Source organism: Ambystoma mexicanum, chromosome 11 (assembly GCF_040938575.1).
Source record: "Ambystoma mexicanum isolate Mex_15411 chromosome 11, UKY_AmexF1_1, whole genome shotgun sequence".
Classification (NCBI taxonomy): domain Eukaryota; kingdom Metazoa; phylum Chordata; class Amphibia; order Caudata; family Ambystomatidae; genus Ambystoma; species Ambystoma mexicanum.
In genome coordinates this window covers 900,058,298-900,202,476 of record NC_090934.1, presented here as the reverse complement: position 1 = coordinate 900,202,476, position 144,179 = coordinate 900,058,298, and the positions used below count along the sequence as shown (strand labels likewise).

The 144,179-nt window shown below is 44.9% G+C and overlaps 1 long non-coding RNA gene across 1 annotated transcript; it reads right to left on the bottom strand.

The window, feature by feature from the left end:
* Positions 1 to 49,981: 49,981 nt before the first annotated feature.
* Positions 49,982 to 120,930, bottom strand: LOC138504793 (uncharacterized). Its single transcript, XR_011279974.1, has 3 exons — positions 120,816 to 120,930; positions 120,515 to 120,624; positions 49,982 to 50,472 (listed from the first exon to the last, which is right to left on the bottom strand). It is a non-coding gene; the product is annotated as an uncharacterized lncRNA (long non-coding RNA).
* Between the last annotated feature and the right edge of the window lie 23,249 nt (positions 120,931 to 144,179).

The window sequence follows — 144,179 nt, the reverse complement described above, 5'->3', positions numbered from 1 at the left end:
CTGGATTTCTAGGAGTCTCTGGGACTTGAAAGAACTGAAGACAAGCGGAAGGAAGATGACTGCTGAAACTCCTGGTCCACCGGTGAAGCCCTGCTGCAGGTTCGAATTGCCTGAAACTCCATCGACAGAGAAGCCCTTCAAGGTTAACTTCTTCCTTTGAGTTTGGTGGGGAACAACCAACTCATAAGCTACCTGAACACCATCCCCAACCTGGTCAAATTTTCCTCAGAGTGCTGTTGAAAACCGGATAGCCAGGGGGAAGGAAACCAGCTGGTGGACTTTAAGGCACTCACACCTTAAACCGACGTTTTGTCAAGCTTCTGCCCTCTTCCCTGGACAGCACAGGAACCTCCTTATGCCCTCCTTCTTGTCCCCACGACTGAAGCTCAGGGACAGTGAGATCTGTAGGAACTGCCAGGGACAACTGCCTCAGCTACAGCTTTTCTTCACTTACAAGGTACTGTGCAAGTGCGATGCAGAACTCTGTTCGGCCGCAGTGAAAGTTTGTGAAACTTTCCAGACTCCGAAGGCTTGTCTTTCCCTAAACCAACATCTAACTTTTCATCTGACCAAACTCTAAGTACCATGGCAAAGACTTAACCGTTCACTACCAGAACTGTGCTTTCCTATACAAGACTCAGAACCATTGACTTTGGCCCAGGCCTATTGAATTGGAGGTTGTAGTGAACTGAAACCCTTTGCCCTGCCTATGAAAGTATTTGTGCTGTTGATTCTTATAACCTTGCCTTTTTACCCCTTTTTACCATTTTGCTCCCACTTCAGGGAAGCTGAACTTGTTCAGAAACTGATTGGTTGTGTATTGTAGTATATTAGATTGTGATATTGAGCTGCTCTTACTAGTGGAATGTTTTCCAAATGACTGTGTAAATAAATGTATATTCTTTTACCAAGAAACCTTGAGTGTTTGTTTGAATCACTGTATTTGTTGGTCCTTTGTGCAACCTGTTCTACTGCTCACTTTACTCTTGAGATAAATCTGGCTGCTCAGCCACTGCTACCACATTACTGTGTAGTTCAGGCTTGTACCAAAGGTGAAATTGTACTTTTAGTCTTAATTGTGTGTAGTATTCCCAAAGGGTACTCCATATGATTCTGCCTAACAGCCACACTGAAGCCCTTTCCATTCACGGGGTTCAAGCCTTGCTAAAGTGCATCATGGAACATCCAAATTCTATACATTCCTATGTATATACATTGCCGCATCGCCGCAATCTATTCACTACGCAGCAGACAGTCTCAGGATCACTTTGTCTACTTGCGTTACAGCATCTGTAAAAGTGTAAAATGGCTTTGGATGACGTCACTAGTCTTCTTTCTCGTTCATTTTCACACTTCTTAAAGGACTCTGTCCAGAAGACTTTGTGAATGCCTATAGGGTTTTCTCAATTGATACCTTGTTTCAAGAATTCTTTGCGGTACAGGCATCCTCACTGGTGCTGCACGTGTCGCAATTTCCGGTTCCCAACATATAGGCAACATGGGGGCAGAGCTTCTGGTACGATATTTGACTCCTCCTCTACACCCTGTACTGCAAATGCTTGATAAGAAATGAACCATGATTGAGGCGGGTCACTGTAAAATTTGATACGCAAGTACTGACCAGCCACCTGTGCTTAATAACTTGGCATATACCAACGCAACATGTTTTGGGTTACTTATAGACACTTCACACCCTTCAGTAATACTATGATCTCCCCCAAGCCACAAATGGAGGCTTGATGCCTCAGGTACAAATAACTTCCCGGGACAAATGTGGTTCTGTATCTTAATAGTCACATAAGTATCCAATTTTGGTACTAAATTCAAGTTGGGTCCCCCAGCTTGAAAAGCCATAATTTCAGGAGTCACAATTTCGATGTTTTTGTCTCCCTGCTGGACACCCATGTTATGCACCAATTTAGTCTGATAAATCAACTCTGCAGTGACATATGGAATACATAACAGAAATCCTATCTCCATCTATACATAAGGGACTCGCACCCTGCCATTTCAAATGTAATTTTATCCTGGATTATTCCACTTCTCTCTGTGTGATCCATGCCATCATTTGACGGATGATATCAGATAACACAAAGTACAAAAGAATGTGCCCCTGCATCAGTTGAGACACCCCATGTTGAACTTCTCATAGTAACTGTGTCAATACACTTCCCAGAGGATTCACCACATTCAAAATATCCTCTATCAGTTTGTCACGTTTTACAAAAATAAGTAAAAAAGAAAAGGTCAGTTGCGCATTCTAGTTCCCAGTCTTTTTAATCCTTAAACTAGTAATAACAGGGTTTGATCCCAGCAATATTCAAAGATAACAGGGTTAAATCCCAACTGCCACAACATGTTCAGAAAATATACCAGGATTAAATCCCAACTGCCAGTTCAAATGCACAGTAGTTCTGCTCCTCCAAGTACTTTCGAGTCTCCAACTTTCTTCAGGGAGGCTGTGTTTATATTCAGCTGCTGCCAATTGCTTTTTTTTTAAATTACAGTCTCAAGGAATTCTGGTCTTTGTAGGGATGGCACCATGTTTTGTTCAGGAGACCAGGAACTAACTCCCCTCCAAACACACGCATCTTACCCAAATTGGGGGAGGAGGAAAAAACATGAATATGGCTCTTCAAAGTGAGGGCATGATAACCCCCGGTGCTGCTGCCTCCAGGACCCGGGCTTCCTGCATCATTAAGTAAAAAAGAAAAGGTCAGGCGCGCACTCTAGTTCGTAGTCTTTTTAATCCTTAAACTAGTAATAACAGGGTTTGATCCCAGCAATGTTCAAAAATAGCAGGGTTAACTTATTTTAATGAATTTTACAACATACAAACACAAAGTCTACCACCACATTTCACTTTGCCCCCACCTGGAAAGAAAAGTATGTGTTAACAGCATACAAATCTAAGGCACTTACAATCACAGCTCCATTCGCAACCAGACCTTGAACTACCTCACAGATTCCCTACCCTCTTCCAGGTACCCGGTAAGCCTTCATTGTACCATACCATTGTATCTTCAGAATTCCTGAGTTCTTTGCCATTTTGAGGTCCACGTACTTCTTGCTTACTTGCCCATATTCATACTTCCATCTATTGCCAGCCTACACTGCTCCAACATTCTATACCCAGATTTACTAGTCTCCAGGACCCCATGAAAGGGATATTAACTGCCACAACACAACATTACATGCACTCATAACGCTCTGCAGACCCAGTGCACCAGCCCAGATCTAGTGCGACCCTCGTGCCGCCCGGGATAACTACCTTTAATAACATTGCTGTTTGTTATTTTCTCCCCGCCGTTGTTAATGGACAAACTAGCCATTCAGAGATTCATCGCTATCCCTACAGTGGTAAGCTTGTCTACACTCTTTTGCCTGATCTTATCTCTTCTCCTAGTATAAAGGGGGTCATTCTAGTTATTGTTTTTCCCTTAGGACCATAATCCTCCAAGCCCTGCCAATGTTAATCAAGGTACTACCAAGCGAGGATCAGGAGATTGAAAGTGCCTTTCCACTGCCAGCCTTGTTTAGGCTGTTTGTTTTTCATGACAGCTTGGGTTCTGGCGGTGCGCGTGTTCCCACTCTTATTTGATTTACCTCTCTGTCTGTGTATGTCATCCAGCAGAGGGGTGTATCATAGAAAAGAGCTGCTTCAAGTTGAGGAGGCCTAGGTTCAAGTAGAACCTCGGCTCATGGTTCGTATCCCGAGAGATCGCTGCCCTTCTCCGTTCCTTCCGGCAAATCTTGAAGTACAACTCCCAATGCCCCGGCCAGTGAGTTGGTGAGTAACAGACATACAATATCCATGCCAATTATAGAAAATGGAACCTCAATGATTGCAAGTGGTTGTAATGGTATTAGAGGTGGCATATGGGCACTGATCTTTGGCAGATTGCTCAAGACTGTACAATGGTCTTAATATTTGCATGAATTCTAGCCAACAGAATTTGTGCCTGGGTTTTAGTTTGCCCTAAATGACCAACTGCGCGATGGGAGTGGGCTATTTCCAGGACATCCTGCATATGGTTTTTAGGTATAACTAACCGTGTTCTAGCCACACCCTCTGGAGTGGTGTCCCCCGTGTACACCAACCCATGATTCAAAAAGAAAAAGGGTCCAACTTTCTCACAGCCTTCTTGTTCTGGTGTATTTTCTAGGAAAGCTTCAACTAACAGTGGGTCATTCCTTTGGGAAAAGGCTACATCCAGAAGAGTTTCTGGTTCTTCTTCCATTACCTTGTGGAGAGTCAGATGTTTCGTCAGCTTCCCTAAAGTCTTGGATACCTTGTTCTGTTACTCTTTCCTGGCCTCTTCCTTTACCCTAGGAAACATTGCCCTCTCATGGACCCTCTGTACAATTTTTTCCCCTTGACGGATCTGAAAGAGATCTGTCGCATGGTTTTGGAGTAACACCTTCAATTCTCTTCAGTTTAAAAGGTTCACAGTTTCTTTTGATCATGACACTTCATCAACTCCTTTCAATCCAATTGGCATTCAATCAGACTTGCTTTCTTTCGGTTTGGTAATCAACAAAAGTTTAATTTCAATCAGTCACAATGAATAAAGCAACATCAAATTCCCAGTTAACTCTCCTGCTTGAAATTAGCACCCTGCTCATGGGCATATTCACAATTTTCAAAGTTCAATATTTCCCTGGCCCTTCCTTGGCCTTGTTAGTTTAATTTTCATTTACAGTTTGGTATCCATTCAATTCTTTCAGGCTTCAGGTTATCATAGTCATCAATCATGTTTATTTCAAGCTTGACCGGCATTGTGATTGCCTGAACGTTCACTGGCTCATTCATGAACGATCCGACCTGCAGAAACCATACGGTTCACATCACAGCGTCCCAGAGTCATTCAGACCTCTTTGACTCACTGGGTACGCTGTCTCCGGGTGCTGTTCTTTGCATCGGCAGGCTCTCTGAGGGTACCACTACTCCCGGCTTGGCGCACCTCTCCTCTAGGATCTCCGCTGCCTTGGTTTAATGAAGAGGGAGTCTCTCTGACTGTAGGGGGTAGGCAGACCAGCCCTGCCACCGGAGATGTTCTGAATGCTCCCACCGCAATCCACTTGCACTGCAATGACTCTGCAGCTCCTAGCCGCTTCATGCTCGTGTCTCCCTGACTTCACATCTGGCTTCTCCTGCAAGCGTTCCACAGGCAATCTCATCAGCCTCACCTGAGCGAGCCATTTTTACCACCCCTTTGGCCTCAGATACAGGTAATGTTCCTCTAATGCATAACTGTCTTGGGGTAATACCCAAAAAGACAGAATATAAAAGATCGAATGGGACAACTGGTCGAATTTCAGCTTTACTAAAAATGTGTATGGCCGAAAAGTTTGACCAAAATCCCCCATTCAGTGTCATTATAGCGAACAAGGCTAGCGGGCCGTAGTGGTGTTCCCCACACCCTTGTTCACTATAATGTCAGCAGGAATTGCGGGGGTATCCCCTGCATCCGTTTGCATAAATCATTTTTTAAACAAAAAGAACAGGTATCGGAGGGACAGAACGAGTCGGCAGCACACAAGGAGTGTGCTGCCGCAAGGTAAGTAAGGGGGAGTGGGTGGGAGCAGCTTAACTATTGGTTTTGGGTTGCTTTACTGTAATGGTAAAAACATTTTTGGCCAAAACGGCTATGGTCTTTTCTACCCCATTTTATTCCATTACGGTAAAACAACCGAAAATCGGTCTTGGTACTCAGCATGCCTCTTCCTCGTCCCAGTACCAGAGTGGTGTTTGCATATGTCTGAGTTAATGAAGAGAGGATGTATGGCTCTAGATTGTCTCAGCATCTGATTGGTGTTTATTAGCAGATGGGTTTCTGGAAAAATAATGAAGGGATTGCTAATACCCTAAAACTGCCTGGGGGAATAGTTGAGTCCTAAAAGGGAAATGGGGCATACCATGTACCTCATCCCCACTCCCCAAGTCTCCTCCACCCAGGTGATCCTCCCTCAAATATCCACTACGCGGGTCATGACCACCTGGGAGGAGGATATATTTGGGAAAGAATTGGAGATGCCTTCAGATTCCTCACACAGCCGATGAGCACACTGATGACAAACATTTAAAATCACGCGTGACATCACATATGAAATCATCAATGTCATCACTGCAAACTAGGTCACACACTGGGTTGTGCGTTTCCCCAGACCACCTATCAGGAGACATGCAGCACTCAAACTCTGAGAGTTAATGCAATTCTGGATAACCAGGTCAGATGCATCTGTGACAATATTCAGGATGTTGATGTAGTTTACGGTGTCTAGGACCCTACACAGTCCAAACCCGTTCCATGCACATAATTATTTTTTTGTTTTTTTTTGTTTTAATTGTATCACAATTTTTACAAAAAAGGAAGATAGAAAGTCCTTATGACCTTGAATTCATATCCTAATTTGGTTCCGTTACTTGACTTGACCTCAGTCCTGATTCTCAGATGAAGAAGAAGGGACTTCGACGTGATGTGATTATTATATGTCTTTGGGGGTTGGACTTCCCTTCGCTTGGTCGATCTGTTTCAAGTTCAGAGCTTTAAAGAACAAAGTCACTCAGATGACAAAGCGCCTGTTACCACCGGACAGCATTGCCCATAGATCTTCCATGTCTAAGGTAGAGTAGTTCTTTAGTGGGTCTGCAAGGAATCGATGTCGTTCTTTCACCAGACCTACGCATTCAAGAATCAAGTGTTTCGTGGTTTCTATTTTGTTCTCAGTTTTGCAGAAGCGACAGATATTCGTTTCAGCTTGCTTGCGTATGGCCAGGATTTCATTTGTTTTCAGTTGATTTAATTTAAACCTCAGGAACAGTCGGCTTAACCTCTTATCAGGGAATTTCTGAAGATAGCCTCGTACCGCGTCTAGCTTCATTGGAACACTTGGAATATTTGCTGTCAGAGAATAAGTATTGGCTACGTCTTGAGTGTTAATCCAGTCCGCTTCAAGCATTTTTTTCGATACTTTGTTGGGGTTTTGGATCAGTGTCTCCACGTTGAGGTCCAGTTCCTTTAGGATGGTCAGATTTCGTTCTTCCCAGATGGAGAGCATACAATTGTCGCCGTTCTGGATTTCCTTTCTGATGAGGTCCAGAACTTTTGCTTCAGGCGTGTTGATTACTTTCCGGTACAACATAAGGCTTGCTCTCATTTTTGTTACTAAGAGAGATGGTAAACACAGTTCTCTTCTTATTAAGGCGATAGGGGTGGAATTCGCCAGACCTAGGACTGACCGCCAGAAGTAGCTTTCATATTTTTCCCAGATAAAGTCCGGGGCCAATGGCATTGCGTCCATGCCATAAATCAGGGCCGGCACCACCTTGGCCTTGAAGAATCTCAACATTGGAACGATCGAGAAGCGACCGTACTTTCTATCCGCAGCCTTGGCTTGCACGGTTAGGCTCTTCAGTTTTGACCATAGTGGTTCTTGCATAGTTTTTTCCTCTTTGTCATTACTTATCATAATTCCCAGATATTTAAATGCTTTTACTGTTTCCAGGTTTTGCCCCTCACAGTGCCATGTGAATTTTTGTTTTTTCTTTGCAGACTGTCCAAGAATGAGGATTTTCGTTTTGTCTTCGTTTAGCCTTAAATTGTTCTTTGCCATGAATGCCACCAGGTTGTCTATTTGGCGCTGTAAGCCAATAGGCGTCAGATCCAGCAGAATAATGTCATCGGCGTAGAGTAATCGCTCTATCTTAGAGCCTCCTAATGATGGAGGAAAGTGTCGGATCGTTGCACTTGATTCACCAAAGTCTGCGATATAAGAATTGTACAGCTTAGGCGCCAGAGGACAGCCCTGCTTTACGCCTCTTGAAGTCTCAATTTCTCCTGATAGGCGCCCCTCGGCGCTGAGACGTACTCGGATGGAGGTTCCTTGATGTAGTGCTTTTATTGGTTCAAGAATTGAATCCGGGCAATCTTTGGCTTCAAGTTTTGTCCAGAGACGTTGTCTATTGACCTGGTCAAAAGCTTGGACCAGGTCGATAAAGACAACGTAGATGGGAAAGCCACCTTGTAAGACTTTGGCTTTCAAAGTGCTCAGTAGCAAGATGTTAGTAGTGGTTCCTGAGTTCCTTATGAAGCCATTCTGAAAAGGATCCGCAAGATTGTTAACGCGAATCCAGGTTTGGAGTAAGTCTAATACAAGGGATGCGTAGACCTTCCCCATCACGTCTAGGAGGGCAATTGGTCTATACTTATTAGGGTCATCAGTAGCACCTCTCTTGAATATTGGAACGATGTTAGCTTTCTTCCAGGACAATGGAACTTCATTGGAAAGGTTGCAATTTGAGAAAATTTTACTCATTATGCTGGCCCACAACTCCGGATGTTTTTTTAGTTCTAGATTGCTTATGCCATCGGGCCCAGGTGCTCTGGAATTGTTAAATTTCCTTAATTTAATGAGGATTGATTCCTTGTCGTCTGGAATTTCCCAGGGAGTTTTGGCTTTGGGTCTCGGCCTGTTTTCCACTTGATTTATATTCGATGTTGGAATCGGTGCAAACAATACCGAGAAGTGGTTTATCCAACGGCCCTCTCCTACATTATTTTGTATGTTGTCGTTGGTCTTGTTTACGGAGCCTTTGATTAAGTTGCAAAAGTCCTTCGGCTTATTTCCACAGATGGCGAGCAACATCTGTTCGGAGTCGTTCTGGTATAGTTTATGCCGATGGTGTATGAGCCATCTCTTATAGTTATTGACAGCATTTGTCCAGTTTGCCAAAGTTTCGTTGGAAGGAGACTTTTGATACATTTTTTTCAGTCTCCTATGGAGTCGTCTTTTTTCTACCAGAACTTTGTTATATGAATGTGGATGACCAATCTGTGGTTTGGTTAATTTGGCTGATGACATCTGGAACTTGGTTAGTAGAGGAGTGTAGTCTAGACCCTCCCTGTTCCTTTTAGCAGATAGCAGGTTCTTGTGATCGATTCGAGTATAGCGTGCTTCAATCTCACGGAGGCCTTTTTCAGAGATTTTTACTCGTTTTCCCTTCTCAGACGTCTCTATTGGTAAGGAGCAGTTTGAAGATTGATCAATGGACACTAGACCTTCTGTGACTAAAAGGTTGTGGTCACTGAAAGCTGTTTGCACAATCTTGAAAGAGTGAATTTCAGGAAGGAGATCTCTTGAGACGAATGTATTGTCGATCGTCCCTTGTTGCTCCCCTCTTTGCCATGACGGGATCTCGAGATTAGTCTCTTTACGATACCAGTGAAGGTTATACATGTATCTGGCTTTCATTAGCTCATCAAGGAGTTTTCCTCTTTTTCTCACCAGGGAGTTATGGCCTATAGGCTTTTGATAATTTCCAATCCATTCACACTTCGCGTTAAAATCGCCATTTATGATTGTGCTGTGATCCGGGTTTTTTCCGTATGCCTCTCCCATCAGGTTCTGGAGGACTGAGGTGAATTCATCACTTGTTGTCGACTCAGGGTTCCAGTAAACGTTTATCAAGAGGATTGTACCCACTTTTGAAGCAGCGAAAAGTGTCTTACATTTTAAGATTGATGCTTGGATCCAATATGGTGACGGGAGAGTTTCCACAACATCAACTCCGGAGCCCGCTCCGACCATGGTTAAGAGTCCTGCGTACGGGGGTCCTGCTGCCCCTTTCTTTGCAGCCGTATAGATGATTTCATATCCATCCAGCTGCGGTTTGGAGGTCAGCCATGTTTCTTGGAGTCACATAATGTCGAAATGCCCTAGGTTCACATCGGTTGCTTTAGTTAAATGCCAAAAGCCCCTCGTGTTCCAACAGCCAAGTTTTAGAAGCTTCTTTGGTGGTGTTTTCCTATCAGTTGGTTCTTCATGGATTGACGGATGATAGGTCGCGTTAACCACTGATTGTGGCTACTGGTTACCTCGCGGGGTCCTCTTAGAGTTGGACCAGGACCAGGGCATTGATTGATTTGCCCCTGTTACACCATGCTTGTTTGGTGCTTGTGCATTCCTTGGGGAACAGGGATGTCTTTCGTTTCGTGTTTGATGCTGTTCCATCTGTCCTTCGCCTTCAGGGGCGTTGTTAGATTTTTTTCTTGCCCCCTGGTTGGATTTCTGAGTTCTGTGCGTGTCTGTTTCTTGCTCCTTATAAACCGGACGGGTATATTCCATCCTGCTGATATAATGAACATGCGTGTCTCTTTTCGGTGGTTTAGAAGTGTTGGGGTTGGGTGTTGCCCTACCAACTTCTAGTGAGGAATCCGTTTGTTTATTCAAACATTTTATTTCCGCTAGTTCATAACCCAACCACAGGAGGGTTTCAGTTTCCTTCAATAATTGAGATTCGATATTCTTGGAATTGAGATGTATATAGGAATGACGTGCTTGGCTCCACCATCCAGAGGTCCTGATTTTGAATAGGTCTTAAGCTTGGAATTTGCATTAGGATTTTTAGGATGTTAGTTCTGTTCATGGTCACTCTGCCCAGATTTGGGTTTGTGCTTTTCAATCTTAGAATACAGTCGCTTACTATTTTCTTAGATTCCATTTTTGGGGGTCTTTCAGGTTCCGATCTTCTAGTGCTTTTAGAATTTGATTCCACCCGGAGGGAGTGTTGCACATGTGCGATTACGTTTCTGCGACCCATTTCCACCTTCGAGTTTGAAGTTTTTGTGTCAGTCATCAACTCGTTTCGCCGGCGATGTGCTGGCTCGGGTGAGGGTCGGGCGTTTCTCCAAATGTTCGGACTTGTTCTATGCACTGGTTCCATTCTTTTTGTGCACGTTGAGTTCGACCATGGTTTCGATACATCTCCAAATCACAATTTTTGGCTTTTTTGAATTTTCTCTGAGTACTTCGGCGATGATGCCGGGTGGTCATGTATTTGGACTTTGATCGGAGGTTCCTTCTTAGGGGTATCTGTTTCCACTTCCCCCACTTTTCTCTTCGGGGTTTTCCTGGTATTGTTTTCGTACCCAATCTCATCGATGGTTATCGTACTCCAGTCTGACTGGTCATCCACCGTGAGAACTGGGCGTGTTTTCTTTGCCTGACTTATCTACTTCAGTGGCCCGGATCTAGCATGCAGGGGTACCCTCCTTTGGTTGAAGCATAGGGGTTACTCTTCTTGCAGCCGTCTTTGTTTGCCGCTGCGGGGCTTGTAGGCCAGAAACCACAGCTGGCATGTTCTTGTCTTTCTTGGAAGTAAGATGGACAATCGACTTTTGCTGAGAAAATATACCGTAGGAAAAAACCTTAGGGTTTTCCCGGAAGCCTTTGGCAGGCCTGCTCACCCCTTCACCTGACTTTGTATAGAAGGGATTTGGTGCGTGTTTAGTGAGTCCAGTTACCTCGTTTGAGCGATCAGCCTGAGAGACTTCATCCTCTTCCTCTATTATTGCAATTATCTCGTCTAGAGGATCCTTCAGTTGTACCATTGCTGATGCACCTTTTCTTGTTTTTTGTTGAGCAGCTGTTAAGTCTGTCTCAGAATTGGCAGTCGACATTAGTGTCGGATTTCTTTCATTACAGTCTGGCCCTCCTTTGGCGTTTTCTCCGTCCGGTGTAAGCAGCTCCAGAGGGGGCTGCATTATTTTGGGATCATTCCTGATGGGCGGTCCATCTGCCCTGGGTATCGGGATGCCTCCTGTCCCGACAATGTACCCTTCCAGATAGTTTAATTTCGACTGCATAGAGGCCAGCATTGACATCTGATCGCGGAGAGTATCATTTAGGCTTTCATATAGCTTACTGAAAGGTGCCATCACAATTGTTACAGTAGACATAATGGTCATTATGTCAGCCTTTTGTTGGAAAGGGTCTTGTAACGATGGTTGTTGGGTTTCGCTCAGTCTACGCATGCATAGAGGAGTGTACGACAGCGTTGGAATTTTTGCTGACTTTGTAGCACTGGCCCGCACACGCTCATCATGCTTAGGCTCAGCTGATGGCATTATGTTTCTTGACCTCGATGATGAGCATAGTGTCGTTTGGGAGTCCGACCACTGTGGGCTTGTGATCGTCTCCTTTCCTCGCTCAGATGGTGTCAGATGCTGGATTGGTGAAGTGTTCGCAGAACTCTGCAGTCGCTGGAGAATTGTTTGTCTTTCGACTGAACTTGTACTTTTGGCTCCAAGTTTCGCAGGGGATGGGCAGTCACTAGCCTCCCTATTGAAACATTGTTCTTTTCTCACTGTTAGTTTTGTTGGTGTAGTGCCATCTCAGTGCCGGCAAACTCTTTGTCAGCGTCTTTGTAGAAGCAGAGTCAGAAAGTTTTGAAGGTGTAATAGCTTCTTCTGCGCAACTTTTTAATGATTTTTAATGATGTCATTTCTGTTTCTGTTTGCGAGCAACTTTCCAAGATTTCACTGTCCGACAACTCCGGCTGCACATTCAGTCGAGTCTCTAATTTCTTTTTAAAGAAATCATTCATTGCTGCAACAGTAAAAGGCATGCCAGGTCTGTTCTTTGGGCCCATTTTTTTACTTAAAGGTACTTTTGGTTTTAGGGTCGCTCTTCTTCTCATCCTGTTAAGATTATGTCGATATATTTTGATTAGTGCGGGGGTAAGTTGTTTAGACACACCCTCCGTTTGAGGTCCTGGTTTATCTTTTTTTTTCTTTACTTGAATTGCCGCCCCATCATGCTTTTTTTGCATCGTTTGGTCGGCCACTGCATGTGAACCAGATACACTAGAAGTACCTGGCTCACAGCAGTGGTCAACTCCGTCCTGTGGATTGCAAAAGACAGGAGCATGCAAAAGATTGACAGTCTTGAGGTTTTTCGACACTGGAATGATTCCAGTGGGTCTGTTGGTGATGTCTATTAATTGGGCGACCTCTGCAGTGGTCTGGGCTTCAGTTGGACTCTCCAGGACCTCACTCACTTGCACGTTGTGGACTATAGCAGTGCATAAAGTTTCAGTTGAAATATGCGTTGCATTTGTCAGTCTGACTTTTTCACCTTTTTTGGGAATTGTTCATAGCAGTATAAGTTTCAGTTACTTGGTTACTGGAGAAGTTATTTTCCATACTAGATGTTTCGTTTGTGGTTCGTCTCTCCGGAGCTAATGAATTACTCGAAAGGCCCGCCTCCTCCTCCACAAGGAAGGTAAACAGGGCTTGCGAGTTTTGCTCAGCCTGATCTGAAGAAGCTGGTTTCGAGGGCGCAAGCTCCGGCTGATTTTGATAAGTCACTCGAGGTGGCTGTGAGCCGGGTGGCGCCTCAGACAGGCAGGCCGGAAGAGACTCATCACATCTCGACAGATTCATCCTCTGTGTCTTCGCGGTCTTCACCGAAAAGTCTGGCGAGGAGTCAGGCGGGTCTGACGAGATTGTCCACTTCTGTACCCGCTTCGGCACCGAAGACTTCTCGCCCCTCCTCTTCGAGTTCGGTTTCAGAGCACTGGCTTCCTTCGGTGCTTCCTTCGGTGGCTGCAAAACGTGACGGGTGACCTCCATTTCAGGGGCGGGTGGACAGGTAAGACTAGGAACTACAGGGGCTGGCAGGGAGGCTAGCACGGGAAACGGGGGACCAGACAGGGGAGAGGCAGGGAAGGATTCCACATCCAGGGGAGGGACGGGTGCGGGGGGGGCGTCATGCCTGCCCGATTCCCGATACAGTATTATACTGTATTTAGCGTAGTTTGCTAAGTCCTGGGTCCCTCGTCCCTAGTCTTTGCAATAGAGGTTTGCTCAGAAATGACCACCGTCCCGTCACGGCGGCCAGAGTGGTCGAGCAGGGTCGCAAGTCACACAAAAAAAAAAAAAGGGCTCACCGCACAAGCTGACAGGCAGGCTCCTCCACTCCCTGCCACGGTCTGCCAAAGTCGGCAGTCACTCAGCAGCTCGCTCCGCGGCTGAATGCTGTTTTTGAATTCTTGGGTGAGCTGGGAAAACGAAGGCCACTGTAGAGAGACTCTGGGTCTGCCAAAGTCTGCAGTCACTCAGCAGCTCACTCCGCCATGCACATAATTGTTCTCCCCAGGCTCTGGACAGAGTTTTTAAAAGAGTATGAACACACATGGTAATTTCTACCACCAAATATGAGGCCAAACAAAGCCAGTGCTTTTCAAAGACCGGGTTTAAGCAACATTAGACCAAAAGGCAAATATAAGATAATTCATAAATCAACAAAATAGTCCACCAGATAGATATTAAAACAAGGTTACCACTGACACCAGACTCTCAGAAACACACTGGGTGGGTGGAAAATCCCAAAAGAAATGGGGGCCAAGTACCCTATTTCTAGCAGCCATTGAGAATTTAGTACTGCTATACAAGTAGGCGAAATGGAGGACAGGGTCCAGCAACACTGGCAGCCTTACAGACTGGCCAGTGCTTGTCCCAAGAAATGAGTAACAGAGGCAAGTGGGGTGGAAAAGTATTTAACTTGCCAGAAGGAATCAGGAAAAAACTAAATTTGACAGAAAATATCCTGTGGGTCTCAAAGAATCAGGCTGAAACAAGCAAGTAGGAAAGTCTCCCCTAGCAGGTTGCCCAATTGCCTTCTGAAGCACAGTGTAGCATGTAGTCCGCTTATCTACAAGGGTACATGGTTTAACAGGTTCAATGATCCAAACCAGTCTTGCTCTCAGACTTTTCTAGAACCTACACAATAACTAAGTAATTTTTGTTCTGTGTCCTAGAACATAGTGCTGTATCTGATGTGTAAGTTCGGCAGTTATATTGCAACTCTTCGCTTTCCAAGCTTATGGAACCTTCATCAAGGGTTCTTGCAAACCTATACTTGGCCAGACTGGTAAAGTGCAGGTTAATGGCATTACTGGCACGTTTACTGTATACTGGCAAACTCGTAATGAGCTCCGATGACTACCCATTACAGTGGACGAAAAAAGAAGGGGCACAAAAGCATCTAATTGGAATGACAAAATAGCCCAAATTACTTGCAAGTACACATTCAATGAAAAATGAACACTTAACACAATATCCACTCTAACATAGTGCAGAGAACATTATTAGATGTGTTCGGAAGGAAGGATGCTTGTGAGATGAATCGTGCAGGAAACCTAATGCGTGCATTATTAAAACCATTAGTTGACCTTAAGAATGACTGCACATTAATGAAGACATCAACTAATGACATTCTCTTTACCAAACAGATAAACTGACCTTATGAGCCAATCTCCATAGAGGGATGGGGGAAGGGGAGTGAATAAGAGCAGGAACAATTGTTGATAAAGAAAGGTTTGTTTTGTTTTTAATCGGATAATTATAGCACGGTAGCAGATAACAAAAAATGGTTTGAAGTGAAAGCTATTAACTTTCAAGAAAAACGTGTGGCTCAAAAATCTAAAGAAGCAAATGACGGGGGCAGCTTGGCAAGGAGTTATTCTTGTTTCACAAAGAGGGCTAATGCTCTTCTGAGGCAGAACACAACAAACCATCCTTTGGATTGGCAGTGCAACGGTTATCTGATGGACGCAAAATAACCTCCATATTTCACTATTAGTGATTTGAATGATCAGACTGAGCACTATAGTAGTCAACACTGGGTTAGAACTGGTGAACCGAAAGCATAGCCCCCAACGAGGAAAAATGAACAGCACTTTGAGCAGAAACATTTCGTTTGTGTTTATTTGATGCCACCAGTGGCCCAAAGTGACCAAAGTCCTTTACAAATTTTACACCATCTACCTCCTCAAAGCATTTGTTTTTACTTGGCACACCTATACACCATGATATGCCTAAATAAACTGATAATTAGATCATGAATTGGCTGATGCAACCAGCGAGTACAGCCGCAATAGTGGTAATTAGTGGCACACTCAGAAATAATATTTTCAAAAGCAAATCTAAATGAACATTTTGCCGCAGAGGTAGGTTTATAAATAAAAGCACGTTTTAAATAGAAAAGCAACAAATAAAATCGCAAGCATTCTTCAGGACAGGTAGAGAAAAATCCCTAATAGTGGTTTCAGTTAAAATAGAGCAACACTATCATCTAGTGGTCATATATGAAATTGACATTCAAGTCAGGCACTTAATGCCTAGTTCGGCGCGCATATTCACAAGGGCAAGTGTAACAAACGGGTAGATTGATCAGTCCAACACAGGCACCTGTCCCCCAGCTAGATAGTTCTGTAAAATCGTATATATTTTGCTCACTTGAGCCTATACTTATTCACGATTCTTAGTCTGCACGGTGTCAGGGAAATAGCCCCATAATAACTTTGCGCCCAAGCCCTGCATGGTGCAGTCTGCAGGGTAATTGATTGCAGAACAGTTGCTCCGACCGGCGTCTCTTGCAAATGTCACCTGAATCTCGACATAAATGGTCTTGAAGGTGGTAGAAGCGTGGGTCCGCCCACGCCTCCGATAATTGAAAGAAGGTGGCAGGAGACACCCATGTCACTGTTCAAGGGCACCCCCCCCCGAGCATTAGCACTTTAAAAACGTGTATTAGCAACATAGATTAATGTGGTGTAGTCACGTTATCAGCATTGAAGTGCTTTTTCTACATTGCTTTTTGAATATCTAAAAGCATATGTTGGAAGCCATCACAGTGCTCTGCTGAGCACCACTCGAGCTGATCAAAAGAAAGCTGTATTTCAGGACGAGTACTTACCGCATCCGTGTTGTTGAACACCAGCGCCTGCCCAGGCTGCCCCAGTTTAACTTAAGCTGCCTGCAGCAGCAAAACTAGGCCGCACACACCAAAGTTGGAACTACATGTGCAGGGCAGCAGGCTTTCACGAGTCACTGACGCCACGCCTCAACAAGTCAAGTGTGCTCGTGACCTGCCTGCTGCCTCTGCAATAACACGTGACTCACTCCCCCTCCCCCCACACACGTCATCATGGAGTCGAACAGCCAATGAAAACTATATATTCTGTGTTACTATACAGAATGCATTAAAAGTGCATAGTAACAACAGATGTTGGTTTTCATTGGCTGTTGTTTTGCTGAAGGCCCAGCCAGCCAGCCATGGCCTGCAAGTTGCAACTGCAAGGAGAGCAGCAGAATGACTCAATGATTAGGAAGATCATGGAAGTTCAACAAAGGAATTGCACGTGCGCCCGATGTTCCGGTCCCCAAAAAAGACTGCCGGTGTTGGCCACCGGCAAACACCCCAACAAATTAAGCACTGGTCAGTGGGCTGACCACCCAGTGAATGCATAGATATGTGTTGTTGCTTTGGATCATGGGGCCGACTCCTGCGAGGTTCCTCAGCTGCCTCTCAGATTTAAAAAAAACAAGGGGAGAGCGAGGATGGCTGAAAACTTAAGGAGAAATGATCACATAATTAAATTTAAAAGGAAAGTTTGTCAAAATATAGAAAACATGATGTATGCAAATGTTTAAACAAATTCAAACACACATGAAAAAAAACTGTTTCTTTTACCGAATCGGAATTGCTCAATAGAGCAGACAGACATATGTACTTGTGTATTAACAAAACAAGAATTTTAGAGAAAAGTTAAAAAGACATTCTTGAACCCAAAAAACTAAACTAATATAACTAAAAAAAAGTTACACACGTGAGGCGGCCAAGTTGCAGCATCTGTGGAGAAATGTTGTCAAGCCTGAACGGTAATCATTTATTTGATCACAAAATACTATTTCTATAAATGATCCTATAGACAAACCATTCTATTTTGTGCGGTACTTAAAAAGTTAAATAAAATGCAGAACATTTTATGAGTGAAGGTTGTTTTGATGCACACTGTACTGCATTGATACACTGCCTAATCAGTTAAATAAAGTTACTGAAAAAGATGAGAAATGCAAGAAATGGTCTACCTTATTTCATTACTACTAGCCTTGCTCTTCCTCGTCTTAGTGCTTTCCCATGAGGCTCCACCTCCCATATGGGAACTTTTTATTTTTTTTCTTTCTTATGGAGGTATATACCTCCTACCTACCCACAATCCTCAGTTCATTGTAAGTCTAGACAGATCATGACACCGTCCACAACACAGGAGGGCGTGGAGGGTCAGCAGTATTGTTATGAGGAAGAGTAGGACTAGGAGTAATGAAGATTACCAGTAAGTGATTGGAGCATTACCTCCACATCCCTCTTCCTCCTCTAAGTACTTACCTATGAGGCATATCCAAGCCAGCAAGAAATGGAAGGGACCAATGAACTACAACAACCAAGAGATCAGAGAAGTAACACCACAAATGTGTTGTGCAACGGAACCAACAGTCACAGCTGGGCCACTGACAGCACCGACCACTCCAAAGGAACTATCCATGGGGTTACCAACACTGATTCAGTTGTGAGTGATAAAGGCATTCGGTTCCACCCAAGTAGCAGCCCTGCAAATCTTGTGCAGAGGGACACCCTGATAATCAGCCCAGAAGGCCGCCATACCCGGATGGAGCACCCATGGGCCCGCAGGGGAATCAAAGCCCAGATGCCAGGTAGGCCATGGAGATAACCATCTTTATCCAGTGACTGATAGAAACCACAGATGCCTTTTTACCTGCCTGGTGACCCCAAAAATCAGCAGAAAGCTGTGAGACCGCCAGAAGGCCTCTGTTCTGCAAAGATACGCCAAGCCACCTCCTCTGGGGAAAGGGGGTCTGGAAAGAGAGCAGGGAGGACCATAACCTGAGATAAATGAAACTCTGAGGCCACTTTAGGCAAAAACTGGGAATCACACCACAAGACTAGAGAATCCAGGAGAACCCTGAGAAAAGCGGGATGACAGAGAAGAGCCCCGATCTACCCCAACCATCGTGCCGACGTAATCGTGACCAGGAAAGCAGTTTTAAGCATTCAGTGTTTGATATCAATGAGATCAAGGGGCTCAAAGGGAGCCGATTGAAGAAACCACAAGAACAGGGGCCGGTCCCAGAGAGGGACTGTAGATTTTTTTTTTTATATCTCCAGGTCAGCTCCACCAAAAGCATGCATCTAACACATGGGAAACTAGCTTGCTGTTCTGTCCTTTTTATTTGGGTCCTCTTGGCTACAATCCCAGACGTAGTGCAGTGCTGAACACAAAACCCTTTATATTATGAAAGAATACTCACATAATGTTAGGCCACACACAGTTTTTACAATAGCGCTCTTTGGCTTTTATCTGGATTTGTTCAAAATAGGACTGAGTCCAAATGTGGTTTATCAACACAGTTGGAAAAACCTGGACCAACATAAAACACTCATGTACAAGGAAACCAGACATTAATAAAATACAAACGTGAATGTCTCTTTTGTACCAAGAAGAACGTGGAAGATTTAATTTATTGATACATTCGTAGACAGCTCAGCAAATGCGAATACACTCTGAAGTCACTTTTTTCTAACACCAAACTCCCCACAAAAGAACTTGACAGATGATGTAGAGTTATCTGTGCTGTATATAATGGATACTTTCGCAAGCCTGCAAGTGACTAACCGCACACAGAGAACACATCTTTATATCCCATTGCATGAAGTCATTATTTTTAAATATTTTGCTTATTTTATCACTTGTTAGGCAGGAACCTGTGCAGTTCCCTCTGGGACCACTACAAAAGATTTAAGACTACAGGTGTTTGGCAGTAAACCCACTTGGTAGCAGTCTGTACCACACAGATTCACTTGGTAGCTGTGGCTGAGCAGTCAGACTTCCCTCAAGAAGAGTTCGGCAGTATGCAGAGTATTCACAATAGGTCAAAAGAACACAGTAGAACAAGCAAACACTGACCAGAGCTTGGTGTAAAATAGATAATTATTTAAAACCACATCTAATAAAACACACAGGCACTAATATTAAGCAGTTCAAAATCACGGTCACTAAAAGATATACACTCCCTTAAAAGAATATTAGACAAGTCTTAAGTAAAGCCCCACTTATTTTCAGACAGCGGTGAGCGCTTAACGCAGATGGCACTCTAATAATTCGGTTTAAAAGGGAGAGAAAGGCAGAGTATAAATTGAAACAGATCCCAACACTTTCACAAGAACACAGCAAGAGAGGAAGGCAGAATCAAACCGTGAAGTTAGAGTTCAGAAAGCCGGATCCACTTTAAGAGGATCAGAACGAAATGTGTCCAAGGTCACACGGTTGAAAAGTGCACAAAAGTCTCGAAAAGGTTCAGAAAGAGTTGGACCAAAAGAAAGGGACCAGTTAGATGGTCAAGGCGGCCAGCCCTGTCCAGAAGGTTAAGGGATTATTATTACCTTCTAGCAACTAGCAATCTTTAGAAAGGGAGGCCTGGCGGACACGGTACCTTAAAGTGGTGAGAATACTCCAGCGGGGGCAGTTGTTCCTGGCAGCGGATGCAAGTCGGTGTTTCATCCAGGGAAGAGAGGATCTCGTCGGGGAGGAAGACAGGAGTCCGTTGCACTGCCAGGGAAGAAACCATCCGCGGAGTTCTCAGTTAAAAGGAGCGGTCCTTTATTCGCGGTCCAGTGGTAAGTGGCTATCCGGTTGCCGGGGTGCTTGGCACGGGCAATTCGACCACAAAACATCCTGAGATGCGAGGAAAAGAAGATAAACTGGTTGTGCCCACCAGTCAGGGGAAGAAGACACTCCAGCCGGGAGATCTTCTCTGTCATCGGGAAGTGGTGAGTCGGTTCCGCAGGGCTCCACCAGTGGTGTCGTCGTAGCAGGTCGGCTCAGCTTCTCCCTCGTCGGATTCTCAGGTCCTGTGGCGACTTCTGAAGTTCCAGTCCCAAAAGCCCTGCTTTTATACAGCATACCCCCATTCACTCAGCCTAGCTGTCAATCAAACATGCTAAGTGGTGAGCCGGCCGGCTCACCACTTGGGCCAATCACACAAGAGTGCGACTTGAGTGACCAAGGTAACTCAGTCCAGGGTGCCTAAACCCCCTCCCTCACCCCCTGTGGTACCCAGACAGAGTGGCACCACTTTTGGAGGCTTCTGTGGAGAAGCACGCCAAAAAGTGGAACAAAGGGCTCGACTTGGGTTGGAGTCACAGAAGAGAACACAAACGCCATTTTAGAATAGAGTTCTGGCAAAAAATACCAACCGGCAAATTAATATTAAATAAATAAACCGGCGGTATGTTCGAGGCTATGAGAATGAAATAATTAAAGTTGGTAGCCTCGAACAATGGGAAAATCCCATAGAGATATATTCACGGTCGAATATAAAAAGTAATATCCACTGCCACCAGCCAAAACTTGATCAGGGGGGACGGAGACGTGCCCCCTCGACTAACAGACCCCGGGGCAATCGAATTGCCCCGACCAGTGCGTCCACAATATGATGGTTTGTACTGGTTTCTGTTCATAATTTGGGACTAGTAAAGCAAATGGTGACTTTACATGCCCTGGGAGACAGTAGTCAGTCCCAGGGTATGGAGTCTATGGTGGGGTGTCACTATGACACCCCTGTGTCACTGCACGGAGGGTGCTATGTAACACACATAGTAAAAACACATGAGACCCTATGGAGTAAAGGACCCCATAGCCCATAAAACACATTAACAGTCAAAGGAACACCACAAATCATGTCCAAGAGTGGGAGAAAAAAAAGAGTCTCTCTTGGCAGGAGAAAAAAAACAAACTCCAGAAATCCAGCAAAGCTGCTGGGGGACTCAGTAGGTTAGGAAATTCATCTTAAAACAGAGAATTCTCCCTAACACTTATGCTTACCAAGAGTTTTAGGAGTTCTGTCTATCACCCTCAGCTACTGCAGTCCAGTGCAGCCCACCCACCTCCCTCCTTCCTGCTGCAGATTCTCAGCACATATACGGCCAGTCACCAGCCATCCCGAAACTTTCCAATTTGCCTTCTTCTTTCTTAAACCTCTTCCTTCTCTCCATCTGTTGGCAGAAAGCCCCTTCTTCTCACTCCCTACTCCCTTTACAGCCTTTTCCCTGCTGTCCTACTTTGCTTATCCCTTCATAAAGAAAGTATAATATTTCACCACCCCTTGCAGTGAGGTCACCCATCAACGAAACACCTCACCTAGCATGGGCAGCAGATTCCCAAACTCCTTCTGCTTCTTCACCATGACCTCTGTACAGCACTCTTTCTCCAGGTCTGGATGAACATGCAACAGTTTCATCCTCCGTTTCCTTCAGCTTCCTTTTCAAACACAGTTTTTACAAAATGCATTCTACTGTCTGCCACGTACACTGCAGTTCAGTTTGAGCTGTCACATTTTCTGCATTTATTTCTAATTCTGAATCACTGTGTGTCTAATTACTAATAGATTTGTTTGTTAACATTAATGGTTAGTGGAAAGTACTTAGTTAAGTTAATTGTTAGGCCCTACACTAACACTACACTGTCATGCTATGGTATGCTATGCTTTGCTCATTCTTTGATTTGTATGATTCTCATCAATGTCTTTCTTCAGTGCTAAGCCACACACCAGCTGAAACACCATCACCATTTGTACACTGGCATACAGCTTGTATAGGAGTCTGAGGTTCTGCTAAAATTCTTGCATGGTTGACATGCACCCTACTTATTCCTACATGTATCCCCCCTTTGTTTCTGTAAGGTCCTAAATAAAGGCCTCTCCAGAAACAAAAGCATAAGAAGACACGCGTAAAGCAGATTTGAACTAACATTGGCCTTAAAATACATGTCCGTCATGTAACTGAATTCTCCTTTTTCAACAGCCAACACTATGAACATCATCATGTGTAACTTGACCTTAAGCACTATTAGCCATACCAAGAATGATACTATGGACACAGCTATAATCACCAAACCCTTTTCTGTCCATCTTCCCCATGTGTAATCCTCTATCTCTGTCAAAACCACATCACCCATAGTGATATTATTCTTTTGCACATTCATTTTAATCGTGTGAACCTTTTTATGTCTCAACAAATATTCAATATCGGGATCAATGGGAAATGTATCTTTCTGGAATAGTTCATTATTTTATATCTTACCTTCCCACATGCCCCCATCTATGTGAAACAATGTTAAACCACCTACTATCACCACCGTATTTTTAGGGCCAGTCATAAAATACCTTTGAACCCATAGACCTGGGTCCTTTAAGACAAGGCAGCAATACTTAGAGATGGGTGGTGATGCAGAAATTACTCATACATCAATAATCCAACTGACTTAGGAAGTTGGCAAAACTCAGTGCTGTTTTATTTGCAATTGTCTAAAACAGGGAGTTACAACGGACATCAACAGACGTCGCAAAGCACAATCTCGATGAATTTCATAAAAAAACATAACTTGTATAGTCAAAATTCATCATCATTGACGTCACACTTCATGGCAAACTACAAAAACCTACTTGGGGATGTGATAGGCTTACAGGGAACATCTAGGTATATGTTCCATACTAATGGGGGTTGTGATTGGGTCTCTAAAATCAGGTGGACAACAAAGTCCTCCTCTAGTGCAAGTCATCTTCATTGTCTTAAAATACACAACGATTCGTTGGTTATACAAACTATAGAGCTCTCTGTTACGTGGCCCTCTACAATTGGTTGGCACGCTTGTACCCTTCCAGAATATTCCACACACTAGCAGCATGCAGGATGGTTACCCCAGGTGCTGGGAGGGTCAGCCTGGTCATGCCTCCCCACCCAATTAGCCCAACATCTATCATCACTATTCAATTAAGGCTTTGAACTTGACCTTGCAGAAGCTCCCTGTGCCTGAGAATAAAAGGGAGTGTGGCATGGTTTTATCTTCCGGTTTCGGTGTAGTTCGACCCAAAGTCTATTTTCATCTGACCATGCGATTGGAGACTACGTTTTCGAGCTCTTTGCTGCAATAATACTATTACATGATGAACTCTGGACTCTTCCAGTCTTTTCTCATCCCACCTCAAATAGAGGTCTGTTTCTTTCTCACTTTCATGTAGCTACTTGACAGACAACCAGGCTCAGAGTGGCCTCGACTCTTGGTGCTGGGCCAGCCAAGCCTTTCTTGAATTCTCCGTCGCAATTAGCCATTTTCCAACTGCGCCACTATTAGGGAGAATTCTCAAGAATGTGCTAATTTCCCTTTCCTTTTGAGACCACCAGCAACTTTGCTGGATTTCTAGGAGTCTCTGGGACTTGAAAGAACTGAAGACAAGCGGAAGGAAGATGACTGCTGAAACTCCTGGTCCACCGGTGAAGCCCTGCTGCAGGTCCGAATTGCCTGAAACTCCATCGACAGAGAAGCCCTTCAAGGTTAACTTCTTCCTTTGAGTTTGGTGGGGAACAACCAACTCATAAGCTACCTGAACACCATCCCCAACCTGGTCAAATTTTCCTCAGAGTGCTGTTGAAAACCGGATAGCCAGGAGGAAGGAAACCAGCTGGTGCACTTTAAGGCACTCACACCTTAAACCGACTTTTGTCAAGCTTCTGCCCTCTTCCCTGGACAGCACAGGAACCTCCTGATGCCCTCCTTCTTGTCCCCACGACTGAAGCTCAGGGACAGTGAGATCTGTAGGAACTGCCAGGGACAACTGCCTCAGCTACAGCTTTTCTTCACTTACAAGGTACTGTGCAAGTGCGATGCAGAACTCTGTTCGGCCGCAGTGAAAGTTTGTGAAACTTTACAGACTCCGAAGGCTTGTCCTTCCCTAAACCAACATCTAACTTTTCATCTGACCAAACTCTAAGTACCATGGCACAGCATTTCGCGTTCACTACCAGAACTGTGCTTTCCTATACAAGACTCAGAACCATTGACTTTGGCCCAGGCCTATTGAATTGAAGGTTGTAGTGAACTGAAACCCTTTGCCCTGCCTATGAAAGTATTTGTGCTGTTGATTCTTATAACCTTGCCTGTTTACCCCTTTTTACCATTTTACTCCCACTTCAGGGAAGCTGAACTTGTTCAGAAACTGATTGGTTGTGTATTGTAGTATATTAGATTGTGATATTGAACTGCTCTTACTAGTGGAATGTTTTCCAAATGACTGTGTAAATAAATGTATATTCTTTTACCAAGAAACCTTGAGTGTTTGTTTGAATCACTGTATTTGTTGGTCCTTTGTGCAACCTGTTCTACTGCTCACTTTACTCTTGAGATAAATCTGGCTGCTCAGCCACTGCTACCACATTACTGTGTAGTTCAGGCTTGTACCATAGGTGAAATTGTACTTTTAGTCTTAATTGTGTGTAGTATTCCCAAAGGGTACTCCATATGATTCTGCCTAACAGCCACACTGAAGCCCTTTCCATTCACGGGTTTCAAGCCTTGCTAAAGTGCATCGTGGAACATCCAAATTCTATACATTCCTATGTATATACATTGCCGCATCGCCGCAATCTATTCACTACGCAGACAGTCTCAGGATCACTTTGTCTACTTGCGTTACAGCATCTGTAAAAGTGTAAAATGGCTTTGGATGACGTCACTAGTCTTCTTTCTCGTTCATTTTCACACTTCTTAAAGGACTCTGTCCAGAAGACTTTGTGAATGCCTATAGGGTTTTCTCAATTGATACCTTGTTTCAAGAATTCTTTGCGGTACAGGCATCCTCACTGGTGCTGCACGTGTCGCAATTTCCGGTTCCCAACATATAGGCAACATGGGGGCAGAGCTTCTGGTACGATATTTGACTCCTCCTCTACACCCTGTACTGCAAATGCTTGATAAGAAATGAACCATGATTGAGGCGGGTCACTGTAAAATTTGATACGCAAGTACTGACCAGCCACCTGTGCTTAATAACTTGGCATATACCAACGCAACATGTTTTGGGTTACTTATAGACACTTCACACCCTTCAGTAATACTATGATCTCCCCCAAGCCACAAATGGAGGCTTGATGCCTCAGGTACAAATAACTTCCCGGGACATATGTGGTTCTGTGTCTTAATAGTCACATAAGTATCCAATTTTGGTACTAAATTCAAGTTGGGTCCCCCAGCTTGAAAAGCCATAATTTCAGGAGTCACAATTTCGATGTTTTTGTCTCCCTGCTGGAAACCCATGTTATGCACCAATTTAGTCTGATAAATCAACTCTGCAGTGACATATGGAATACATAACAGAAATCCTATCTCCATCTATACATAAGGGACTCGCACCCTGCCATTTCAAATGTAATTTTATCCTGGATTATTCCACTTCTCTCTGTGTGATCCATGCCATCATTTGACGGATGATATCAGATAACACAAAGTACAAAAGAATGTGCCCCTGCATCAGTTGAGACACCCCATGTTGAACTTCTCATAGTAACTGTGTCAATACACTTCCCAGAGGATTCACCACATTCAAAATATCCTCTATCAGTTTGTCACGTTTTACAAAAATAAGTAAAAAAGAAAAGGTCAGTTGCGCATTCTAGTTCCCAGTCTTTTTAATCCTTAAACTAGTAATAACAGGGTTTGATCCCAGCAATATTCAAAGATAACAGGGTTAAATCCCAACTGCCACAACATGTTCAGAAAATATACCAGGATTAAATCCCAACTGCCAGTTCAAATGCACAGTAGTTCTGCTCCTCCAAGTACTTTCGAGTCTCCAACTTTCTTCAGGGAGGCTGTGTTTATATTCAGCTGCTGCCAATTGCTTTTTTTTTAAATTACAGTCTCAAGGAATTCTGGTCTTTGTAGGGATGGCACCATGTTTTGTTCAGGAGACCAGGAACTAACTCCCCTCCAAACACACGCATCTTACCCAAATTGGGGGAGGAGGAAAAAACATGAATATGGCTCTTCAAAGTGAGGGCATGATAACCCCCGGTGCTGCTGCCTCCAGGACCCGGGCTTCCTGCATCATTAAGTAAAAAAGAAAAGGTCAGGCGCGCACTCTAGTTCGTAGTCTTTTTAATCCTTAAACTAGTAATAACAGGGTTTGATCCCAGCAATGTTCAAAAATAGCAGGGTTAACTTATTTTAATGAATTTTACAACATACAAACACAAAGTCTACCACCACATTTCACTTTGCCCCCACCTGGAAAGAAAAGTATGTGTTAACAGCATACAAATCTAAGGCACTTACAATCACAGCTCCATTCGCAACCAGACCTTGAACTACCTCACAGATTCCCTACCCTCTTCCAGGTACCCGGTAAGCCTTCATTGTACCATACCATTGTATCTTCAGAATTCCTGAGTTCTTTGCCATTTTGAGGTCCACGTACTTCTTGCTTACTTGCCCATATTCATACTTCCATCTATTGCCAGCCTACACTGCTCCAACATTCTATACCCAGATTTACTAGTCTCCAGGACCCCATGAAAGGGATATTAACTGCCACAACACAACATTACATGCACTCATAACGCTCTGCAGACCCAGTGCACCAGCCCAGATCTAGTGCGACCCTCGTGCCGCCCGGGATAACTACCTTTAATAACATTGCTGTTTGTTATTTTCTCCCCGCCGTTGTTAATGGACAAACTAGCCATTCAGAGATTCATCGCTATCCCTACAGTGGTAAGCTTGTCTACACTCTTTTGCCTGATCTTATCTCTTCTCCTAGTATAAAGGGGGTCATTCTAGTTATTGTTTTTCCCTTAGGACCATAATCCTCCAAGCCCTGCCAATGTTAATCAAGGTACTACCAAGCGAGGATCAGGAGATTGAAAGTGCCTTTCCACTGCCAGCCTTGTTTAGGCTGTTTGTTTTTCATGACAGCTTGGGTTCTGGCGGTGCGCGTGTTCCCACTCTTATTTGATTTACCTCTCTGTCTGTGTATGTCATCCAGCAGAGGGGTGTATCATAGAAAAGAGCTGCTTCAAGTTGAGGAGGCCTAGGTTCAAGTAGAACCTCGGCTCATGGTTCGTATCCCGAGAGATCGCTGCCCTTCTCCGTTCCTTCCGGCAAATCTTGAAGTACAACTCCCAATGCCCCGGCCAGTGAGTTGGTGAGTAACAGACATACAATATCCATGCCAATTATAGAAAATGGAACCTCAATGATTGCAAGTGGTTGTAATGGTATTAGAGGTGGCATATGGGCACTGATCTTTGGCAGATTGCTCAAGACTGTACAATGGTCTTAATATTTGCATGAATTCTAGCCAACAGAATTTGTGCCTGGGTTTTAGTTTGCCCTAAATGACCAACTGCGCGATGGGAGTGGGCTATTTCCAGGACATCCTGCATATGGTTTTTAGGTATAACTAACCGTGTTCTAGCCACACCCTCTGGAGTGGTGTCCCCCGTGTACACCAACCCATGATTCAAAAAGAAAAAGGGTCCAACTTTCTCACAGCCTTCTTGTTCTGGTGTATTTTCTAGGAAAGCTTCAACTAACAGTGGGTCATTCCTTTGGGAAAAGGCTACATCCAGAAGAGTTTCTGGTTCTTCTTCCATTACCTTGTGGAGAGTCAGATGTTTCGTCAGCTTCCCTAAAGTCTTGGATACCTTGTTCTGTTACTCTTTCCTGGCCTCTTCCTTTACCCTAGGAAACATTGCCCTCTCATGGACCCTCTGTACAATTTTTTCCCCTTGACGGATCTGAAAGAGATCTGTCGCATGGTTTTGGAGTAACACCTTCAATTCTCTTCAGTTTAAAAGGTTCACAGTTTCTTTTGATCATGACACTTCATCAACTCCTTTCAATCCAATTGGCATTCAATCAGACTTGCTTTCTTTCGGTTTGGTAATCAACAAAAGTTTAATTTCAATCAGTCACAATGAATAAAGCAACATCAAATTCCCAGTTAACTCTCCTGCTTGAAATTAGCACCCTGCTCATGGGCATATTCACAATTTTCAAAGTTCAATATTTCCCTGGCCCTTCCTTGGCCTTGTTAGTTTAATTTTCATTTACAGTTTGGTATCCATTCAATTCTTTCAGGCTTCAGGTTATCATAGTCATCAATCATGTTTATTTCAAGCTTGACCGGCATTGTGATTGCCTGAACGTTCACTGGCTCATTCATGAACGATCCGACCTGCAGAAACCATACGGTTCACATCACAGCGTCCCAGAGTCATTCAGACCTCTTTGACTCACTGGGTACGCTGTCTCCGGGTGCTGTTCTTTGCATCGGCAGGCTCTCTGAGGGTACCACTACTCCCGGCTTGGCGCACCTCTCCTCTAGGATCTCCGCTGCCTTGGTTTAATGAAGAGGGAGTCTCTCTGACTGTAGGGGGTAGGCAGACCAGCCCTGCCACCGGAGATGTTCTGAATGCTCCCACCGCAATCCACTTGCACTGCAATGACTCTGCAGCTCCTAGCCGCTTCATGCTCGTGTCTCCCTGACTTCACATCTGGCTTCTCCTGCAAGCGTTCCACAGGCAATCTCATCAGCCTCACCTGAGCGAGCCATTTTTACCACCCCTTTGGCCTCAGATACAGGTAATGTTCCTCTAATGCATAACTGTCTTGGGGTAATACCCAAAAAGACAGAATATAAAAGATCGAATGGGACAACTGGTCGAATTTCAGCTTTACTAAAAATGTGTATGGCCGAAAAGTTTGACCAAAATCCCCCATTCAGTGTCATTATAGCGAACAAGGCTAGCGGGCCGTAGTGGTGTTCCCCACACCCTTGTTCACTATAATGTCAGCAGGAATTGCGGGGGTATCCCCTGCATCCGTTTGCATAAATCATTTTTTAAACAAAAAGAACAGGTATCGGAGGGACAGAACGAGTCGGCAGCACACAAGGAGTGTGCTGCCGCAAGGTAAGTAAGGGGGAGTGGGTGGGAGCAGCTTAACTATTGGTTTTGGGTTGCTTTACTGTAATGGTAAAAACATTTTTGGCCAAAACGGCTATGGTCTTTTCTACCCCATTTTATTCCATTACGGTAAAACAACCGAAAATCGGTCTTGGTACTCAGCATGCCTCTTCCTCGTCCCAGTACCAGAGTGGTGTTTGCATATGTCTGAGTTAATGAAGAGAGGATGTATGGCTCTAGATTGTCTCAGCATCTGATTGGTGTTTATTAGCAGATGGGTTTCTGGAAAAATAATGAAGGGATTGCTAATACCCTAAAACTGCCTGGGGGAATAGTTGAGTCCTAAAAGGGAAATGGGGCATACCATGTACCTCATCCCCACTCCCCAAGTCTCCTCCACCCAGGTGATCCTCCCTCAAATATCCACTACGCGGGTCATGACCACCTGGGAGGAGGATATATTTGGGAAAGAATTGGAGATGCCTTCAGATTCCTCACACAGCCGATGAGCACACTGATGACAAACATTTAAAATCACGCGTGACATCACATATGAAATCATCAATGTCATCACTGCAAACTAGGTCACACACTGGGTTGTGCGTTTCCCCAGACCACCTATCAGGAGACATGCAGCACTCAAACTCTGAGAGTTAATGCAATTCTGGATAACCAGGTCAGATGCATCTGTGACAATATTCAGGATGTTGATGTAGTTTACGGTGTCTAGGACCCTACACAGTCCAAACCCGTTCCATGCACATAATTATTTTTTTGTTTTTTTTTGTTTTAATTGTATCACAATTTTTACAAAAAAGGAAGATAGAAAGTCCTTATGACCTTGAATTCATATCCTAATTTGGTTCCGTTACTTGACTTGACCTCAGTCCTGATTCTCAGATGAAGAAGAAGGGACTTCGACGTGATGTGATTATTATATGTCTTTGGGGGTTGGACTTCCCTTCGCTTGGTCGATCTGTTTCAAGTTCAGAGCTTTAAAGAACAAAGTCACTCAGATGACAAAGCGCCTGTTACCACCGGACAGCATTGCCCATAGATCTTCCATGTCTAAGGTAGAGTAGTTCTTTAGTGGGTCTGCAAGGAATCGATGTCGTTCTTTCACCAGACCTACGCATTCAAGAATCAAGTGTTTCGTGGTTTCTATTTTGTTCTCAGTTTTGCAGAAGCGACAGATATTCGTTTCAGCTTGCTTGCGTATGGCCAGGATTTCATTTGTTTTCAGTTGATTTAATTTAAACCTCAGGAACAGTCGGCTTAACCTCTTATCAGGGAATTTCTGAAGATAGCCTCGTACCGCGTCTAGCTTCATTGGAACACTTGGAATATTTGCTGTCAGAGAATAAGTATTGGCTACGTCTTGAGTGTTAATCCAGTCCGCTTCAAGCATTTTTTTCGATACTTTGTTGGGGTTTTGGATCAGTGTCTCCACGTTGAGGTCCAGTTCCTTTAGGATGGTCAGATTTCGTTCTTCCCAGATGGAGAGCATACAATTGTCGCCGTTCTGGATTTCCTTTCTGATGAGGTCCAGAACTTTTGCTTCAGGCGTGTTGATTACTTTCCGGTACAACATAAGGCTTGCTCTCATTTTTGTTACTAAGAGAGATGGTAAACACAGTTCTCTTCTTATTAAGGCGATAGGGGTGGAATTCGCCAGACCTAGGACTGACCGCCAGAAGTAGCTTTCATATTTTTCCCAGATAAAGTCCGGGGCCAATGGCATTGCGTCCATGCCATAAATCAGGGCCGGCACCACCTTGGCCTTGAAGAATCTCAACATTGGAACGATCGAGAAGCGACCGTACTTTCTATCCGCAGCCTTGGCTTGCACGGTTAGGCTCTTCAGTTTTGACCATAGTGGTTCTTGCATAGTTTTTTCCTCTTTGTCATTACTTATCATAATTCCCAGATATTTAAATGCTTTTACTGTTTCCAGGTTTTGCCCCTCACAGTGCCATGTGAATTTTTGTTTTTTCTTTGCAGACTGTCCAAGAATGAGGATTTTCGTTTTGTCTTCGTTTAGCCTTAAATTGTTCTTTGCCATGAATGCCACCAGGTTGTCTATTTGGCGCTGTAAGCCAATAGGCGTCAGATCCAGCAGAATAATGTCATCGGCGTAGAGTAATCGCTCTATCTTAGAGCCTCCTAATGATGGAGGAAAGTGTCGGATCGTTGCACTTGATTCACCAAAGTCTGCGATATAAGAATTGTACAGCTTAGGCGCCAGAGGACAGCCCTGCTTTACGCCTCTTGAAGTCTCAATTTCTCCTGATAGGCGCCCCTCGGCGCTGAGACGTACTCGGATGGAGGTTCCTTGATGTAGTGCTTTTATTGGTTCAAGAATTGAATCCGGGCAATCTTTGGCTTCAAGTTTTGTCCAGAGACGTTGTCTATTGACCTGGTCAAAAGCTTGGACCAGGTCGATAAAGACAACGTAGATGGGAAAGCCACCTTGTAAGACTTTGGCTTTCAAAGTGCTCAGTAGCAAGATGTTAGTAGTGGTTCCTGAGTTCCTTATGAAGCCATTCTGAAAAGGATCCGCAAGATTGTTAACGCGAATCCAGGTTTGGAGTAAGTCTAATACAAGGGATGCGTAGACCTTCCCCATCACGTCTAGGAGGGCAATTGGTCTATACTTATTAGGGTCATCAGTAGCACCTCTCTTGAATATTGGAACGATGTTAGCTTTCTTCCAGGACAATGGAACTTCATTGGAAAGGTTGCAATTTGAGAAAATTTTACTCATTATGCTGGCCCACAACTCCGGATGTTTTTTTAGTTCTAGATTGCTTATGCCATCGGGCCCAGGTGCTCTGGAATTGTTAAATTTCCTTAATTTAATGAGGATTGATTCCTTGTCGTCTGGAATTTCCCAGGGAGTTTTGGCTTTGGGTCTCGGCCTGTTTTCCACTTGATTTATATTCGATGTTGGAATCGGTGCAAACAATACCGAGAAGTGGTTTATCCAACGGCCCTCTCCTACATTATTTTGTATGTTGTCGTTGGTCTTGTTTACGGAGCCTTTGATTAAGTTGCAAAAGTCCTTCGGCTTATTTCCACAGATGGCGAGCAACATCTGTTCGGAGTCGTTCTGGTATAGTTTATGCCGATGGTGTATGAGCCATCTCTTATAGTTATTGACAGCATTTGTCCAGTTTGCCAAAGTTTCGTTGGAAGGAGACTTTTGATACATTTTTTTCAGTCTCCTATGGAGTCGTCTTTTTTCTACCAGAACTTTGTTATATGAATGTGGATGACCAATCTGTGGTTTGGTTAATTTGGCTGATGACATCTGGAACTTGGTTAGTAGAGGAGTGTAGTCTAGACCCTCCCTGTTCCTTTTAGCAGATAGCAGGTTCTTGTGATCGATTCGAGTATAGCGTGCTTCAATCTCACGGAGGCCTTTTTCAGAGATTTTTACTCGTTTTCCCTTCTCAGACGTCTCTATTGGTAAGGAGCAGTTTGAAGATTGATCAATGGACACTAGACCTTCTGTGACTAAAAGGTTGTGGTCACTGAAAGCTGTTTGCACAATCTTGAAAGAGTGAATTTCAGGAAGGAGATCTCTTGAGACGAATGTATTGTCGATCGTCCCTTGTTGCTCCCCTCTTTGCCATGACGGGATCTCGAGATTAGTCTCTTTACGATACCAGTGAAGGTTATACATGTATCTGGCTTTCATTAGCTCATCAAGGAGTTTTCCTCTTTTTCTCGCCAGGGAGTTATGGCCTATAGGCTTTTGATAATTTCCAATCCATTCACACTTCGCGTTAAAATCGCCATTTATGATTGTGCTGTGATCCGGGTTTTTTCCGTATGCCTCTCCCATCAGGTTCTGGAGGACTGAGGTGAATTCATCACTTGTTGTCGACTCAGGGTTCCAGTAAACGTTTATCAAGAGGATTGTACCCACTTTTGAAGCAGCGAAAAGTGTCTTACATTTTAAGATTGATGCTTGGATCCAATATGGTGACGGGAGAGTTTCCACAACATCAACTCCGGAGCCCGCTCCGACCATGGTTAAGAGTCCTGCGTACGGGGGTCCTGCTGCCCCTTTCTTTGCAGCCGTATAGATGATTTCATATCCATCCAGCTGCGGTTTGGAGGTCAGCCATGTTTCTTGGAGTCACATAATGTCGAAATGCCCTAGGTTCACATCGGTTGCTTTAGTTAAATGCCAAAAGCCCCTCGTGTTCCAACAGCCAAGTTTTAGAAGCTTCTTTGGTGGTGTTTTCCTATCAGTTGGTTCTTCATGGATTGACGGATGATAGGTCGCGTTAACCACTGATTGTGGCTACTGGTTACCTCGCGGGGTCCTCTTAGAGTTGGACCAGGACCAGGGCATTGATTGATTTGCCCCTGTTACACCATGCTTGTTTGGTGCTTGTGCATACCTTGGGGAACAGGGATGTCTTTCGTTTCGTGTTTGATGCTGTTCCATCTGTCCTTCGCCTTCAGGGGCGTTGTTAGATTTTTTTCTTGCCCCCTGGTTGGATTTCTGAGTTCTGTGCGTGTCTGTTTCTTGCTCCTTATAAACCGGACGGGTATGTTCCATCCTGCTGATATAATGAACATGCGTGTCTCTTTTCGGTGGTTTAGAAGTGTTGGGGTTGGGTGTTGCCCTACCAACTTCTAGTGAGGAATCCGTTTGTTTATTCAAACATTTTATTTCCGCTAGTTCATAACCCAACCACAGGAGGGTTTCAGTTTCCTTCAATAATTGAGATTCGATATTCTTGGAATTGAGATGTATATAGGAATGACGTGCTTGGCTCCACCATCCAGAGGTCCTGATTTTGAATAGGTCTTAAGCTTGGAATTTGCATTAGGATTTTTAGGATGTTAGTTCTGTTCATGGTCACTCTGCCCAGATTTGGGTTTGTGCTTTTCAATCTTAGAATACAGTCGCTTACTATTTTCTTAGATTCCATTTTTGGGGGTCTTTCAGGTTCCGATCTTCCAGTGCTTTTAGAATTCGATTCCACCCGGAGGGAGTGTTGCACATGTGCGATTACGTTTCTGCGACCCATTTCCACCTTCGAGTTTGAAGTTTTTGTGTCAGTCATCAACTCGTTTCGCCGGCGATGTGCTGGCTCGGGTGAGGGTCGGGCGTTTCTCCAAATGTTCGGACTTGTTCTATGCACTGGTTCCATTCTTTTTGTGCACGTTGAGTTCGACCATGGTTTCGATACATCTCCAAATCACAATTTTTGGCTTTTTTGAATTTTCTCTGAGTACTTCGGCGATGATGCCGGGTGGTCATGTATTTGGACTTTGATCGGAGGTTCCTTCTTAGGGGTATCTGTTTCCACTTCCCCCACTTTTCTCTTCGGGGTTTTCCTGGTATTGTTTTCGTACCCAATCTCATCGATGGTTATCGTACTCCAGTCTGACTGGTCATCCACCGTGAGAACTGGGCGTGTTTTCTTTGCCTGACTTATCTACTTCAGTGGCCCGGATCTAGCATGCAGGGGTACCCTCCTTTGGTTGAAGCATAGGGGTTACTCTTCTTGCAGCCGTCTTTGTTTGCCGCTGCGGGGCTTGTAGGCCAGAAACCACAGCTGGCATGTTCTTGTCTTTCTTGGAAGTAAGATGGACAATCGACTTTTGCTGAGAAAATATACCGTAGGAAAAAACCTTAGGGTTTTCCCGGAAGCCTTTGGCAGGCCTGCTCACCCCTTCACCTGACTTTGTATAGAAGGGATTTGGTGCGTGTTTAGTGAGTCCAGTTACCTCGTTTGAGCGATCAGCCTGAGAGACTTCATCCTCTTCCTCTATTATTGCAATTATCTCGTCTAGAGGATCCTTCAGTTGTACCATTGCTGATGCACCTTTTCTTGTTTTTTGTTGAGCAGCTGTTAAGTCTGTCTCAGAATTGGCAGTCGACATTAGTGTCGGATTTCTTTCATTACAGTCTGGCCCTCCTTTGGCGTTTTCTCCGTCCGGTGTAAGCAGCTCCAGAGGGGGCTGCATTATTTTGGGATCATTCCTGATGGGCGGTCCATCTGCCCTGGGTATCGGGATGCCTCCTGTCCCGACAATGTACCCTTCCAGATAGTTTAATTTCGACTGCATAGAGGCCAGCATTGACATCTGATCGCGGAGAGTATCATTTAGGCTTTCATATAGCTTACTGAAAGGTGCCATCACAATTGTTACAGTAGACATAATGGTCATTATGTCAGCCTTTTGTTGGAAAGGGTCTTGTAACGATGGTTGTTGGGTTTCGCTCAGTCTACGCATGCATAGAGGAGTGTACGACAGTGTTGGAATTTTTGCTGACTTTGTAGCACTGGCCCGCACACGCTCATCATGCTTAGGCTCAGCTGATGGCATTATGTTTCTTGACCTCGATGATGAGCATAGTGTCGTTTGGGAGTCCGACCACTGTGGGCTTGTGATCGTCTCCTTTCCTCGCTCAGATGGTGTCAGATGCTGGATTGGTGAAGTGTTCGCAGAACTCTGCAGTCGCTGGAGAATTGTTTGTCTTTCGACTGAACTTGTACTTTTGGCTCCAAGTTTCGCAGGGGATGGGCAGTCACTAGCCTCCCTATTGAAACATTGTTCTTTTCTCACTGTTAGTTTTGTTGGTGTAGTGCCATCTCAGTGCCGGCAAACTCTTTGTCAGCGTCTTTGTAGAAGCAGAGTCAGAAAGTTTTGAAGGTGTAATAGCTTCTTCTGCGCAACTTTTTAATGATTTTTAATGATGTCATTTCTGTTTCTGTTTGCGAGCAACTTTCCAAGTTTTCACTGTCCGACAACTCCGGCTGCACATTCAGTCGAGTCTCTAATTTCTTTTTAAAGAAATCATTCATTGCTGCAACAGTAAAAGGCATGCCAGGTCTGTTCTTTGGGCCCATTTTTTTACTTAAAGGTACTTTTGGTTTTAGGGTCGCTCTTCTTCTCATCCTGTTAAGATTATGTCGATATATTTTGATTAGTGCGGGGGTAAGTTGTTTAGACACACCCTCCGTTTGAGGTCCTGGTTTATCTTTTTTTTTCTTTACTTGAATTGCCGCCCCATCATGCTTTTTTTGCATCGTTTGGTCGGCCACTGCATGTGAACCAGATACACTAGAAGTACCTGGCTCACAGCAGTGGTCAACTCCGTCCTGTGGATTGCAAAAGACAGGAGCATGCAAAAGATTGACAGTCTTGAGGTTTTTCGACACTGGAATGATTCCAGTGGGTCTGTTGGTGATGTCTATTAATTGGGCGACCTCTGCAGTGGTCTGGGCTTCAGTTGGACTCTCCAGGACCTCACTCACTTGCACGTTGTGGACTATAGCAGTGCATAAAGTTTCAGTTGAAATATGCGTTGCATTTGTCAGTCTGACTTTTTCACCTTTTTTGGGAATTGTTCATAGCAGTATAAGTTTCAGTTACTTGGTTACTGGAGAAGTTATTTTCCATACTAGATGTTTCGTTTGTGGTTCGTCTCTCCGGAGCTAATGAATTACTCGAAAGGCCCGCCTCCTCCTCCACAAGGAAGGTAAACAGGGCTTGCGAGTTTTGCTCAGCCTGATCTGAAGAAGCTGGTTTCGAGGGCGCAAGCTCCGGCTGATTTTGATAAGTCACTCGAGGTGGCTGTGAGCCGGGTGGCGCCTCAGACAGGCAGGCCGGAAGAGACTCATCACATCTCGACAGATTCATCCTCTGTGTCTTCGCGGTCTTCACCGAAAAGTCTGGCGAGGAGTCAGGCGGGTCTGACGAGATTGTCCACTTCTGTACCCGCTTCGGCACCGAAGACTTCTCGCCCCTCCTCTTCGAGTTCGGTTTCAGAGCACTGGCTTCCTTCGGTGCTTCCTTCGGTGGCTGCAAAACGTGACGGGTGACCTCCATTTCAGGGGCGGGTGGACAGGTAAGACTAGGAACTACAGGGGCTGGCAGGGAGGCTAGCACGGGAAACGGGGGACCAGACAGGGGAGAGGCAGGGAAGGATTCCACATCCAGGGGAGGGACGGGTGCGGGGGGGGCGTCATGCCTGCCCGATTCCCGATACAGTATTATACTGTATTTAGCGTAGTTTGCTAAGTCCTGGGTCCCTCGTCCCTAGTCTTTGCAATAGAGGTTTGCTCAGAAATGACCACCGTCCCGTCACGGCGGCCAGAGTGGTCGAGCAGGGTCGCAAGTCACACAAAAAAAAAAAAAGGGCTCACCGCACAAGCTGACAGGCAGGCTCCTCCACTCCCTGCCACGGTCTGCCAAAGTCGGCAGTCACTCAGCAGCTCGCTCCGCGGCTGAATGCTGTTTTTGAATTCTTGGGTGAGCTGGGAAAACGAAGGCCACTGTAGAGAGACTCTGGGTCTGCCAAAGTCTGCAGTCACTCAGCAGCTCACTCCGCCATGCACATAATTGTTCTCCCCAGGCTCTGGACAGAGTTTTTAAAAGAGTATGAACACACATGGTAATTTCTACCACCAAATATGAGGCCAAACAAAGCCAGTGCTTTTCAAAGACCGGGTTTAAGCAACATTAGACCAAAAGGCAAATATAAGATAATTCATAAATCAACAAAATAGTCCACCAGATAGATATTAAAACAAGGTTACCACTGACACCAGACTCTCAGAAACACACTGGGTGGGTGGAAAATCCCAAAAGAAATGGGGGCCAAGTACCCTATTTCTAGCAGCCATTGAGAATTTAGTACTGCTATACAAGTAGGCGAAATGGAGGACAGGGTCCAGCAACACTGGCAGCCTTACAGACTGGCCAGTGCTTGTCCCAAGAAATGAGTAACAGAGGCAAGTGGGGTGGAAAAGTATTTAACTTGCCAGAAGGAATCAGGAAAAAACTAAATTTGACAGAAAATATCCTGTGGGTCTCAAAGAATCAGGCTGAAACAAGCAAGTAGGAAAGTCTCCCCTAGCAGGTTGCCCAATTGCCTTCTGAAGCACAGTGTAGCATGTAGTCCGCTTATCTACAAGGGTACATGGTTTAACAGGTTCAATGATCCAAACCAGTCTTGCTCTCAGACTTTTCTAGAACCTACACAATAACTAAGTAATTTTTGTTCTGTGTCCTAGAACATAGTGCTGTATCTGATGTGTAAGTTCGGCAGTTATATTGCAACTCTTCGCTTTCCAAGCTTATGGAACCTTCATCAAGGGTTCTTGCAAACCTATACTTGGCCAGACTGGTAAAGTGCAGGTTAATGGCATTACTGGCACGTTTACTGTATACTGGCAAACTCGTAATGAGCTCCGATGACTACCCATTACAGTGGACGAAAAAAGAAGGGGCACAAAAGCATCTAATTGGAATGACAAAATAGCCCAAATTACTTGCAAGTACACATTCAATGAAAAATGAACACTTAACACAATATCCACTCTAACATAGTGCAGAGAACATTATTAGATGTGTTCGGAAGGAAGGATGCTTGTGAGATGAATCGTGCAGGAAACCTAATGCGTGCATTATTAAAACCATTAGTTGACCTTAAGAATGACTGCACATTAATGAAGACATCAACTAATGACATTCTCTTTACCAAACAGATAAACTGACCTTATGAGCCAATCTCCATAGAGGGATGGGGGAAGGGGAGTGAATAAGAGCAGGAACAATTGTTGATAAAGAAAGGTTTGTTTTGTTTTTAATCGGATAATTATAGCACGGTAGCAGATAACAAAAAATGGTTTGAAGTGAAAGCTATTAACTTTCAAGAAAAACGTGTGGCTCAAAAATCTAAAGAAGCAAATGACGGGGGCAGCTTGGCAAGGAGTTATTCTTGTTTCACAAAGAGGGCTAATGCTCTTCTGAGGCAGAACACAACAAACCATCCTTTGGATTGGCAGTGCAACGGTTATCTGATGGACGCAAAATAACCTCCATATTTCACTATTAGTGATTTGAATGATCAGACTGAGCACTATAGTAGTCAACACTGGGTTAGAACTGGTGAACCGAAAGCATAGCCCCCAACGAGGAAAAATGAACAGCACTTTGAGCAGAAACATTTCGTTTGTGTTTATTTGATGCCACCAGTGGCCCAAAGTGACCAAAGTCCTTTACAAATTTTACACCATCTACCTCCTCAAAGCATTTGTTTTTACTTGGCACACCTATACACCATGATATGCCTAAATAAACTGATAATTAGATCATGAATTGGCTGATGCAACCAGCGAGTACAGCCGCAATAGTGGTAATTAGTGGCACACTCAGAAATAATATTTTCAAAAGCAAATCTAAATGAACATTTTGCCGCAGAGGTAGGTTTATAAATAAAAGCACGTTTTAAATAGAAAAGCAACAAATAAAATCGCAAGCATTCTTCAGGACAGGTAGAGAAAAATCCCTAATAGTGGTTTCAGTTAAAATAGAGCAACACTATCATCTAGTGGTCATATATGAAATTGACATTCAAGTCAGGCACTTAATGCCTAGTTCGGCGCGCATATTCACAAGGGCAAGTGTAACAAACGGGTAGATTGATCAGTCCAACACAGGCACCTGTCCCCCAGCTAGATAGTTCTGTAAAATCGTATATATTTTGCTCACTTGAGCCTATACTTATTCACGATTCTTAGTCTGCACGGTGTCAGGGAAATAGCCCCATAATAACTTTGCGCCCAAGCCCTGCATGGTGCAGTCTGCAGGGTAATTGATTGCAGAACAGTTGCTCCGACCGGCGTCTCTTGCAAATGTCACCTGAATCTCGACATAAATGGTCTTGAAGGTGGTAGAAGCGTGGGTCCGCCCACGCCTCCGATAATTGAAAGAAGGTGGCAGGAGACACCCATGTCACTGTTCAAGGGCACCCCCCCCCCCGAGCATTAGCACTTTAAAAACGTGTATTAGCAACATAGATTAATGTGGTGTAGTCACGTTATCAGCATTGAAGTGCTTTTTCTACATTGCTTTTTGAATATCTAAAAGCATATGTTGGAAGCCATCACAGTGCTCTGCTGAGCACCACTCGAGCTGATCAAAAGAAAGCTGTATTTCAGGACGAGTACTTACCGCATCCGTGTTGTTGAACACCAGCGCCTGCCCAGGCTGCCCCAGTTTAACTTAAGCTGCCTGCAGCAGCAAAACTAGGCCGCACACACCAAAGTTGGAACTACATGTGCAGGGCAGCAGGCTTTCACGAGTCACTGACGCCACGCCTCAACAAGTCAAGTGTGCTCGTGACCTGCCTGCTGCCTCTGCAATAACACGTGACTCACTCCCCCTCCCCCCACACACGTCATCATGGAGTCGAACAGCCAATCAAAACTATATATTCTGTGTTACTATACAGAATGCATTAAAAGTGCATAGTAACAACAGATGTTGGTTTTCATTGGCTGTTGTTTTGCTGAAGGCCCAGCCAGCCAGCCATGGCCTGCAAGTTGCAACTGCAAGGAGAGCAGCAGAATGACTCAATGATTAGGAAGATCATGGAAGTTCAACAAAGGAATTGCACGTGCGCCCGATGTTCCGGTCCCCAAAAAAGACTGCCGGTGTTGGCCACCGGCAAACACCCCAACAAATTAAGCACTGGTCAGTGGGCTGACCACCCAGTGAATGCATAGATATGTGTTGTTGCTTTGGATCATGGGGCCGACTCCTGCGAGGTTCCTCAGCTGCCTCTCAGATTTAAAAAAAACAAGGGGAGAGCGAGGATGGCTGAAAACTTAAGGAGAAATGATCACATAATTAAATTTAAAAGGAAAGTTTGTCAAAATATAGAAAACATGATGTATGCAAATGTTTAAACAAATTCAAACACACATGAAAAAAAACTGTTTCTTTTACCGAATCGGAATTGCTCAATAGAGCAGACAGACATATGTACTTGTGTATTAACAAAACAAGAATTTTAGAGAAAAGTTAAAAAGACATTCTTGAACCCAAAAAACTAAACTAATATAACTAAAAAAAAGTTACACACGTGAGGCGGCCAAGTTGCAGCATCTGTGGAGAAATGTTGTCAAGCCTGAACGGTAATCATTTATTTGATCACAAAATACTATTTCTATAAATGATCCTATAGACAAACCATTCTATTTTGTGCGGTACTTAAAAAGTTAAATAAAATGCAGAACATTTTATGAGTGAAGGTTGTTTTGATGCACACTGTACTGCATTGATACACTGCCTAATCAGTTAAATAAAGTTACTGAAAAAGATGAGAAATGCAAGAAATGGTCTACCTTATTTCATTACTACTAGCCTTGCTCTTCCTCGTCTTAGTGCTTTCCCATGAGGCTCCACCTCCCATATGGGAACTTTTTATTTTTTTTCTTTCTTATGGAGGTATATACCTCCTACCTACCCACAATCCTCAGTTCATTGTAAGTCTAGACAGATCATGACACCGTCCACAACACAGGAGGGCGTGGAGGGTCAGCAGTATTGTTATGAGGAAGAGTAGGACTAGGAGTAATGAAGATTACCAGTAAGTGATTGGAGCATTACCTCCACATCCCTCTTCCTCCTCTAAGTACTTACCTATGAGGCATATCCAAGCCAGCAAGAAATGGAAGGGACCAATGAACTACAACAACCAAGAGATCAGAGAAGTAACACCACAAATGTGTTGTGCAACGGAACCAACAGTCACAGCTGGGCCACTGACAGCACCGACCACTCCAAAGGAACTATCCATGGGGTTACCAACACTGATTCAGTTGTGAGTGATAAAGGCATTCGGTTCCACCCAAGTAGCAGCCCTGCAAATCTTGTGCAGAGGGACACCCTGATAATCAGCCCAGAAGGCCGCCATACCCGGATGGAGCACCCATGGGCCCGCAGGGGAATCAAAGCCCAGATGCCAGGTAGGCCATGGAGATAACCATCTTTATCCAGTGACTGATAGAAACCACAGATGCCTTTTTACCTGCCTGGTGACCCCAAAAATCAGCAGAAAGCTGTGAGACCGCCAGAAGGCCTCTGTTCTGCAAAGATACGCCAAGCCACCTCCTCTGGGGAAAGGGGGTCTGGAAAGAGAGCAGGGAGGACCATAACCTGAGATAAATGAAACTCTGAGGCCACTTTAGGCAAAAACTGGGAATCACACCACAAGACTAGAGAATCCAGGAGAACCCTGAGAAAAGCGGGATGACAGAGAAGAGCCCCGATCTACCCCAACCATCGTGCCGACGTAATCGTGACCAGGAAAGCAGTTTTAAGCATTCAGTGTTTGATATCAATGAGATCAAGGGGCTCAAAGGGAGCCGATTGAAGAAACCACAAGAACAGGGGCCGGTCCCAGAGAGGGACTGTAGATTTTTTTTTTTATATCTCCAGGTCAGCTCCACCAAAAGCATGCATCTAACACATGGGAAACTAGCTTGCTGTTCTGTCCTTTTTATTTGGGTCCTCTTGGCTACAATCCCAGACGTAGTGCAGTGCTGAACACAAAACCCTTTATATTATGAAAGAATACTCACATAATGTTAGGCCACACACAGTTTTTACAATAGCGCTCTTTGGCTTTTATCTGGATTTGTTCAAAATAGGACTGAGTCCAAATGTGGTTTATCAACACAGTTGGAAAAACCTGGACCAACATAAAACACTCATGTACAAGGAAACCAGACATTAATAAAATACAAACGTGAATGTCTCTTTTGTACCAAGAAGAACGTGGAAGATTTAATTTATTGATACATTCGTAGACAGCTCAGCAAATGCGAATACACTCTGAAGTCACTTTTTTCTAACACCAAACTCCCCACAAAAGAACTTGACAGATGATGTAGAGTTATCTGTGCTGTATATAATGGATACTTTCGCAAGCCTGCAAGTGACTAACCGCACACAGAGAACACATCTTTATATCCCATTGCATGAAGTCATTATTTTTAAATATTTTGCTTATTTTATCACTTGTTAGGCAGGAACCTGTGCAGTTCCCTCTGGGACCACTACAAAAGATTTAAGACTACAGGTGTTTGGCAGTAAACCCACTTGGTAGCAGTCTGTACCACACAGATTCACTTGGTAGCTGTGGCTGAGCAGTCAGACTTCCCTCAAGAAGAGTTCGGCAGTATGCAGAGTATTCACAATAGGTCAAAAGAACACAGTAGAACAAGCAAACACTGACCAGAGCTTGGTGTAAAATAGATAATTATTTAAAACCACATCTAATAAAACACACAGGCACTAATATTAAGCAGTTCAAAATCACGGTCACTAAAAGATATACACTCCCTTAAAAGAATATTAGACAAGTCTTAAGTAAAGCCCCACTTATTTTCAGACAGCGGTGAGCGCTTAACGCAGATGGCACTCTAATAATTCGGTTTAAAAGGGAGAGAAAGGCAGAGTATAAATTGAAACAGATCCCAACACTTTCACAAGAACACAGCAAGAGAGGAAGGCAGAATCAAACCGTGAAGTTAGAGTTCAGAAAGCCGGATCCACTTTAAGAGGATCAGAACGAAATGTGTCCAAGGTCACACGGTTGAAAAGTGCACAAAAGTCTCGAAAAGGTTCAGAAAGAGTTGGACCAAAAGAAAGGGACCAGTTAGATGGTCAAGGCGGCCAGCCCTGTCCAGAAGGTTAAGGGATTATTATTACCTTCTAGCAACTAGCAATCTTTAGAAAGGGAGGCCTGGCGGACACGGTACCTTAAAGTGGTGAGAATACTCCAGCGGGGGCAGTTGTTCCTGGCAGCGGATGCAAGTCGGTGTTTCGTCCAGGGAAGAGAGGATCTCGTCGGGGAGGAAGACAGGAGTCCGTTGCACTGCCAGGGAAGAAACCATCCGCGGAGTTCTCAGTTAAAAGGAGCGGTCCTTTATTCGCGGTCCAGTGGTAAGTGGCTATCCGGTTGCCGGGGTGCTTGGCACGGGCAATTCGACCACAAAACATCCTGAGATGCGAGGAAAAGAAGATAAACTGGTTGTGCCCACCAGTCAGGGGAAGAAGACACTCCAGCCGGGAGATCTTCTCTGTCATCGGGAAGTGGTGAGTCGGTTCCGCAGGGCTCCACCAGTGGTGTCGTCGTAGCAGGTCGGCTCAGCTTCTCCCTCGTCGGATTCTCAGGTCCTGTGGCGACTTCTGAAGTTCCAGTCCCAAAAGCCCTGCTTTTATACAGCATACCCCCATTCACTCAGCCTAGCTGTCAATCAAACATGCTAAGTGGTGAGCCGGCCGGCTCACCACTTGGGCCAATCACACAAGAGTGCGACTTGAGTGACCAAGGTAACTCAGTCCAGGGTGCCTAAACCCCCTCCCTCACCCCCTGTGGTACCCAGACAGAGTGGCACCACTTTTGGAGGCTTCTGTGGAGAAGCACGCCAAAAAGTGGAACAAAGGGCTCGACTTGGGTTGGAGTCACAGAAGAGAACACAAACGCCATTTTAGAATAGAGTTCTGGCAAAAAATACCAACCGGCAAATTAATATTAAATAAATAAACCGGCGGTATGTTCGAGGCTATGAGAATGAAATAATTAAAGTTGGTAGCCTCGAACAATGGGAAAATCCCATAGAGATATATTCACGGTCGAATATAAAAAGTAATATCCACTGCCACCAGCCAAAACTTGATCAGGGGGGACGGAGACGTGCCCCCTCGACTAACAGACCCCGGGGCAATCGAATTGCCCCGACCAGTGCGTCCACAATATGATGGTTTGTACTGGTTTCTGTTCATAATTTGGGACCAGTAAAGCAAATGGTGACTTTACATGCCCTGGGAGACAGTAGTCAGTCCCAGGGTATGGAGTCTATGGTGGGGTGTCACTATGACACCCCTGTGTCACTGCACGGAGGGTGCTATGTAACACACATAGTAAAAACACATGAGACCCTATGGAGTAAAGGACCCCGTAGCCCATAAAACACATTAACAGTCAAAGGAACACCACAAATCATGTCCAAGAGTGGGAGAAAAAAAAGAGTCTCTCTTGGCAGGAGAAAAAAAACAAACTCCAGAAATCCAGCAAAGCTGCTGGGGGACTCAGTAGGTTAGGAAATTCATCTTAAAACAGAGAATTCTCCCTAACACTTATGCTTACCAAGAGTTTTAGGAGTTCTGTCTATCACCCTCAGCTACTGCAGTCCAGTGCAGCCCACCCACCTCCCTCCTTCCTGCTGCAGATTCTCAGCACATATACGGCCAGTCACCAGCCATCCCGAAACTTTCCAATTTGCCTTCTTCTTTCTTAAACCTCTTCCTTCTCTCCATCTGTTGGCAGAAAGCCCCTTCTTCTCACTCCCTACTCCCTTTACAGCCTTTTCCCTGCTGTCCTACTTTGCTTATCCCTTCATAAAGAAAGTATAATATTTCACCACCCCTTGCAGTGAGGTCACCCATCAACGAAACACCTCACCTAGCATGGGCAGCAGATTCCCAAACTCCTTCTGCTTCTTCACCATGACCTCTGTACAGCACTCTTTCTCCAGGTCTGGATGAACATGCAACAGTTTCATCCTCCGTTTCCTTCAGCTTCCTTTTCAAACACAGTTTTTACAAAATGCATTCTACTGTCTGCCACGTACACTGCAGTTCAGTTTGAGCTGTCACATTTTCTGCATTTATTTCTAATTCTGAATCACTGTGTGTCTAATTACTAATAGATTTGTTTGTTAACATTAATGGTTAGTGGAAAGTACTTAGTTAAGTTAATTGTTAGGCCCTACACTAACACTACACTGTCATGCTATGGTATGCTATGCTTTGCTCATTCTTTGATTTGTATGATTCTCATCAATGTCTTTCTTCAGTGCTAAGCCACACACCAGCTGAAACACCATCACCATTTGTACACTGGCATACAGCTTGTATAGGAGTCTGAGGTTCTGCTAAAATTCTTGCATGGTTGACATGCACCCTACTTATTCCTACATGTATCCCCCCTTTGTTTCTGTAAGGTCCTAAATAAAGGCCTCTCCAGAAACAAAAGCATAAGAAGACACGCGTAAAGCAGATTTGAACTAACATTGGCCTTAAAATACATGTCCGTCATGTAACTGAATTCTCCTTTTTCAACAGCCAACACTATGAACATCATCATGTGTAACTTGACCTTAAGCACTATTAGCCATACCAAGAATGATACTATGGACACAGCTATAATCACCAAACCCTTTTCTGTCCATCTTCCCCATGTGTAATCCTCTATCTCTGTCAAAACCACATCACCCATAGTGATATTATTCTTTTGCACATTCATTTTAATCGTGTGAACCTTTTTATGTCTCAACAAATATTCAATATCGGGATCAATGGGAAATGTATCTTTCTGGAATAGTTCATTATTTTATATCTTACCTTCCCACATGCCCCCATCTATGTGAAACAATGTTAAACCACCTACTATCACCACCGTATTTTTAGGGCCAGTCATAAAATACCTTTGAACCCATAGACCTGGGTCCTTTAAGACAAGGCAGCAATACTTAGAGATGGGTGGTGATGCAGAAATTACTCATACATCAATAATCCAACTGACTTAGGAAGTTGGCAAAACTCAGTGCTGTTTTATTTGCAATTGTCTAAAACAGGGAGTTACAACGGACATCAACAGACGTCGCAAAGCACAATCTCGATGAATTTCATAAAAAAACATAACTTGTATAGTCAAAATTCATCATCATTGACGTCACACTTCATGGCAAACTACAAAAACCTACTTGGGGATGTGATAGGCTTACAGGGAACATCTAGGTATATGTTCCATACTAATGGGGGTTGTGATTGGGTCTCTAAAATCAGGTGGACAACAAAGTCCTCCTCTAGTGCAAGTCATCTTCATTGTCTTAAAATACACAACGATTCGTTGGTTATACAAACTATAGAGCTCTCTGTTACGTGGCCCTCTACAATTGGTTGGCACGCTTGTACCCTTCCAGAATATTCCACACACTAGCAGCATGCAGGATGGTTACCCCAGGTGCTGGGAGGGTCAGCCTGGTCATGCCTCCCCACCCAATTAGCCCAACATCTATCATCACTATTCAATTAAGGCTTTGAACTTGACCTTGCAGAAGCTCCCTGTGCCTGAGAATAAAAGGGAGTGTGGCATGGTTTTATCTTCCGGTTTCGGTGTAGTTCGACCCAAAGTCTATTTTCATCTGACCATGCGATTGGAGACTACGTTTTCGAGCTCTTTGCTGCAATAATACTATTACATGATGAACTCTGGACTCTTCCAGTCTTTTCTCATCCCACCTCAAATAGAGGTCTGTTTCTTTCTCACTTTCATGTAGCTACTTGACAGACAACCAGGCTCAGAGTGGCCTCGACTCTTGGTGCTGGGCCAGCCAAGCCTTTCTTGAATTCTCCGTCGCAATTAGCCATTTTCCAACTGCGCCACTATTAGGGAGAATTCTCAAGAATGTGCTAATTTCCCTTTCCTTTTGAGACCACCAGCAACTTTGCTGGATTTCTAGGAGTCTCTGGGACTTGAAAGAACTGAAGACAAGCGGAAGGAAGATGACTGCTGAAACTCCTGGTCCACCGGTGAAGCCCTGCTGCAGGTCCGAATTGCCTGAAACTCCATCGACAGAGAAGCCCTTCAAGGTTAACTTCTTCCTTTGAGTTTGGTGGGGAACAACCAACTCATAAGCTACCTGAACACCATCCCCAACCTGGTCAAATTTTCCTCAGAGTGCTGTTGAAAACCGGATAGCCAGGAGGAAGGAAACCAGCTGGTGCACTTTAAGGCACTCACACCTTAAACCGACTTTTGTCAAGCTTCTGCCCTCTTCCCTGGACAGCACAGGAACCTCCTGATGCCCTCCTTCTTGTCCCCACGACTGAAGCTCAGGGACAGTGAGATCTGTAGGAACTGCCAGGGACAACTGCCTCAGCTACAGCTTTTCTTCACTTACAAGGTACTGTGCAAGTGCGATGCAGAACTCTGTTCGGCCGCAGTGAAAGTTTGTGAAACTTTACAGACTCCGAAGGCTTGTCCTTCCCTAAACCAACATCTAACTTTTCATCTGACCAAACTCTAAGTACCATGGCACAGCATTTCGCGTTCACTACCAGAACTGTGCTTTCCTATACAAGACTCAGAACCATTGACTTTGGCCCAGGCCTATTGAATTGAAGGTTGTAGTGAACTGAAACCCTTTGCCCTGCCTATGAAAGTATTTGTGCTGTTGATTCTTATAACCTTGCCTGTTTACCCCTTTTTACCATTTTACTCCCACTTCAGGGAAGCTGAACTTGTTCAGAAACTGATTGGTTGTGTATTGTAGTATATTAGATTGTGATATTGAACTGCTCTTACTAGTGGAATGTTTTCCAAATGACTGTGTAAATAAATGTATATTCTTTTACCAAGAAACCTTGAGTGTTTGTTTGAATCACTGTATTTGTTGGTCCTTTGTGCAACCTGTTCTACTGCTCACTTTACTCTTGAGATAAATCTGGCTGCTCAGCCACTGCTACCACATTACTGTGTAGTTCAGGCTTGTACCATAGGTGAAATTGTACTTTTAGTCTTAATTGTGTGTAGTATTCCCAAAGGGTACTCCATATGATTCTGCCTAACAGCCACACTGAAGCCCTTTCCATTCACGGGTTTCAAGCCTTGCTAAAGTGCATCGTGGAACATCCAAATTCTATACATTCCTATGTATATACATTGCCGCATCGCCGCAATCTATTCACTACGCAGACAGTCTCAGGATCACTTTGTCTACTTGCGTTACAGCATCTGTAAAAGTGTAAAATGGCTTTGGATGACGTCACTAGTCTTCTTTCTCGTTCATTTTCACACTTCTTAAAGGACTCTGTCCAGAAGACTTTGTGAATGCCTATAGGGTTTTCTCAATTGATACCTTGTTTCAAGAATTCTTTGCGGTACAGGCATCCTCACTGGTGCTGCACGTGTCGCAATTTCCGGTTCCCAACATATAGGCAACATGGGGGCAGAGCTTCTGGTACGATATTTGACTCCTCCTCTACACCCTGTACTGCAAATGCTTGATAAGAAATGAACCATGATTGAGGCGGGTCACTGTAAAATTTGATACGCAAGTACTGACCAGCCACCTGTGCTTAATAACTTGGCATATACCAACGCAACATGTTTTGGGTTACTTATAGACACTTCACACCCTTCAGTAATACTATGATCTCCCCCAAGCCACAAATGGAGGCTTGATGCCTCAGGTACAAATAACTTCCCGGGACAAATGTGGTTCTGTGTCTTAATAGTCACATAAGTATCCAATTTTGGTACTAAATTCAAGTTGGGTCCCCCAGCTTGAAAAGCCATAATTTCAGGAGTCACAATTTCGATGTTTTTGTCTCCCTGCTGGAAACCCATGTTATGCACCAATTTAGTCTGATAAATCAACTCTGCAGTGACATATGGAATACATAACAGAAATCCTATCTCCATCTATACATAAGGGACTCGCACCCTGCCATTTCAAATGTAATTTTATCCTGGATTATTCCACTTCTCTCTGTGTGATCCATGCCATCATTTGACGGATGATATCAGATAACACAAAGTACAAAAGAATGTGCCCCTGCATCAGTTGAGACACCCCATGTTGAACTTCTCATAGTAACTGTGTCAATACACTTCCCAGAGGATTCACCACATTCAAAATATCCTCTATCAGTTTGTCACGTTTTACAAAAATAAGTAAAAAAGAAAAGGTCAGTTGCGCATTCTAGTTCCCAGTCTTTTTAATCCTTAAACTAGTAATAACAGGGTTTGATCCCAGCAATATTCAAAGATAACAGGGTTAAATCCCAACTGCCACAACATGTTCAGAAAATATACCAGGATTAAATTCCAACTGCCAGTTCAAATGCACAGTAGTTCTGCTCCTCCAAGTACTTTCGAGTCTCCAACTTTCTTCAGGGAGGCTGTGTTTATATTCAGCTGTTGCCAATTGCTTTTTTTTTAAAATTACAGTCTCAAGGAATTCTGGTCTTTGTAGGGATGGCACCATGTTTTGTTCAGGAGACCAGGAACTAACTCCCCTCCAAACACACGCATCTTACCCAAATTGGCGGAGGAGGAAAAAACATGAATATGGCTCTTCAAAGTGAGGGCATGATAACCCCCGGTGCTGCTGCCTCCAGGACCCGGGCTTCCTGCATCATTAAGTAAAAAAGAAAAGGTCAGGCGCGCACTCTAGTTCGTAGTCTTTTTAATCCTTAAACTAGTAATAACAGGGTTTGATCCCAGCAATGTTCAAAAATAGCAGGGTTAACTTATTTTAATGAATTTTACAACATACAAACACAAAGTCTACCACCCCATTTCACTTTGCCCCCACCTGGAAAGAAAAGTATGTGTTAACAGCATACAAATCTAAGGCACTTACAATCACAGCTCCATTCGCAACCAGACCTTGAACTACCTCACAGATTCCCTACCCTCTTCCAGGTACCCAGTAAGCCTTCATTGTACCATACCATTGTATCTTCAGAATTCCTGAGTTCTTTGCCATTTTGAGGTCCACGTACTCCTTGCTTACTTGCCCATATTCATACTTCCATCTATTGCCAGCCTACACTGCTCCAACATTCTATACCCAGATTTACTAGTCTCCAGGACCCCATGAAAGGGATATTAACTGCCACAACACAACATTACATGCACTCATAACGCTCTGCAGACCCAGTGCACCAGCCCAGATCTAGTGCGACCCTCGTGCCGCCCGGGATAACTACCTTTAATAACATTGCTGTTTGTTATTTTCTCCCCGCCGTTGGTAATGGACAAACTAGCCATTCAGAGATTCATCGCTATCCCTACAGTGGTAAGCTTGTCTACACTCTTTTGCCTTATCTTATCTCTTCTCCTAGTATAAAGGGGGTCATTCTAGTTATTGTTTTTCCCTTAGGACCATAATCCTCCAAGCCCTGCCAATGTTAATCAAGGTACTACCAAGCGAGGATCAGGAGATTGAAAGTGCCTTTCCACTGCCAGCCTTGTTTAGGCTGTTTGTTTTTCATGACAGCTTGGGTTCTGGCGGTGCGCGTGTTCCCACTCTTATTTGATTTACCTCTCTGTCTGTGTATGTCATCCAGCAGAGGGGTGTATCATAGAAAAGAGCTGCTTCAAGTTGAGGAGGCCTAGGTTCAAGTAGAACCTCGGCTCATGGTTCATATCCCGAGAGATCGCTGCCCTTCTCCGTTCCTTCCGGCAAATCTTGAAGTACAACTCCCAATGCCCCGGCCAGTGAGTTGGTGAGTAACAGACATACAATATCCATGCCAATTATAGAAAATGGAACCTCAATGATTGCAAGTGGTTGTAATGGTATTAGAGGTGGCATATGGGCACTGATCTTTGGCAGATTGCTCAAGACTGTACAATGGTCTTAATATTTGCATGAATTCTAGCCAACAGAATTTGTGCCTGGGTTTTAGTTTGCCCTAAATGACCAACTGCGCGATGGGAGTGGGCTATTTCCAGGACATCCTGTATATAGTTTTTAGGTATAACTAACCGTGTTCTAGCCACACCCTCTGGAGTGGTGTCCCCCGTGTACACCAACCCATGATTCAAAAAGAAAAAGGGTCCAACTTTCTCACAGCCTTCTTGTTCTGGTGTATTTTCTAGGAAAGCTTCAACTAACAGTGGGTCATTCCTTTGGGAAAAGGCTACACCCAGAAGAGTTTCTGGTTCTTCTTCCATTACCCTGTGGAGAGTCAGATGTTTCGTCAGCTTCCCTAAAGTCTTGGATACCTTGTTCTGTTACTCTTTCCTGGCCTTTTCCTTTACCCTAGGAAACATTGCCCTCTCATGGACCCTCTGTACAATTTTTTCCCCTTGACGGATCTGAAAGAGATCTGTCCCATGGTTTTGGAGTAACACCTTCAATTCTCTTCAGTTTAAAAGGTTCACCGTTTCTTTTGATCATGACACTTCATCAACTCCTTTCAATCCAATTGGCATTCAATCAGACTTGCTTTCTTTCGGTTTGGTAATCAACAAAAGTTTAATTTCAATCAGTCACAATGAATAAAGCAACATCAAATTCCCAGTTAACTCTCCTGCTTGAAATTAGCACCCTGCTCATGGGCATATTCACAATTTTCAAAGTTCAATATTTCTCTGGCCCTTCCTTGGCCTTGTTAGTTTAATTTTCATTTACAGTTTGGTATCCATTCAATTCTTTCAGGCTTCAGGTTATCATAGTCATCAATCATGTTTATTTCAAGCTTGACCGGCATTGTGATTGCCTGAACGTTCACTGGCTCATTCATGAATGATCCGACCTGCAGAAACCATACGGTTCACATCACAGTGTCCCAGAGTCATTCAGACCTCTTTGACTCACTGGGTACGCTGTCTCCGGGTGCTGTTCTTTGCATCGGCAGGCTCTCTGAGGGTGCCACTACTCCCGGCTTGGCGCACCTCTCCTCCAGGATCTCCGCTGCCTTGGTTTAATGAAGAGGGAGTCTCTCTGACTGTAGGGGGTAGGCAGACCAGCCCTGCCACCGGAGATGTTCTGAATGCTCCCACCGCAATCCACTTGCACTGCAATGACTCTGCAGCTCCTAGACGGAGTGTGCTGCCGCAAGGTAAGTAAGGGGGAGTGGGTGGGAGCAGCTTAACTATTGGTTTTGGGTTGCTTTACTGTAATGGTAAAAACATTTTTGGCCAAAACGGCTATGGTCTTTTCTAGCCCATTTTATTCCATTACGGTAAAACAACCGAAAATCGGTCTTGGTACTCAGCATGCCTCTTCCTCGTCCCAGTACCAGAGTGGTGTTTGCATATGTCTGAGTTAATGAAGAGAGGATGTATGGCTCTAGATTGTCTCAGCATCTGATTGGTGTTTATTAGCAGATGGGTTTCTGGAAAAATAATGAAGGGATTGCTAATACCCTAAAACTGCCTGGGGGAATAGTTGAGTCCTAAAAGGGAAATGGGGCATACCATGTACCTCATCCCCACTCCCCAAGTCTCCTCCACCCAGGTGATCCTCCCTCAAATATCCACTACGCGGGTCATGACCACCTGGGAGGAGGATATATTTGGGAAAGAATTGGAGATGCCTTCAGATTCCTCACACAGCCGATGAGCACACTGATGACAAACATTTAAAATCACGCGTGACATCACATATGAAATCATCAATGTCATCACTGCAAACTAGGTCACACACTGGGTTGTGCGTTTCCCCAGACCACCTATCAGGAGACATGCAGCACTCAAACTCTGAGAGGTAATGCAATTCTGGATAACCAGGTCAGATGCATCTGTGACAATATTCAGGATGTTGATGTAGTTTACGGTGTCTAGGACCCTACACAGTCCAAACCCGTTCCATGCACATAATTATTTTTTTGTTTTTTTTTGTTTTAATTGTATCACAATTTTTACAAAAAAGGAAGATAGAAAGTCCTTATGACCTTGAATTCATATCCTAATTTGGTTCCGTTGCTTGACTTGACCTCAGTCCTGATTCTCAGATGAAGAAGAAGGGACTTCGACGTGATGTGATTATTATATGTCTTTGGCGGTTGGACTTCCCTTCGCTTGGTCGATCTGTTTCAAGTTCAGAGCTTTAAAGAACAAAGTCACTCAGATGACAAAGCGCCTGTTACCACCGGACAGCATTGCCCATAGATCTTCCATGTCTAAGGTAGAGTAGTTCTTTAGTGGGTCTGCAAGGAATCAATGTCGTTCTTTCACCAGACCTACGCATTCGAGAATCAAGTGTTTCGTGGTTTCTATTTTGTTCTCAGTTTTGCAGAAGCGACAGATATTCGTTTCAGCTTGCTTGCGTATAGCCAGGATTTCATTTGTTTTCAGTTGATTTAATTTAAACCTCAGGAACAGTCGGCTTAACCTCTTATCAGGGAATTTCTGAAGATAGCCTCGTACCGCGTCTAGCTTCATTGGAACACTTGGAATATTTGCTGTCAGAGAATAAGTATTGGCTACGTCTTGAGTGTTAATCCAGTCCGCTTCAAGCATTTTTTTCGATACTTTGTTGGGGTTTTGGATCAGTGTCTCCACGTTGAGGTCCAGTTCCTTTAGGATGGTCAGATTTCGTTCTTCCCAGATGGAGAGCATACAATTGTCGCCGTTCTGGATTTCCTTTCTGATGAGGTCCAGAACTTTTGCTTCAGGCGCGTTGATTACTTTCCGGTACAACATAAGGCTTGCTCTCATTTTTGTTACTAAGAGAGATGGTAAACACAGTTCTCTTCTTATTAAGGCGATAGGGGTGGAATTCGCCAGACCTAGGACTGACCGCCAGAAGTAGCTTTCATATTTTTCCCAGATAAAGTCCGGGGCCAATGGCATTGCGTCCATGCCATAAATCAGGGCCGGCACCACCTTGGCCTTGAAGAATCTCAACATTGGAACGATCGAGAAGCGACCGTACTTTCTATCCGCAGCCTTGGCTTGCACGGTTAGGCTCTTCAGTTTTGACCATAGTGGTTCTTGCATAGTTTTTTCCTCTTTGTCATTACTTATCATAATTCCCAGATATTTAAATGCTTTTACTGTTTCCAGGTTTTGCCCCTCACAGTGCCATGTGAATTTTTGTTTTTTCTTTGCAGACTGTCCAAGAATGAGGATTTTCGTTTTGTCTTCGTTTAGCCTTAAGTTGTTCTTTGCCATGAATGCCACCAGGTTGTCTATTTGGCGCTGTAAGCCAATAGGCGTCAGATCCAGCAGAATAATGTCATCGGCGTAGAGTAATCGCTCTATCTTAGAGCCTCCTAATGATGGAGGAAAGTGTCGGATCGTTGCACTTGATTCACCAAAGTCTGCGATATAAGAATTGTACAGCGTAGGCGCCAGAGGACAGCCCTGCTTTACGCCTCTTGAAGTCTTAATTTCTTCTGATAGGCGCCCCTTGATGTAGTGCTTTTATTGGTTCAAGAATTGAATCCGGGCAATCTTTGGCTTCATTCAAGTTTTGTCCAGAGACGTTGTCTATTGACCTGGTCAAAAGCTTGGACCAGGTCGATAAAGACAACGTAGATGGGAAAGCCACCTTGTAAGACTTTGGCTTTCAAAGTGCTCAGTAGCAAGATGTTAGTAGTGGTTCCTGAGTTCCTTATGAAGCCATTCTGAAAAGGATCCGCAAGATTGTTAACGCGAATCCAGGTTTGGAGTAAGTCTAATACAAGGGATGCGTAGACCTTCCCCATCACGTCTAGGAGGGCAATTGGTCTATACTTATTAGGGTCATCAGTAGCACCTCTCTTGAATATTGGAACGATGTTAGCTTTCTTCCAGGACAATGGAACTTCATTGGAAAGGTTGCAATTTGAGAAAATTTTACTCATTATGCTGGCCCACAACTCCGGATGTTTTTTTAGTTCTAGATTGCTTATGCCATCGGGCCCAGGTGCTCTGGAATTGTTCAATTTCCCTAATTTAATGAGGATTGATTCCTTGTCGTCTGGAATTTCCCAGGGAGTTTTGGCTTTGGGTCTCGGCCTGTTTTCCACTTGATTTATATTCGATGTTGGAATCGGTGCAAACAATACCGAGAAGTGGTTTATCCAACAGCCCTCTCCTACATTATTTTGTATGTTGTCGTTGGTCTTGTTTACGGAGCCTTTGATTAAGTTGCAAAAGTCCTTCGGCTTATTACCACAGATGGCGAGCAACATCTGTTCGGAGTCGTTCTGGTATAGTATATGCCGATGGTGTATGAGCCAGCTCTTATAGTTATTGACAGCATTTGTCCAGTTCGCCAAAGTTTCGTTGGAAGGAGACTTTTGATACATTTTTTTCAGTCTCCTATGGAGTCGTCTTTTTTCTACCAGAACTTTGTTATATGAATATGGATGACCAATCTGTGGTTTGGTTAATTTGGCTGATGACATCTGGAACTTGGTTAGTAGAGGAGTGTAGTCTAGACCCTCCCTGTTCCTTTTAGCAGATAGCAGGTTCTTGTGATCGATTCGAGTATAGCGTGCTTCAATCTCACGGAGGCCTTTTTCAGAGATTTTTACTCGTTTTCCCTTCTCAGACGTCTCTATTGGTAAGGAGCAGTTTGAAGATTGATCAATGGACACTAGACCTTCTGTGACTAAAAGGTTGTGGTCACTGAAAGCTGTTTGCACAATCTTGAAAGAGTGAATTTCAGGAAGGAGATCTCTTGAGACGAATGTATGGTCGATCGTCCCTTGTTGCTCCCCTCTTTGCCATGACGGGATCTCGAGATTAGTCTCTTTACGATACCAGTGAAGGTTATACATGTCTCTGGCTTTCATTAGCTCATCAAGGAGTTTTCCTCTTTTTCTCGCCAGGGAGTTATGGTCTATAGGCTTTTGATAATTTCCAATCCATTCACACTTCGCGTTAAAATCGCCATTTATGATTGTGCTGTGATCCGGGTTTTTTCCGTATGCCTCTCCCATCAGGTTCTGGAGGACTGAGGTGAATTCATCACTTGTTGTCGACTCAGGGTTCCAGTAAACGTTTATCAAGAGGATTGTACCCACTTTTGAAGCAGCGAAAAGTGTCTTACATTTTAAGATTGATGCTTGGATCCAATATGGTGACGGGAGAGTTTCCACAACATCAACTCCGGAGCCCGCTCCGACCATGGTTAAGAGTCCTGCGTACGGGGGTCCTGCTGCCCCTTTCTTTGCAGCCGTCTAGGTGATTTCATATCCATCCAGCTGCGGTTTGGAGATCAGCCATGTTTCTTGGAGTCACATAATGTCGATATGCCCTAGGTTCACATCGGTTGCTTTAGTTAAATGCCAAAAGCCCCTCGTGTTCCAACAGCCAAGTTTTAGAAGCTTCTTTAGTGGTGTTTTCCCATCAGTTGGTTCTTCATGGATTGACGGATGATAGGTCGCGTCAACCACTGATCGTGGCTACTGGTTACCTCGCGGGGTCCTCTTAGAGTTGGACCAGGACCAGGGCATTGATTGATTTGCCCCTGTTACACCATGCTTGGTGCTTGTGCATTCCTTGGGGAACAGGGATGTCTTTTGTTTCTTGTTTGATGCTGTTCCATCTGTCCTTCGCCTTCAGGGGCGTTGTTAGATTTTTTTCTTGCCCCCTGGTTGGATTTCTGAGTTCTGTGCGTGTCTGTTTCTTGCTCCTTATAAACCGGACGGGTATGTTCCATCCTGCTGATATAATGAACATGCGTGTCTCTTTTCGGTGGTTTAGAAGTGTTGGGGTTGGGTGTTGCCCTACCAACTTCTAGTGAGGAATCCGTTTGTTTATTCAAACATTTTATTTCCGCTAGTTCATAACCCAACCGCAGGAGGGTTTCAGTTTCCTTCAATAATTGAGATTCGATATTCTTGGAATTGAGATGTATATAGGAATGACGTGCTTGGCTCCACCATCCAGAGGTCCTGATTTTGAATAGGTCTTAAGCTTGGAATTTGCATTAGGATTTTTAGGATGTTAGTTCTGTTCATGGTCACTCTGCCCAGATTTGGGTTTGTGCTTTTCAATCTTAGAATACAGTCGCTTACTATTTTCTTAGATTCCATTTTTGGGGGTCTTTCAGGTTCCGATCTTCTAGTGCTTTTAGAATTCGATTCCACCCGGAGGGAGTGTTGCACATGTGCGATTACATTTCTGCGACCCATTTCCACCTTCGAGTTTGAAGTTTTTGTGTCAGTCATCAACTCGTTTCGCCGGCGATGTGCTGGCTCGGGTGAGAGTCGGGCGTTTCTCCAAATGTTCGGACTTGTTCAATGCACTGGTTCCATTCTTTTTGTGCACGTTGAGTTCGACCATGGTTTCGATACATCTCCAAATCACAATTTTTGGCTTTTTTGAATTTTCTCTGAGTACTTCGGCGATGATGCCGGGTGGTCATGTATTTGGACTTTGATCGGAGGTTCCTTCTTAGGGGTATCTGTTTCCACTTCCCCCACTTTTCTCTTCGGGGTTTTCCTGGTATTGTTTTCGTACCCAATCTCATCGATGGTTATCGTACTCCAGTCTGACTGGTCATCCACCGTGAGAACTGGGCGTGTTTTCTTTGCCTGACTTATCTACTTCAGTGGCCCGGATCTAGCATGCAGGGGTACCCTCCTTTGGTTGAAGCATAGGGGTTACTCTTCTTGCAGCCGTCTTTGTTCGCCGCTGCGGGGCTTGTAGGCCAGAAACCACAGCTGGCATGTTCTTGTCTTTCTTGGAAGTAAGATGGACAATCGACTTTTGCTGAGAAAATATACCGTAGGAAAAAACCTTAGGGTTTTCCCGGAAGCCTTTGGCAGGCCTGCTCACCCCTTCACCTGACTTTGTATAGAAGGGATTTGGTGCGTGTTTAGTGAGTCCAGTTACCTCGTTTGAGCTATCAGCCTGAGAGACTTCATCCTCTTCCTCTATTATTGCAATTATCTCGTCTAGAGGATCCTTCAGTTGTACCATTGCTGATGCACCTTTTCTTGTTTTTTGTTGAGCAGCTGTTAAGTCTGTCTCAGAATTGGCAGTCGACATTAGTGTCGGATTTCTTTCATTACAGTCTGGCCCTCCTTTGGCGTTTTCTCCGTCCGGTGTAAGCAGCTCCAGAGGGGGCTGCATTATTTTGGGATCATTCCTGATGGGCGGTCCATCTGCCCTGGGTATCGGGATGCCTCCTGTCCCGACAATGTACCCTTCCAGATAGTTTAATTTCGACTGCATAGAGGCCAGCATTGACATCTGATCGCGGAGAGTATCATTTAGGCTTTCATATAGCTTACTGAAAGGTGCCATCGCAATTGTTACAGTAGACATAATGGTCATTATGTCAGCCTTTTGTTGGAAAGGGTCTTATAACGACGGGTGTTGGGTTTCGCTCAGTCTACGCATGCATAGAGGAGTGTACGACAGCGTTGGAGTTTTTGCTGACTTTGTAGCACTGGCCCGCCCACGCTCATCATGCTTAGGCTCAGCTGATGGCATTATGTTTCTTGACCTCGATGATGAGCATAGTGTCGTTTGGGAGTCCGACCTCTGTGGGCTTGTGATCGTCTCCTTTCCTCGCTCAGATGGTGTCAGATGCTGGATTGGTGAAGTGTTCGCAGAACTCTGCAGTCGCTGGAGAATTGTTTGTCTTTCGACTGAACTTGTACTTTTGGCTCCAAGTTTCGCAGGGGATGGGCAGTCACTAGCCTCCCTATTGAAACATTGTTCTTTTCTCACTGTTAGTTTTGTTGGTGTAGTGCCATCTCAGTGCCGGCAAACTCTTTGTCAGCGTCTTTGTAGAAGCAGAGTCAGAAAGTTTTGAAGGTGTAATAGCTTCTTCTGCGCAACTTTTTAATGATGTCATTTCTGTTTCTGTTTGCGAGCAACTTTCCAAGATTTCACTGTCCGACAACTCCGGCTGCACATTCAGTCGAGTCTCTAATTTCTTTTTAAAGAAATCATTCATTGCTGCAACAGTAAAAGGCATGCCAGGTCTGTTCTTTGGGCCCATTTTTTTACTTAAAGGTACTTTTGGTTTTAGGGTCGCTCTTCTTCTCATCCTGTTAGGATTATGTCGATATATTTTGATTAGTGCGGGGGTAAGTTGTTTAGACACACCCTCCGTTTGAGGTCCTGGTTTATCTTTTTTTTTCTTTACTTGAATTGCCGCCCCATCATGCTTTTTTTGCATCGTTTGGTCGGCCACTGCATGTGAATCAGATACACTAGAAGTACCTGGCTCACAGGAGTGGTCAACTCCGTCCTGTGGATTGCAAAAGACAGGAGCATGCAAAAGATTGACAGTCTTGAGGTTTTTCGACACTGGAATGATTCCAGTGGGTCTGTTGGTGATGTCTATTAATTGGGCGACCTCTGCAGTGGTCTGGGCTTCAGTTGGACTCTCCAGGACCTCACTCACTTGCACGTTGTGGACTATAGCAGTGCATAAAGTTTCAGTTGAAATATGCGTTGCATTTGTCAGTCTGACTTTTTCACCTTTTTTGGGAATTGTTGGAGTCGTAGTTTGCTGCGTGCGGCACTCCAGGTTGCTGATCCCGCTCAGACTCATAGCAGTATAAGTTTCAGTTACTTGGTTACTGGAGAAGTTATTTTCCAGACTAGATGTTTCGTTTGTGGTTCGTCTCTCCGGAGCTAATGAGTTACTCGAAAGGCCCGCCTCCTCCTCCACAAGGAAGGTAAACAGGGCTTGCGAGTTTTGCTCAGCCTGATCTGAAGATGCTGGTTTCGAGGGCGCAAGCTCCGGCTGATTTTGATAAGTCACTCGAGGTGGCTGTGAGCCGGGTGGCGCCTCAGACGGGCAGGCCGGAAGAGACTCATCACATCTCGACAGATTCATCCTCTGTGTCTTCGCGGTCTTCACCGAAAAGTCTGGCGAGGAGTCAGGCGGGTCTGACGAGATTGTCCACTTCGGTACCCGCTTCGGCACCGAAGACTTCTCGCCCCTCCTCTTCGAGTTCGGTTTCAGAGCACTGGCTTCCTTCGGTGCTTCTTTCGGTGGCTGCAAAACGTGACGGGTGACCTCCATTTCAGGGGCGGGTGGACAGGTAAGACTAGGAACTACAGGGGCTGGCAGGGAGGCTAGCACGGGAAACGGGGGACCAGACAGGGGAGAGGCAGGGAAGGATTCCACATCCAGGGGAGGGACGGGTGCGGGGGGCGGGCGTCATGCCTGCCCGATTCCCGATACAGTATTATACTGTATTTAGCGTAGTTTGCTAAGTCCTGGGTCCCTCGTCCCTAGTCTTTGCAATAGAGGTTTGCTCAGAAATGACCACCGTCCCGTCACGGCGGCCAGAGTGGTCGAGCAGGGTCGCAAGTCACACAAAAAAAAAAAAGGGCTCACCGCACAAGCTGACAGGCAGGCTCCTCCACTCCCTGCCACGGTCTGCCAAAGTCGGCAGTCACTCAGCAGCTCGCTCCGCGGCTGAATGCTGTTTTTGAATTCTTGGGTGAGCTGGGAAAACGAAGGCCACTGTAGAGAGACTCTGGGTCTGCCAAAGTCTGCAGTCACTCACCAGCTCACTCCGCCATGCACATAATTGTTCTCCCCAGGCTCTGGACAGAGTTTTTAAAAGAGTATGAACACACATGGTAATTTCTACCACCAAATATGAGGCCAAACAAAGCCAGTGCTTTTCAAAGACCGGGTTTAAGCAACATTAGACCAAAAGGCAAATATAAGGTAATTCATAAAGCAACAAAATAGTCCACCAGATAGATATTAAAACAAGGTTACCACTGACACCAGACTCTCAGAAACACACTGGGTGGGTGGAAAATCCCAAAAGAAATGGGAGCCAAGTACCCTATTTCTAGCAGCCATTGAGAATTTAGTACTGCTATACAAGTAGGCGAAATGGAGGACAGGGTCCAGCAACACTGGCAGCCTTACAGACTGGCCAGTGCTTGTCCCAAGAAATGAGTAACAGAGGCAAGTGGGGTGGAAAAGTATTTAACTTGCCAGAAGGAATCAGGAAAAAACTAAATTTGACAGAAAATATCCTGTGGGTCTCAAAGAATCAGGCTGAAACAAGCAAGTAGGAAAGTCTCCCCTAGCAGGTTGCCCAATTGCCTTCTGAAGCACAGTGTAGCATGTAGTCCGCTTATCTACAAGGGTACATGGTTTAACAGGTTCAATGATCCAAACCAGTCTTGCTCTCAGATTTTTCTAGAACCTACACAATAACTAAGTAATTTTTGTTCTGTGTCCTAGAACATAGTGCTGTATCTGATGTGCAAGTTCGGCAGTTATATTGCAACTCTTCGCTTTCCAAGCTTATGGAACCTTCATCAAGGGTTCTTGCAAACCTATACTTGGCCAGACTGGTAAAGTGCAGGTTAATGGCATTACTGGCACGTTTACTGTATACTGGCAAACTCGTAATGAGCTCCGATGACTACCCATTACAGTGGACGAAAAAAGAAGGGGCACAAAAGCATCTAATTGGAATGACAAAATAGCCCAAATTACTTGCAAGTACACATTCAATGAAAAATGAACACTTAACACAATATCCACTCTAACATAGTGCAGAGAACATTATTAGATGTGTTCGGAAGGAAGGATGCTTGTGGGATGAATCGTGCAGGAAACCTAATGCGTGCATTATTAAAACCATTAGTTGACCTTAAGAATGACTGCACATTAATGAAGACATCAACTAATGACATTCTCTTTACCAAACAGATAAACTGACCTTATGAGCCAATCTGCATAGAGGGATGGGGGAAGGGGAGTGAATAAGAGCATGGAACAATTGTTGATAAAGAAAGGTTTGTTTTGTTTTTAATCGGATAATTATAGCACGGTAGCAGATAACAAAAAAATGGTTTGAAGTGAAAGCTATTAACTTTCAAGAAAAACGTGTGGCTCAAAAATCTAAAGAAGCAAATGACGGGGGCAGCTTGGCAAGGAGTTATTCTTGTTTCACAAAGAGGGCTAATGCTCTTCTGAGGCAGAACACAACAAACCATCCTTTGGATTGGCAGTGCAACGGTTATCTGATGGACGCAAAATAACCTCCATATTTCACTATTAGTGATTTGAATGATCAGACTGAGCACTATAGTAGTCAACACTGGGTTAGAACTGGTGAACCGAAAGCATAGCCCCCAACGAGGAAAAATGAACAGCACTTTGAGCAGAAACATTTCGTTTGTGTTTATTTGATGCCACCAGTGGCCCAAAGTGACCAAAGTCCTTTACAAATTTTACACCATCTACCTCAAAGCATTTGTTTTTACTTGGCACACCTATACACCATGCTATGCCTAAATAAACTGATAATTAGATCATGAATTGGCTGATGCAACCAGCGAGTACAGCCGCAATAGTGGTAATTAGTGGCACACTCAGAAATAATATTTTCAAAAGCAAATCTAAATGAACATTTTGCCGCAGAGGTAGGTTTATAAATAAAAGCACGTTTTAAATAGAAAAGCAACAAATAAAATCGCAAGCATTCTTCAAGACAGGTAGAGAAAAATCCCTAATAGTGGTTTCAGTTAAAATAGAGCAACACTATCATCTAGTGGTCCTATATGAAATTGACATTCAAGTCAGGCACTTAATGCCTAGTTCGGCGCGCATATTCACAAGGGCAAGTGTTACAAACGGGTAGATTGATCAGTCCAACACAGGCACCTGTCCCCCAGCTAGATAGTTCTGTAAAATCGTATATATTTTGCTCACTTGAGCCTATACTTATTCACGATTCTTAGTCTGCACGGTGTCAGGGAAATAGCCCCATAATAACTTTGCGCCCAAGCCCTGCATGGTGCAGTCTGCAGGGTAATTGATTGCAGAACAGTTGCTCCGACCGGCGTCTCTTGCAAATGTCACCTGAATCTCGACATAAATGGTCTTGAAGGTGGTAGAAGCGTGGGTCCGCCCACGCCTCCGATAATTGAAAGAAGGTGGCAGGAGACACCCATGTCACTGTTCAAGGGCACTCCGACGAGCATTAGCACTTTAAAAACGTGTATTAGCAACATAGATTAATGTGATGTAGTCACGTTATCAGCATTGAAGTGCTTTTTCTACATTGCTTTTTGAATATCTAAAAGCATATGTTGGAAGCCATCTCAGTGCTCTGCTGAGCACCACTCGAGCTGATCAAAAGAAAGCTGTATTTCAAAGCCGGATTATGCAACACCCCAAGAGCAGACATATCAGCATTGAAGTGCACACTAATTAACGCACGCGCCTTAACTGCCCACACCCTAGACATCCACAACCTCTTTGCGTCCCATAACTTAGATGCCATGGCCATCTCAGAAACATGGCTTCATGAAGCATCCGGCCCAACCCTGTCCCTAGCAATCACCCCTGAATGTACCATATACCGGAATAACAGACTTAACTGAAGAGTAGAGGGGGTTGCTCCACTAGCAAAAGGCTCCCGATCATAAGGCCATTCAGTACCTCCCTAGAGGAGAATGGGAATATCCTTTCACACAAGTTGACCACCTCACCCATCAGCAAAACCACAATCCACATTATCTACCGGCCACCAGGCCCAATACTAACCTTTGAAGAAAACCTCCTTCACATCATAGGAAACAAAATGAAGGCCTCATCTCAAATCATCATCCTGAGCGACCTTAATCTAGGCCTCAATGATCGATCTGACCCCCAGGCCACCTCAGTCTCCAACTCACTAAAGGCCCTTAACTTTAGGCAACTCATCAACGAACCTATCCATTTTAATGGCTGTACACTGGACTGGGTTGCGGTCCTAAACTGCCGGATCAACATTGACTCCAATGTCCCATGTTGATGGTTTGACCACCACCTCATTGGCTTTACCATCCAACACCCCAAGACAACTAAGACTACCACTCTTACATCGCCCCCTTCTCTAACCCACAGCTCACACAAACTCATGAAAGACTGCATCCTGCCCTTATTGGACACGTCCGTTCTAGGGCCTCATTACTTAGGCGACCCCATCCTTCTGGCTGACATCTATATCTCAACCTAACTTATGCAGTCGACACTGCTGCTCCCCTAGCTCAACTAAAAGCTAAACTCGTCAGACATCTGAACTCTTGGTTCACCCCTGATCCACATGATCTTCGAAAACAAAAAACTAGCAGAAACATGTTGGAAAAACTCCCACTTTAATCTCTGCTAAAATGGAGTTCGCCAAAGCATCTAAAATCTACAGACTTGCCATGACATCTGCCAAATCCACCGCCTTCAATTCCAGAACAGCCAACGTGAAATCAGACACTAGAGAAATCATCATCATTCAAAGAGAGCTTGAATCTCCCACCACCCCACATCCCTCAATCACCAAAGATCATCTGGTGCACCAAAATCCATCTGCCATGCTCAACAAAAACGACAAACTTCATAAAAAAAAGTACAGACCAAACTAGCCATCCTACAACCGTAGGCACAGACTACTGCTGCTACATCCTCTCCAACCTTCCCACAGTTTTGATTGAAAATGGTCTGAGCCAGAAGTCCTATCCATCCTAAAGAGCCTAAAATCATGCAGGTGTAAACGTGATGTATGCCCTGCATCTATCAAGGACTGCTCGAAGCCCCAACACCACACATGATCACCTGCATTATTTTTTAATTTTTTTTATTGCACAAGTGGTTTATTTCAAACCTTATACATTTTACTCAAAGATTATCATTTGATCAAGTAGTTATATAAAAATAGAAATAGCAGTAAAAATGTACATTCATAAAATCTTCATTAAAGTTTTTGATAATGGTTACATCCTACTGTTAATGTCCTCCCTTTTCATTCATTCGCAGGTTTCACAGTCATTAATTCAAACAACGTTAATTGTTTTAAAAAAATGAACTTACTCTGATCATGAGGGAGGAGGTGCGACCTTGTAAAATATATTTCCAAACATATTCTAAATTGATTGATTCTAAGGAAGGGAGAAAAACGCAAAAAAAACTCCTCTCTTAGCTTCTGGAGGACAGTACAATTAATAAATGCTTCAGAGTTTCGACCACTATTCTGCAGTGTCGACACAAACCGATATTATGCATTTCACGTTTTAATTCGATCTCTCCTGTGCGAAGAATGTTCAGTTGGAACCTTAGAAATATGTCTCTGTAGCGACTGTCCGGAGATTGTTCAAAGTATTTCTGAAGAGTTCCTTTCTTTTTGCATTCAGTGTTTGTTTCACTGGAGAGGCTGTATTGGGCTCTTTTGTCACAAGTCGTGATCCAATCTCTTTCTGTCATCTTCTTTTTGAGCTGACCTGAATTTTCACATTGTTGTTTAAATTCTGACAGAGAGCCCTTCACATTACCATCTTCCATTTCCTTCAGAAATGTGTTACAAATCAAATTATCTCTGCTCAGCAATATCTTGTTGAATACTAGCACAATTCCCACTTGCATTAAGGCCAAAAGGCAGGTCAGCCCCAACTCAAACATATTATTGTTATGGGGACACAATTGGCTAGTTTTAGTACTTTCCTCCATTTCTACGATTCCAGTTTTTCTAATTCTAAATTATCAGACCTGGGATAAATGTCCAGGCCATACAGCAAGACTGGAATGGTTTTTTAGTGGTAAAATTGTATGAGGGGTCTGATTGAAAAGTGACAATTTTATTTGAGATGTACAACATTTGAGCCGCCATTTGGCGTCCCTTTGACCATAGCATTTCTCTGTAGATCTTGATTTCTTTTGGTATTGATAGTAAGAAACCTAAATGTGTGACGTTTCTCGTCACCAGGAGTTGTTTTCATTATCCATCTAAAAGAGTTCAATTTGTATTGTTTGCCTTTATAGGACCTTATGCATGATTTATTTGGATTGATTGCTAAGTTTTTTAATTTGGCATATTCTTTGAAACTTCTCAAAAGTCTTTGTAGGCCCACCTCGATCTAAGAGTAAAATGTCATCAGCGTATGTAACGCAAAAACATCTTTCCTCTTTTAATTTCAGTGCGATAAAATCACCTCAAGAATTCCCACAAATCAGCTAGATACAAAATTGAAAAGACATGCTGCCAACACACAGCCCTGTCTCAGCCCACAGTAGGTGTTTTTGAAGGCTGATATATCACCTCGATTATTTAGTCTTACTTTAATTTTTGTTTCTTTATGGAGTTTGATAAGGATTTGTAAGATTTGTTTTGGGATGTTCTAGTCTGCAAGCTTTCTCCATAGTCTGGTTCTATTAATGGAGTTGAATGATAGACTCAAATCTATGCTAGCTACATAGATTGGGTCCTCCCCAGTCTTACTAGCCTAATTAATGTAAGTTTGAATAAGTAGGCCACTTGTATCGGTCCTTATTTTACATCTAAAGCCCGTTTGGAATTTTTACAGAATGCCTTTGTCTCTTGACCATTCCTCTTTCTCTTTGAGTAAGCAGTGAGCAAAAATCTTGCTCTCAATTTCAATGAGGGCTATAGGACGATAACTTAGTGGATCTTTGTCTCCTTTTTACGGATTGGGACTATTATTGACATTGACCAACTTGTTGGAATAATCTTGTTGTGTAATATGTTCATAAACAATATGTAGAGTATCATTGCCCATGCTGTCACTTCTTGTTTCAAAATGAGGTTACATAAGCCATTCAGACCAGAAGCTCTAGAGTTCGACCCAGATCTTATAATTACATCTAAAGATTCTATTGAGATATCCAAGTCTCTTTCTTGGCTACCTTGTTCACTCTGCTTAGGAGCAATTCCACTGTCATTTTTCAAAATGTCTCACCCAAGTTTCTTCAGGGATTGGATTTTGTATTGCTTGTTCCCCTTCTGATTACTAATGTTCCAAAAAGGTTTGCTAATATTGGTCAGGACTGCTGTATTGCTAATTTAGCTGTACTACGAGCTTTGTCACTGAGTATTATTTCCTTGGATTCTTTCTACCCATTTATTTTTTTTTGGGGAGTCATCTTTCCACTGTAGCCCCGATTGCATTCCAGTTTGTCCTGCCCATCTATTTTTGTTTTTCCTGAGACAATTGCCTTTGTTCATCACATTCTCTCTGTCTTACAATCCTTGTTCCAGGTCTTGCATTGTATCGTTCTAACCAGCCGGCCTCACTGTCTTTATTCTGCATACATACATTTTGTGAGGTAGTACTGTTTCTTTCCCTACTCCCGGTCCGCCTTCCCAGTTCCATACTTTTATAACTTTCTAACTGCAGAAGTTTTGCAGGGATTTTGAGGGTGGGGGAGACCACCCTCTTGGGCTGTTCAAACTACACAAGTTCAGTCCTGTTTGGGTCAACAGAGACTCTTGTACGCATTTGTGGATTAATAATGGACTCATGATCTCGGGTCTCCTTTATAGTTTTGGCATCTGGTTGCTTTATTCTTTTCCGCGGTGTCACTGTATTCCGTGAAGCACCCGCCTTCTGTTGGATAGATTCCTTTTGGTCTATATTTGACATCATATTATGTTGTAGAGGCAGTGCTTCCATAATCGCTGTTTGTTTTCCTTCTGATTCTTTCTGGTCATCTTCCTTTCTATCGGATCTGTCGTGTTTTACGGATACCTTAAATGCCACTAAAGAAAGTTTCCGAAAGAAAGTTCATGTTAATGCATTCTTGGTTTTACTACGTTTTAGGTTGTTTGGTTTCCTTATGCTTCCCCCTCCGTTTGAATATCCTTTATTCTTTTTAGGGGGTTCCTTGGGTGGTTACTGCTCACAGATTGAGGAACTTCATTGTTGGCCAAACAGTTATCTTGGTTAGGGTTTTTCATGATATGTTTAGAGGAACTTTTACTCGCTTGCTCACCTGTGTCTTGCGTTGTCCCCTATAGAGGGTATTTCAGCATATTTAGAGGGTCACAAAAGGAACTCAGAACCATATTTAAAGCTGACAGAGTTGGTGACGTTAGTCGTATAGGTTCATCCACTTCTCTGAGATTATGGTGCAATTTTGACGATTCTTCCATTTCTGGTTTCTGTTCTTGCTTATTCTTGGGCAGTTTCCCTGTTTTCTATGAAATCTATAAGATCAGATGGCGAACCTTACATAGATGGGTGACAAGTTTGATTTACAATTGTTATTCCGATATGTTTGGGTATCTCACATGGTAAGGATCCTAAAGATTCCATATGTTCTATGAGTCTCAGATCATGGACTTCGTCCATGTGTGTTCTGTCTATGCAGGCCTTTGTGTTAACCCTCACCACTTTTTTCTTATGTTAGGTATGGTATTGAAGAACAATCTAATTCTTTTGCCTGCAATAGGTCCCGGTTCTAAATGGGGGGTGGGGAGGAAGAGCTATGTGCACGAAACCTTTCTGTAGGCATGAGTCTCTTTCTTAATTTAGGGCGTGTTCCAACCTTTTCACTTTCAGTTTGTGATGAATGCACTGTTGTCATTGTGCTTGATGAGGGGGTTTCTCGGTATACCTTTGCATGTTCCTTTGGTATCAGCTTTAATGTGTCTACAGATCGACCCAGTCCTGACATAATTCCATTAAGTTTGTTATTCGACTCTCAGCTTGTTTTGGGAATGACTGGAAAACCTATTTCCTCTACAATTCCTTGTCTGGATGGTGTGGATTCTCCCAGTCCTCCAGTTTGACTACGTAACCCCATGCGCGCAGCCATATCACTTGTACAGGAGGTCACCCCCCTCATCAAACTGAATGTATAGGAGGTAGGCCCCAACCCCCTCAAACCGAATACTGATAAGTTGTTGGGTTGATCAATTACTTTAAATGCTGCAAAAATTAGAAATGTAGTGCCTTTCAGAAAAGCCCTTTAAAGACAATCTATTTTGTGGGGTCAGAATGTCATGCATAGTAGAGAATATGTTAAGTAGTACATGGTTATCATAAATTATCAAACAATCCAGATTCGAAATTGAGCAGGGACCAAGTTTTGGGTAAAAATAAGTTGGTCAGGCATCTTGTAATTTGGTCAGCCATTTTTGATAAGACAAGTCAGGCAACTCTAAGATGCATGCGTGAGCATACAAAATGATCAATTTCTACTAGTTATGAGGGCACTGGTGTAGAATGAGTTAGATGAAACCTGTTCAGACTGGGTCTGAGTGACAGCTAAGGCAACCAACCAGTTATTGGAAAAGGGGTTGTTTTCAAATACCAAAGCCATTCAGGATGTCTTTTTTAAAAGAGTATATAAGAAGCTGGAAACTAAAGGAATTTGGGAGCTCCAGATTGTTCTTCCATATGCTGCATCGTGTCCTGCTCTGCTGAAAAGAATAAACAGATGACTTTGAAACTCCAGTCTGAGTGTCTTGATGTGCTTCAGCCTCCCTTTCCTGATCCCTGGGTGCCAAAACCAGTAGAGGGTGTCTGGACCCTCTATTCACATGGCAAGCCAGTCCAGAGCTGGAGAGAGAGACAGAGACAGAGAGACACACGTGTTCTGCATCAGATTGTTTGGATGCGCCCGATATCTTAGATCCGCCGACAGCGCAGCGGCGTCGAGTGGCAACATGCTATTTCAAAACCTATTTTGCTGCGTCATAGTGCTTGGGGAGGTTCACACAGTAAGAGATGGGTGAAAAACTATTTGTTCAGGCGGCACATGTTAATGATGTATTCTCTATGCACTCCTTGTTCGGAATGTTTGTGCGTACAGAAAATGAGGGTTTTAATTGGGGTAGTATTTCAGTCCGTGCTGCGCACAGGCACCTTGAAACTGTTCTAAGGACACGCGTGGTGTTAGCGAACATTGAAATTGAGTACATGGCGTTATTACATTATTTTTTCCTATGGTTGTGCTATTGATTAGTACACCGTCATGGGTGTGACATGCTGAGGTGCTTGTGGCCAGGGCCTAGAGTCTTGGATGCATGGCCCTAGGCCGAAGGCCATTCTTCCAAGACTGTAGGCCCTGACCACAAGCACCGCAGCATGTCACACCTATGGATACAACTGTAGTATTGATTATCGATTAGATGGTTATGGGGAGTGTGTACAGTCTTGGTTGCATGGCAGAGGCCATGCACGCGAGAACAAACTTGTCAACTCTAAAGTAATAAGCCAACATGGATTTTACATAGTGCAGTGGTTGTGGCCAGGACGTACGGTTTTGGGTGCATGGCTGCAGGTTGTAGGGCATACACTGAAGAGTGTAGAGCCTGCCCACAAGCAGTGCAGGATATTACATTTATACATCACACCAATACATTTGATTATGTATCTGGTAGGTGTGGCCAGGGCCTAGACTCCTGGGTACAAATTGAGTGCATGCTAAAGTTATAATGTTTCATTGTATGGGTGTGTCACTCATGTATAAGCGACCATGGGTGTAATATTCTGCGGTGGTTGGGCCTAGAGTCTTGGGTGCATGGCCGTAGGCCATAGGCCATACGCCATACTTCCAAGACTCTAGGCCCTGGCCACAACCACTGCAGCATATTACAGAAATTGATACACGTGTAGTACTGCTTATGGGTCAAATGGTTGTGGAGAGTGTGTGGAAACTTGGCTGCATGGCCAAAGGCCATGCACCCAACAATTAAGCTATAAGCACTGCTGCTATAAGCCACTTTACAACCATACATTGAAATATGTATGGACATACATCAAAGAGTGTAGGCCCTGGCCACAACCACTGCAACATATCACAGCTATAGATACACCTGTACTATTGCACATCACTCAGCTGGTTGTGGGGAGGCCCTGCAGTCATGGGTGGTGAAATTAGAAGCCACAATGGTTGTGCTATGCTTTGCTGGTTCTGGGCAGGACCCAAAGTCTTGCGTGCATGGCCAAAGGCCATGCACCCAAGGCTGATGTCATAAGCAGTGAGGTTATAAGTGAACATGGCCGTGGTGTGGTGTGGTGGTTGTGTGCACGTTCTACTGTCTTGCCTGCATAGCTGCAGACCATGCACCCAAAATTAAACTTAGAAGTAGTCAAATTAGAAGCACCATGGTTTTCATATGCAGCGATGGTTGTGGGTAGGACATATAGTCTGGGTTGCTTGGCCGTAGGGTGTAGGTGGTAGGTAATACATCAAAGATGCTAGGCCCAGCCTACAGCCACTGCACCATATTACTGCCATAGATTAGCTGTGTAGATTCACATATGTATGAAATTACTGTAATTATACTCACGTTTTAATTTGTTCAGAATCCATATATGTTTTACATGACTGTAGTACTCGGTGGAACTAGCCTTTTTCAATTTCTGTGATAAAAGAAAAAAGCATGTTAGTGTTTGCATTTTATGAAGACTTATTACATTGTATAATAGACAGTTTAGCTTTTTTGTTTACCCTCATATTTAGTTTACAAACCAGTGTACTGTGCATTTTGCTCAGTTTCTGTGTTTGTTTTTCAAATCATTGGGTCTGGGGGAGAAAAATCCTTGTCGGATTAAAAAAAAAAAAAAAACTTTATTTGCTATGCTACTAAGTTCTTCTTTGCTTCCTTTGAGTGTTTCCTTGTTCCTTCTGCTTACTGTTTTGTTGCCTTCTTGCCGATTTTTAACAGCAGTTAGATACCTGTTGGCGTATTCTAACTGTGCATTTGTTGTTATGGTTCCATGGTATTTATTTACCTGTGTCGTTCTTATACACTCTTGGGCAGTTCGCTACCTGTTGGCGTATTCTAAATGTTTGTAGGCTTTCACTTCATTTTTTGGTAATGTTGAAGTACACATTAGTCATAAAATTTTGGCTTTAAGAAGATTAAAAATGCATTTGTAAGATTAACTGGCAATCTCTGCTTTAAAGTAATGGTGCTATCATTACATTCCACCCATCCACATTTCTTTTTGATGTATGCAGTGTAGTGACCTACATTAGTTGAAGCTCCTGCATGGTAGATTATACCTAGTGTTGTAAAGGTTTTCTTTCCAAGTGACACTTGACCGTGTGTGAATCCAGTCAGCTTGAAGTTGTTTTTCGTACCATCTGCATTATAAGGTAGCAGCATAAGTATTATGTACTTACTATGCGGTTGTATCAGTAAGGTGGAGCGATTGTCTGAATTGCACATAGTACATAATCTGCCATGGTTTGCATTCTGTAAAAGTTGCTGAAATGGAATGGATTCACAATTAGGTATGGATCCATACAGAAATCGCTCATTTGGGATTTGTTCCAGTATCACATTGCTACAGAGAGTGCATGTATGTTTCCACATGTATGAAATCTGGAAGATTTAAATTTATAGGTATGATTTTGTTTTCTAGTACTTGTAGTAAGTACATTAGAAATTCTTGTGGATCTTCTTGTGAGTTTATAGTGAATCTCACTATTCCACCACAGTAGTCCAATTCTTGTCTTAATCCGTGAACACTGTATGTGTTGTCAGGATTGTTTGTTGCGTTTCTATGAAGGACTAACATTTGCAAACACAATTGGTCTGTACTCTGTAAGTAAATATTGTTAACAATTGGTGGCAATTGAAATAGAATATTCATTGCTACATTTGCATAGCAGCTTACACCAGTTTCATTTGAAAATTTGAAGGACCAGCTAGTTCCATATCTGAGTTTTTTTTGGAGTGTCTCTCCCTTCTTTGAAGAAGTACCTGGTTTACTTTCCCTAATAGGTTCTTCTTTGCTTGTGGTAATTGATGAACCTTTACCTTCTTTTGTTTTCTTTGAAGGATTTGCTGTCAAATTCTGTTGCATTTCTGTTTGAATTAGTTTTCTTTTACAACGTTTTACTTTTTCTGGAACAGGATATGGTTTCAGATGGGGGGTGAACAATGAACGCAGTCTATTGTATTCTAAAATGCAAGGAATATCAGCGTTCACTTTACTTGCATCAAAGTTGATTAGAAATATATTGTCAAGTGTACGTAAGCGTGATAGTGCTACGTAGCTCATGCCTTCATTAAAGGCTGCGTTTCCTATATGTATCAATGCTTTGTCAAGGATAAGACCTTGGGATTTATGAATGGTGACTGCATATGCAAGAGTTAGAGAAAATTGTTCTCTATGTACATACATGTCTTTGAACAGAAGGATTCGAGCAGTTTAGCGCCCTATCCTTTTCACTTCTGAAAGTTTGTCAAAGCGAATATTGACAACTAAATGTTGTCACGTGGGTATGATTGAAAGCCAACAACTGTACCCAGTGCCCCATTAACTAGCCCTTGCTCCACGTCAAGGTTACGTTTAAGCATTACTCTACAATTTAAGGATAATTGTAATATTTTTTCCAACCCAGCTGTGTTGGAGATTGAATTTTCTAAGCTAGTAAGTCGTGTTGTGGCTTGCTCACACATGGGTAGTGTCATACCATGAATGTCCAGTTTGTCTGTGGCGCAAATTTCAATTATTGGTTGCATTTCTTTATTTAACATTGTTTCATTAAATTTAACACAGCTTGCAAGAGTAGCATTAATGCCATACAATTGAAACTTTTGTGCGCCAATTGTTCCATAACATTAGTAGCACATGCATTTTTGCCATAAAGTGCATGAATGTGCCGGTTTTTCAATATTACTTGTGCTTCTTGAGATAGTACACTAACTCTAATACTTTTTAGGATGTTGGCATAAGTGAGATCCGCAGATTGCTGCATGTTTTCTGTTAATTCTCTGTATTGGAAATGTTGCCAAAGGTTGACATTTCCTATGCTGCCAACAGTTTTACGGCAGAGTTTGTGTCCTACGGTTTTAAAAATAGGTTCACCTTTCATGGTGTCAATTGTAGATCTCCGAAAACGATAATGTGTTTCCATGCAAAGAGTTCTTCATAGTTTGTTTTAAGTACTTCTTGCAATCTTAGGTGAATCAAAGCCAACATTAGGTTGGAGACCATGCTCACTTCATCTATTAGTAGCATTTTCATTTGTTTTAATACTCTGCGTAGTTCCATTGCAGTTTCTGCAGAAAGTTTGCAATAGTCTAATTTGTTTTGGTGTTCTACTGGAAGAAGTAGTAAAACGTGACACCGCCTTTGTTGTAGGCAGCTAAACCTGTGTGGGCAGTTACAACAGCTGACGAGTTTGTTGTTTGTCAATTGCTGAAGGAACTTGCAGATGATTTTGGTTAAGAATGTTTTTCCTGACCCAGTTTCACCACTGACGGTATTGGTTTGTAATTTTGGCAGGTACATTCTTTATTTTCGTGTTGTACACCATGTGCTATTATGGTGCACTGATCTTTGTTAAGTTTTCCCTGTTGTAAAGTTAAGTCTTCTATATTTTCTTGATAGTGACACATGCAGGGTAATTCATAGATTTCAGGGCAGAGGCAGCGCACGCGAGCAGCGCAGAGAGCTAACGTGCACCAGCCGTTTGCGCTAAACAGCATTCTGGCGCACCGCATATTCATGGAATATCCAAGCCATTTTGAGCGCTGGCGCAGAGAACATCCCGCAGCGCCAGTTACGCCCCCAAGAACGCCCCTTGCGCAAGGGTAAGGCATTGAAATCCCCAATGCAGCGCAAAGGGCCGCACCAACCCTGCACCAGTTCACAGGGCTGGGACAGTGCATTTGGGGGGTGCGCGGAAAGTTTCACACGAGATAGGTCTTGTGTGAGCGGGGTACGTGTATTTTGGGGGTGTGCGTAAATTATCACATGTGATAGGCCTTGGCTGAGCGGAGTACGTGTAGTGTGAGGGATGCACGGGGAGTATCACACGCGATAGGCCTTGTGCGAGCGGGGTACGTGTATTACGGGGGTGGGCTGGGAGAATCATACGCGATCGGCCTTGGGGAGCGGGGTACGTGTATTCCAGGGGTGCGCATGGAGAATCACACGATCGGCCTTGTGCAAACGGGGTACGTGTATTTCGGGGGTGCGCATGAAGTATCACACGCGATAGGCCTTGTGCGAGCGGGGTACATGTATTTAGTGGGGTGCACAGGGAGTTTAACACGCATTTTCGCTGTCACAGGGTGGGGTACGTGTATTCCTGGTGTGCCCCAACGTGAATTGGCAGTGTGTGTCCTCCCATGTGTGCCCTCTCCCCCCTCCCCAGGCCCTGCAGGCAGCCCATAACACAGGGGACTACCCTGCACCCCTAACCATGCCCCGCAGGCAGCCCATCCACCCTGGTCATGCCCCCAGCCAGCCCACATGTCACCATGCACAAGTGAGCACCGACACATGTCCCCCTGCACCCCCACCCAATAGCAGTGACGGGCACCAGCCAGCAGGCCCCGACTCATGTTCCCGCACCCACCCACCCAGCAGTGACAGGCACCTGCCAGCAGGCCTGACTCATGTCCCCCAACACCTCATGACGATCCACAATCATGGCCCTTATGGCCACCAAAATCACACCCCACGCCACCCCAGTCCAAACACACAACCAGGTATTACGTCCACCCCACAATGAAATCCCCATCACATGATACATCCCAAATGGCAAGTATGCACATCAACATATTTCCGTCACACCCACAAAATGGGTGAATGTGATTGAGAAAACACACATTGTGACATGCATGAAACCAAAGAGAATAGCACACATTGAAGTAGGAAACAAAAATGTATTAAACACAAAATAAAAAGGGAATGAAACAAAACACATAAGAATGCAAATAATGAATAAAAAGCTGCATGTCCAAAATAAAAATGTAGGAAAGCAGAATCCAAATCAACCCAAAAAGCATGTATCCAAAGTCTCAGTCCGGCAAACAAATGCAAAAGTAAAAAAAGAAGATAAAACCATTACTCCATGGAAAAATCAAAAATAAGAAGGCAAATCCAGTGAAGAACTATTTACAAAGTACAAATCCAGGGTCCATGAGCCCAACCATTCAAATGAAACCTACAAAAAAAACAGTACCTAATGAAGAACTATATACATAAAGATAGGGCATTGTCCAAGCGCCCCAACAGAAATAAAAACAGAAAGGAAACCTACACTAACTAACTATATACAATGGCGGCGGGCAAGTCCTACGGCTCACTCTGATGTCCCGAGCCAGGGCATCATCGAACTCCATGTCGACGTCCCGGAGGCAGGCCTCTGCCCTGGCCCAGAGGTCTCGCAGGGATGCAGTCATGGCCTGTTCCAACTCCCTGCGAGTTGCCTCGAGGCACTGAGCCTGCCTCAACGCCCTGCACATGGAGAACTCCACCCGACCCTGGTGAGCCATGCCTCTTCCGCCCGCCGCCGCACCGCATCTATCCACTGGCCCAACCACTGCCACATGGAAGACACTCCCATTCCAGGGTCGTCCTACCCTCCGGCCAATGCCTGCCCCTCTGATGTAGATGGCCCCGAGCCATCATCGCTCCCACCTTGAGCCTGCTGCTGCTGTCCATGTGCCCTGCCCGATGATGCCGGCACATCCTCCATCTGCTGGTCTCCAGTTGGTGGGGTGTCAACCCCTGCTGGACCCCCGACTCCCGACTGTGGCAGGGATGTGATCTCCACCAAGCTGGCTGTGTTGGTCAGGCCAGGTCCACAGGGGGCCCTGGTGGAATCTGGGCCAGAAGACGGCAGGGAGAACGACTGGCGCAAAGTCTCCACAGAGGAGGAGAGGGCTGCCAGAGTGCTTGGCACATGTAGGAACCCTCCGACAATGGCCCCTCCCAACTGTGCCACTTTGCCATGCAGCTCTTTCGTGATGTTGTGTGTGGTCCCCCCCAAGAAGCACGCACGTCATCACGAATGACACGCGTGTGCAACGAGACATCAATTAGGACGGACCCCATACGGTCATGGGTCTCCTCGTCCGCAGGTAATGGAGTGCCAGATGACGTGGGCCTCCCCCCTACCTGCAGACAGGCCTGGAACGGGGCATCCCTGCTGGTGCACGGTGGTGCAGTCACAGGGTCAGGGACAGTGACACACACAGGCCCCTCCGCGGTGACCTGTGCTGCCTCCTGCACCTGGCTCTGGACTGCACCACTTGCACCAGTGGTACTACCCCCCCCCGCCAGGCCCCATGTGCGGCTCTGGCGAGACCACCAACCTGGATGGCTCTGCACCGTCTTCCGCCATTGAAAGCCCCTTTGGGGGCTCACCCGGCCCTCCCGCTGCAGCCACAGTGGCAGACGCTGCACCAGTCCCCTCGCTCCCGGATGATGGCATTTCCTGGGAGGGTGGCTGGGCCTTGCGTCGCCGCCCGGTGGAGGCATCCCCGGCGCTTTGCTCCACAGCACCATATCCGCCCTCTTCTTCACTCGACACTGCGTAGACATACTTCATAAGCCCACTTGGAGCAATGGTAGTTCAAGTTCCACCCTATATCTTTTTAGTAAATTGGGTCTTTAAAATATGTACTTTTCCAGAAATTCTCCCTAAGATGCTGAGTGATCATTGTATGTTACTCGCAAAGATTGATCTAGGGCTCGCGTATCGAGCCCTGAACGGCCCGTGTGATTTTTCAGTTAACTCCTCAGGAAAACAATTATGTGGAATCCTTGCAATATAAAGATGCTAACTGATTTTCGGGCACTGTGCCTAAAGGACACCCCCTAACATTAAGTTGAACCTTTTTTTGGAGGCGTTTTTAAACTCCACCATAGGTTATTTGTCTTTACGTAGTAAGATCAATCATAAACATATTCATATTTTTGATAAGGAGGCTGACAACAGGAAAAGGAAACTTAGAAAACATCTCACCCTGCCTGTACCTGTAAGTGAAATGAAGAAGATCAAGTCCAATTGTAAAAATTGGTTGAGGGGACACAGAGTATTGTGGCTAGACAGAGGTTCTGTGAACATGCTCAAAGCCCTGAAAAATAAGAACTCACTTGAGTTCTGGAAACTTATTAATGAAGATTTAGTTAGGAAGGTCAATGCACAAATCAATCCTATCTCTGAATTAGACTGGCTATCGTTTTTACAAAAGGGCTTTTCATGATGTGGAGCTAGGGGATCCTATATGTTCTTCTGGGTCACCTAAGGGGGGAATGCTTGTGGGGCTTGACACTTGATCAGGAGTCCACTGAAGCCATTTCATGTAAAATGAGTTCCTCTCATGCTCCGGACCCAAACAAACATTCAAATGCTTTGTTCAAAAGTGCCTAAGAGATTGGTCATTCACCCGGACTATCCTATACGAGCAGATATTGGGGCTCATTACAACGCTGGCGGTCCGGAAACAACGGTGCCGGTGAGCAGACTGACAAGGGTCATTTGCAAACGTGCCCGACAGGTTTTCAAATGCATATGAATGCATCACTAAATGGACTATTACTGAAGTGTGTCCAATCACTTGCTTGGACTAAGGTATACTTCTAGTTTTATAGCCACCATTGACCTGTTTGCCACTTTTGATGCAGTTAATAGAAACCAGTTGTGGGGCAAAGTGCAGAGATGGGAGTTGCCTGAAGGGTTTAAAATGATAGATCGGGTTTAATTTATGAACGAGACACGTAGTCGCTGTGAGGAGCATGTCTTGGGTGACACGTTGCACTGCTGAGTAATGAGATAATGGTTCTCTGGACCTTGGCACTGGGTGTTTTTTCCATACACTTATGTGATGGCTACAAGACAAATCACTTTGGGGCTGCCAGTAGGAGGACGTTAAGTCAATTCCAGATGTACCTTTCACAGTGATTGGTGGTATTGTTGATATTTCCGAGCTTGACACTTTAACATCGAGGTAGGGGGCCTCTTTCCAGCCTTGTTACTACTATGGAGTAGGCATGAACGCCATTAAATCGAGCTTTTACTACCTTTTTAGAGTACCATTGGACTGAAAATTTCTGGTGTGCAGCATCTCAGGACTTCACCCTGAAGACTGGGTGAGTCCCTCTCTGCCCTGCAATATACACTTAGACGCACGCCTGCACTTCTTGGTCCTTACTATAACTGTTAATCTCCACAGGTCTACAATTGGTCCTTGCTACAGAACTATAGAGGTTAGTACCTTTTACGACTACATAAAGGATTTTTGTCTAGAATCCTATTAGTCCCATCACTAAATGTTCATTCTCATTACCCTATAGGGCCTCTTCAAAGAAGTCGTACTGACTAGGAACAGAGCTCACACCCTGAAGATGGATCATAGATCCGAAAACGCGTTGGTTGTAGGAACACTGACAATGAGCTAATGAGCTGTTTGGACATGATAAAGAGCATAATAGTTAATGATGATTTTTGTGTGAATTTCTGTAAACACTAAAGTCTGAGCAACAGGTTTAGTGTGTTTAAACCTGACCAAGCCAGTTGGGACATTACTGTATGCACTTGAACTTGAATGCAGTCAGCCTGTGACATGCATGACCACTGTTACAGTCTATGACTTCAATTTGATGTAATACAAGTTGGATTTTGACATTGGAGACCTTGTTTTAGTAAACAATACCAGTGTTATCACTCTTTATGAAATGCTAATAGAATTATTTTTCAATGATAAATGCTTTAGGTTTAACCTGTTAAGGTAAAAACTGTGTCAAAATTTGAGTTATTAGTTATCCCTTCCTCTAGGAGGCAATAGATTCTATGTTTTAGTGAACACAAATTGGGACCTTTGTCCCTATCGGAGTGCATTGGGACCTACTGTGTAACGATACACGGTTCTGGTTTTTGCTTCGTCTTTTGTCCCAAGTGGGCTTGTGACTATCCTGTTTGCACCTGAAGTGATACTTCATAGAATATAAAATACATATCCAGAAAGAAATAGCGAGTTCTCCGTGTGAGACCAGACAGGCCTGTGCACCCCAATCCTCTTTCTTTTGTTGCCCAATGCAGATTTGGTCACTGCACAAAACGATGACCCTAGCATTGGTATTGGAAGCAGATTATGCCAGAAAAGAGGATCTCTGGGCATTGATGACATTTTCAGAGAAATTGTATTACCTCAGAACCTGCTCTATACAACGCCGATTAATGTGTCCACCACTCATGACAAAAGTTTCCTTCATCTTGGCGCAGCAGTTTTGAGATTGGGGCTAAAATATTGTCTGTTGCCTATAAGATCGGCATCCCAAAAGGAGCACAAATGGAAGAAAAGTGGTCCATATCAATCAGTTAAAAAGCTGTTATCCCAGACTAGCTTAAGAATTATTGAGGAGCCCATCGATTTTAGAGCCAAGGAACCATCTGAGGAATGAAAGATATCGTCAAAACACCAAAATGTAAACTAAAATATATAACCAGTGAGAGATTAAAAGTTTAAAATAAAAGGTAATGTTATCTAGGCAAAAATGCGTAACAACTCTTTTTACTTCTCTTTGTAGAAAAACAAATGCAAATTCGTTTCAGCCTGGGGGCAGGGAAGAGGAGTGCTGGGAGGACCCCGGAAACCAGGAAAAGAAAGGAAAAGAGGATGGCAATCCAGGAAGCAGGCCCCTTCCATACCCTGCATACTCAAAGAGGAGATGGAAACCCGACCACCAACTCATGAATGTTAAAGAGAGAATGGGCCATTCTCGATTGAAAGGAATGAAGAAGAGGTTGTGGCTGGAGTGAAGACAAATACAAACCCCACTTTTCCCTATCCTTTCACAGTAGTTCCAGCGTGAGGTGAAGAATGGTGGGGTGGAATATGTGGGAATATTCTGCCCCAGGATACAAATGCACTGCATCTGGCTAAGTTAGGCCCAAAGGTGCGGGAATAAGGAAAGACAACTGTTGGATATCTGACAAAAGGCCAGCATTTAACTCTCAACTACCAAACATTCAAATATTGCTTTCAGAAAAAGGAAAATAAAAACGAATTGCCCCCTGTGTTCAGGTGACAAGGCTGAAAGCCTAGGGCCTACTTCCCACTGCATGTGACAGATGCACTAAAGTGCAGATTTGCCAACACACAGAGCTGCCATGGAGAAATCTGAATTTTGCAGCTTGGATGGAACAATGAACATTCTAAAGATGAAACACCATTGCCAGAGTAATTTAAATATACATTATAATGTAAGATTGGACATTAATGGCATGGTGCAGAAGAAACATGGATATTATGTGATGTAAGATATTAATGCAGGCCTCAGGTGCAGAAAAAGAAATGCAGAATTTTAAAGCACTATGTTTTGTTCATAAGAAAGAACTTCAGATTGTGCTGAAACACAAGAAAACCTTCCCCTATCTGTAAGAAGATTCAATTCAACACTACAGCTAAGTCAATGCCTAGTCTGGGATACTGAATGGAAACCCTTAAAGATATATCAATATGTCCAGTTCATGAGTTCTGGATGACTACCCCTATATAACACCCCTCTCTTAGAATCCCCCTGACCCCACTGAGCCAAGAAGAAGTAGTTCTGTTTTGCAAGTTTAAAAGGTTTATTTGAGAAATTAGACAAAATATAGATACCACGCTTTTATAATAAATTAATAATCGATATCGCCCTTATAAATATAATGATAATCAACAATGGGTAATCTGACACTAGCACACTTCTTTATAATCAATGAGTAGTTAGTATAGGATGGATAACGTAGCAAAATACTTTTATGATTTCAAGGGAAAAGCAATGAGGAATAAAATGCAGTACAGAAATACTTGATATGATTTTAGCAAAAGACAAGATAACCACTTTTTCTCTGGCAATTCACCCCCCCTCCCCTATGCAATGTAAGAAATGGAAGGAGATGGAAAGAGGAGCACACAGCTCAGGAATGCAATCAAATACAATACGAAATTCAGTTCCCCCCAGCAAGCTTAGAGAAAACCGGTATGAGTTTTAAAACACAGGCCCAAGTGCTTTGAATTTGGTGGCAATGAAGTGAGAAATATGCTGAAAATACTTTTAATTCCCTTTAGGAGGTTCAGGGTGAGTGAGAGATACGTGGGATGAGTTCAGGCTCACTTTAGCAATGATTCAGAGATGGTGATTAAGAGGCAAACAAATTTTTAGCAAGGAAAGAAATGACTGCTGATGGTTACACGTGGCTGGATTTTTAACCAAATCGCAAATCGCTGTAAAATTCGCGAGTGCGTGAATCGTGATTACGGCAAAAGTATAAGGAGTAGCAAGTCGGTTCTAGGTCCGTTGGAAAGCTGAGAGTCTAAGCTAAATTTCGTTCCTATCCCAAACGGTTCCAGAGATACGGACAATTAAATAAAGGTAGTTCTTCGGATTTAAAGTAAACTCAAAATGACAGGTGACAGCTTGCAGCTTCAGAATTGACAGGTGACAGTTGTGCAGCTTTACAAATGACAGATGACACGATTTCTAGGAGGCTGTTCTACTTAGTTAAAATAATCTAATCCAAACTATTTTAACCTAAGAGATTGGTTCTGCACAGTTCTGCTAGGTACTCACAATATAAATTTGAAATAGGCCTCGCCACGGATCTGGTCAGGTTTTGGACTGGACTCCAGTTCTGGTCTCGGCACTTCACAGTGATCTGGGTCAGCTCTCTGGTTCTGCTCACAGCGGTCTGGGTCACTCTGGATCTCTGGTCTGGTCTGTCCAGAAACAGCGGTCTCTGCACGGCTCCTGGATCTCTGCACTGGTCCTGGCAAAAGTTCTTGGCAAGGGATTCAAGCAGCTTGCTCGGCTGCAAGTAGCTTGCAATGATTTGAGGCCTGCTGCAGAGAACTCAGCTTGTGGTTTTAGGCCTCTGATTTAGGTTCTAAAGTATAAGTTCTGGAGTATGTAGCTGGAGTCAGTCTGAAACTGGTATCTTCTGGATGTTGTGTGGTCCGGCAAAACGCTCCGCAGCAACTGGATTTGAATGTCTCTACCTGTCCCAGCAGTCTCTTTTTATGTGTTTTGAAAATGTGTGTGTGCCTGGGCCTAGCTAAGCCTGCCCCTCTCTACTTGTCATTGGCTCAATTCTCCCCTCTCCCATGATTGGGGGAAGGAAATGTGAGTCAGAGTGATGCTGTAGGTTTTATGGGTCAGAGGATCCTCCCCTGGTCAGTTTGCCCACAAATCTATATTTGATTCAAATACATCCTTCCCAGATATACAATTTGTTGAAATTACATGTGCACATTATATATTCCTTATAGTCCATGCTTGTCCGCCTCTGATCTTCCTGGGGGCTTGCATGACAACATTTTGCGCTTTTTAACTGGTTTTGCAATATCGGACATTTACCCAAATTTACACACATGTGCGCAAGGAGTATGGACATTAATTGATGAAGTGTCAGATTTTTAACATGCAGACATTTGGAGTGAGACCCTATTTTCCGCTAGCAACCCCCCAGAATACACCACAGGGTCCTAACGCATCTAAAAATGTTTACAGAAAAAACACAAAAATAATGATATTACTTATATAATTCTGACAAGTCCGCACTTTGATTTATCTATCTTTTTAAAATTATGCCCTGGTCAAAAAGGGGTGTGGCTTCCCACATCACAGGGTGAAATAACCAGTTTATCCACTTCCCCCAAGCTCAGCTGCTAGCAGAGGCAGTGCCCCTCCCAGTTTCCCCTAAGAGGAAGCCACTTTACGCCCCCCCAATATAACATTTGCCTGAGTCCAGGACAGGCCTTTGTTCAACTCCCTGTAGTCCCCAGCTGCTCCACCCCTAATCTAATCAACAGGGCCATGTGACCTCAGGATGCAGCCAGGCCTGGGAACACAGCTGTTGATCCAGTATCAACTCCTGTCGGGGGTAGTTGTCAGGCAGAATTCAGTTTCATTAAGCCAGGTTTCAGCTAAATGTCACTTTTTGTTCCCAGTTTTCTACATTCAAATCAAACTGACAATTTTTACATATACATTAAATAATTACTTCCTTCAAGTCATTTCAGAATATAGTTTTACATTGTATCCACCTCTTAGCAAGTCTTTCCTTGGTCTGGTTTTGTTTCATTTGTTCAGTTTTACACAAAAGTCTGGTGGTTTTAAAGCGCCGGCTTTCTGATAGTGGTGAGTACTGGTAATGCAACCATTTTTGGGATTAAGAAAATGAATTCCCCACAAGAAGGTTGTATCTTTGGAGTGGTCTCGTGCCAACTGTGCAGTTCTCCTATACTGGCGTGAATGTGGGCGGCGATAGCTCATCCCCACATCCACCCAGTCTACTGATTTAGTTTGTTCTGGGATAGAATAATGGGCGGCGACAGCTCATCCCCACATCTACCCAGTCTATTGATTCAACATGGGTCAAAACCCATGACATATCAGATCAGAACGGTCACAAACTCCTTCACCTCTCTATTTTGAAACCCCCTTGAAGCTCAGCAGAGCCAGGAAGGGGATAGAGGTTGGGTCTGTGACAGAGGTTTATTGGGGTGGAATGATGAACACTGAGTAAACAAAGATTCAGCCCATGGATTCTGAACTTTCGGAAATGCTCAAAAATTCATTTTGATTTGTGATGGCGTCCTGGGTTACCTGACAGTTGGACATGCACCGGAGGATGACACGTGATTTCAGGGACAGGCTTATACCCTCCTTCACAGGGAGATAAGGAAACACATGCTCAGGTCATTAGTTCTGGAAGAATGTTAAGAACTTGTATTGCAGATTAATTCAACAGAAGGCAGATGCCCAAGCTTAAACAGGGCTGGGAACAGAAATGTGCTCCTTTATTGAAATAATATGCATATAGTTAAGGAAATATTCATAGGATTTAATGGAATATCAAATTTTGCCTACAATCTTGGGAACTGTGACAGATACAGAGAAGGTTCATACTATTCCGGGTAAAACCTAAAAAAGCACCATCTTTTGCCAGGAATCCCTTCTAAATTCTACATTCGGAACCAATGTTATTAGACAAAATATGATTGTCGCTACCCAGAATAAATTTCAGAACGGAGTGCTGGGTCTCTTGTAGCTAATGGAATCAGATACCCGTCTGTAAAATATTAAGATTTTAACTGTACTCCATTCTGGGGAAATCACAAAAATCTGCCTTTAGTGCAGGCAGTCAGTCACCTGCCGGCACCAGACACAGTTTCATTGCAACAAGCAGGATCAGACCAGTTTAGAAATGTAGGGGTTGTGACCCTTATTTGTAAATTAGAGAAAAGTGACATGTTGAAGATTGTTTAATTCATATTTTTAAACCATATTGGCATAATACTGTCTGGTTATGAACATGGCCTAAGCACATTTGCATTGTACAGAAAAGCAGGTCTAAAATGCCCTTAATAGAATTGACTTCACCGCCATCTTAGAATCGTCCGTCATTTTGATTCTAACTCCTGCTTTCTGTTCGAAAATGGTGAACTGTGTTTTTGGCTGCAGCTGAGCAGAGTGAACTTTGAGCCATGTCAACATTAAGGCTGCTGAGCAGAATATTTGTTCTGCGCAAAGAAACCTTGTGACTAGAATGACCTGCAATCTAAATGTTGTCTGCGCCCACAGCCTCATCCTTATTCAAACAACGGAACAGAATGTAAAACAACTAAAACCGTGTGCTTTGGCAAAGAGTCATTATGTTCATTCTTGAAACTGGACTTACTTTAAGCTAGAGAACCAACATCGCCATTGACAAGTAAATATGTAAAATGTGTTAAACAATATTGTAATATTTGTCTTGTGACCGGGCACAAACCCTTGTATGTAACTTATTAGTTTGGAGAAGGGCTGGACAATGACCGGGATGGTGTATAAATAGAGCATGCTTTGGGATGTCCAGTACTCTCTCCCCTCACAGTATCTGCTGGTACACACTGCGAGGTGTTGGGAGCCAGATGGCTATCTGATTTTGCCTTTGAATCTGTACAGAAATAAAGATACTTGTATCTTTTGAAATGTGATTGGCAATTTCATTTTGTGGTACTAACCCTTGATATTTCTTTGGTCTTTCAATATCTAAGTTGTTCAGAAATGCAATTTCAGATGGGTGGAGCAAGAATTCCCAGACATTGGGCATGGAGACCTGAGAACTAGTCAGAGGGAAGGGTCTAGGCTTTGATTAGTGGGAAGAACAAGAGATGCACAATCAGGAGGATTATCCAATGAGCCTGTACAATTTAATTTAGACATTTTTGGGTATGGTTAGGAGATGTTAAAACTAGATGCCCAGTGGAAAAGGGAATCTTGACAGCAGATCTGATGGTCATAAAATGAGAGAACCAGACACGGATGAGACAAGAAGAAAAGGTGGAACTAAAATCTGGGGGCCATCCATACCTAGAGACCAGCAGAGGCTGACAGAAGCACTTTTGGAGTACCATCCATAACTAGGTACCATTGTCTCTAATGAGATTATGCACAATGCTTGATGAATATTCCACTGCACACACCCAGATAGATTCAAAGTAAGTACATAATTCCAACAGAACAAACCATTGGTGGGGTTATATTTAAATGAATTGCTTCCTCTTTTTAGACATTCATGTATATTTAAAAACAAAATTCTGATTTGTTTAACACTCCCGAACAGTGCATAAAAGCTGAACAGGGTTTCAATTGGTGAGCTGAATCTCTGGGTTTGTGCTGGGCAGAAAAGTGTCTTCAGGGTTAAGTAAAGGGAACATAACAGATTTAAAAGCACAGTCTCTAAAGTGAATGCCACTATACAATAAGAATATGCCCAAAGGAAAGATTTTCATTATATGCTGAGAGAGTATTTTCCACAGATGTTGGTTGTGATAGAATATTGTTAGAAGGGAAAGTGTGCAGGAAGGTTAGAGATAAAGAGCACAGTGCAGGTTTATTATTTTGCCCAATAGAAAAGGACTACATTTTATTCATGTTAGACAACGTACAAAGTATATTGTGAACCACAATTGTATTGTCAGGTTCGAGGGTGCTGCATTAATTATCTTTACATTAGGGGCATTGCTGTGAGTGACGTATTTGAAGAATTCTTTAGAGATGTGTTTCCTCATTAAACGTTACCACGGGGGAACAGAGACCGTAGATGAAAACAGTACATGTTGTGGTGTCTAATACTTTCTGTGTTATTTGGCTCTAAAAACCCATTTGTGGTTTTAACCTGTGTGCAATAAGAAATAGTGCCTGGGAGGAAAGGTTTTGCGCCACAGAGTGGAGAGGTGTGCTTCTAGATAATTATGGTGTACTGTTGAATTTTGTCTAGTAATTAAATAAAAATATATTCTTTCTGTACCCCGGGCCTGGTTTTTGGCTTGCATAAGGAACTACTGAATCAAAGGCAGAATTAGTCAATTGGAGTGGCTCTTTATTGAAAGGGGGATGAAACTCCTGAATTAATTGTTGCCCCCGGACATCATTTGGGATCACCAGAGGTCGCAGCTGCAACCCCTGAGGCCTCCCTTGCTAACCCTGTGGTCTACCTTGCTAGCCCTAAAAATAATTTAAAAAGATTATTTTTTTAAACTCCTGGACTGTGGCCATTACCATGTGGATCTTTGTTTCTGGAGTGGATGGCTTTCTTGTTCAGGCCTCACAAAAAAAAAAAACCCAAAAAAAAACCCCCCAAAAAAAAACCCGGGGGGTTCCACAAGTGTAACACTTTGAGCAGTGACCCTAAACAGACTCTACAGCTTATAGCGATTTTGCGATCCCGCAAAATTCTGCGAAAACGGCCGTTATGTGCATAATGCCGCAAAAACTGTGTTTCGTGTAAAAACAGCATCTTTTAAAAAGTAATCTGCAAAAATTACTGTTTTAAAAAAAAAATACTCAGGGTGCCAGGTTCTCAATTTTTTTTTTTTTTAACCACACAAGAAATGAAATGCGCTAGCACATCTCATCACTTGTGCCGCAAAAATGCAGCCCAATCCACAAGGGACACATGAATGGGCACATTTTAAATGCACGCCCATTCAGATGGCCTTTTTCACCTCCTTGATCAAATACAGTGGCGTTTCTGTCAATTTAAAAGCGCATCCCTCATTTCCAAGCAAGATGCACTTTTAAATGTGCAGAAATCGTAGGCAACCCTGCGCGCACGGGATGTGGGGCTGCCACTGGATGACAGGGTCTTTCCTGACCCTGTCATGCATTTCTTTTAAGGTATGAACCGTTGCTGTGTCGCTTGCATTTCTGTTCCTCAAACAGGATAAAAACGCATTCTTTGCGTCGCATTTTACAGCGGCAGGCACCTGGAGAGCCTGTCCCTGTGAAAGGCGCTGGGAGCTTGCAGAACACTATCGGGAGAGCGATTCTATTAAAAGTACTGCCCATTTTGATGATAAAAAAATCTATTGAATGTTACAATTTGACCTTTTTCGTCCAGTACTTCGATCGATTTTTATAAATACTGAACATGTGTTGCAGGGATGTCACCCATGTTCAGTATTTTTGGTCTAGGGTGGTTCCAGAAGTGTTTCCCCTTTTTCCTCAAAATTGGAGGCGAGAACAGGAAAAAAAAAGAAAATAACGAAAAAGGGACCCTGCGGAGTCAGATCTGGCACCGCAGGGTTGCAGGGGAAGCGGCAGCGACCAAGCAGTTAAGCAGGGGAGGGGGCGGGGTGGTGTTGAAAGGTACATTTTGGGTTGTTTGGCTGAAGTGCAAATCAATTCGCAGCAAAATTGACTACGGTCAATTCTGCCGCAAATAATTACACTTCGGTCAAACAACCCAGAAAACCATTCAAGGCAGCTGGCCAGCGCACAATTTGCGCTACAGCTCAAGCCTGTGGAAATGGGCCAGTCACCTTTGAGAATAAGGTGACCTGCTCATTTCCAAAAATGGGTTGCCTAAAAATAGCATATCCTCCGTTCTTTTTTTAAATGCCCCATTATTTGAGGAACTGGGTCAAAATCTACATTTAAAAAAAAAGTAAATAATGGTTACGCTATGAGAGAGGGAGAGTGATGGGTGAGATGTGAAGTGATAGGCAAGAAAGCAGAGGGAGAGCAGTGGTTCAGAGAAGGAGGCGCTGCACAAGAGAGCAGAGGAAGCAGTGATGCGGTGGGCGAGAAATCTGAGAGCAAGCAGAGGTACAGAAAGTAGAGGGAGTGTGTGTGGTCAGTGAGCCAGAAAGCAGAGAAGAAGCGGTTGGCCAGAAAGAGGCAGTGAGATGCAGATTGGGTAAAAGGATGAGGGAAGAGTGCGATAGAATGGGAGAATGGATGCAAGATGCAGAAGCAGCACAAAAGAATGAAGGACTGTACATTGCGGGAGGAATTGTAGAGTGTAAGGTGTAAGTTGGGAGTATGATTTGGAGTTTGGCAGGGGCTGGGCAGTGCAAATTGTGACTTGACAGTGTGACATAGCACATGAGTATTTGTGTGAGAGTGAGAGGTTAAGGAATGGAAGTTGTGCTGGAGAGTTGGTGAGAGAGGTGTGTGGGTGTTTGGGGGAAATGGAGAACATAGAAGGGGAATATTTTCAGCATTACAATTGATAATGATCAATTTAGTTAATACTATTAAATAGGCATGAACATTAAACCAGAAATGTAGCCAAATCAAACACTGTTCTGCCAAGCCAGAGACATCTGGGACTCTTCCTATTAAATTAATACAAAAGATACATAATAATGATACCCTGGCTCTCTTGTAGCCTCGCACTCTGCCTATTTCCTGCAATGTGGCAATCTTACACCCTCCAGTTATACAAAATGTCCTGCAAAAATGCCGCAATAAATAAAGGTTTGTGCTGCAAAATTTGGCATTTCATGCCGCAAAATCCTGGAAGGTCTGCCTAAATAAGAAAGAATAGGAATAACAAATTATTTGTCTTTCAGGAATTCTATACAATAATTGGTAAACTCATTAAAGATTTATTTCAGCCACACTCAGGAGGTGAGTCACTGATTTAGTCTGTGACTAACCACCTCAACTAAACCTTTTATCCTTGTAGGGGAGGACTGGCCGCGAGGCCCTCCTCACCTGCAGCCTTCTCCCCAGGTGAGGACCATGACTCGGTGGCCGTCCCCTCATGCCACCCGGGCCCAGGTGGAGGAGGGGTCACCCGCCGACGACATTGCCCACACATATCCGTTCCCTGCATATACCAAAATTCAGTTAGGCCTAGAAGCCATCTTGTTTAGCAAACATGGCGTGAGTTCAGCACACTGTAACGAGGCCCCCACCTTTGGAGGGCCTTTCATGCATCTCCACCGCCGCAGTAACCCTGGTAGATCCGCTGCGAGCGCGTTCCCATGAGAAAGTCGGGTATGAGCTAACCCGAGATGCTAACACTGTAACATTTTATCGTTCACAATGTAATATTGCACCCCGCACGACCTGGTCCGCGAGGCCGGGGTGACGGGGAAAAAAGCTGAAGCATCACTATCCGAAGAAAGTAGAAAATAATTCAAGTATTGGTATTAACGAACTACCTCTGTTTAAACAGATCCTGTAAACTGTGAATAAACCATAAAGATGTAACGTTACATGACACCACCCCAGGTCTGGACTAGTGCTGCTATAACCACAGAGAAAGATGTCGACCCAATGTATAGCCTTTATCTGTATAAGTGTTCTTACAATTTTATGTAGAAACCTGAACTCATATATGTTTTCTTAAATCACCCAAAGCAGCGAGCATCAATCTCTGTAGGCCATAACCTAGAACTACCTCGTGTAACGTCTAATGTACATAAAATAATCACACCATGTAGTAAATATAATGTTAGGTAACGAAAAAGTACTCGGACCGACTGTATTAAAGAAATGTGTAACGAAATTAAAATATATATATGTGTGTTTAAATAACATCAAAATAAGGCGGAACATTATAAAAGTTCTGCATTCAAAAGTTAGCAACGCACGAGGAAAAAACCTTTGTGAATATATGCAAGGCCATTCTCCCTCCCACCCTACCAAGCCTGCCAGATAAAGAAGCTAAGGCCTGTGCCGCGCTCCCTCACCTCCCCCAACCAAGCTGGAGCCGCTTCAGAGAGTCAGAGGCCCCGGTACCGCACCCAAGGCCACAGCCCGCCACCTGTGTTATTTACAGCACGGTAATAAACCCACGTTTGAATCCACTGATCTACCAGCACCCTCTCGTAAATTCCACAACCCTCCCCCTAGACCACCCCAAGAATCATGACCCCGTGCAAAGATGACCCCCATCACTGGGACAAGACACAGAGACCCCTTTATATAATAACTTCTAACGCGGCAGACAGACATGTATCATTCGGCTCAGGCCCCAGAGCCCAGCCCCTCGACCTAAAATACCGGTCAATAGGACACAGGTAAATCTCACCCCAACCGACAACCACCGGACCTCTCACGAGGTGCATTCCTCATGTGTTGCGTTTATTTTATAAGACAAACTGCTGAGCGATTTATTGATGAACTTAGATGTCGTTTCTTGAATAACTGCAGTGTGCATGGCCTAGGGCAAACGAGTCAGGAAAGGTATTCATCTTTGTCACAGGCTGCCCCAGCATACCAACACCGCTCGGATGACCTCAAGCTGGCCTGCCAGGCCCAACCCAACCCACGAGGCTGACCAGTGACGTCCTCACGCCAAGACCAACCACGCTGCAGCAACACCTATAGCTAGTCGACGCCACCCAATCCCAATTAACTTGTGCCCCCTATAGTGTGTAGGTTCTGATGACGTTTTTTGTATTAGAAATACGCCTGTCTTTGCTATTGTCAGACAGAGCGCTCTCGGAGGTTGCAGAGTTCTTTGCATGCCCTATTCTTTGGATAAACTCCCACTTACGCTCACCCGCACTCTGTCTTGGTCTTATTCCCACTACGGGAGAGTCCCTTATTGTCTCTCATTGCGGGGAGGATCGTGCTGAAATTGGGGGCGCTTCCTTTCAGTGGTGACCCCGATAGCGTGATACCTCCAAATTATTTTTCCTAACTCCTTTTTAACGACCCCCTTGTGGCACGAGAATCTCCGGTCGAGAAGGGATACGCACGGTGAGCCGGCTCCGGGAGGCTGCCCGCCAACGGCGACCGGCACAATAAGAAGTGCGCACTCAATGAGAAAGGGTACGGGATCCCGATTGGAAAAAAATCCCCTTTGAGTGCCGCTCGCCGGAGCCAGGGGCTGACCGTTGAGTTACCGGTGACACTGCCTGGACGGACCCAGTTTCGGAGACTATCGGTTCAAGACGGGCACGTGAGTACTGAGTGCGAGCGACCGTAAAGGGGAAGGGAGGGGAAATTGTGTACAGGAGAACGGGGACAGGTAGAGGAGAAGAATAACGGGGGTCTACTAAAGACGGGTCTTAAAACTTTCTTTATCTTTTCTTTGCATATGGCCATTAGGAGTAAGAAATAAGTGAAGTGGTAGAAGTGACGGAAACCTAGCTCCGAAAGGGGTTGGAAGGCGGCGCCGCATAGTGCTATCTAAACTAGTACTGGGAATATATGAAGAAGTAAGAAATAAGTTATTGGTGTCTGGCAAAGGGAGACACCGGGAATATTTTTTAGTGATTGCTACTCTCTCTATTTCTTTTTTTCCATTCCACGGGGCAGGGGGAGAAAGCGATAAGGGTATAAGGTAAATATGCTTGTAGAAGAACTATAAAATAGGGAGCACATTTGTAGGATTGGGGATTAAGTAGTGGCACGTACAGACGTGAACATAGTAACATTAGCAGAAAAACAGGGACAGCTGGCCAGGGAGGAAAGGGAGGAAAAAAGACGAGGTGTGAGTGGAAAAGCATTGTGAAGGGTGCGCGCACCGTGTGAGTGTTGGAAACGAGCGGTTGATCGCGAGGTGGTGCCAGAGAGTGTTGACCATAACTAGTACTTGATCAGTTGCAAGCGGAATCACATGAGAGTGTATGGGAATGGGAAGGGGATGAGCTATGGTGAGTGAGGAAGAATTTACGCAGTGAATAAAAGTTGGGTGATAATTTTTTGAGACGTCCGCTCTTGTCTGTGCCATAAAGGTATACATACACAAACCTACACCTAACTAAAAGTAAAGAAGGTGGACACGGCTGTGTTAGTGATTTAGAGGATGGGGGCCGAAACTCCCTTGTCACATATTTGTAAGAGCTTACCGGGATACGCTGAACGAATAAATAAATATCATGATCAATGGGTAACAGAATTGAAAGGGGAGGGTCTGCCCCAGATTTGGCCAGAGGGAGGGTCTTTTGATAAAAGCGTTCTTGATATGGTACGAGCATGCATTAGCCTCAAGTATAAGGGGAAACAATGGCAAAATAGGAAGGAGATATTAGACCTCTGGAGATTGTTTGAGGAAGTACCCCCACCCAAAGCTCCGGCACCAAATATTGATCTACCTTCCACCACAGATAATCCATTGATGATTCCAAGAGAGGAAAAGGAACAGCCAAGTACAGAACAACCTGCGGAGGTGATTAGTTTGTACCCGATATTACCTAAACCAGCCCCCGCAGCAGGATATAGCGATCCTACTTATGTGCCTCACCCCACAACTGGTACACCACAAAGACCAACAGCCCCCCCGCCATACGAAAGCACCAGAGAGCGCGCCCAGGGAAGCACACAGAGGGTGGATATAGAAAAGCTAACGAGTGACTTAGAGTCGAGGCTTACTGTGGCAAGGGATGAACTCTCAAGAATAAAAGACATATGTGAGCGCACGGCGTGCGCCCCTACACAATCAGGACGCACGTCTAGAGCGTCGAGCGAAAGTAGACAAATTGAGGAAGGATGGAAAAAGGGGGAAATACTGTTCAGAATCGAAGAAGAGCCGACACGAATAATAGAGATAGGAGCAGTAGAAGGGAGCATTGGTGATGTATCACGAGAGAGAGGGATCAGAGAGGACTTGTTATGTGATGTCAGAGGAGGGTTGGATGAGAGTGATAGGTTGAGTATGGCAGTGGGAGGGGAAAGCGAGGAAGTGGACGGTGCATGTTCGCTAGGGACTATAGACGACGAATGGATGGGACGACTAAGAAATAGGGTGGGGAAGATGGCGTCATTGGAGTCAGCAGCGACTAAGGAAAGGGAGGGTGCAACCGCAAAAGGGAAGTTACAACTTCCATTGATACACAGAGGGGGGGGGGGACCAAACTATATACCATGGGCTCAGATGGATAAGGCTAATTTAATGGAATTATTGCCCCAACTGTCAGGAGGGGCGAGCAATTGGATATATGCATTTGAGAAACACACCGCCGGCATACCGTTGGCAGTAGGCGATGTGAAAAGCCTACTAGTAACCGCAGTAGGAGATCAAGCGGACAGAGTATGGGCTAAGGCTGGTTTCCCGGCCGTGACGTTGGACTGTGATCGCCATGATGGGGCTTCCTTTAATACGGTACGAGCAAGGGTGTGGGACGCACTGCGGGAGACATTCCCAGATACCCCCGATTTACAGTCAGTGATGCAATGTACAATGAATGACGGGGAGGATGCTATGGATTACATTCTCCGGGTGCAGGAGATGTGGAGAGCGGAAACGGGCACGCCCTGGCACCAATCCACATCTCTATTTTATTTTATCATTAAGAGAGGGCTCCCAAAAGAGGTGCAGAAGGCACTCGATAAAATAGCGGGCGTTGAGGCAAAGGGGTGGCCAGAGATCCAAAGTATAATAGTGCACCATTGCAAAAGGATCAAAGAGAGAGAGAGGGAAGTAGCACAGAAAAGGTTGGCAGACGAGGCGAAGTTGGTACAATCAAAACTGGTGAAGGTTGCAGCAGCGGTAGCAGGGCTCCCACTCATGAGGGTGGGAGACGAAGGAGAGGAGGGGCAAATAGCAATACAAGGAAGAATAGCAGCAAATTGGGCAGGACAAGGACAACGACAGTGGACTGAGCAGGAGCAGAACGGAGGTCCAACGTGGCAAGAGTGGGCCCCAAGAGGGGGAAGAGGTGGGTACAGGGGCCGAAGAGGAGGACAAGGGTATGGAGGAATGGGAGGAAATGGGTGGCAGGGCCCCAGAGGTCCACAGGGGAGCTGCTGGAATTGTGGGAGATGGGGGCACTACTCAAGAGAGTGCAGGAGCAGACAAAACAACGGGTTCCAGGAGACAGAACAGTACGGCCACCCCCACCCAGGGAGCCCCTACGGCCTCCCCATGGGACAATACCAACAACCAGAAAATGTAGGACAAAGAAGTAACGCACAACTACACGGACATCAGTACAGAACACAAAACCACCCACAGAATAATGACAATATGCAATACACGCCAGGTAACACTTTCGCCACAGTAGCTAACGGAGCGCCTGCTCCCGCACCTTACAGCGGGGTGTCAGTAGTTTCGGGGAACATTTTTGATCAAGGGGGGGCAATGAGACACCCCGCATAGGACAGCCCACAGAGAGCACTTGCGTGTCCAGTACTATCTACGACCCACAATGCATCAGAGGAACCATTGATAGGAGCGCAGATAGGAGACAAGCAGTTCATATTCATGGTGGATTCGGGAGCGGAGAAATCATGCATTAGAGAGGGCCGGTTCCCGTTATCTAATAGAACGTTAGAGACGCAGGGGTTCTCTGGGGCTGTAATTGAAGTTCCTTACACAGAGGCATTGGATGTGACAGTGGGGGGTAAAACAGTGAAAGCACCCTTACTGTACTATGAACACTCTCCCATTAATTTGCTGGGGAGAGATCTCTTAAGCAAACTGAATATGACAATATCATTCACAGGGAGCGGTATCGTATGTTCGACGCCAGGCATATGCCCCCTCCGCATATTAGCAGTAATACACGGCCACACAATCATGCAAGAGATCAGAGGGTTACCAAGAAACGAGGAGATGTTTGTTGAAGGCATGAGAACATTGGCTCTCATAGTACCAGAACTAAAAAGGATGGATTGGAGGATTCCAGCCGAATTCCTCTTCCGCCCCATAGCAAGCCCCGACACTGCTCCCGGGTCAGTGCTATCGTTGGATTTACACGCAGTACACGTGTCAGCAAACAGAATATGTGTGATTGGCATTGACATGGAAGGGTGTGAGTGGCGGACAGTACTGTGTACAAATGCAAATATCCCACTGAGGGAGCTCTCGGACGAGGAGCTATTTTCTGACACTGAGACAGATGGCGAAATAGTGATGGAACTAGCAATGCCGTGCGACATTGTAGTTACAGCCAGAAAAAGTCAAGTTGAATTAATGGCAGTAGTAGGAGCACCACATGCATTTCTTGATGACGACATGGGGTTAGTACCCACTAACATATGGACAAATGGCCCCCATGATGTGGGGTTATTACATGGGGTTCAGCCTGTGGTAATAAACCTGAAACCGGGAGCAATTCTACCCCGGGTAAAACAATATCCATTGTCACGCGAAGCAGAAGAAGGGATCAGAGAGACACTAGATGCACTGCTAGCACAAGGAATAATAGTGCCCTCAAACTCCCCATGCAACACATGCATTTACCCGATTAAAAAGGCGAAGGGAGGTTCATGGAGGATGATACAGGATTTACGCCCACTCAATGATGTAATTCAGAAGGAGTTCCCTTTAGTCCCGAACCCGGCGACAATACTGTGCAACATTCCGAAAACGGCATCTCACTTCACAGTTATTGACTTAAAAAATGCATTTTTTTCGATTCCCTTAGCAGAAGAGAGCAGGTACTTAACAGCGTTTACACTAGGGGGGAGGAGGTTCGAACACTGCAGACTACCACAAGGATATTGCGAGAGCCCAAGCATATTCAACAGGGTACTACATGAAGATCTGGGGAATTTGTCTGTAGAAAGCACAGTGATTCAGTACGTTGATGATTTATTGATTTGTGCACAAACTGAGGAAGAGTGCAGAAAGGACTCAATAACACTCCTGACATTATTGGCCAATAAAGGGTACAAGGTGGACAAGGGGAAGTTACAATACTGTCTGACAGAGGTCCTATACTTGGGACAGCTGATATCAAAGGATGGCAAGCGGATCATACCAGACAGGGCACAGGCGATTAGAGCAGTTGGGGAGCCCAAAACAGTAAAAGAGATGCAGAAATTTCTGGGTATGTGCAACTATTGCCGAGCATGGATATTGGATTATGCAGCATACACAAGGCCCTTGTTGCAGGCACTAAAAGAGGCACAGCAGGAAAACAAACACATAGAATGGACAGAAGAGATGAACACAGCATTTAACTCACTAAAAGAGCTGATATCAAGCGCTCCAGTACTAGCAAATCCAGATTATGGGCGCGAATTCTTCTTATTTTCACACTGCAAAGGAACACTGATGACAGCAGTATTGACACAAAAGACATCGTTAGGGCACAAACCACTGGCTTACTATAGTGGCACCCTAGACGCAGTAATGCAAGGTCATTTCGCGTGCGAGCAATCCCTAGCTGCAGCCGCGTTCGCGATTGAGAAAAGTGCCACGATAGTGATGGGCTGTCCTGTGACACTGTTTGTGGAACACTCACTCTTTGCAATATTAGAGCGATCAAAGAGCACATTGACGACACAGCGCGCCACAGCATATGAAATAATACTGTCCAGCGCAAACATCCACATAGTAAGATGTAAAACAGTGAACCCGGCCACATTCATCACAGAGGCGTGTACCGTAGAGGACATGCAGAATCACAACTGCGCTACGTACACAGGTGACGAAGGTCAGGATCAAGTGATTTTCGAGAATGCCCTGAACGAGGGAGAGGTGTATTTCGTGGACGGGTCAGCATCAATAGACATGGAGACAGGAGAGAAACATGTGGGTATGGCAGTTGTACGATTAGAGGAAGATGAATACGAGACACTAGTGCAACACCGCCTCCCATCACACTATTCAGCCCAAGCAGCAGAACTAATAGCGCTAATAGAAGCATTGCATGCCGCCAAGGGGTGCGCAGTGACAATATATACCGACTCAGCATACATGACAACAACAGTACACGGCGGGTTGGCACGGTGGGGGCGGAGAGGGTTTCGACGAGCAGATGGAACACCAGTTCAGCATGCAGAATTATTGAAAGAACTGATTGAGGCCCTGCAAGACCCCACGGCAGTGGCCATCGTAAAATGCCAAGCCCACACCACAAATACTGATTTTATATCTTTGGGGAACGCGGCAGCAGACGCCGCTGCCAAAGAAGCTTCGTATTTACAGAAAGGTGTAGTAGGAGAGTACATGTTGCACCACACAGCAAGCCAAGAGGTCCCCACAGGATACAACATGATGCCCACACAGGAAATAATAGAGCTGCAAGAGGGAGCTAGTGCAGAAGAAAAATTGCTGTGGACTAAAAGGGGATGCAGCAAATCGCCGACTGATTTATTGTGGCGACAAAAAAGTTCAGGAAAAGCGGTAATGCCAGTTACATTGTTAGAAATAGCATTTCAACAACTACACTTTCCCGCACACAATGCAAAGCAACACATAATGGCGGACATACAAGAAGATTGGTTTGCACCTTGCCTCCATGAACACATCACAAGGCTGACTTTAGAATGCACGACATGTCAGATTTACAACTCAGGTATGACATTGCGCACACTGAGAGGAACGATACCAAAACCAACTGGCCCGTTCAGAGAGCTCCACATTGATTATGTAGACATGGGAGAAAGATGTAACGGGGCTCGCTACATGATTGTGGTTGTATGTCCATTTTCGAGGTGGGTGGAGGCAGGCCCCTGTGCGCGCCCTGATGCGAAGGGCGCCGCGAAGTTCCTAGTGCGGGAAGTGTTCCCGCGCTGGGGGATTTGCGAAGTCATTCGCTCAGACAACGGCACGCATTTTGTTAATGAACTATTCAAAGAAGTGACTACCCTATTGGGAATAAAGCACAAATTATGTTCGATTTATCATCCTCAAAGTAATGGCGTAGTGGAAAAGATGAACGGTCTGTTAAAAAGCAGATTGTCAAAACTGTGTTTTTCCCTTAAAAAGACCTGGATGTACTGCCTGCCTTTGGCCCTGTTTGAGTTACGAAATCAACCAAGTAAAGACCACCATTTGTCCCCGCATGAGATCGTCACGGGAAGGAGAATGCACACAGCGCATTCGCCTCTCCGTGAACGTTCTGATGCACACAGAAGTGCAGCGATATTGGGAGAGGAGTTCACAGAGTACTTGAAAAAACTGACACGGGCAGCGCGCGTAATTGCGAAGCAACTAGCCCCCTCCTCTACAAGAGAGGAGGGGAACACAACAGAAACAGAGACACTGCCTGAAAAACCATTACAACTAATGCCTGGTGACCTTATATATGTCAGAAGTTTTGTGCGAAGGTGGAATGCGCCACGTTTCCATGGCCCTTATGAGGTAGTGTTTTGCACACCCACAGCAGTAAAGGTGAAGGGCCTACGATACTGGGTACATTTGACAGACGTACGCAGAGCTTATAGCGCCGTGGAAGGTGAGGTACAGGACGAGGCACAGGCAACTGCGGACAATGAAGTTGTGCAGAATGAATGATGGGAATTTTGTGTGCATTAAGTGATGAACTTTGAACGCGACTGGCGCACGACAACGTGTACTGAAATAAATATGTGTATATATATATATATAATTTTTTACAACTTTCGAAGGTTTTTTGTGGTTTTTTTTTTTTTTTTTGGTTTTGGAGAAGTTTTTTTTTCTCTCGACTTTCTTCTTTATATATGAAATAATGTACGGATAGTAATGATTGTAAAGTTACCTTGTCTGTGGACACACCCCCTCCCTCACCCACTCCCATACTTTGCCGAAAAAATGTCACAACGTTATAAATGTTTACATGCTTGTACTTAATGAACTTTTATGTTTCAAACAGGATTTACTATGGCATCGAATGGGCAGCCTGCAACTAATAGATTTGTTAGATTTAGAGAAATGTTAGCAGATAGATTGACATATTCATACGAATGCGGTTTATCAATGTGTGTTATTGTGTTCTTCATCTCAATATTTTGCCTAGTGACACATTGGGTCATAGCGTTCATCTCTACCGAGATGAACGAGGGGGGAGGGGGGAGTAACACCACCCTTGCCCCTGGCACGAATTCAATTACAAGTATGAATATTAAAGAAGGTGATTTTTTGGTCTGGGATGGATCACGCCTTGTATGGGGTTACTACACTGCACCACCCACTGTTGCCCCGTCACAATCAAGAGATAAAGATATGAAAAATGACACAATGTCCCTACCTGAAATATATAACAGCCCCACTACCCTTCCCGTCCCGATACAAAACAGCGATTTATTGTTTATTGAGGAAAATGGAAAAGTAATTACGATGACAGAACACAAGTTCCTATATGAAGAATTGGAAAAGGGGGGAGGGAATGAGAAAGGGGGGCCTATTCTTTCACCTATCGAAACTAAAAGATATAGGAGGGGGGAGAGAAGTAGGCGAAGAAGAGAGACAAGCAGGAGGGGGTATGATGAGTATTATGGGTTAGGATTAGACAAGATGGAAGACCCACGACACCCCCACCAAGCAAATAAATGGTATGCAGATATGAGTACAACAGCTAAACAGACAACCAATGAAAGCTGCTATGTCTGTTCGCTCATCCCCCATGCATCAGGTACACCCAAAGTGTTGTTGCCAAGAGAATTGCCCATTGTGGATGCTCAATGTCTCCTTCATCTCACACTGTGTAGAATAAAGAACACCTTTCAAGCACACGATGTCTCTTTCAAAATGATACAGGACAACAAAACGTGCTATTCAAAAGCGTCTGGAGTGGTCTGTCTTAAAGAACCTTTCTTTGCAATACAAGGGACGCTGTTTTCCGAAAACAAATGGAAAGATGAAGAAGTACTGTGCAAAGCGGAAGCACTGAGAGGTGTCCAACCAGACAAGCTGCGGTGGATGGAAAAAACGTGCCTACCAATATGGAAAGAACACATCTCTAAACTAACATGGGTAACAGCGATGGAGAAACCCTTCAAGCTACAAAGTGAAATACAAAACGAACTATGTTTCAAGGGAGAAGGAAAAGTGGCAATGGGAACGAATAAAAACTGTAACAAAACTCTCACCATCCCAGACATGAAAAAAGGAACAGCAGCACTAATGGACACATACTGGGTATGCGGGAATAAGGCTTACTTGCACCTTCCCCAGGCATGGAGTGGCAGCTGCTCAATGGCCACTTTGCATTCGGCCCTTATGGTGATTCCAGAAAGTCACGTCGACGAAAATAAAAGGACGCAAGGAAACATGAACAAGGATGCGACATCTCCCACTGCAGAAGCGCACCTCTATGTCCTGTCCTCCGGAGGGAAAGAAGAGGAGCTATCACGGAACAAGCGAGCATCGAACTACATATCACAAGCATCATCCGATTTATTGGCACAGATCCCAGACAGGTATCGCCTGTTCAGCTCCGTGGAAACATTTTTTGCCTCACTAGTTTCAAGTGTCCAAGCAAGAGCAAACGCAAAATGGCTCCAGATCACACGGTGGGAACTGATTCAGCTGGCCAATGACACTGAAGAAGGGTTCAACATAATAAAGGTGGAACTACGAGCTCTGCGACTAATGACCATGCAGAACAGGTATGTTCTGGACCTGCTAACAGCAATCGATGGAGGTGTTTGCCGAAAAATAGGAAGTGCGTGCTGCACGTTCGTACCTTCTGAAGACGCAGAAAATGGGTCCCTGTCCCACGTCATTGAAGCAGTACATAACCTGGGAGAGAAGATGAAGCTGGAAGGTGGGGCTAAAGATAGCTCATGGTTCGACAATATCTTCTCCTGGGTTCCCTCATGGCTTGGAATGGCGATGAAGTTCTTGATACCAGTTGTGGTGGTCCTCCTCGTGGTGTTGTGCCAGTGCCAGGTGGGCCTCCGATGTTGTGCTAACGCAGTCCCTAACGGTGCAATGATGATGGTGACAATGGGCAACTCTGGTGGTGCAATTAAGGCGACACAAGAAGTACATGTACAGACAGGAACAGATAACACTCCTAGATACCAGTTAGTGCCTATGTGCCGTGATAAGTACATAGTAGATAAACTATGGCACACCACTATCAAAGAACCTCGAGATGTGGAACTGGAATGGTATGAGGAGGTCTGGGTAGACTTGGAAGAAACTGGTGACTGTATATATTTAACATGTACCCCAGATGAGTATGCTAGAAGAGGTGAGAGCTTGAGGGGGGTATGCAGAGCCTGGATGCCTAGAAAAGGAACACCTGCATGGGATGACGCAGTGATAGAGGAGCAAGAATGTAGAAGATTAGAAGAGCTAAAGAATTCGTTACTTTAGTAACGAAAGGGGGGAAATGTAGGGGAGGACTGGCCGCGAGGCCCTCCTCACCTGCAGCCTTCTCCCCAGGTGAGGACCATGACTCGGTGGCCGTCCCCTCATGCCACCCGGGCCCAGGTGGAGGAGGGGTCACCCGCCGACGACATTGCCCACACATATCCGTTCCCTGCATATACCAAAATTCAGTTAGGCCTAGAAGCCATCTTGTTTAGCAAACATGGCGTGAGTTCAGCACACTGTAACGAGGCCCCCACCTTTGGAGGGCCTTTCATGCATCTCCACCGCCGCAGTAACCCTGGTAGATCCGCTGCGAGCGCGTTCCCATGAGAAAGTCGGGTATGAGCTAACCCGAGATGCTAACACTGTAACATTTTATCGTTCACAATGTAATATTGCACCCCGCACGACCTGGTCCGCGAGGCCGGGGTGACGGGAAAAAAGCTGAAGCATCACTATCCGAAGAAAGTAGAAAATAATTCAAGTATTGGTATTAACGAACTACCTCTGTTTAAACAGATCCTGTAAACTGTGAATAAACCATAAAGATGTGACGTTACATGACACCACCCCAGGTCTGGACTAGTGCTGCTATAACCACAGAGAAAGATGTCGACCCAATGTATAGCCTTTATCTGTATAAGTGTTCTTACAATTTTATGTAGAAACCTGAACTCATATATGTTTTCTTAAATCACCCAAAGCAGCGAGCATCAATCTCTGTAGGCCATAACCTAGAACTACCTCGTGTAACGTCTAATGTACATAAAATAATCACACCATGTAGTAAATATAATGTTAGGTAACGAAAAAGTACTCGGACCGACTGTATTAAAGAAATGTGTAACGAAATTAAAATATATATATGTGTGTTTAAATAACATCAAAATAAGGCGGAACATTATAAAAGTTCTGCATTCAAAAGTTAGCAACGCACGAGGAAAAAACCTTTGTGAATATATGCAAGGCCATTCTCCCTCCCACCCTACCAAGCCTGCCAGATAAAGAAGCTAAGGCCTGTGCCGCGCTCCCTCACCTCCCCCAACCAAGCTGGAGCCGCTTCAGAGAGTCAGAGGCCCCGGTACCGCACCCAAGGCCACAGCCCGCCACCTGTGTTATTTACAGCACGGTAATAAACCCACGTTTGAATCCACTGATCTACCAGCACCCTCTCGTAAATTCCACAACCCTCCCCCTAGACCACCCCAAGAATCATGACCCCGTGCAAAGATGACCCCCATCACTGGGACAAGACACAGAGACCCCTTTATATAATAACTTCTAACGCGGCAGACAGACATGTATCATTCGGCTCAGGCCCCAGAGCCCAGCCCCTCGACCTAAAATACCGGTCAATAGGACACAGGTAAATCTCACCCCAACCGACAACCACCGGACCTCTCACGAGGTGCATTCCTCATGTGTTGCGTTTATTTTATAAGACAAACTGCTGAGCGATTTATTGATGAACTTAGATGTCGTTTCTTGAATAACTGCAGTGTGCATGGCCTAGGGCAAACGAGTCAGGAAAGGTATTCATCTTTGTCACAGGCTGCCCCAGCATACCAACACCGCTCGGATGACCTCAAGCTGGCCTGCCAGGCCCAACCCAACCCACGAGGCTGACCAGTGACGTCCTCACGCCAAGACCAACCACGCTGCAGCAACACCTATAGCTAGTCGACGCCACCCAATCCCAATTAACTTGTGCCCCCTATAGTGTGTAGGTTCTGATGACGTTTTTTGTATTAGAAATACGCCTGTCTTTGCTATTGTCAGACAGAGCGCTCTCGGAGGTTGCAGAGTTCTTTGCATGCCCTATTCTTTGGATAAACTCCCACTTACGCTCACCCGCACTCTGTCTTGGTCTTATTCCCACTACGGGAGAGTCCCTTATTGTCTCTCATTGCGGGGAGGATCGTGCTGAAATTGGGGGCGCTTCCTTTCAGTGGTGACCCCGATAGCGTGATACCTCCAAATTATTTTTCCTAACTCCTTTTTAACGACCCCCTTGTGGCACGAGAATCTCCGGTCGAGAAGGGATACGCACGGTGAGCCGGCTCCGGGAGGCTGCCCGCCAACGGCGACCGGCACAATAAGAAGTGCGCACTCAATGAGAAAGGGTACGGGATCCCGATTGGAAAAAAATCCCCTTTGAGTGCCGCTCGCCGGAGCCAGGGGCTGACCGTTGAGTTACCGGTGACACTGCCTGGACGGACCCAGTTTCGGAGACTATCGGTTCAAGACGGGCACGTGAGTACTGAGTGCGAGCGACCGTAAAGGGGAAGGGAGGGGAAATTGTGTACAGGAGAACGGGGACAGGTAGAGGAGAAGAATAACGGGGGTCTACTAAAGACGGGTCTTAAAACTTTCTTTATCTTTTCTTTGCATATGGCCATTAGGAGTAAGAAATAAGTGAAGTGGTAGAAGTGACGGAAACCTAGCTCCGAAAGGGGTTGGAAGGCGGCGCCGCATAGTGCTATCTAAACTAGTACTGGGAATATATGAAGAAGTAAGAAATAAGTTATTGGTGTCTGGCAAAGGGAGACACCGGGAATATTTTTTAGTGATTGCTACTCTCTCTATTTCTTTTTTTCCATTCCACGGGGCAGGGGGAGAAAGCGATAAGGGTATAAGGTAAATATGCTTGTAGAAGAACTATAAAATAGGGAGCACATTTGTAGGATTGGGGATTAAGTAGTGGCACGTACAGACGTGAACATAGTAACATTAGCAGAAAAACAGGGACAGCTGGCCAGGGAGGAAAGGGAGGAAAAAAGACGAGGTGTGAGTGGAAAAGCATTGTGAAGGGTGCGCGCACCGTGTGAGTGTTGGAAACGAGCGGTTGATCGCGAGGTGGTGCCAGAGAGTGTTGACCATAACTAGTACTTGATCAGTTGCAAGCGGAATCACATGAGAGTGTATGGGAATGGGAAGGGGATGAGCTATGGTGAGTGAGGAAGAATTTACGCAGTGAATAAAAGTTGGGTGATAATTTTTTGAGACGTCCGCTCTTGTCTGTGCCATAAAGGTATACATACACAAACCTACACCTAACTAAAAGTAAAGAAGGTGGACACGGCTGTGTTAGTGATTTAGAGGATGGGGGCCGAAACTCCCTTGTCACATATTTGTAAGAGCTTACCGGGATACGCTGAACGAATAAATAAATATCATGATCAATGGGTAACAGAATTGAAAGGGGAGGGTCTGCCCCAGATTTGGCCAGAGGGAGGGTCTTTTGATAAAAGCGTTCTTGATATGGTACGAGCATGCATTAGCCTCAAGTATAAGGGGAAACAATGGCAAAATAGGAAGGAGATATTAGACCTCTGGAGATTGTTTGAGGAAGTACCCCCACCCAAAGCTCCGGCACCAAATATTGATCTACCTTCCACCACAGATAATCCATTGATGATTCCAAGAGAGGAAAAGGAACAGCCAAGTACAGAACAACCTGCGGAGGTGATTAGTTTGTACCCGATATTACCTAAACCAGCCCCCGCAGCAGGATATAGCGATCCTACTTATGTGCCTCACCCCACAACTGGTACACCACAAAGACCAACAGCCCCCCCGCCATACGAAAGCACCAGAGAGCGCGCCCAGGGAAGCACACAGAGGGTGGATATAGAAAAGCTAACGAGTGACTTAGAGTCGAGGCTTACTGTGGCAAGGGATGAACTCTCAAGAATAAAAGACATATGTGAGCGCACGGCGTGCGCCCCTACACAATCAGGACGCACGTCTAGAGCGTCGAGCGAAAGTAGACAAATTGAGGAAGGATGGAAAAAGGGGGAAATACTGTTCAGAATCGAAGAAGAGCCGACACGAATAATAGAGATAGGAGCAGTAGAAGGGAGCATTGGTGATGTATCACGAGAGAGAGGGATCAGAGAGGACTTGTTATGTGATGTCAGAGGAGGGTTGGATGAGAGTGATAGGTTGAGTATGGCAGTGGGAGGGGAAAGCGAGGAAGTGGACGGTGCATGTTCGCTAGGGACTATAGACGACGAATGGATGGGACGACTAAGAAATAGGGTGGGGAAGATGGCGTCATTGGAGTCAGCAGCGACTAAGGAAAGGGAGGGTGCAACCGCAAAAGGGAAGTTACAACTTCCATTGATACACAGAGGGGGGGGGGGACCAAACTATATACCATGGGCTCAGATGGATAAGGCTAATTTAATGAAATTATTGCCCCAACTGTCAGGAGGGGCGAGCAAGTGGATATATGCATTTGAGAAACACACCGCCGGCATACCGTTGGCAGTAGGCGATGTGAAAAGCCTACTAGTAACCGCAGTAGGAGATCAAGCGGACAGAGTATGGGCTAAGGCTGGTTTCCCGGCCGTGACGTTGGACTGTGATCGCCATGATGGGGCTTCCTTTAATACGGTACGAGCAAGGGTGTGGGACGCACTGCGGGAGACATTCCCAGATACCCCCGATTTACAGTCAGTGATGCAATGTACAATGAATGACGGGGAGGATGCTATGGATTACATTCTCCGGGTGCAGGAGATGTGGAGAGCGGAAACGGGCACGCCCTGGCACCAATCCACATCTCTATTTTATTTTATCATTAAGAGAGGGCTCCCAAAAGAGGTGCAGAAGGCACTCGATAAAATAGCGGGCGTTGAGGCAAAGGGGTGGCCAGAGATCCAAAGTATAATAGTGCACCATTGCAAAAGGATCAAAGAGAGAGAGAGGGAAGTAGCACAGAAAAGGTTGGCAGACGAGGCGAAGTTGGTACAATCAAAACTGGTGAAGGTTGCAGCAGCGGTAGCAGGGCTCCCACTCATGAGGGAGGGAGACGAAGGAGAGGAGGGGCAAATAGCAATACAAGGAAGAATAGCAGCAAATTGGGCAGGACAAGGACAACGACAGTGGACTGAGCAGGAGCAGAACGGAGGTCCAACGTGGCAAGAGTGGGCCCCAAGAGGGGGAAGAGGTGGGTACAGGGGCCGAAGAGGAGGACAAGGGTATGGAGGAATGGGAGGAAATGGGTGGCAGGGCCCCAGAGGTCCACAGGGGAGCTGCTGGAATTGTGGGAGATGGGGGCACTACTCAAGAGAGTGCAGGAGCAGACAAAACAACGGGTTCCAGGAGACAGAACAGTACGGCCACCCCCACCCAGGGAGCCCCTACGGCCTCCCCATGGGACAATACCAACAACCAGAAAATGTAGGACAAAGAAGTAACGCACAACTACACGGACATCAGTACAGAACACAAAACCACCCACAGAATAATGACAATATGCAATACACGCCAGGTAACACTTTCGCCACAGTAGCTAACGGAGCGCCTGCTCCCGCACCTTACAGCGGGGTGTCAGTAGTTTCGGGGAACATTTTTGATCAAGGGGGGGCAATGAGACACCCCGCATAGGACAGCCCACAGAGAGCACTTGCGTGTCCAGTACTATCTACGACCCACAATGCATCAGAGGAACCATTGATAGGAGCGCAGATAGGAGACAAGCAGTTCATATTCATGGTGGATTCGGGAGCGGAGAAATCATGCATTAGAGAGGGCCGGTTCCCGTTATCTAATAGAACGTTAGAGACGCAGGGGTTCTCTGGGGCTGTAATTGAAGTTCCTTACACAGAGGCATTGGATGTGACAGTGGGGGGTAAAACAGTGAAAGCACCCTTACTGTACTATGAACACTCTCCCATTAATTTGCTGGGGAGAGATCTCTTAAGCAAACTGAATATGACAATATCATTCACAGGGAGCGGTATCGTATGTTCGACGCCAGGCATATGCCCCCTCCGCATATTAGCAGTAATACACGGCCACACAATCATGCAAGAGATCAGAGGGTTACCAAGAAACGAGGAGATGTTTGTTGAAGGCATGAGAACATTGGCTCTCATAGTACCAGAACTAAAAAGGATGGATTGGAGGATTCCAGCCGAATTCCTCTTCCGCCCCATAGCAAGCCCCGACACTGCTCCCGGGTCAGTGCTATCGTTGGATTTACACGCAGTACACGTGTCAGCAAACAGAATATGTGTGATTGGCATTGACATGGAAGGGTGTGAGTGGCGGACAGTACTGTGTACAAATGCAAATATCCCACTGAGGGAGCTCTCGGACGAGGAGCTATTTTCTGACACTGAGACAGATGGCGAAATAGTGATGGAACTAGCAATGCCGTGCGACATTGTAGTTACAGCCAGAAAAAGTCAAGTTGAATTAATGGCAGTAGTAGGAGCACCACATGCATTTCTTGATGACGACATGGGGTTAGTACCCACTAACATATGGACAAATGGCCCCCATGATGTGGGGTTATTACATGGGGTTCAGCCTGTGGTAATAAACCTGAAACCGGGAGCAATTCTACCCCGGGTAAAACAATATCCATTGTCACGCGAAGCAGAAGAAGGGATCAGAGAGACACTAGATGCACTGCTAGCACAAGGAATAATAGTGCCCTCAAACTCCCCATGCAACACATGCATTTACCCGATTAAAAAGGCGAAGGGAGGTTCATGGAGGATGATACAGGATTTACGCCCACTCAATGATGTAATTCAGAAGGAGTTGCCTTTAGTCCCGAACCCGGCGACAATACTGTGCAACATTCCGAAAACGGCATCTCACTTCACAGTTATTGACTTAAAAAATGCATTTTTTTCGATTCCCTTAGCAGAAGAGAGCAGGTACTTAACAGCGTTTACACTAGGGGGGAGGAGGTTCGAACACTGCAGACTACCACAAGGATATTGCGAGAGCCCAAGCATATTCAACAGGGTACTACATGAAGATCTGGGGAATTTGTCTGTAGAAAGCACAGTGATTCAGTACGTTGATGATTTATTGATTTGTGCACAAACTGAGGAAGAGTGCAGAAAGGACTCAATAACACTCCTGACATTATTGGCCAATAAAGGGTACAAGGTGGACAAGGGGAAGTTACAATACTGTCTGACAGAGGTCCTATACTTGGGACAGCTGATATCAAAGGATGGCAAGCGGATCATACCAGACAGGGCACAGGCGATTAGAGCAGTTGGGGAGCCCAAAACAGTAAAAGAGATGCAGAAATTTCTAGGTATGTGCAACTATTGCCGAGCATGGATATTGGATTATGCAGCATACACAAGGCCCTTGTTGCAGGCACTAAAAGAGGCACAGCAGGAAAACAAACACATAGAATGGACAGAAGAGATGAACACAGCATTTAACTCACTAAAAGAGCTGATATCAAGCGCTCCAGTACTAGCAAATCCAGATTATGGGCGCAAATTCTTCTTATTTTCACACTGCAAAGGAACACTGATGACAGCAGTATTGACACAAAAGACATCGTTAGGGCACAAACCACTGGCTTACTATAGTGGCACCCTAGACGCAGTAATGCAAGGTCATTTCGCGTGCGAGCAATCCCTAGCTGCAGCCGCGTTCGCGATTGAGAAAAGTGCCACGATAGTGATGGGCTGTCCTGTGACACTGTTTGTGGAACACTCACTCTTTGCAATATTAGAGCGATCAAAGAGCACATTGACGACACAGCGCGCCACAGCATATGAAATAATACTGTCCAGCGCAAACATCCACATAGTAAGATGTAAAACAGTGAACCCGGCCACATTCATCACAGAGGCGTGTACCGTAGAGGACATGCAGAATCACAACTGCGCTACGTACACAGGTGACGAAGGTCAGGATCAAGTGATTTTCGAGAATGCCCTGAACGAGGGAGAGGTGTATTTCGTGGACGGGTCAGCATCAATAGACATGGAGACAGGAGAGAAACATGTGGGTATGGCAGTTGTACGATTAGAGGAAGATGAATACGAGACACTAGTGCAACACCGCCTCCCATCACACTATTCAGCCCAAGCAGCAGAACTAATAGCGCTAATAGAAGCATTGCATGCCGCCAAGGGGTGCGCAGTGACAATATATACCGACTCAGCATACATGACAACAACAGTACACGGCGGGTTGGCACGGTGGGGGCGGAGAGGGTTTCGACGAGCAGATGGAACACCAGTTCAGCATGCAGAATTATTGAAAGAACTGATTGAGGCCCTGCAAGACCCCACGGCAGTGGCCATCGTAAAATGCCAAGCCCACACCACAAATACTGATTTTATATCTTTGGGGAACGCGGCAGCAGACGCCGCTGCCAAAGAAGCTTCGTATTTACAGAAAGGTGTAGTAGGAGAGTACATGTTGCACCACACAGCAAGCCAAGAGGTCCCCACAGGATACAACATGATGCCCACACAGGAAATAATAGAGCTGCAAGAGGGAGCTAGTGCAGAAGAAAAATTGCTGTGGACTAAAAGGGGATGCAGCAAATCGCCGACTGATTTATTGTGGCGACAAAAAAGTTCAGGAAAAGCGGTAATGCCAGTTACATTGTTAGAAATAGCATTTCAACAACTACACTTTCCCGCACACAATGCAAAGCAACACATAATGGCGGACATACAAGAAGATTGGTTTGCACCTTGCCTCCATGAACACATCACAAGGCTGACTTTAGAATGCACGACATGTCAGATTTACAACTCAGGTATGACATTGCGCACACTGAGAGGAACGATACCAAAACCAACTGGCCCGTTCAGAGAGCTCCACATTGATTATGTAGACATGGGAGAAAGATGTAACGGGGCTCGCTACATGATTGTGGTTGTATGTCCATTTTCGAGGTGGGTGGAGGCAGGCCCCTGTGCGCGCCCTGATGCGAAGGGCGCCGCGAAGTTCCTAGTGCGGGAAGTGTTCCCGCGCTGGGGGATTTGCGAAGTCATTCGCTCAGACAACGGCACGCATTTTGTTAATGAACTATTCAAAGAAGTGACTACCCTATTGGGAATAAAGCACAAATTATGTTCGATTTATCATCCTCAAAGTAATGGCGTAGTGGAAAAGATGAACGGTCTGTTAAAAAGCAGATTGTCAAAACTGTGTTTTTCCCTTAAAAAGACCTGGATGTACTGCCTGCCTTTGGCCCTGTTTGAGTTACGAAATCAACCAAGTAAAGACCACCATTTGTCCCCGCATGAGATCGTCACGGGAAGGAGAATGCACACAGCGCATTCGCCTCTCCGTGAACGTTCTGATGCACACAGAAGTGCAGCGATATTGGGAGAGGAGTTCACAGAGTACTTGAAAAAACTGACACGGGCAGCGCGCGTAATTGCGAAGCAACTAGCCCCCTCCTCTACAAGAGAGGAGGGGAACACAACAGAAACAGAGACACTGCCTGAAAAACCATTACAACTAATGCCTGGTGACCTTATATATGTCAGAAGTTTTGTGCGAAGGTGGAATGCGCCACGTTTCCATGGCCCTTATGAGGTAGTGTTTTGCACACCCACAGCAGTAAAGGTGAAGGGCCTACGATACTGGGTACATTTGACAGACGTACGCAGAGCTTATAGCGCCGTGGAAGGTGAGGTACAGGACGAGGCACAGGCAACTGCGGACAATGAAGTTGTGCAGAATGAATGATGGGAATTTTGTGTGCATTAAGTGATGAACTTTGAACGCGACTGGCGCACGACAACGTGTACTGAAATAAATATGTGTATATATATATATATAATTTTTTACAACTTTCGAAGGTTTTTTGTGGTTTTTTTTTTTTTTTTTGGTTTTGGAGAAGTTTTTTTTTCTCTCGACTTTCTTCTTTATATATGAAATAATGTACGGATAGTAATGATTGTAAAGTTACCTTGTCTGTGGACACACCCCCTCCCTCACCCACTCCCATACTTTGCCGAAAAAATGTCACAACGTTATAAATGTTTACATGCTTGTACTTAATGAACTTTTATGTTTCAAACAGGATTTACTATGGCATCGAATGGGCAGCCTGCAACTAATAGATTTGTTAGATTTAGAGAAATGTTAGCAGATAGATTGACATATTCATACGAATGCGGTTTATCAATGTGTGTTATTGTGTTCTTCATCTCAATATTTTGCCTAGTGACACATTGGGTCATAGCGTTCATCTCTACCGAGATGAACGAGGGGGGAGGGGGGAGTAACACCACCCTTGCCCCTGGCACGAATTCAATTACAAGTATGAATATTAAAGAAGGTGATTTTTTGGTCTGGGATGGATCACGCCTTGTATGGGGTTACTACACTGCACCACCCACTGTTGCCCCGTCACAATCAAGAGATAAAGATATGAAAAATGACACAATGTCCCTACCTGAAATATATAACAGCCCCACTACCCTTCCCGTCCCGATACAAAACAGCGATTTATTGTTTATTGAGGAAAATGGAAAAGTAATTACGATGACAGAACACAAGTTCCTATATGAAGAATTGGAAAAGGGGGGAGGGAATGAGAAAGGGGGGCCTATTCTTTCACCTATCGAAACTAAAAGATATAGGAGGGGGGAGAGAAGTAGGCGAAGAAGAGAGACAAGCAGGAGGGGGTATGATGAGTATTATGGGTTAGGATTAGACAAGATGGAAGACCCACGACACCCCCACCAAGCAAATAAATGGTATGCAGATATGAGTACAACAGCTAAACAGACAACCAATGAAAGCTGCTATGTCTGTTCGCTCATCCCCCATGCATCAGGTACACCCAAAGTGTTGTTGCCAAGAGAATTGCCCATTGTGGATGCTCAATGTCTCCTTCATCTCACACTGTGTAGAATAAAGAACACCTTTCAAGCACACGATGTCTCTTTCAAAATGATACAGGACAACAAAACGTGCTATTCAAAAGCGTCTGGAGTGGTCTGTCTTAAAGAACCTTTCTTTGCAATACAAGGGACGCTGTTTTCCGAAAACAAATGGAAAGATGAAGAAGTACTGTGCAAAGCGGAAGCACTGAGAGGTGTCCAACCAGACAAGCTGCGGTGGATGGAAAAAACGTGCCTACCAATATGGAAAGAACACATCTCTAAACTAACATGGGTAACAGCGATGGAGAAACCCTTCAAGCTACAAAGTGAAATACAAAACGAACTATGTTTCAAGGGAGAAGGAAAAGTGGCAATGGGAACGAATAAAAACTGTAACAAAACTCTCACCATCCCAGACATGAAAAAAGGAACAGCAGCACTAATGGACACATACTGGGTATGCGGGAATAAGGCTTACTTGCACCTTCCCCAGGCATGGAGTGGCAGCTGCTCAATGGCCACTTTGCATTCGGCCCTTATGGTGATTCCAGAAAGTCACGTCGACGAAAATAAAAGGACGCAAGGAAACATGAACAAGGATGCGACATCTCCCACTGCAGAAGCGCACCTCTATGTCCTGTCCTCCGGAGGGAAAGAAGAGGAGCTATCACGGAACAAGCGAGCATCGAACTACATATCACAAGCATCATCCGATTTATTGGCACAGATCCCAGACAGGTATCGCCTGTTCAGCTCCGTGGAAACATTTTTTGCCTCACTAGTTTCAAGTGTCCAAGCAAGAGCAAACGCAAAATGGCTCCAGATCACACGGTGGGAACTGATTCAGCTGGCCAATGACACTGAAGAAGGGTTCAACATAATAAAGGTGGAACTACGAGCTCTGCGACTAATGACCATGCAGAACAGGTATGTTCTGGACCTGCTAACAGCAATCGATGGAGGTGTTTGCCGAAAAATAGGAAGTGCGTGCTGCACGTTCGTACCTTCTGAAGACGCAGAAAATGGGTCCCTGTCCCACGTCATTGAAGCAGTACATAACCTGGGAGAGAAGATGAAGCTGGAAGGTGGGGCTAAAGATAGCTCATGGTTCGACAATATCTTCTCCTGGGTTCCCTCATGGCTTGGAATGGCGATGAAGTTCTTGATACCAGTTGTGGTGGTCCTCCTCGTGGTGTTGTGCCAGTGCCAGGTGGGCCTCCGATGTTGTGCTAACGCAGTCCCTAACGGTGCAATGATGATGGTGACAATGGGCAACTCTGGTGGTGCAATTAAGGCGACACAAGAAGTACATGTACAGACAGGAACAGATAACACTCCTAGATACCAGTTAGTGCCTATGTGCCGTGATAAGTACATAGTAGATAAACTATGGCACACCACTATCAAAGAACCTCGAGATGTGGAACTGGAATGGTATGAGGAGGTCTGGGTAGACTTGGAAGAAACTGGTGACTGTATATATTTAACATGTACCCCAGATGAGTATGCTAGAAGAGGTGAGAGCTTGAGGGGGGTATGCAGAGCCTGGATGCCTAGAAAAGGAACACCTGCATGGGATGACGCAGTGATAGAGGAGCAAGAATGTAGAAGATTAGAAGAGCTAAAGAATTCGTTACTTTAGTAACGAAAGGGGGGAAATGTAGGGGAGGACTGGCCGCGAGGCCCTCCTCACCTGCAGCCTTCTCCCCAGGTGAGGACCATGACTCGGTGGCCGTCCCCTCATGCCACCCGGGCCCAGGTGGAGGAGGGGTCACCCGCCGACGACATTGCCCACACATATCCGTTCCCTGCATATACCAAAATTCAGTTAGGCCTAGAAGCCATCTTGTTTAGCAAACATGGCGTGAGTTCAGCACACTGTAACGAGGCCCCCACCTTTGGAGGGCCTTTCATGCATCTCCACCGCCGCAGTAACCCTGGTAGATCCGCTGCGAGCGCGTTCCCATGAGAAAGTCGGGTATGAGCTAACCCGAGATGCTAACACTGTAACATTTTATCGTTCACAATGTAATATTGCACCCCGCACGACCTGGTCCGCGAGGCCGGGGTGACGGGAAAAAAGCTGAAGCATCACTATCCGAAGAAAGTAGAAAATAATTCAAGTATTGGTATTAACGAACTACCTCTGTTTAAACAGATCCTGTAAACTGTGAATAAACCATAAAGATGTGACGTTACATGACACCACCCCAGGTCTGGACTAGTGCTGCTATAACCACAGAGAAAGATGTCGACCCAATGTATAGCCTTTATCTGTATAAGTGTTCTTACAATTTTATGTAGAAACCTGAACTCATATATGTTTTCTTAAATCACCCAAAGCAGCGAGCATCAATCTCTGTAGGCCATAACCTAGAACTACCTCGTGTAACGTCTAATGTACATAAAATAATCACACCATGTAGTAAATATAATGTTAGGTAACGAAAAAGTACTCGGACCGACTGTATTAAAGAAATGTGTAACGAAATTAAAATATATATATGTGTGTTTAAATAACATCAAAATAAGGCGGAACATTATAAAAGTTCTGCATTCAAAAGTTAGCAACGCACGAGGAAAAAACCTTTGTGAATATATGCAAGGCCATTCTCCCTCCCACCCTACCAAGCCTGCCAGATAAAGAAGCTAAGGCCTGTGCCGTGCTCCCTCACCTCCCCCAACCAAGCTGGAGCCGCTTCAGAGAGTCAGAGGCCCCGGTACCGCACCCAAGGCCACAGCCCGCCACCTGTGTTATTTACAGCACGGTAATAAACCCATGTTTGAATCCACTGATCTACCAGCACCCTCTCGTAAATTCCACAACCCTCCCCCTAGACCACCCCAAGAATCATGACCCCGTGCAAAGATGACCCCCATCACTGGGACAAGACACAGAGACCCCTTTATATAATAACTTCTAACGCGGCAGACAGACATGTATCATTCGGCTCAGGCCCCAGAGCCCAGCCCCTCGACCTAAAATACCGGTCAATAGGACACAGGTAAATCTCACCCCAACCGACAACCACCGGACCTCTCACGAGGTGCATTCCTCATGTGTTGCGTTTATTTTATAAGACAAACTGCTGAGCGATTTATTGATGAACTTAGATGTCGTTTCTTGAATAACTGCAGTGTGCATGGCCTAGGGCAAACGAGTCAGGAAAGGTATTCATCTTTGTCACAGGCTGCCCCAGCATACCAACACCGCTCGGATGACCTCAAGCTGGCCTGCCAGGCCCAACCCAACCCACGAGGCTGACCAGTGACGTCCTGACGCCAAGACCAACCACGCTGCAGCAACACCTATAGCTAGTCGACGCCACCCAATCCCAATTAACTTGTGCCCCCTATAGTGTGTAGGTTCTGATGACGTTTTTTGTATTAGAAATACGCCTGTCTTTGCTATTGTCAGACAGAGCGCTCTCGGAGGTTGCAGAGTTCTTTGCATGCCCTATTCTTTGGATAAACTCCCACTTACGCTCACCCGCACTCTGTCTTGGTCTTATTCCCACTACGGGAGAGTCCCTTATTGTCTCTCATTGCGGGGAGGATCGTGCTGAAATTGGGGGCGCTTCCTTTCATCCTTCTGAGGTACATAAATGAGTACCAACACAGGTTGGGCGATATTGTATATATATTTTTTTCTATATAAAGCACTTAAGCGTAAGTGCTATATAATAAAATACCATTATCATTTGGTCATGGACGTCTGCTTGCATTCACAGTCATTTGTTAATATGGGCCTAGATACACCGATATTAATGATACATATGTTGATACATTCTTGTATGAAATGTATATCACATTATAGTGATATCGTAACCATGTTTGTCGTAGTGTACTTAGGAACAATGCTATGTGATGCCACTTTGTTTTGTCAAGGAGTGAAAGATCAAGTTCAATCGTTTCCAGTGATGTCACTTTGGAGCGGGGTCAAACGACATCACTTCCTGTGATGTCATCAGACATCAAGGGTCGTGTGATGTCACTTCCGCTACCCCTGGCATTTTGGTGAAATGAAGTCCCTGTTGTCCCATGAATATATTCTACAATAAAGATGCAGAGCATTACATCATTGCTATGATTACACAGACCGAATATGCACAAATTCACAAACGCATGCACATAATAAATGAAAAGCAATGCAAACACATTTTGAACAGTGTTTGCTTTTGTGTAGGCAAGGGATAGGCCCTTGCGAGGCACTACAATAATACTACTACATGGCCGCGTGACTTAAACGGTCCTCACTCGAAGCTGGGTTGGTTCTTGGGGGAGCCGCATCCATACAAGTGACCCTCCCTCCTTGATTCTATAGCATTATAAAGCAGAAGTGTAACATATACAGACACCAGACTCCTTCTTGCAGATTATTTTTCGATCAATCATGTGTAAAGTTTTGTCAGGCATATTGTTCGTTTTTGGTGCCCCAGCAACCATCTCTCGCTCTATGATGTCAGCCAAGCACCGGCTGCCATCTCCTTTTACTACAGCAATGAATTCTTAGCTTCTGTGGATAAATCCACCATCCCACTCAGAGAAAGAGACAGGGTGCAAGAAAGATGAAACGACATTACTATGTTAAAGAGAATATGTTGTCTGTCTTGTCCCCGCGCTTCTATGCCTCTGGGCGTTGTCCCAGCGCGTTACAAATACATTTAAATAAAACAAAGAAGAGCTGTCTTGCTCTCTGGATTGCCATCTTGTTCTCGTTGCTGCAGTTGAAGTACCTTCGATCAGGGCTGCTCCTAATGTAAGATTTTAAGTAGGTTCGCCATGTGCAAATGCAAACACAAGGCTGCTGCACTACTTACCGAATTTCATTATAAATAGCGGCACCTTCATACATGGCTCATTTTAAGTGAGATGTGATGTCCCTCGGAGTAGATGCTCTGCTCTGGAGGATATGGAGTTATTACAATAAAATACATCAGGCAAAATATATTTCACACTGGTTACTGCTACAATTATTGTGCACTGGACATCTAGTATTCCTGCCCACCCCAGAAACCTGCGTGATGATCCTTCGGAATGGGTGTAGAATTGGGCAGGGCCATACCGTCACAGGAGCGATCGTGGGGGGGAGAAAATGTGTGACTTCTTGTGTACCACCAATCCCCCGCAGTCCCCCTCCCCTCACTCCTGCAACCTAAAGTAATTGCTTTACAGACAATTTTTGGGTGCTAACGGAATTACCACTGTTTTTTCCACACCACCAAACTATAATTTTTTGCTTTAAATCCACAAGCGGCAAATCCACAAAAATCCCCCTGGAGCCTTTTGGACTCTAAAAATGGTAATTTATCACCATGTGTAGTTCTGTGGTAACCCCACGGGACAAAGTGGTGGTAGGAGTACTCAAGTTTGGTGGTAATCGAGTTTGTGGTCCAGTGCCAAGCCCTGGCTGTGATATGCTGCGAGTGAGAGAGTAACAGTCCGACGCAGGTGAGGACAGAGGTGCCGTGCCGACTACTGCCGACCAACACCATGGTGCATCATGCATGCATTGCCCATCAACCCTCTCTCTGTCATAATTAAATGTTACGCCTATGCCTGGCTGGCAATGGCTCAGGCTCCAACAGTAACAGCTTCTCAGGGGCGGGGCGACCGCCAGTCTGCCGCTGCATTATGGAAAATAATGGAATCGGTTTTTTAAGCATTTACTGATAATTTGTTATTGTTATAGCACTTTCACTGTATGAGTTGCTCACATCATTAGCATAGACTGCATAATCTTTGTGCCCTGATGCAAGTGTGTACCTGGATACGACTCTACCCCTTGTCCCACCAGGGCACTCAACCCTTGCTCTCCTCTCTCAGTTGCACACTGCATGGTCCTCGTCGCCAGACGACCATATTCTTGCATGCAGCATGCAGACTTTCCTGTCACTAAACCAGAAAATCTCGGTAGGCCTGTGGTGAAAAGTAGCAGACTTGGGCAAAAAGTGAACTTATACAGAAAGGGTAGTACTGCTACTGGTGTAGGCTCAATCTGATTTTGACATTAAATTAAACAAGACATATTTGTTCTATCAGAGAACCTATACCCATTTTACTAATGGAATGTATCCCCAAATAAGTGGCCCATAAGAAATGTCCAGAAAGAAAACAACCCACATACACCACAAAAAGGGCTGCAGATATAAATTAATTGTATTGAAACCATTTTTTGGGGGAATTTTCTTGTGCACACATAAAAAATAAATAAAATAGAAGATTACAAACCAAAACATATAGTAGCGTTTTAGACAAAACAACATTCAGCATTTTATCTTCCTTGAATCAATGTGGTTTGAAAAGTGGTAGACAGTTTGCAGCTTAAACATGGGTATCAGAAAGAATCAAAGACATAACATAAAACGTAATTATATATATATATATATATATATATATATATATATATATATATATATATATATATATATATTTATATACATATATATATATATACACACAACAACTTGTTTTCTTGGAAACCGTCCAGATTCAAAAATGCCTGGTGCATATACTAATCTACCTTGCACCCTTATTTAAAAGTTTTTTAGGAAGCATAGGTAGTACCAGCAGTCTTAAATCTGTCTGCTTAGGTACATTTTATCAGGAAAGATTGGTCCCAATAGCTAGATGCCAACGTCGCAGGGGGTAAAGTGGAGGTAACACCACCAAGTATGTGTCTATCACACGTACAATCTACGTTGCTGAACCTCAAAAAAAAAAAAAGTTAGGTTCATTATTCCCCCTTGCTTGCATCCATCTTGAAATCAAATCAGAGGGACGTGTTGGCCACCTTCTTCAGGGCGAGTGAACGGCCCCTAGAAAAACCAAGAAAGAGAGAGAGAAAGTAGTAAGTCTACTGTCCTCTCTGATGAATTGTATTTCCTTTCTATACCTTTCTGGGCACATTAGTAAAGAAAGAATTGTTCAGACGTTAAAAAAGTTAATTGAATATTGGACAATTATTATGAGGGGGGGGGGGCCTTCGTGAAAAACCAGGTTAGAGTGTATCATTGCTTGTATCCCTGGTAGTCTGTGGTGGGTGTATTAAATACAAATCTCACCACAAAATCCTTGTGAGGAAACTCTTGATAGGGCAGGCTCCCATACTGGACTCTGCTGGTCACAGGGCTGTTTGTTAAATTGCAAAAAGGGACAATCCCGTTGCACCCAAGATGAGGTGCGGAGAAAACACTTGAGTGAGAAAACTCTGAGGAGAAACAGAAAGATCGACATTTGTTAGGGAGTGCACCAGAGTCTCTGTGTCTGAGTACATACATAACAGAGACCTCGACTTGTTATTCAATGCTTGGATGTGCTCCAAATGTTTGGAGCATGTAGTCATTAGATTCCAAGCCAGCGGTGGGGCTAGTGATGTTCCCATCCAGACTTCGAAAAATATTGTATATTTGTTATTGTTTATAAATAAAATACCTGGGGACTGATGGTCCGATATTTGGCTCTCGTATAGACCTCGGTGTTTGAAAACCAGAATTTGGTTCAGCCGGTGTCCGTATTTCGGCAAAGACAGCATCATGTGCATCCTAGTGGATGGGAAAAAAACAAAAAGGAATTTTTGTTTTCCATGTACGCCAACTGCGTGTCAACTCTTTTCTCCCCATGCGGTTGAACTTTGCTGGGGAGTTGTAATAATAAAGCCCGTCTTTGAAGCAGCTTTCTTTCTGTGAAGAGGTCATTCGTAAATCTACATGTAAGTGTTTTCCTTTTTGTTTACCTTGTGTTTGGCGCGGCAGGGTGTGTTTTTTTCTGTGGGGCTGGTCTGTGATCCTGGCACCCAGGGGAAACTGAGTATGACCTACAGGTCGAATCTGATGTCTGGAGCTGTGCGATCGGCGTCAGCAGTACGAGCTCCTGTTGTAATGGAGCATGCCCAGAATGAGTGGTGGGTGTGTGTCTCTCGGCCAATCAGGATACTAGAATTTCTGTATCCTGGTTGGCTGTGACATCTGTCTTCCGGAAGCATAATCTGCTTTCGGGGCTGCTTGTACGAAATGCTGACATCACTGTTGGTGTGTGTTATACTTTGATCCACAAGTTTTTGTATTGGGGTAAGGGAACAGAGACTGTTGTATTCATGATCATCGCGCGACCCACTGGTCGAAAAGTGTGAATGCGAGGGAGCCTGGTAGACCCCTAAGGGGTGTGTGTCGGGCATCCTCCAATCATGATCCTAGATGCATTAGGTTGTGATTGATGCACACCCGAGGCTCGGTCTCCGAAGTGGAGACCTTGGGTTTTAAATTGTGCACACTCATGTAGCCTACGGCAAAAATGCTCATTAACATGTACCCCAGTTCAAAAGACAATAATTCTCACAGATATCTTGCAAGTGGAAGAAATGTTCCAATCTAATGTACAGAACATCGACGGAACAATTTCTCCTATATTTTAAGCAGGGTACCATCTTGCTGCTAGGGTAGTGGTTACTTTCAGTCTAATTCAACATCCAGAGATCATAATCACTCAGTCCCATAAAGTGGCCACTCATACAGCCTCTCTTTGGAGGTGTTGGGCTGGTCAAAGGGCTCTCTATGGAACAGTCTTGCTTGTCATATGTGAAAAAAAGGCAAATATCAGAAAACTAGTCTGTTGTGGTGCTTAGTTCATATTTATGCTTGGAATGTTCATTGATATCAGGTGTACAGAGGAGCATAGAGTGACTGCTGAAATTAATCATCTATGCGGAAAAAGTTGTTGTTCATTTAGACCATGGGCTACTGAGTCCATTCTGTGTATCCATCTGCATTCCAGTTCCAAAAGTCGCCCTGGGATATTGGGACCACTGCGGACCCATTTGATTACCCACCATTTGATGTCTTGGGTGCTTTTTACTCTATGTAGTGGTGTACTAGGGGAGATGTCGTGTTTTTACATCGGATGCGTGACCGATGCTCGGATATCCGTGTTCCAACATTCCGGATAGTCTGTCCAACATAGCGCAAGTGGCATGGGCACTCAATGTCGTATATCACTTGGTTTGTTTTGCAGTTTGAAACGTCATTCAGGGTCCAGGTTTTCTCTGCGATTTGAAATTCTTGTAATCTGGTAGTGAATTGACATACGGAACACGTTCCGCATGAGTAGTGACCTTTGAGGGGTTGAAGATTCCAAAGGCTGCCCTGAGAGGATTTTTTAATGTACATTGAATGAACCAGATGTTTGTTCAGATTTTTGGCCCTCTTGAGTGCAAACCTGGGTTTTTCTTGATCCGGTAAACAGAGTCTGACTATAGGCCAGTACTTGTGGATGATTTTTTAAATTTGAAAAGCATGTTGGCCATGGGTGATTACGCATGTGATTTGATTGTTTCCTGCAACTTGTGTTTTGGGGGTAAGAAGCGATTCACGGCATGTGAATCGAGCTCTTTAAATATCTAGCCACCAGTTTTTTAGGGTATCCCCTTTCTCGCAGTCTATCACTTAGAATACTGGCGTCATGGTAAAAGTCATCTAGAGCAGTGCAATTTCTGCGAATTCTCAGAAATTGCCCATATGGTAGGTTTTCTTTAATATGCTGGGGAGAACGCTTTCAAAGTGCAGCAGGGTATTTCAATCTGTGGGTTTACGCAAGGTGGTGCACATTAGTTTGCCTTGATAGTGTTCAATTTGCAGATCCAGAAAGTGAATGGATGAATTGCTGTATTCAAACGTGAATTGGATATCTGAACTGCATGTGTTGAGCCATGTGAACACTTGTAGTGCTTCTTCTGATCCTTCCCATAGGCAGATCACGTCATCTATATATCGATGCCATTGTTTGATGTTGTTCCTCCACCTGTTGGTTTGAGGAAGTACAAACTTTTGTTCGAAGTTGGCCATGAATAAAATTGCCAGACTAGGGGCAAATGTCGCCCCCATAGCTGTTCCCTTGGTCTGTAAGTAAAACTGTTGAACTGAAAAAAGTTTTTACATAGGGACAATGTCATCAAATTCTGGCAGAGCTTCAGTCTGTGTATTGGCTGCAATTAGATATTCGTACACACAGTCAATTGCTGCGTGTTGAGGAATGCTGGTATATAATGCCTTAATGTCAAGATTTACCAGCACTTGTTTCTCTTGGTCAAAATCTAAATTTTCGAATAACTGAATTGTGTGCATAGTGTCTCAGATGTATGATTCTGTGGTACTGCTGATAGGTTTTTAAAAATGATCAACAAATTTGCACAGAGGTTCTAAAATCGACCCACAACCGGACACAATTGGTCTTCCTCGTGGGGTCTTTGTGAATCAAAGGTAAAGCATATAGGCAGGGAGTTCTTCCTTGTGAGGCCAGGAGGAATTCAGACTCTTTCTCAGATATCCATTCCCTTTCTAATGCGAAGGAGACAATAGCTGCAATTTCTATTTTTAAGTCTTTGGTTGGATCTTTAAGTATTTTATAACTTTCTGAATCATTCAGAAGTTCCATAACCATGTCGTGGTACTGTTCTGATTTCATGATAACAATCCCTCCCCCATTATCTGCGGGTTTAATGATTATTTCTGATCTCTTAAATAGTTCGGAGAGGGCTTCTCTTTCTAGTCGGGTAATATTTTGGTGTCTTTTGGGACCATTCCTCTTATTCATATCCCTGAGGTCTCGCAAGACACATCTCTCAAATCTCAGGAGGTCATTGGGAGTTTGGTTATCAGAAGGCATGAAGGTGGATTTAGGGTGAAGACCAGTGTCATTGAGGTTTTCGATGGCTTCATGCTCTTGAAAAAATGAGCGTAGTCTCACTGTGCGTAAGCACCGCCGTATTTCCATCTCAGTGTTGTACCAATCTGTATTACCAGATGGTACATACGATAAACCCTTTGATAATACGGAAATTTGTGCGGCTGTAAATTGAATCTTTGCCAGATTAAAGATGGATAAGTCTTGATCCGATTCTGGATTTATCTCCTCCGGCATCTCGGTCGTCTGTGTTGGCCTTGGAAACCGGGATTCCAGGGTGGAGGGCCCCAGCCTCCACCCATCCCTCATCCTAAAAAAGGTGGCGGGGTGGTGGTGAGTAATTCTGTGATAGTGGTTGGCCAAATTGGTTGTATTGGAAGGGGTTGTAGTTATGATTGGAGTTACCGCTTGATGAGCTACTGCTTGATCCTGAGAAAGTCACGCGTCTCCTCCTTGATCTCTGCAGCCCAGGTTGAGTATTCCCAGATGTTTTTGGAGTATTCTTCAGTTGTGTAGGGTATACTTATTCTGTTTTGAATTCTTTGATGTCTTTCTGTAATTTGTTGGTTTTCCTAGCCAAGGTGTTTGTTTAAAAGATGGCAAACTGTTTATTGATTGCCTCTATTTGATTTTTGGCGTCTGTAATGAGTGTTTGTGAATTTTGTCCCGTCATTGTCTAGAGTCTTTTGTAGTTCTGAGCTTATCCTCTGTGCAGTGGTAACTGTGAGGACCATAAGGTCCCTACTGCATTTTGTAGCGATATAGCTAAAGTTTGTAGTATATTCTTTGTCTTCTAAAAATAGACAAGGTTTGTTCCGTACAATTAAGCCGGTTGGGATAATACTGGCTCTCAAATATTCTTTGATAAAATGGCCATGTAGTTCTGTCCGGAAGACTTTTTTTCTTAAGTTTTAGATCTTCTGTGTTTGTTGGGGACACGGATGTATTTGGTCCTGTGGGATCAAAAAAAGAAGGTCCTGAAAGTAAGTCTGTTTGCTTCCTGTCACTGCCTCGCTGCCCCCTCTGTGCCCTGCTTCAGTGTTTTCATCCCAGTCACCTCCACTCTTCTGTCACGGTCTCACTCCTCTCCCATTTTTTGCTGTCTGTGCATTTCCTTCTTTACTCGCACCCTCCCACGCCCTTAGTTCTTACTGTATTCCCCTATTTCGTCTTTCCTCCCACGTGCCTTAGCGGCTTTGCTCCATCTCGGCCTAACACCCTCCATCCTTTTGCCATGCTCCCTGGTCCCATCTTCGTGTCCACAACACTGTGGTTGGAATGCCATCTCCCTTTCTCTAGTCTATATGCCCTTCTGTATCCTTTAGTCCACCCCTCTGTCTGGCCTCTTCCTTCTGCCACCACTCACCTGCCCTATCCACATTTTACCATTGCTCTACCTGGATGTGTGTGGGTGTCCCTGTCTGATCCCCTCATGTTTCCAATGCCCCCTTACTCTAGCTCTTTCTTTCTGTTCTTGTCCTCCTGTCCCGTTCCCACTGTTTTCTTCCCACGTCTCCCAGCATGCTCCCCTCCTTGACTTGTTGCCCTCTCACCTATTAATCTGATAATCCAATGCCCAGTAAATCTAGTCTCCTCCACAATCGTCATGCTGGGTTGGCCGAGTTGCCCCATCTGCCTGTGTGGGACACTTGTGCCCATTTGAGCTTCCAGTGGCCCCTCTGACTGCTCCCCGTCTACAAGGAAGGAGAGAGGTGGCTTAGCAATAAGCAAATCTTAGGTTTACCACTGTCCATGGCAACCCACAAGATCCCATGCAGGGGGTTGCTGAGACGATACCCACGTCTACAACTCCCCCCCGTACCCCACCATGCAAAGAGCCTGTCCGTGCCCTTCTGCCCTTCTTTTCGAGCCACAGACTTTCAGTGAAATGATATGTTCAGGTAACTGTAGATTTGGTTACAATTTAAGAAAAAAAATGCAGGGGGGGAGGGGCATGGCCACCTGCGAGACGATGCAGACGCGAGTCCCTTCGACACCCGCTGCCGCCACATACATCCTGCAATAATAGCCTGTTATACGATCGCTAGCTGTGCCAAAACGGAGCTGCTGAAAGCTATCTGTGGCACAACTGTGAGAAGTTTGAGCGCTGAGGGTGCCCGCTGAGCTGAATCCTGGTGGTTCGAAAATTGGTGGTGCGATCTGTAATTCGAAAACAAGATGGCCGCTAACAGATCTCTGCGGCCCGGGCCATGAAGTCGGGCTGGATGGGCATCGGGGACACGGCAGAGCTGAGAGGTGCAGAGGGGCTACAGAGACAGTGAATGCCCTCGGTGCATTGTACTAAGCACCGGGCCGGAGCTGCCCGTAATCGCTGAGGGTTTTGGTGCCGTACATCCTTATGCAGCAGCGAGGAGCAGCAGCGCCGGCCGCAGCGAACGAATGGCAGCGCAACACCTACATACGCCATGATACCGGCAAGGCGACCATGCATGCTGTGGCTGATCCTAATCTAAAACAGACTGCACCATAGACAGCTGCCGCCTTGCAGGACTTGCGGAAGTGGTGACCCGCGGTCCCTGACGGCCTCACGGGGTACGTCCAAGGAGCCATAGACTGATCTGTGAGCCCAGGTGGGGCGGAGCGGTGCTCGTCCCCGCTCTGGGGGGCAGACCCACAGAAAGAGCGGGCATACTGTGCTGTTTGGGACCGTGCCCCGGGGCCCTTCCGGTCCCGGATGTGGGCCGCGCCCACGAGCGCTGAGTGGGGACGGTAAGCAGAGACAATGCTGGATGCGTGAGGTGGACCTTGAGCGGATCGCCCGCAGCACCCCAGCTCCAGCCCAAGAGGCTGGGGTGATAAGCTAAATCATACACGTAACAGCCATAACAGTGCACCCCCGCAGGGAGTTGGCAAGGTGCCCCGCTGATCGGAACGAAGTGCGCCCGGATGTGAGGGAGGAAACACAAGCCTGACCAGCGCTGCGGGAGGACCATCCGCTACAAGGTACGGAGCAACATAACCATGTCCCCTGGGGCTGTGGCCGATGCAGAGGGCCCGGGTGTGCGGACTGAGACCACCAGGGAGAGCAGTGCGGAGCACACGCCAGGCTAACCAGGAGCTGTCCAGAGGGGGTAAGAAGCGACCCCATATAAACTGAAGGGAGCTGCCCCTCACATATTACCTGAGACACTGCTGAGTTGATTGGAGTGCAGAGACATGACAGACGCAGTGTTACTCCACCGCAGTAACTATTCATAACCAACCTGGTATCACAACAGGTGAAAGTAGGTCTAGGACTGGAACACTGAACCCTAACCTCACAACGCTGTGGTCAACAACAACACTGTAGGGATCTCCACGATCATTACCTGAAGAAAACCACCTGTAGAGCACCAACACCCCGCGAGGCTGACAAGTTTGAGACAGGGGAAGAACCTACCAGCACACTTGCAAGCTTCGACTCGGCACCGGGGCCCGCCACCTGTGGGCCGACAACAGGGAGTAAACTGCATGGTACCCCCCCTTCTTTGGAGCTCGGGTAACCCCACTGTTTTGACATTGCGCTGCTGAGTGGAGATCGACCTTGGTAATAACCCGCGTAACCAACAAGGCAGGATCTCCGCTATAAGATCACGGCCGCCGGGCATGGTGGCAAGCATGGGCAAAGAAAAAATGAAGAAACCCATTATGCAGAATAGGATCGACCAATATACTGTTCCTCAATCACAATCCCCCTATCGCCAACCGCTGCCCTCTGGAGACACAGACGCTTTCCCTCAGAGACGTCAAGGCCGCCATAGCGGACTCCCGCTCATCTATGGAGCAGAAGATATTCAGTCTAAGTCTAGATGTATCCCTCCTCGGATATCACTTACAGAAATTGTCAGCGCGCACTGGAGAAGCAGAACAGTGCATCTCAAACACAGAGGATGGGATGCATAATGTGCAGCAACAACTCCAAGGAGCCTCTGCCAAACTCAAGACTCTGCAGGCTAGCGTTGAGGAAGGCGAAGGAAGGTCCAGGCGTAACAGTCACATACTCGGCATCCCTGAGAAAGCTGAAGGGCCACGCATGGAGCTTTTCCTGGAACAACTGCTAACGGACCTGTTCGACTCGCAATCCTTCACTAAATTTTTCTCTATAGAAAGAGCATACCGTATGCCAACAGGTAGGCCGCTGCCCGGTGCTCCTCTGCGAACAGTGATAGCGAAGTTGCTAAACTACCGAGATCGAGACGTACTCTTACAGCAGGCACGAACCAAGGGCACACTTACCTTCAACGGATCCAGGATAGCCTTCTTCCCCGACTATACGAGGGAGGTGCAGAAAGCGAGACAATCCTTTGGAAAGCTTAAAAGACAACTGCAAACACTAGGAGTCAAGTACGGCCTGCTCTTTCCTGCACAGTTGAAAATTTACCATAAGGGCACAATGGTCCACTTTGACAATCCTGGTGAGGCATGGCGCTGGGCGGAGCAGCACATAGAGGGGGGCTGGTCGGCACCCCTAACTAATAGGAGTAGAAACCCTAGACAACCAGCGGACCAACGTCGAGTACCGGACCAGCCACCGCTACCGGACCATCCGGCGGGCGAGGAAGATGGCTCCCGCCCTGATCATCACTGAAGGCTCAACCTACTGGCTGGCACGCAACCATTCTATAGACAACACCGCAGCGTGCCCTCTGCAGCCTACATAAGGCGTTCCACATACTTACAATGCGGTAAGTGGAGGCTTGCTACCCTCGCACTTGGGAACCCCCCCCCCCCCACCAACTTTTCTAGTTGAACTAAAGTAGGGACTGTTAATGCTGGCACCCTACCTTTTTTGAATGTCAGCAATGTTTGGGCGACAGGTACTTCGTGTTGGGGTAGAGTATGGGGAGGGAGAGGGATGGGCTATTTGGGAGGAGTTTCTTTTTACCCCAGGACCAATGCACACTTGCAGGTCTCTGGGGGAATAGTATGGTTCCTGATCAGTTGGGACCACAGCACTCGGACAGCAATTCAGTGACCAATCTCTGCACGATTTACACCACACCGCCACACACCGGGATTCTATCCCCGCAAGCCATTCACCTAACCCTGTAACAGATTTGCTAGATGGCACCTGACCAATCTCAATCATCACTGACTGTACGTCCCAAGTCCCTCGAGGTGCTCACCTGGAACGTGAACGGGAAGGGCTCCGCGATCAAACAGCATCTGGTTAAGCAGCTACTCTGCAGACACTCCCCAGACGTGGGCCTGCTAACTGAAACACACCTAGCGGGATCACACTGTACTCTTTTCCGGCGGACCAATTACAGGACTGCCTTTCATGCGCGATATACAATGGGTTCCAGGGGCACCCTTATTCTTATACCCAAACGCATCCCATTTGCCTTGCAGGAATTAGAACAGGACCCCTGGGGTCACTATGTGCCCGTGTGTAGGGACGCTCTGGGGTGAAAAATGTGGGTTTATATCAATTTACTCCCCACCTGGACTGGGGCAAGAACTTCTAGATGAACTGACCACCCTCATGGGCAAACACCAACCTGATAAGTGCTTTCTGGGTGGCGACTTTAATGACGTCATGTGTAACACTATGGACCACTCCCATCTCAGACAACGTAATCCGAATACCCCCACAAGGCTGTCCAACTTTGTATCTGCCTTAGGCCTTTGTGACGTGTGGCGGGAACTACATCCGGGAACTAGAGGTTATTCATTTCATTCGGGAGCCCATGGCTCCCTCTCCAGGCTTGACTATCTATTTGTTCCGCACACAGACCTCTTCAGAGTACTCTCGGCAGACTTACTTCCCCGGGGAGTCTCGGACCACTCACCCCTGATGGCGAGGTCGGGAGCAGGGTACAACCCCCATCCCCCCTAGAAAGTGGAGGCTGGGTTTCCCGGAACTGGTGGACCGCCTCGTGGAAGTCTGAGTACTTTGAGATTAATGATACTGGTGAAAATGACCCGGTAGTGATATGGGAGGCCTATAAGACCGTGCTGCGGGGAGAAATAATTTCCTGGATGGTGAATAAAAAGAGGGAGAAGCTCCGGAAGATGAGAGGCAGAGGGGGGGAGGTAACCCATTGGGAGAATAAACACAGCCTGGACCCGACCCCTCAGACCCAAACATCCCTTAAACGTGCCACTGAACTCCTCCGGAATCTAATGTTAGATAATGCCAAACAAGCACATTGGGAATCCAGAGCAAGGATATACGAGCTGGGGGACAAAGTGGGAAAAATGCTAGCTTGGCTAGAGAGGAGGGATGAGGGACAGCGCTGTGTTCGGGAGATCACCCCCCCACAGGGAGAGAGATGCTGATCAGACGCTGAGATAGCAGAAGCTTTTGCCCAATTCTACGCCGCATTGTACCAGGCCCAAACCTTGTCACTAGACCCAACTCTCCTTAACGACATAATCCCAACCCTGTCGGCACAACAGAGGGAGACACTGGACTCCGACCTCTCGGAAGCTGAAATAGTCGAAGCCCTAGCATAATTGCAACCGGAGAAAACTCTGGGCCCCAGCGGGTTCCCGGTTGTAATCTGGCAGAAACTAGGAGGAAACAACATAGCACCCCTGCATCAGATGCTGCTGAGCGCCCGGGAACAGGGCACCCTCCCACCTGACCTGTGCAAGGCTACTATTGTAGTTATCCCTAAACCTGACAAACCCCAGGAGAAATGTGCCTCCTACAGGCCGATCTCGTTAATTAACGGAGAAGCCAAGGTCCTGGCTAAGCTCTTAGCTAACCGGTTTCAACCGGTGGCGGACACTCTGATACACCCAGACCAATGTGGCTTCATGCCACATAAATGAATTAATTTGCGTCGGCTTCACCTGGCATTAGAACGGGCTCCTATTATTGATGCTCCCCTTGCACTTTTGGCAATTGATTTTGAAAAGGCCTTTGATTCGATCCGGTGGGACAGCCTTGGGGAGATCATGAAACGCATGGGGTTTGGAGACGGTTTTCTGGGATGGGTAAAACTGCTGTATAGGAATATCCAAGCAGAGGTCAAGGTGAATGGGTGGACCTCCCAATCCTTTCCTTTGGGCAGAGGTACACAACAGGGGTGTCCCCTCTCCCCCCTCGTGATTGAACCACTTGCCCTATGGCTCTAGAGCGCAGCCTGGATGGGATTTAGATGGCCTGAGGGACACGGAGACGGAACTTCCCTGTACGCCGATGACCTCCTGGTATATCCGGGCAAACCGGCTCGGACCTGCCCTATAGTAACCAGGATGCTCGTCTGCTACGGGGAGTTCAGCAGATTGAGAATCAATTGGAAGAAATCCGTATTCTTCCTGGTGAAGGGTGGAGGACAGGCCAGCCCACCGGATTGCCCGTACCGGATGGAGCAGCAGGGATTTAGGTACCTGGGAATCTGGATAACAACTGATCTCACTAAATATGTAACGCACAATCTTCAACCGATTATTGACCGGTTGGTCAATGACGTTCACCACTGGAAACTTCTCCCTCTGACCCTCATGGGTAGAGCCGCACTTTTTAAGCCGCTCTTCTAAGATTCCTCCATGTCCTGCAGAATGCCCCACTGACGATCCCCACCTCTGAATAAAACCGGGTAGAGACCCTTCTCAGGGAACTTATATGGGGTGAAGGCCAATCACGTATAGCACTAACCACACTACAAAGGTCGATTTGGAAGGGTGGGATAGGGGTGCCCCGCCTCCAAACCTACTACTGGGCCTCACAACTTGCGGTGGTCAACGACCTGCTTCATGGGGACCAGGTACTACCTCACATCAGGGCCGAGGTGCCATGCAGGGCATAGATCTACTACATTTACTATACCCCCCAGCGACCCCCTCTGCTGACAACTATGACCCACACCACCACCATTTGGAGACAGGCCGTTAGGGAGAATTCCATTTATGGATAATTTCCCTCACCTAGTGAGTCCCCCAGCAGCTTTGCTGGACTTCTGGAGTTTATTTTTTTCCACTTGGTAAGAGTGAGCTTCCCCCCCCCCACTCTTGCCTGTGTTTTGCTGTGTGTTTCTGTTTTTTTGATTGTGGACTCTGAAGTACACCACTTCAGTAGCCCCCTTCTTTGTGTGTGTCACAGCACCTTCAATGCCGTGGCACAGGGTTGTCTTTGAGACTTCCCTCGACTCCATTTCTGAGGCAACTACTGTCCCCCAGAAAAGGGTAAAGTTACCATTAACTTTACTTAGTCAATCTACCACAGATCCAGTACACCCCATCTTCCATGGAGTACTGGAAAGGGTTAACTCGTATCCCTTTTTATTTGTACCTCCTAGAGCATTGTTTTGCTCTTTTAACATTTAGGGCCTCATTACGACCCTGGCGCTAAGTGGTTAATGGCGCCGTAAAAGGCAGCGGCGTCGTTAACCACTTAGCGACTTACTACGAGGTCCCTTTGCGGGACCCTACCTTACCGGCTGGTCTGGACCAGCCGTTAAAGTAGGGACCCGCAAAGGGACCTTTCAGGCAATTACGGTACCACAATTGCCGCCTTCCCCATTCCCATTGAGCCAGATGGGGCAAAAATGGGAATGGGGAAGGGCCATGGGGAAATACCGCCCCGCCAACCTTGGAATGGAGCGGTATTTCCCCCATTTCACGATGGCAGACTCGTTACAACACCGGCACCAACCATGGTGCTAATAGCGCCATGGTTTAGCGCCGGTGTTGTAATGAGGGCCTTAGACTTCACTGGTGGCAGTGGTATCTACCCTAACTTTTCTACCGCGATTATACTAGATAAACGTGGTACTGTGCTTGGCTATTATATTAGCCTCGAACATAAACCCGCTTGACCAAATCGTCTTTCTTTTGGCTCTGGTTGGGTTTATTCGCCATTTATTTTTGTTAAAGTCCTTCTTGTGTTGTACTTTGCATGGCAAACTAGGTTCACTGTCTTTTGGCGGCCTTCTGCTCAGAAGCCCTCCTCAAAGCACCTAGGTGTCTAGGTGGGCTGAATGTGAGGGAGGGGTGTAGTCACCGCCTGCACAGGGTATCCTTGGAAACCCAAGTCGCACTTTGTCATGATTGGCCAGGGTAGTTGTCCGGGCTGGACAACCCCCCCTGCTGGGAGATTGACAGGCAGGCTGCGTGAATGGGGGTTTTTCGCAAAAAAAGGCAGGTCTCTTGGGCTAGAAGTCAGAGAGTCGCCACTGGAACTACAAGGAACTGAAGAGAAGCGGAGAGAACGACGGCTGCTGCAACTACCCCACCCCGGTGAAGCCCTGCTGCAGTCCTGAGCTATCTGCCCTTCAACGACTCAGAGAAGATCCAGTCCGGAGTCTTCTTCCCTTGAGTTTGGTGGGGATAACCAGCTCTTCTTCAGCCAGAGATCCTCTTCCGTGGTCGAAATTGCTGCACACTGCTGGAGTGGTCCGGATAGCCACCTGAAGAGCCTCTCCTGTTTTTAATTGACAATATCGAAGTACTTTTCGCTGCATTGAATCGTGAACTATCTGACTGTGTGATCTTCAGCAACTGGCCCCCGGTGTCTTTTGACCCTGGCTCCGGCCCTTTGACTTTTGAACTCCTGTCTCTGAGTGTTTCTTGATTCTGCCTGACCAACCAAAATATTGCCTGTGATTTTTGCCTCCAACTCCCTATGGGTATCTCGGGTGCTAAGTGTGTTTTTGCCCCGGTAGCATTTCATGTCACGGATACGCGTTTATTTAGTAGACCGAACTGTCAAAAAGTGATCGCAATCGTATTCGCGGTAACAGGTTTTGTGCCTAACACCGGCTCATTCCAACACAGGGTACTTACCTTGAGACATACTGTACAAAGTGAATTGGCTAGTTGTAGTATATTTAACGTGTGGTTTTTAATTGAAGTTTAATAGAAGTGTTGTGTTTATAACGAATGGTTTAAAAATGAACGTACTATTTTTCTACCTGAAACCTTGAGTTAGTGTTTGCTTGAGTCACAGTAATTGTGGTCCCTTTGTGTAATCTCTGCTACTGCTCATATACTCTTGAGATAAACCTGGCTGCTCCCCCACTGCTACCACTATGACATAGTAGTACAGGCTTTTACCAAAAGTAAAACTTGTATCACCACCTGTAGTCTTAATTGTGTGTAGTGGTCCCTAGGGGCACTGCACAGGATTCTGCCTAACACAGGCACATGTGTTTGTTGGACGGGGAAACTAAATAACCGCGGCACAACCCCTATGGCAAAATAGCAACTTAAATGAAATTGAGAAACTCGAACCATGGCCGTGCTGGGTGAGGGCAGGAATTCTGAAAGTAGGAGATATCCTGAAGGACACGAAACTAACCTCATTCGAAGACATGCAGTGCAAATTCCACCTCCCTGATACAGAGCGATATCACTTCATACAACTGATATACCTTCAGAGGACACAGTCCCAGACTACACACCGATAGAACGCAATATGCTACCAGCGTACATCCCCACCAAATGCACATCCATCCTCTATAACGCTATCACATCCTTTGCTACCCCTGAACTAACGAGCCTAAAAACCAAATGGGAAAGAGATGTAGGAGAGATAGACCCAGAAGACTGGATCCAGGTACTAATGCACCCGCGGGAAGTGGCCATCTCCTCTAGGCTCAGGCTGGTGCAACTTAAAATCCTGCATAGAGTGTACTACCCTAGAACTACATTGTATGGCTGGAAGAGGGCAATGAATCCGAACTGTCTCCGATGTGGAGAGGAGGAAGGAACCTTCTTTCATATCATGTGGTCATGTCCCTGGATCCGTGCCTTCTGGAACGCTTACTGTACTGAACTGTCCAGGGCACTCACTCGTACTATACAACTGACCCAAGGGACCTAGTCCTGGGTGTACCAGATGAATCCGATTCTAATAAATGGGAAAAACTGCTTTTAAACACAGCGGCGGCCCTAATGAAGTGGAACATCGCACAAAAATGGGGAGTGCCAGAGCCTCCGACACTGGAACAGTGGGTATTGGGCATGGACTCATGTGCTATAATTGAATGCCGGATCTATGGCACAAGAGGCTGCCCAAACAAAGCCACTAAAATATGGAGGAGATGGGAAGAGGGTGGGCCTTAATGGCCATGGACAATGGTGATCACAGCACAAATATATAGACAGAAGGTCAGGGGAGACGATCTCGGCGGTTGGTGATAATATTTGTTGTTTTAAGATTGGAAATGCTGTTCCTTGAGTGTTTTTGCTTTCCTGTTTTGTGGTTGTTTTGACTATGTTATGAAAAACAATAAAATGTTTTATTAAAATAAAAAAATAAAAATGCAGTCGGGCCCCTTCATGCCACAATGGTGATGGAGGTGGTGGGCAGAAGGGGCGGTTGTCCTGCAGTCCTGGACTTCACGCAGGCCACGTGATGAGAGCATTTTTTTTTGGTTTTGGAAAGCGCCACCGAACATTTGTATCTGAGTGAGGAGCAATGGTGTCCGAGGAGGGACACAAAGGTTGTCGGTGTTGTTTGCTTAGTGACCCACCCTTTGACTACCCAAGGCCATGCTAATCCCTATGGCCATTCCAACCCACTTCCTGCACAAAACGAATCCACTCCTGGGATGTCTGAGCTCGCTTTACTCAAGATTTACCGTACGCAGTGCCTGCCAATGTTTTTTCAAATCAGTCTTCTGAGAGTTACTCACTTAATTTGAGCTGCACATGCGCTACTGATATAATACAATGTCTTACCAGGCCTGCCTACAGCCACTCGATTTATAAGCACTATGCTGTCCTGTTAAAAACAAGCATTGACAAAGCCAACAGGTTTGACTTGTGTATAGCTATTAGGCATTTGCCAGTCACTGCAGTTATATGCTCAGGCACTCGCACCATTTGCACCTGCTACCAGCAATGGCCAGTTAATAGCACTATGGCCGTGCCTGGCAAATGCCTTTCGCATGTCTACAAAAAGGCCCACACCCTTGGCATTGTCAATGCGTGTTTCTTTTGTTTTGGTGGTGTGGCAACAAATCTGGCAGGGCACCTGGAGCTGCTGTTTTGAGCTGCCCCACATTCGTTTGTTGATTTCTTTTCATGCATGCTGGCCTAGACGTTAGGAGGTGCGGTTGGTGGGAGGGTGGCAATTCAATTAGTGAAGCCAGCCGGCAGGTGCCAACAGCTGTCTTCATCCCTTTAACTTGGGAGCATGCTTTTACATGAAAAAAATGAACAGTTCAACTTTTTTGAAATGTGGAAGTGGGGTTTGTTTCTTTAAAATTGTCTACTTCCCAAATGTTAATTCTCAGCATGTGTCCTTCCTCGTTTTTGACATGCCACATGGTAGAGTTACACACATGCGTTTCTAATTTTTTGAGCAACCTATTTTACGGCGTCAATGTTTGAAGATACACATTTCCTCCTGTGGTCATTTCTCCTCTAAAAGCGAATTGGGCATGTTTTGCATAACATGTTTCCATAACCTTCTATACTGTATATTGCCAGATTCACATAAGAGCCGCAGTTGTTTCCCAGAAAAGTCAACCAAATATTTTGCCATGTTTGTTGGTGGAGATTTTCTGTACGGTGGGTCTTTGAAAGACAATGCCTCCTATCTGGATGGATCTATGGGATATTTGTGTCAAACTGTTGAAGGTGCATGCATGTAATCTGGCAACAGGAAAACTGGATCAGAAAATGGGATGACCCACTTTAACAGAATTGGGCGATAGTGAGCAAAAACACAGTTGCTTTCTGTCGCTCAGTCCACTTGAGTGTCTACATTGTGAGTGCATAGACCTGGAACTTACATGAAACATATTTATGTACAATTATCAACCAACCAAAGCTGGCACTCATTTATCGTCCTCGGAAGGATAAAAGGCCAAGTTGGCCATGCCGGGATTTCAACATACACCTGCAGATCACAGGAGTGAGCGCTCAACCCACTATCTATTTTATGGCTTATTTTCCTATGTTTTAGTTGCATTTCTAGGAGGTTCTGTAGATGATTATCCAATCCTGTTCCCAAACGCCTATTCCCCACAGCCGTCAGAATGAATCTAGGGGGTGCTTTCAATAGCCTTCCCAGGAAATGTGGTATGGTAACTTTTAAAACTTACTTATAAAATTGGTAAATAGCTGCCACATATCTGGTCTTTCTACAGCTCATCACATTGGATGGAAGAGGACTTTGCGGCACTGTTCCACTGAACCAAGCCCTCATGGCCAAGTATATGATGGAGTAGAAGGGGGTTTGTGGCAATCGGTAACAAAATGAGGCTGGTTGGTTGAGAACGGTTAGGAACTGGAGTGGGGGGCGCGCCCCTCTGACACTTTCCATAGGGTGTCAAAATTCCTTGCACCGGCCCTGGTTATGACAGGAGCATTATGGGTCTTAGCTGTTCAGCTCATGTGAAAGCAATCGAGGGGGTGTGCATGCTTGCTAAATTGTCAGCTGTGGAACCAGGAGATCTGATTTCTAATCACAGCTCCACATTTCAGCTAATGACGTAATGCTGCTTAAACCAATGTATCTGTGTACTCTTTAGCGCTCTTCGCGAAGCTTACAGACAGGGACACGCTAGCATGAAGTTACTTTTACCGGAGCTATTTGTAAGTGCAGTCATGTTTGAATCATTGATGATTCAATTTCTCCGCCAGAAATGAACTGGCTTTTTTTCTTGGCTTTACTGCTGTCTCAAGCAACGTGTTTTCTTATGGACATGGATAAATGGGTCCAGGTGCAGTTCGCCGCGTCCTCTTTTCCAGGATGCCTGTAATCGTTGAGTTTGAAAGTGAATGACTGAACAGATATGGCATTGCAGTTAACGCTCCTGGATAATTAATCAAGGCACACAATTACTGTAGCTAATGGTTTGGCAAACGGGTGGAATAAAGCGTGCTGGCTCAGCAGAGGTCAGTTATGTCAGAGATGGATTCGAGGTGGCACAGATTCAGGAAATAGGCTGGCGCTGTGAGCATCACTCTGCTTTTGGGGAAGGTGCATGCAGAACCAAGCATTGGCAATGCCAACAGTTTGGGTTTTTTCTGTAGGCATGGGAATGGCACTTGTCACAGCCATAATGGGTTTCACTGGCCATTGATGGTATCAGGTGCAAAATGGTGCGAGTACCTAGCTAATGCACAATACTTGTACTTTGCCAATGCTTGTTTTTAACAGGACTTCTGTTAAGGACAGGGATAGTGCTCCTTAATCGAGCAGCTGAAGACAGACCTGGTTAACACATTTTTAATACACCAGTATCGGGTTTACAGCACCAATTAAGTCATTCACTCTGAGGAGACTGCTTTGAAAAAACACTGGCAAGCACTTGGAGTGCAAAGTTTGATGGTAAACCTTGATTAAATCAAGATGAAAGAGATCCCAGGAGGATGTGTTTCGGGCGATGGGGGCAGCATGGGAATGGCCCTAGAGATTAGCATGGCCATTGGCAGTAAATGGGTTGGCATATAACCAAACAGCACCTACAAGCTGTGTGTTCCACTCCCGAACTGTACTCCAATCACTGGCGTAACTGGGGCCCCCGCACCCACTGCGGTGCGGGTGGCCCCGCCCATGTCCTGGTAGGGGCCCCTCAGGCTAAAACAATTTTTTTTTTTAACAAAAATTAAAAAACGGTTTCTTTTTGAAGTCACTCTGCCTTCATAAAGATTGTTTTTTTGTTTTTAAATTTCTTTATGAAGGCAGAGTGACTGAAAAAAAGATTCTGTTTCTTTATGAGGTCCGAGGGCTCTCCCACTTCATGACGTGGAAGCCTAAAGGCTAGTGGCCTCCAAGGCATGGGGCCCTATGGCTTAAAAAAGAAATAGGGCCTCATTACAAGGTTGCGGTAACCCGATCTCGTAACACCATTTCCGACACCTAACAAGTCCCGACCGACCGGGAAGGTAGGTGTCAGAAATTCTTAGTCCCCATGGGTTCACAGAAGCACTAGCACCATCACTAACGTGCCGGTGCTTCCGTGATGAGTCTGCCTACCGGGGCCACTACACCCACCAGTGTCAGTCCTGCTGGGCACAGTGGCCCCAGCAGGCAGACAGTGTGGCGGTCCGGAAACAAGGGTGCCGGTAAGCTTAGTGTCACCCTTGTTTCCAGACCATCACACTCATAATGAGGCCCATAGTTTCTGTTTGAAGTCAGTCTCCCTTCATAAAAAAAAAATTTAAAAAAGTCTGTTCCGGTTTGGTCCTTTAACAGAAATAATTTCATTATGAAGTCAGAGTGACTTCAAAAAGAAACCATTTCTTTTTGAAGTAATGGGACTCCCCCTCGGCCCCATGACAAGGGGGCCTCCCGATCCTCTGCAGATGACGGGAACAAGCATTCCTGGCTACTGCAGTGAGCTGAAGGTCTTGTTCCCTGGACCAAAGGATTAAAGGTAAGAAAATGTATTTTCTTTAAATGTGTGTGCGTTTATATGTATGTATATAATGTAATGTGCATTAATGAGTTAATGCATGATGCGACATGGGTATGCCTGTGTGAGTGTATGGTGAAAGTGTGCACACTTAAATGTATGGGTGGCTGCCTGGGTGTGCCTGTATTGTGAAAGTGTACACACACAAATGTATGGGTGGCTGGGTGTGCGTGTATGGTTAGTGGTGTGTGTGCGCTTGTGTTCAAGGGCTCAACAAAACCTAAATTTCAGGAGACCGCTAACCCTTCAAATGTTGGGAGAGGTTCTAACTTCACAAGTGGTGGGGGAGGGGCAAACTTATTTGTGTTGGGGCATCCAACTTCTTTAAGCATTCTAATGAGACTATTCTAGTACAGCTTCAATGTTATAAGCAGTTAACTCTCCCCTTTAAGTCTGAAATCACCCACTTATGGACTACTATGAGAATGAGCGGTCTCCTGTCCCCTATCTACCCTTCCAATCACTCCCCTGGCATGCAAGTACTAAACCCACATCACAAATTTAACTGCCTAAAAACGAACAGTAAAATGCCTTACGTTAGTATTTGCTGGGCCTTAACGACGAAACACAGGTGCCGTTTAACATTTGTGTCCTGTTCTGTCCGGCAACATCTTTGTAGGTCAGCCAGGTTGAGTCAACATAGCCCAAAATTTCAGGTGGTGGGGGCAGGGACATCATTTCACCAAAATGCCAGGGGTAGCCGAAGTGACATCACACGACCCTTGACCTCCTGGTGACATCACAGGAAGTGACCCCACCCCAAAGTGATATCGCAGGATCCGATGGAACGCGACCTTTCACCCATTGACAAAACAGGAAGTGCCATCATATAGCATTGTACACTATAAAAAATATGGTTACGATATCGCTATAATGTGATGTACATTTCATACAAGAATGGATCGCCATATGCATTGTTAAGATCAGTGTGTATAGGCCCATATTACTGAACGCAAGCAGACGTCCATGGCTAAATTATAATGGTTTGTTATTATTTGGCCCTTACACCCAAGCGCTTAAGCGCTTTATATAGAAAAAATATACACTCAATATCACCCAACCTGTGTTGGTATCCATTTATAGACCTCAGAAGGATGAAAGGCTGAGTTGAGGCGTTTAAGAACAGACTAAATGAGTGACTCACCCCCTGAAGTGTGCCTGAAATAAACCTTTAATGAGTCTAGCAATTATTGTATTGAATTCCAGAAAGACACATTATTTGGTATTCCCAATCTTTCTTCTATAGGGTCATGCTGAAAGTGTAGACTTGTGTCACTCCTTTTCTTCTTTTTTTTTTTAGAGGGCTTTAACAAGAAAGCCAGCCACAGCCCATGAGCTTGCATAAAAAATAAAAAAAAATAAAATGTTTTTTTCTAAAGGTCGCAAGGGTAACCACAGAGGTAGCAAGGGACACCTCAGAGGTCGCAGTTGCGACCTCTGGCGACCCCCAAATGACGTCCTTGGGTGGGGGAAGAGGACTGAAGCACAGTCCGATCAATGGTGTTTTGCCGCTGCTTGTGTTTAATTCCATGATTATTTATTGGTAATCATTATTTGTATCCCCATACATATGGCAAGGTGCCTCATATGTCAGCACTGGGACAAGGAAGAGGGACATGGAGGTAACTCTGGGCCGATGTGCCGATTTTGGGGGTTGGGGGCAGGGATTGTGTGATACATCATAATGACAATCCATCTCTAGGCTAAGTAGGCAGGATATGTGGTATTAGTAGCTACAGAGTCATTTTGGTGCAGCCAGGCTAGTCATTTCTTAGTTTGGCTTGACTTTCTTTAACTGGACAGCTCTGATAAAGCAGTGCTAAGTGTAATTACCTGGCTAGACTGGCATTTGGGTGCTGCCAGTCTAGCCTTTTCTTACTGTGGCATTGTATATTTTTCTGGGCATCTGCGATAAAACTACCAAGATAAGTATTATTACTTTGGCTGCCATGTTGGTGCAACCAGTCTAGGTATGTCCAAACGTGGCCTGGCATGCTTTACTGTAAATTGTTATTACATGTCTAGACTGGTCTACATTGTACAGCCACTTGGACCTGTTTTCATTGTGGCATGACATTTTTAATAGCAAACCATTTAATTAATGAAAGCATTAATGTTCCTGTGCACTGTTGGTGACTTGCATGTATTGCATTATTTGGACTGGTGTTACCCTACAAAAGAATTGCAAACGCTCTGGCTGTTTAGCCAGTTTGTCTCAGAAGGTGTGCTGTATAATGCATTAAAACACACACATACATATATGCTGCCTAGTTGCATTTGTGTGATCGATCTGTTATGTGCGCGCTAGTTGCCACTCTCAAATTTTATACTACAACTTGAATTCTCATGAAAGAGGGTGGCAGCGAGCAATCTACTCCCCTCAAATTTCCCCACACAGTTTGGAATGTATTAACAAGTAGGATTTGTATTTGGGATGTTTACTCATGCTCAAAAACTCTAAAATTGAAAAAGAGTCCACTAATATAAGATATATATCACTGAAATGACCCAGATGTTAAAGAAATTGTAGTTTATTCCTCAGACTGTGTTACAGCCAACACATGTTTCGATCACTTCGTTTTCAAGGCCGTTTTAAATTTACACATCATAGACAATATAGTTATCAATTATTCAAAACCAAAATTGTTATTGTACATTGGTCACAATACAGTCATCAAGCAATAAAAATCAGAAAAGCTAACGTTATAACAAATATATATTACACATTTGAAAGAAATACCATATAGTGTCACATGTCAGGTCAGAGACAGAGATTCAGATGAACACCAGTTGATTGAGGGTTAATTGGAGGAATATATATTTATATGCGCTAGTCCTTTGGGCATTGTTTTAAAGAATTATCATTTCACTGTACAGTGCATACTAAATTCAGTGAATGGGAAATCCTCATGCAATATGGTGTAAAATGATCAATTGAAGCCATCCTGACTAGTCCACTGTGTTAATGGCGGGGGATAAACTATAATGTCTTAAGTGGTCCCATAAAATACCCAGCTTTTGTATTAAATCGGGGGATGCTACAGTGTTCATGAAAATCGGCAGAACTTAATCTTTTCACCAAATGTCTCCAAATAAGGCCTTTGTTCACAGGCATGCATTATTGATGTGGTGCAAATGAAAATCCAATTATGCTTAGCCTATACGTCTTTCACTATATGAAACGATAAATGTCCCGTCTCATTTGCTCAAGTCTCTACTCGTGTATGGTGTTAAGCATGTGAGGCTGTATCGTACTTGAATTTCTCTTGTTCTGGAATAAAATATATAATAATAGCGTCCTAATTAACCATTTGGCTGTTGAGAGTCCTAAATAGTCTAAAGATTTCATTTAAGAAATTGGTCTCACCTGTACTGAATATTTCTGGTGTTGAAAATCTTTAATCTTGATACATAGAGCACAAGATTGCTTCGCGCATTGCTTTAAATTACATTCCTGTAAATTGTGTCACCTACAAGAGATATGGGTAGCTATGATTCTGCGGTATTCGGTAATTACAGGGTCATATCTAACTGTTTTCCAGCGGCCCCTGCTTGCCAATTTGCAAAACACGAGATGAATTGGCTACGTTGAATTATACATACTCTCTATAGATATTGGGTGTAAGACCATCACTGTACCCCGAGAACTTGGTTTAATTTACTTTCACCATTACGATAACACTCTCGGAATGGGCACAGCCCACGTGGTACTCAGTTACCCTTTACTCGTAACAATGTAAAAAGCCTAAAAAGAAGTACAACGCCAAACAAGATATATGTTACCTGCTGAATGCTTTCTAAACGGCATCCATCCCTCCAACAGTTTCAGACCACTGCCCTTATTCGAAGCCTTCTCGGCCCAAGTACATATATACAGCCGCGCGTCTTCCTTCTTCTTCTTCTTCTTAATTATCGGAAGCGTGGGCGGACCCACGCAGGCGCTTCCCCATCCTATAGGATGATGTGCACCGTACCCACTAATTATTATTTGGCTCCATTTAAGCTCACAACTCCTCCCACCTCCCCGTCTGCCTCACAAAATCCAACATCACACTACTCCTCCTCCTGCCTCTCTCCCCATCACCTCCCCGTATAATCCTCTCACTCAGCTCAGCCACTCCCAACGCATTCAACCGAACCCTCATCAATTCTCTCTCTGTAACATGTCTTTCACACCTAATCAAAAAATGTCCCACCGTTTCAGGCACCCCACACAAAATGTGACGTCTTATTGCGCGCTGACGTCATGCGTAACGTCAGGATTACGCATGATGTCAGAGGTAAACAATGCGTCCCGATAACGTCTTTCTTCTAATCCTATTTGGTTGGATATTTCCCGAGTATAATGCTTGGCTTTGGGTATGTTATGAGAAAAATAGAAATGTGCATATACATAATGCCTTTACCTTCAATACCAATGCGATGTTATACGTCCTAAGATTGTGTACATATAGATGGTCCTCAAATTGTTGTTAATATGTCGTAGGTGAAGTCTCACACGGGAAACTCCACTCTTCCTAATCTGTACATTCAGTGTGTTCATGAGTAGGACATTTTGAGACCTGATATTGTCATTAGCTTGATGCCATCTGACGTCCAACTCCAATGCTATCATGAGTATAAAATCATAACTGAGTTTTCAAAACCAGCTTGGCATATATTTGGGCATTCAATGTAACAAGATTATAGGGTACATACAGCCATAGTATCCACACCATTAAATTGTCCAGGGCAATTGGTCAGCATTCACTGTGCCTGTTTAAATGTGAGACATATTGGTCAATTTCATTAGTGTATTGACTACAGATTGGGCATTCATTGCTCTCGTACTGAGTGTTTAAAGATTGTTATTGACCCTAAATGGAGAAACATTACCATAGGAGGGTTTCAAATGAGAACAATTCACACCCATCGAATCCTGTATTAGGAATAGGCAGAATGGCTTCTCAGCTGGATAATATGTGTAATGGTATAAAACAATACTCCAGTTTGTCCAAACATCTCCTTATGTCATAATATACTTAAAATAAATACTCACAGAAAAACGTGCATCTCATGTCACAATTGAGGCCCCACCAAAGTACACCTCAGATAAAAAA